Source organism: Saccoglossus kowalevskii, chromosome 4 (assembly GCF_978046115.1).
Source record: "Saccoglossus kowalevskii chromosome 4, keSacKowa6.1, whole genome shotgun sequence".
NCBI lineage: Eukaryota > Metazoa > Hemichordata > Enteropneusta > Harrimaniidae > Saccoglossus > Saccoglossus kowalevskii.
In genome coordinates, this window is record NC_140644.1 from 22,817,669 (window position 1) to 22,939,564 (window position 121,896).

General features: G+C 35.6%; 5 protein-coding genes across 7 annotated transcripts; 3 read left to right on the top strand and 2 right to left on the bottom strand.

The window, feature by feature from the left end:
• The first annotated feature begins 7,477 nt into the window (after positions 1-7,477).
• On the top strand, positions 7,478-26,692 carry LOC100374370 (medium-chain acyl-CoA ligase ACSF2, mitochondrial-like). 2 transcript variants are annotated; one of them, XM_006815529.3, is made up of 13 exons: positions 7,478-7,667; positions 15,165-15,326; positions 16,175-16,357; positions 16,784-16,902; positions 17,711-17,876; positions 18,061-18,156; positions 20,366-20,514; positions 21,898-22,066; positions 22,846-22,953; positions 23,745-23,896; positions 24,085-24,226; positions 24,639-24,749; positions 25,131-26,692. In XM_006815529.3, the coding sequence occupies exons 1-13, from the start codon at positions 7,497-7,499 to the stop codon at positions 25,251-25,253; spliced, it is 1,851 nt and encodes a 616-aa protein (XP_006815592.3). In that variant the 5' UTR covers positions 7,478-7,496; the 3' UTR covers positions 25,254-26,692. The 2 variants fall into 2 exon arrangements, with proteins under 2 accessions (XP_006815592.3, XP_085354676.1); XM_085498550.1 differs by lacking the exon at positions 15,165-15,326.
• A 2,074-nt stretch (positions 26,693-28,766) lies between these two features.
• On the bottom strand, positions 28,767-58,708 carry LOC100374223 (medium-chain acyl-CoA ligase ACSF2, mitochondrial-like). Of its 2 annotated transcripts, none has more exons than XM_085497966.1 (13): positions 58,568-58,708; positions 51,756-51,930; positions 51,271-51,453; positions 50,108-50,226; positions 48,214-48,379; positions 45,399-45,494; positions 42,838-42,986; positions 34,326-34,494; positions 32,726-32,833; positions 31,991-32,142; positions 31,455-31,596; positions 30,456-30,566; positions 28,767-29,094 (listed from the first exon to the last, which is right to left on the bottom strand). In XM_085497966.1, exons 1-13 carry the CDS (start codon positions 58,576-58,578, stop codon positions 28,963-28,965), a joined length of 1,713 nt encoding a protein of 570 aa, XP_085354092.1. In that variant the 5' UTR covers positions 58,579-58,708; the 3' UTR covers positions 28,767-28,962. The 2 variants fall into 2 exon arrangements, with proteins under 2 accessions (XP_085354092.1, XP_085354091.1); XM_085497965.1 differs by lacking the exon at positions 58,568-58,708 and adding an exon at positions 53,957-54,136.
• Positions 58,709-59,756: 1,048 nt separating this feature from the next.
• LOC100375814 (small ubiquitin-related modifier 3-like) lies at positions 59,757-69,289 on the top strand. Its single transcript, XM_002733995.4, has 5 exons — positions 59,757-59,886; positions 65,114-65,161; positions 67,113-67,190; positions 67,712-67,783; positions 68,753-69,289. Exons 1-5 carry the CDS (start codon positions 59,869-59,871, stop codon positions 68,816-68,818), a joined length of 282 nt encoding a protein of 93 aa, XP_002734041.1. The 5' UTR covers positions 59,757-59,868; the 3' UTR covers positions 68,819-69,289.
• Positions 69,290-80,099: 10,810 nt separating this feature from the next.
• Positions 80,100-110,107, bottom strand: LOC100374071 (lethal(3)malignant brain tumor-like protein 2). Its single transcript, XM_006815518.3, has 18 exons — positions 109,973-110,107; positions 108,358-108,370; positions 106,093-106,235; positions 105,158-105,371; positions 102,287-102,453; positions 101,819-101,968; positions 100,059-100,176; positions 97,979-98,113; positions 95,659-95,747; positions 91,604-91,838; positions 91,246-91,325; positions 90,163-90,412; positions 89,701-89,780; positions 88,489-88,723; positions 87,442-87,522; positions 87,048-87,269; positions 84,396-85,477; positions 80,100-83,554 (listed from the first exon to the last, which is right to left on the bottom strand). Exons 1-18 carry the CDS (start codon positions 109,973-109,975, stop codon positions 83,423-83,425), a joined length of 3,429 nt encoding a protein of 1,142 aa, XP_006815581.2. The 5' UTR covers positions 109,976-110,107; the 3' UTR covers positions 80,100-83,422.
• Positions 110,108-110,615: 508 nt separating this feature from the next.
• On the top strand, positions 110,616-121,560 carry LOC100373917 (WW domain-binding protein 4-like; the record flags this gene model as incomplete). The annotated part of the gene is made up of 8 exons (XM_085498551.1): positions 110,616-110,650; positions 110,772-110,844; positions 115,239-115,373; positions 115,648-115,738; positions 116,696-116,833; positions 117,342-117,436; positions 118,309-118,472; positions 120,192-121,560. Coding segments are annotated over 8 exons (936 nt in total), but the record flags the coding sequence as incomplete, so codon positions are not given.
• Between the last annotated feature and the right edge of the window lie 336 nt (positions 121,561-121,896).

The window sequence follows — 121,896 nt, forward strand, 5'->3', positions numbered from 1 at the left end:
ACTTGACGACCCCCTCCCCGCCAATGCAGTAGGCTTTTCCTACAGTCAACTGACGTACAAGAAATAATAAAATAAATGCGATAAATTTACCGATGTATATTTGTTATATGGGCAGCCATCTTAAATATGGCTTGAAACTAAATAAAGAGACAACTTGAGAAACACGTTCTCCAGATTCCTACAAATCGACATTCACAACAATAAGCCAACCGCTAACAAAATTCGGCCGAATTCGTCGTTTTTGTGAAGAAAAATCCCTTGCGTATGAACACCTAATTACACGAATAAAATAGAACTCTTTCCCGGTATTTGTTCGCTGACTGCTTCTTTCGTCAACTGGGACTTCTTGCAACGTTAATCATGTCTATTAGTGACGTTCACGTCACAGATCTCGGAACGCGCCGAGAGTCGGGTCCAAGTCGGCACGTGCCGAAACTTGTGTGAACGGTTGGGATCGAGTTGGCGCCTGCCGAAAAAAAATCGATCTCGGTTCCAATAGAAAGTCGGCTTCGAAACTCGGTTTTTGCCGAGACTCATTTGCTTCATAAATGCTCGGTACGAACCGAAATCGAGCCCTCGGCGATGAATTTAAGAGAACATATACTAATACATATGACATGGCGGCGGTGGGAAGTGCAGCTAGCATGATGAGTACGATGTGGTTGGCTCACAATCCCTCTAGAGGGACTATAGTCGGATGCTGAAGTAATGAGTGAAATTATTGCAGAACGTTGCGGGCGACGCATACTTATGTTCTGCTGCAACCGGTTTCTCCTTGCAATGCTGCCTGGCGTGAAACAATAACAGTTCTTTGAATTCGTCTTTGCCGTCCATGTGGAAGATGACTCATAATAAATACCATAATAAACAGCAAATAACATCAGACACATAATGGATAAAACAATAGATCGATGAATGAGGGGGCGCAGTTTACACACACTTTTCAGCTTGTGTCGACTCGGTCTCGACTGTCGACACGTGTCGGGATCTGTTGCGTGAACGCCACTATTACAGTCTCTGACTTCTTTGATTCAGCTCATTCAAAGGGACCTAACACAACAATTAAATGTCCTTTGAAACAAGTTTTGTAGATTGAATAAATTAACAATTTAGTGTACTCAAACTTTGAATATATTATCTGTCATTTTAAACCAAGGTATATCTGCACGGGAACACCGAGAGTCAGACAAGTCTGATGCAAAGTCTGTAATCGTTACACTGTAATGTTTTTAGCCTTTTAAAGAAAGAAAAAAACGAGAAATGAAAACAAAAATGTCACTGTAGTTATTAAAAGAGAATATTTATGAGGCTGTCTTTACAGGTTGTTATATATTTGATGAAATGTTCAATAATGTCTCACTAGTGAATAGGATCGGGGTTTTCAACCGACAACCACCATCACTCTCGTCTCTGTATATGCAAATGGGACGATATGAGGTCAAATTTAGTCTGAGAGGTTCACCGCTACAATATACATTTGTTGGTGCATGCATTAGCCGTCGTTCAGCATCGAGTTCGATATGCGACACGTGTATGAAATACAATGTTTGTTCAGACGAAATTTCAATGCGCGACGATGGTATCGCTTTAAATCACAAACTTGTCGATATTTACATTATCAATTTACACAATCCAATTTAAAAGAACTTGCATGTCATTAACCATGTATGGACATTGTGTTACGTCACACATTATATGACGATGGTACATTACTCAGTCCGTTGCTATCGGCCATTGGCCAGCAAACAATTTCGACATAAAATTCGAAATACAAATGTATCGTATAAAATGACTTGCCATAGAGATCATGAAGTTTATAATACCGCGAAGAGTGATATAATGCATAGGAAATTAGCATTACATGACAAAACAAGTGACATGATCTAGGAATGATGTGTTGAATATAGATTATGTATGAAACGTGCTGTAATATATAAACCCAACATATGTAGGATATAAACTCATTAATATGCACGACCTTGAAGGGGTGTATTTGATATATACTCACTTATACATGGCTCGTAGAGTGATGAATTGGATAAAATGTATTCGGCATGACACATAGGGTGATAAATTGATACGAACTAACTTGGTATGATATATATTGTGTAAGGACTGGCTTGTCAAGACATATGGTGATATATTGCACACTGTCTCACTTCGCATAACATATGGAGTTATGCTATTATATTGGTGCAAACTCACCTTGTATGGCATATGGAGTTATATATTGATAATAACTCACATGGTATGATACATTGTTATATATTGGTGAAAACTCACTTGGTATGGCATATGGAGTTATATATTGGTGAAAACTCACTTGGTATGGCACATGGAGTTATATATTGGTGCAAACTCACTTGGTATGACATATGGAGATATATATTGGTGAAAACTCACTTGGTATGGCACATGGAGTTATATATTGGTGCAAACTCACTTGGTATGGCATATGGAGTATATATTGGTGCAAACTCACTTGGTATGGCATATGGAGTTATATATTTGTGAAAACTCACTTGGTATGACATATGGAGTAATATATTGGTGCAAACTCACTTGGTATGACATATGGAGTTATATATTTGTGCAAACTCACTTGGTATGGCATATGGAGTATATATTGGTGCAAACTCACTTGGTATAGCATATGGAGTTATATATTTGTGAAAACTCACTTGGTATGACATATGGAGTTATATATTGGTGCAAACTCACTTGGCATGGCATATGGAGTATATATTGGTGCAAACTCACTTGGTATGGCATATGGAGTATATATTGGTGCAAACTCACTTGGTATGGCATATGGAGTTATATATTTGTGAAAACTCACTTGGTATGACATATGGAGGTATATATTGGTGCAAACTCACTTGCTAGTGCATATAGAGTTAGATATTGACAATAACTCACTTGGTATGGCATACGGTGTTTTATATTGGTGAAAACTCACTTGCTATTGCATATACAGTTAGATATTGTCAATAACTCACTTGGTATGGCATACAGAGTTATATATTGATGAAAACTCACTTGTTATGGAATATAGAGTTGGATATTGATAATAACCCACTTAGTATGGCACATGAAGTTAGATATTGATAATAACTCACTTAGTATGGCACATGGAGTTAGATATTGATAATAACTCATTTAGTATGACACATTGAGTTATATATTGATTGGAACTCACTCGGAATCATACATGGAGTTATATATTGATGAAAACTCACTTGGTATGGAATATAGAGTTAGATATTGATAATAACTCACTTGATATGATTTATGAAGTTATATATTGGTGCAAACTCACTTGGCATGACATATGGAGCTATTAATTGGTGAAAATCAATTTGGTACTATGTGACATACATGTATGCATGTAATAAATAGATTAAGAACACATTTTGTATGACGTTTGCAGAGACATGTGAGGTGATATACTGGTAACAACTAACTTGACATGTGACATATGCTGAGACGAGTATGAACTCACATGGTGTGACATATTGATAAAACTAACTTGACATGTGACATATGCTGAGACGAGTATGAACTCATATGGTGTGACATATTGATAAAACTAACTTGACATGTGACATATGCTGAGACGAGTATGAACTCACATGGTGTGACATATTGATAAAACTAACTTGACATGTGACATATGCTGAGACGAGTATGAACTCACATGGTGTGACATATTGATAAAACTAACTTGGTATGTGACATATGCTGAGACGAGTATGAACTCACATGGTGTGACATATTGATAAAACTAACTTGACATGTGACATATGCTGAGACGAGTATGAACTCACATGGTGTGACATATTGATAAAACTAACTTGACATGTGACATATGCTGAGACGAGTATGAACTCACATGGTGTGACATATTGATAAAACTAACTTGACATGACCATAGACGGACGAATTATGCACGTAGGATTATTCGCATGAAGTGTCGAACAAAACATTGTGTAAAATGCGATATTTTAAAGAAATAAAAAAAATCCATGTGCCGTGTAAAGGGAATGATTTATTGAACTACAATGTATTCATCTCGTATGGCATATAGAGTAAGGCAGCAACCAGATAATTGATCATAATATTGTCATTCAAATTTTGGATATAACATCATTGACCATCAATTAATTTTATTGAATGTTTTTTGTAGCACGCATGGTTGCGTCATACCCACCATCGATGGAAGCAGTTCCCCTACCGTATAAACATGTTGTATCGACAGTTTACTAGATAAGAAGACTGAGTATTGATTACCTGGTATTTGTGTGGATCGTTGAGTTGTTATATGAAAATGACATGCATTCTCATGGCTTTTAGTACATGTTACTAGGGACGTCGGCATATTATATTAAACATGTTGCATCTGGGACGAAAGAAAACTAATGTCGTCCAATATTGTTTTAAGCGCGGTGGTCGTCGTGCAGCACGTGTTCGAGTTTCATGTAAATAAACAATGTATTTTACGCGCGTTGTATACGTCGCTATGAGTCCCATATCGAACAGGACGCGGCGCGACGACTGCCGCCCTTTAAACATGCTATCATCATGATCCGAGGACGATCTGTATCGTGTATCTACACTACACTAATATGCTATACTACACTGCACCAATCCTAATCATGTACACGTGACCAAAACTAGGATTGTGGCTAAGAATACTCAAAAAGGTATACAAAGATATAAAAACAAAACATGGGTCAGATTTCAAAAATTTCAAAAAATAGGCTTATTCACACCAAAGAAAAGGAAAGATAAGGCGAAATAATTTGCGGTTTGGAGACCAGCAAAACTACTCGTTTAAATTACTTTAAAGTGTGGTTAACAATAAACCCAATAATTGTACAGTGACACTTATACGGCCCTCATCATAAGACCCCACAAGCCACGCCAATCTCCAGGCAGTGAGTTCGGTATTACATAAAGTACAATGTATATCCTATTGGTTCATTAGTCTACCACTAGAGGGCGCTACACATGATGTGATGCGTATATTAAGCGACTGATAAACAAAAGGCAATATATTTTTTTAGCATTTCAGTTCAGGCTGACTTGTTCACGAACAGAAAGTTAATGGGCGATGGTCGTCACACATCAGCGAGATATAGGCGGTAGTGTATACTTTTCAGAACTCAGAACTCAAAACCAACTTTTCAGAACCTCAGAACCAACTTTTCAGAACCTCAGAACCAACTTCTCAGAACCCAATTTCGAAATAGCTTCCTTATCATCGGAAGTCATCTTTTAGGTTATTGTCACACGCAACGTAATATTACAGTAATTGGTATAGTACAGGTGTGATGGTTCAAATACCAAAATGGCAACAGTAACAGAAAGACTTCCCTGCCGGCGATGATAATATACGAACACGGAGCCAACAGATGAGGTTTCAACTGGTACTGGTATTATTATACTCTGCAAACATCAAGTACAATAACGCGGTAAAACTCCACTACTCCAATGACTAGATACTTAAACTCCAATACAATTCAACGAGATCTCCAATCTGACCTCAGTGCTGAACAACTCCCCTATATATACCCCCACTGTCTATAAATAGACCATTACATCAGCATACATAATGAGTCTGGAACTTACTACAAATTTCTAGAATGTTCCATTACCTTCTATTGCCTCCCACAGTGTTCTATTACCTATTCAACCAGTTTCTAAAAAAAATTTAGAATATTCCACCCAGACACAGTACGGTTCTAGAACATTCTCAGTGACACGGAAGTGGTAAATAAGTCGTATGCGACAGTTATTATTTATATGACCCAACCCAACCCCAAAAATATGCAAATTAGCTAAATCCAGTTATTTCCTTTGATCTCAGCAACCATTGAGCCGATTTCGTTCATATTTGGTAGGATTACACCTTGGCACAAGTAGATGTGCTTCTGACAGTAATGACCACGCCCTCTCAAAAATATGCAAATTAGATCAATGTAGTTATTTGCTCTTATCCCAGCAATCATTGGACCAATTTAGTTCATATGTGGTAGGATCACACCTTGGAACGAGTAGATGTGCTTCTGGCAGTAATGACCACGCACTCTCAAAAATATGCAAATTAAAACAATGCAGTTATTTGCTCTTATCACAGCCACCAATGGGGCGATTTTAATCATATTTGGCATCAAAATAGACAAAATCTTTCCCCGGGGTATTTGAAACCAGAAGTTGTCATTCCAGCTCAACAGCCAATCAGCGACGGCCTTACAGTCAGATGACAATTTCGGTTTTAAGATACCCCAGGAAAGTGTTCTATGTGCTTCGTGTAATTAGGTGTTCGTATGCAAGGGGATTTTCCACACAAAAACGCCGCATTCGGCCGAATTTTGTTATCGGCTGGCTTAATATAACCCCAACGGATCGCATTTTTGTGAAAGATTGGTATTTTTGTCCAGATTTGTAGGAATCTGAAAAACGCGTTTCACAACTTGTCTCTTATTCAGTTTTATGCTGCATTCAAGATGGCGTATAGTAAATACAGATCGTACATATTTTATTATCACGTGTGCGCCAGCTGACTGTGGGTCGATTCAACTGCGAACCTCGTCCAGCAACTTAATGTTGAATGATGATACCAATCTTTCGTGAGGTATTGGATTATGGGAAAATCAATGTTTATCGACATGTCTTCTGTGTAAATTATAATATACAAAAACAACAATTTAAATGGCTATGAACCCCCGGTACATTTAATTATCATCTCTCGCGATAGAAATGAGCGATTCCTTGACCCGACTTCGTTTGTTACTGGAGGTCAAAGATCGTAACACGAGATAGTATTATTATATAAGGTAAGCTGTTATCACTGTTTGAGATAGCGACATATCTTGAGTATTGATGTACACCTTTATTGATGTTATTGTTTACTTGTCGCTAGAGGGTACATTGTCTGAATAATTCCCCATTTTTGCGACACCCGATGTTTACCACACAAAAATAAAACGTCGTAAAATAGCTTTCAAAATTATTGCACATTTTACTTGCAGGTTTGAACTTATGTTCGTGTACTTAAAATAAAGTTTATCACTCCGATGATAAATTTCAATTTCAATTTCTTAAATTTACGTCAAAATATATCACCTTTTGAAATGATTATTGTACACGCCAATACAAATGGGGACAGACAAGTCTTGAAGTAGACGTGATCTTACCCGAGTGCGCCGTGGTCATAATACCGAGCCTTGAAATCCTACATATTCAATGACATACTCGATGAGAGACGATGAGATGATCACCCGGTTTATTCTTTAATAAGGTTCGATAGACCAGAGCACAAGCTTACTTAATGATTCAATCACATTCTTATAACCACAGTCTAATAAAAAAATCATTTTGCAATGGGTGACAGCTCGGCTAAATAACCGTGTCCCAATAAACAGCCTCGATGCAACGGAATTGTTCAATCTAAAGTTACAGCCTATTCCGGGGTCACTTATAAGGCCGACCTTATGACCCAAATGTCCTCGGTCAGATTTGCAAAACAAAATGGCATTAACGCAACTAGTTTTCGGGTCGACAATGTTCGGCAATTTATGCAGACACTGTCTCGGTACTACTGCAGTGGGCACACTACGACACGTACATTCCCCGCTTTGGGCAAGGAAAATACACACGAGCAGGTATGTTGAGCAAAGGGTGACATATTTGATATATACTGAGTATTATGTTAGTAATGGAAGATTAGATGTACCAGTACGAGTCAGCATATGCATTACTGACCCAGACACAGAGTTATTAGAACTATCTGAGGAGTCACTCAGACTGGACGGAGTATTTAAAACTTTTTTTTAATAATCTTTACCAGTAGCTTTGCGATGAGTGGCTTTCGTGGCGAGTGGCTTTAGCAGTGAGTAGCTTTCGCCGTCACTGATCCTTTCGTAGCAATAGAGAATTAATGTTTTACGTGCCATGGACAACTGGTGTTAATTATATAAATACAATTCTCAAGAGCTGTTAATTTGCCCTTATGATTTGTGTAGTTGTTCTGGTAGGAGTTCCTCAATAAGACCCATGCTCTGATAGTGTCCTCTTTCTTACTTCAACCAAGAACCATTTATAGAATGGGATTTGCATCACACACTCTTGTTATACTGCTTAGTGACATACTATAAGTAATGATCTTATTGGTGTTGCAGGAGAGTTGAATATTGTTTGTTGCAATTAATAATCCCCAGTACAATTGTCCAATGTAGATAAGAAATTATAGTATGAAACAAATATATACCTCATTCTCAGCAATGAAATAAAGAAGCACATTCCGGTTTGATTGGAACGTTCACAACTTTAAAACAAGTCTTTTAAATAAGTCTTGTCATGAGCAAAATTCTTGGCCATATGCCAAATAAATCAGTTAAATAGCAATATTCCATGATTATTTGTAAAACTATGTAAAGTTATTGCAAGGAATTTTTAATAGGAAATCCACACAATTCACAGTGGCTAGACTGAGCTGGATAGTTATGAAGGTATCAACATATACATTTATTTTTATGTCAAGTTTGTGATAAAGAAAATTGTTTACTATCCCTGATGAATTAGTGGTCCGACACACATTTTTTTTAATCACGTAAACAATGGTCGAGACAGTGCCCACCATATGGTGTCCACCAGGTGCTAAAACCTCAAAGGGTGTTACAACTCCTCTGGTGAACATGGTGAGATTCAACGAATTCATGTGATACTGGGAGAAATTTTCGGTCGATTTAAAAAATTCAAACATTAATATACCTGTCATAATAATGGCATTCTTTATGGATGCACCGTGCAAGTAAAATTACTCTTATTCTCATAAAACACTGCATAGCAACCGAAAAAAAGACCCACCTTTGGTTACGAGGACAGTGAATGCTAGCGGCGGAAATGATCATGGGTATCAAAGGACGTTTAAACAGACAAGATAAGAGGATTAACTCAACTAGAAACAAAAGAAATTTATAGGCTTAAAGGGGCACTTCCAAGCCTAATATCACCAAAAAAATACTTTCTGGATTAAAATTAAAATAGATAACAAAAGATAGATTAACTTCATAAACAACATAAACAATAGTGTCCCATGATTCTTTGGTTCAATCCATGGGATTGAGTGGTTCCCCTTTAAACCAGTTGTAACTCCTTCTGTATTTTACCTCCATAGAATTACTAAACGAAGTACAGGACGACGATGTTTTAGGTGTTGTTTTCATCTAATGAGAGTGCGATCAGTCATTGATTCAACAGTAGTGATTTAATCACATTGGAGGCAGACATCTTGGATTACAACAACATGCACAGAGAATGACCTCAGTGTTGTGCAGAGGGTGGTCTTGTAGTTGGTGGAGTGGTCAATTTGTTTTGTGTGTCAGCGTCATGTGTTGATTCCATTGTTTTCTTAAGATCATCTCTGTTGCGTCTGTATATAGTGTCGGATGATTCAACTTCATATGATCTTTCGTCAAGACGACGTGTGACGAGTGCTTTGCGTCATATCTCCTTCTTCCAGGGCAGGCAGGTCATGAGCGTGTTTGTTGAAGTATTCAGCCTGTTTGAGTTGTTTTTTCTTCATTTTGTTTCATTCATGTTCTGTGTTAACGGATCTTGGTTGTAATAAACTAGCTGCAGTTGGTAGTAAAGTTCACTGTTGCTTTCTTTTCCGCTGATTCAGCTTTGCCATTAGATTTGCTGTTGTATGGGCTTATTGTGAGATGTTCAAAGTCCCATTCTTTGGCGAATGACTCAAATTCATTTGAGATGTACTGAGGTTCATTATCGGAAATAAATTGCTCAGGGATACCGTGTCGGGTGAAATGGCACTTGGTTGCCTTGATTGCAGTTGTAAATTTGGTGTTGCGTAGTTTGTCTAATTCATAGTAGTCACTGTAGTAGTCAACAGTCACTGTAGTAGTCAACAGTGACGAGGTAGTCTGCATTGTCGTATGTGAAGAGGTCTGATGTGATCTTTTGCCATGGTCTATGTGGAAGTTCATGGCTCATGAGGGTTTCTTTACATTGGCTAGTTTCATATGTTCTACAAGCTTCACAGGACGATATGTAATTCTTTACATCAGCTGATATCCCAGGCCAGTAGATACATTCACATGCTCTTCGCAAGCATCCTTCAATTCCCATGTGTGATGAATGTATTTTCGTCATCATTTCTTTCCTGAGTGTGTGTGGAATTACTATCTTTTCACCTCTGAAGATAAGACCATCTTGAACGGATAATTCATCACGGAAGTTGAAATATGGTGAGACCTGTGTTGGCAGTGCAAGTTTGCTATCTGGCCAACCTTGCAGTATTTCTAAGGAATTGTAGAGATTCATTATTCTCTTCTCATTGCGAATTTGTGTTAATCTTTCCTCACGTATAGGTAGAAAGCTGGCCATATTGATTCTATCAAATATGGTTTCTTCATTGACTCTGTCATTTGGTGGAAGGTACGCTCTGGATAATGTGTCTGCGAGAAACATCTCCTTGCCTTTGCAGTATATAATCTCTGTGTCATAGTTCTGGAGACGGATCAACATTCTTTGCAGTATTTTGGGTGCTTTGTGCAGAGCCTTTTTCTGTATTGCTTGTAGTGGCTTGTGATCACTGTATATTTTGGTATGACGACCATAAGTATATTGATGACATTTTTCCATCGAGTTGATGACTGCAAGCATCTCTTTTTCAATCTGTGCATATCTCACTTCTGTAGGAGTAAGGGCTCTACTTGCATAAGCGATTGGACGACCATTTTGCATGAGTACTGTGCCTAAACCGTACTGGCTACTATCAAACTGTTATCTGTGTTATAATATGCTAGAATTGGAGCTGATCAGTATTTTCAATTTGTCAAGTGCTGAGTCATGCACTTCATATGGTGTCATCATGTGTGAGCTCTCTGATTGGCTTCATTACATCTGAGAGATGTGGTAGGAAGCGACTTAGGTAATTTATCATACCGTTTAGTCGTTGCACAGCCTCTGAATTCTCAAGTTTTGGCATTTCTAGAATTGCCTTTACTTTGTTAGGGTCTACTTTCAATCCCAGCTCAGTCAGTAGATGCCCATGAAAAGGTATCTCTTTACAGCGTAGTTCTAACTTTTCTTTGATTCTTTTTTTGCGACATCTTGTGAATAGCTTGTCTAGACTGACATCGTGTTGCTGTACGCTGGTGCTATGTACTATGATGTCATCTGCAATGCAAAGCACGTCGGGTAGACCTTCTAGAGCTTGATGAAGTCGCTTTTGAAAACTTTCACTGGAAACATTCAAACCAAAGGGAAGGCGGCACCATCAATATCTACCGAATGGGGTGATGAACATTGTTAACAAGCTGGACTCTTCATCCAGTTCTAAGTGCCAAAATGCGGATGAAAGATCAACTTTCGTAAACACTTTGGAGTTAGATAGTTTTGGCAGTAGTTCATCAAGGGTGGGTAATTGATATCGTTCTTGTCTTAGCGCTTCATTAAGTGGTTTAGGGTCAATGCAAATTCTGATCTCACCTGACTTCTTGGTTGTCGTTACAAACTGGCTGGTCCACTCAGTTGGTTTATCAACTTTTGCTAACGCTCAAGCTCAGTTTTCAATTTACTTTTAACTGAGACAGGAACAGTACGACATGGTAACGTTGTAGGAACTGCATCTGGGTTGACATGGAGGTGTACATTGCCTTCTATTTTTCCAAGCACACTACAATTGAAGAGATCTGAATATTTGTTGATTATGTCAACTTTACTGTTCGTCTGAACCATGTTTACTACTTTGAAGTTTTCTTGGTTAATTGAGAGTAAGTTCATCTGCTCAGTGGCTCGCATACCTAGTAGAGGGGTCTTTATTATGATGAACTCAACTGAATATTTCTTTCCAGACTTCGGATTGCGAATGTTGAGGCGACACACCCAGTCAGGTTTCACTCTTGTCCCATTCCACATCACAAGACTGTTGTGACATGGCTTGATCTTGCGATCACCTACATATCTGGCTGGTAGGACATTGACTGTTGCTCCACAGTCTAGCTGGAAACGCACAGGTTTATTGTCAATGAGCATCTCTGCATGGATTTCATTGTCATTCCCACTGACGGCATTTACTTTTACAATATTTATCCATTCAGGATCAGAGTTACTGGAGTGGTCAGTTTCATGTACCGTATTACGCCGTGCACGCGGCCAGGGTCCTGAACATACAAAATCGGGAAAAAATGGGGGTGGGCGCTTACCCGAGGACCACCCCAAAAAAGATTTTAAAAAGTTGTTTTTGTGATCGTATGATAAGGTCAAATAAAGAAATGCTTTCGTACACTTTGTACACGTACTTATTTCTTGATTTATGCGAGGTTTCAATAAACGTGAGCACTCGGTCAAGAACTGTGGGAATACTAAGACACGGGGTCGAATTTCAAGAATAAAACTTGTTTTATGTCAGCGAATGAAGTTGCATTACTCACTGAAATTGGCTACAAAGTATGGTAAGTATTGTAATCAATGCACGGTTACTTTTTAGTAACCGTGATCAGTGCATACAAGTCGAAACGGCTTGGAAAAACTATCACTTGTAATCCAAGATGGCGATGACCTCATTAGCATAATTTTGTTCACGCACGTATTGATACATCGCATCGTAATTACTGAAGAATAGCAGACAGGGTTATGAAACAAATAAACCTTTTATTACTGATGTGAAATGTTTACAAACTATTGTGAATACGTAAACATATCCAAATGGCGATACATAAAAAACGGACTGAAAATAAACTCTGGTCGACCTCATTAACATGATTTATTCACGCACCCACACACGTGACAAAATTATAAAAATAACGATGATGCAACAAGTTCCCATCGTCGGCATGCCTCATTATGGTTATCGTAATGGACTTGAGGTCGGCAAAATGTTTTTCTTCAAGACAGAAAAATAATCCACATGACTGTAATGTCATAGCTGTGATGAAGGATGGAAAGAAAGTAGCAAGTTTATCGTGATGTCTCAAAAGTGCTAGCTCCCGTTATGGATTCACAGTCAGCGAAATACTACGTTTTGAAACCAAGGCTAAGTGCTTCAAACCACTCACCAAGGTATGGATCGTTGCAATATTGGATTCATCGTGAATGAAGAGAAAGCAGAACGTGTGCGCCACATGCTGCGTGGTTCATCTTACGTCGTTAAGTTCCAATGAGTTTTTACGTAAAAACACAAACAAAACGGCCCTTTTCAGGGCCACAACACACTCCAAAAAGAGAACTACTGTAACAAACACACTATTTAAATAAATCGAACGCGTTCGTTTTTGACAAATAAAACTTTATTGTTGATCCCGTTCTTGGCTAAAAATCACCCTGGGCGTTTAACCGAGGATGTCCCCAACATGTAACTTTTGTGAAAACAGGGGGTGGGCGCTTGCCCAGGGAGGGGCGCGTGCCCGGGGTAATACGGTACTGTGCACACATCAGCACGGGATTTCTTGCATTTTTTGCAAAGTGGTTTCTGCCTTTGCATGATGAACATGTTTTTCCCCAGGCAGGACACTTTTGTTTGTCTGCTTCATGTATATATCCACAGTATCTACAGTCAATACTTTTTTGTTTAGCTTCAGGCTTCACCCACTTTTTATCTGTTTTCTTCTTCCAGGAAGAGTTGGGTTTGTTCTCACTTTGTTGACCTCTAGTATACTTCCCATCGCTTTCATTTGTGATGCAGTGGCTTCTGCTCCATGACATGTGTCTATGCAGTGGTTTAGAGTTAATTTGCGTTCTTGTAAGAGACGTTTTCTAACTGCATTATCTCTAACACCAATGACAATTTGATCTCGAATGAGGTATCCATGTAGACATTGACAGAAGTTACATGTCTTCGCTAGTGACCTCAGTTCTGTGATGTATACATCTATGCTTTCACAAGGTTCTTGCATATGTTTGTTGAACAAGTATCATTCATATGTCTCATTAACTACACCAATGAAGTGGTTGTCAAATTTCTTAACCACAGTTGCCAACAGGGTTTTGTCTTCAGTGTCAGCATAAGCAAAGCTAGTATATATTGCTAAGGCATCGGGACTAATTGCATGCAGAAAAAGAGCGAGTTGATATTCTGCCGTTTGCTTGATAAGCTGAGTAATTACACTTTTTGTAGTTACTCCATACCTGTTTCTATGTTTTCCATTTCTCGACTGAACTGGAACTGTCTCTAAAATCGAGAAGAGCTGGTAGTGGGATTTGAGCAGCAGTAGGTGCTGATGATGCACTCGTTTCAGGCGGAGGCATTTTGTCATTCAAGGCAATGCTTCAGGCAGTACCAATATCATACGTGTTTCAGACACACTAATACTGTAACAGTAGAGTACACTCACAGTTATTTAACTGCAAAATTTTCAGTTTCGCAGATCTTGGGTTGCTTTTCTTGACTTACAGAAACATCTGGGAATCAAGCTGCACCGCTGCCACCATTGTTTGGGTGTTGTTTTCATCTAAAGAGTGCGATCAGTCATTGATTCAACAGTAGTGATTTAATCACATTGAAGGCGGACATCTTGGATTACAACAACATGCACAGAGAATCACCTCAGGTCATAGCCTCGTTCTGGCTCTATGCTAATTCAAATATAACATGTTAAAACAAATGAGCATCAATAATGACATATTATAACAGACGAGGCTGAAATATTCACATAACAAAAGTATATCTCAAAAGTAAATATTCGTGGTTTATTTCAAGCCTAACCGGACCGGACATGAGAATTTTTAGTATAAAGTAGTCATCAAGGCTACAAAAACTGGAGTGTGTGATCAAAACTGAATCTTAAGTCCCCTTTATTACAACAGATAGTTTTAAGATTTTATGGACACTTGATTTGAACTTTGTTACGACGTATATTAAAAGCTATCGTTGAGGGCATTATGACACACTGGGCTACATTTTCTCGAGGACTGCGAATGGGCACTCTGAGTACGCGCGGGCAGAGACTGGCAATCTAGTCCACATTTGTAAGTGGGCACAAGGCACAAACATGCATGTGTTATTACGTATTCACATACTTGTCCCGATTTCACCACAACCAGTATATATGGTCATTGAAAGTCTTATTTATTTAGTTCAACTATCGCATAAAGTTATATTATATTGGCGATGTCTCTCCTCCGGTAATCTGTTTCAGACATACACACAGAGTTATGTTCATACGCTCGGCGATGTTCCATTGATCGGGGATACAATTGGTAAAGTCATCGACAGAACAACAGAAAAATATCCAGACAAAACAGCTGTTGTTTTTTGTCAACAAGGGATCAGAAAAACATTTCACGAATTTAAAGAAGATGTAAGTTTTAGATTCGTATTATGAGTATACATTAGGTAAATGAGAAAATGCGAAAATGATGCTTGCTTTCGTACAATTATGTTCACATTTGATATATATGGATTTATGGTAAATATTATTCTAATCGAAAATATTTATTCTATGTGCATTACTACACTGTTTGCATGGTTTTTATCGTTATACGTATTGTGTAACATTCTCAGGGTACACACGTCGCATTCACACATAATTCAGTTGGGTGGAAATTCACCGTGGGTTAGTCATTCCCAAATTCACTATACACCGTAATCGCTAGGAAAAATGGAGCTTAGTAACTTCAAGATCGAAAATCAGCCATTTTTTTGTATTTTATATAAACGTACCTTTTACGCTCTTCACGACCATGTGAAATTCTAAAAAGGCGCAATTCTGAAAAAACGCATCTATTTTTACGAAATTTTGAACGCTCAAGCGTATCCCTTGACCAGCCAAGTGTCACCTGGAATAGTATTGCCATCCATACCCTGCCGGATTTTATATTGGTGACGTACCCGTTATATTACGTAATATTATAATACATCTTCTTGGTTTCCACTAAGCAAATTGTTCAGTGAGCTTCTAACGATTTGCATAAATGTCGAGAGTGCACGAGTAACCCCAGTAAATTAAAATAATACATTATTTAATTTCTAATCTACCATATACGGTATAACCTTTGCTGATTTGGTCTTATAGCGGAAAAATATAAGGGCATACAACATGTGTGACAACAGTAGAGATCTCAACATAGTTTTTTTTTATATTTTACATAAATATTACAATTTACTTTCAACAAATAGTTTGCAATTACAGTGGATCTATTATTACAGATTGATAAACTTGCTGCTGGTTTCCTGGCTATTGGGATTGAAAGAGGAGACAGAGTAGGTATGTGGTCTCCCAACAAATATGAATGGGTACTGACACAGTATGCAACAGCCACGATAGGAGCTATTCAAGTTAATATCAACCCAGCTTATAGACCGCAAGAGTTACTTTATGCACTTAAAAAGGTATATATATATTGGTTAAATGCAATTATTATTTGTTATAATATATTTTTACAACTATATTTACAACGATTATTCTACTTGAATGCGTATTTGCATATTAATTGGTTTTTAATTTTGTTATTGGGATTTGTCTGAACAAATAATGTGTAATAATGAGTTTCAAATTATGCTGAATGATAATGTTGCATATGATTGGTTCAGAGTTTATTCGATACATTGTAATTTTTGTCAACAATCAGATTATTTGAATATACCAGATACGAACTTATCTACAATAATGAGTTTCAAGTTCATGTGATATTTATCAAGTTAATTCTCAAGTTATTCAAATAGGCCAGGCCTATGTTCACGTTAATAAGAATAACTGTGCTTTGCAGTTGTATCTTTTACTGATGTCAAATATATTAATACTATGTCGATTCTTAGGTCGGATGTAAAGCATTGGTGTCAGATCAACAATTCAAAACTCAGGATTATTATTTAATTTTGGATGAAATATGTCCAGAATTGGAACATTCTAATGCCGGTGATATTAAGAGTAAAGTGTAAGTTAACATTCATTCACTGTATGCAGATAATGACTTGCCAACAAGAATTCACATAACAACACACAGCACGAGATTCGTTGCACCTCGCCACTACAGGAAAGTTAACCACTCAACCATGCTGACCCAAAACGTCGACTCAAATGGCCTGTAATGAAGACGCCCACAAGTGGCTACATGGAAGTATGCAATCCGAATCTCAGACAACACATACTATTATAACTATACACATATAAACCCTGATATTCATTATTTAATACGATTCCACTCAGCTTATGTTTATCCACGGAGACAAATACTGTCACCGTGCTGATGATATCAATAGTAAAGCTGGTGCTGGTGCTATGCTGACGATTGTCATCCCAATCTTGATCAACTGTATACAAAGCATAATTTCATCTGACAAGTGAATGTATATTTACCTAAACTAAGGAAAGAAAAGAATAGTATATGGCATAGAAGTAACACATTGAGTATATAAATGCATACACCTCTTTGTAGTCCTTTAAACTTTATATCCATAAACCACAATTGCCCATATGTCAAAGTATGTTATGCCACATGAAAAATGAAAATGCACAAATGAGAATGCAAACGTCTCGCACATAGTGTAAAACAATTGTCCATAAACGCGGTGTTCAGTTACACTATTTTCTTTAATGTGTTGTAATTTTCTTATCCCTTTTTTAACCCAATCACCACAATGCACTGTATACAATTGATTTGCAGACATAGACTATTATGACGATAGTTCGCATTGACAGTGGAGCTATCACCTGTGCATTGTATTATTGCTGTTATCTTTCAGACTGCCTGATCTAAAGTCTTTAATAATGATGGGCAAAGGACATTTCCCTGGGGCTTACATGTTTGATGACATTATGGAGGCTGGTACACATGAACATATTCTTGAAGTGAAAGATATACAAGACGAACTTCAGTTTGATGACCCCATCAATATACAATATACATCAGTAAGTTATGGGGTATCATAGAAAACTTAAGGGGGTTATATGTTGGGAAATATATAGACTGGCACACTATAACATTTACTGAAGCGAGAAACTGACAACGATCTTTTGTTGACCAACTGAGAAACCGATAATGCCCAGTTTATATATATATTAAAAATGGTCCTTGACTAATATTATCTTACAGGGAACGACTGGTAATCCTAAAGGTGTCACATTATCTCATCACAATATCTTGAATAATTGTAATATTGTCGGTAGAACATTAGGTTATCATGAACGGGTGAGTAAATCTATCTTTAGTCTAAGTTGAATGGGTTTTTAGAAAAAAATATTAAGTATGAAACTAACGCTTGGGGCATTATTTTCAAAGTTATATTCCACAATGACATGTGACTACACACGTTATATCACAGGGAGCCCAGGAACTATAGTCAACTGTACGCACTCCCTATGAGCTGGGTGTATCGGCTGGTAAATAGTGTAAGAAATAGACAAGGGATGAAGGCTCCAGCGAGCTCATATTTTTAAACTGGAAAAACAGACGAACAGAATGAAAAAATAAAATCTATAAAAAAAATACCAGGTTGAAGAATATTAGTTGCTCTTTAAAATTTCGCCAAAGCCTTGCAAATATTTTACCTATATCTGCAGAATACATTGTAAATCAAGAAAACTACACACATTGACTCCATTTATGAATAATTAACGGTTGGCCCCGAACACACGGCACAGTTGGAGACGAAGAACCAATCACAAAACTGGTTACGAACCAGTTGAGCAAGGCTAACCGAGTCGTAACCTCGATATGGTTCGTAACCAGTCTTATGATTGGTTGTTGACAAATGCTGAACAGGCCACGCCTCCAACTGTGCCGTTCCTGGGCTACCTGTGGTTATATATTTTTTGTACTGAAAGTGATGACTCCATAATTTATGAATAAATTACCACATTTCTGTTTAGTTTCTCCAAACTTGAGATGTAACGTTATCGTTGTGATTTGAGAAAGATTTGTGAACAAAACCTGTACCTGCAAAACCTTTATTGGAGTTGTGCAGTGTGCCTAAATAGAGAATGAGAAATTTGTATAAGTTATTTTTGTTCTTGCTTGAGAACTACTTGAACATTCAATATTAAAATGAAAATAAACTTGGCTGATAGTACATACTATTGTAAACATGGTTGGCAACTTTCTTATCTTATCATTAGTGTAAAAGAATAATATATTGTTAAGATACAATTGTTGTGTAGCTAATGAGAAAACATTGTAACAGTTAAATACAAACACAAACATGCTTACGTGACATGCTTAAAACGTGACATATTTCACATTCCTAGATGTTTTTCCAGGTTATTTGTGATTTCATTTATGAGTTAATTTCAATCTGCCTACAACAAATAAACACCCAAAATGCGTTGGTTCTCATCCTTAAGTGTTAACTGATAAATGTCTGAGGAATATTTTGAGGCCCAGTGAATATTGGACACCCACACATATGGTCACTTGTTGCTATGATGCAAACAGTATGGTAGTACATTATGAAGGTGCTTCTATTGGATTGAGTTAGTAAACCTTTTTATACAATTATGAATATAAGTAGGCTTCATATATACAAGGGGCGTTCAATAAGTAATGCCCCTGACTCACTTCCAGTTGTCTGATCTAGATGAAATTTTGCATGTGTAATGATTTACATCTCTATGGGTTATGTTGCAAAACAGGTTGCCAGGTTGCTCACACCTTTCCAGAAGCAAGAACGCGTTGATTGCTCGAGAATGAATTTGGAGATGTGCCAAAGTTGAGTCAACGTTTTTCAAAAGACCGATTACACAGGATGAAACTTGGGTCCATCACTATGTTCCAGAGATCAAAGCCCAGTCAGTGCAGTGGAAGCACTTGGACTCACCACCTCCAAAGAAGGCAAGGGTTCAGTTCTCCGCTGGCAAGGTCATGCTCACAGTCTTCTGGGACCAAGACGGAGTAGTGATGACAGATTTCCTGGAAAAGTGTACCACAATTACTGGAGTATATCAAGACTTTCATCTCTTCCCAACCATGAAGTTGTTTTTGAAAGGAAAGCGTTTCCCAGATGATGCAGCCTTGATTTCTGAAGTTACGACGTGGTAGGAGGACCAACCTGGGGTGTTCTACAAAATCGGTGTCTGGAGCTACATCAAACGATTGAAGAGATGCATAACGCTGGGTGGTTTCTATGTAGAGAAAGACTAATAACTGTGCCAAGTTGAATTAATCGCCCGCTATGGGAAATGAACCAGGGGCATTACTTATTGAACGCCCCTCGTATCAGCGGGAAGCCATGTGGCTATATATAGTATGCCAATGATCAGCACTTAGTCAGTCACAAACACCTACAATGGAGCAATAATATAGTATATCATTGGTCATTAATATTTTTATATGGTTTCCTTTCCCACCTATTATGCGCACATTAAAAGCACTGTAATTATGTATTTTCTAATTATTCCTTCAGGATCATGTTATATGTATTCCAGTTCCTTTATATCACTGTTTTGGTATGACTCTTGGTAGTCTATCTGGACAAATCTTTGGATCAACGGCAGTTTACCCATCAGCAGGTTTTGAACCAGAGGAAACACTGAAAGCGATAGAAAATGAAAGGTTAATATCTGCATATTATATATGTGAAATGGTGCATGAACAATGTTTAACATAACAACAACAACAACATAAGCAAACCGAACCCACGCAATTGGTCTCGCCATTGCCGAACCAAACTCACTGACCCAAACAAGTCAGTTCAAAATTGGCCTGGGGCGAACACGCCCAAAAGCGACTAGATGGAAATACTAATACATGTACACAAGCTGACCTAGAAACTCTGTGGTATTGTGTAAACATGGAACACAAGATTCGAATCGACAACTCGGCAAATGTGCCTTGCCATTGTAAGCAGACCTGCGTACAGTGCTGTGTGTACGGGGACGCGTTCAGTTGATAGATGTCCCCACCACAGCCCTGCGAACTTCCATAGACAAAGTCCGGGACTTTGAAAAATATAACTTTTTTAATGAAATAATATGCCCAGGTACCAAAAATGATGATCGATTACCAGATATATCCAGAACTCCCAGTTCGGAGTCCAATTGTGGATGAAATCGGCTACTTTGCCCTAAAAACAAACGCATTCTCTCGCGTGAATGAAATTAAAAATGGCGGCGTTTGGTGGATAATTCCTCCGGTACCTACGCGTTTACCATTTGTCCGTCTTTACTAGTCGTTTTTTAAAGACATTTCAGTTTCAGATAACTTTATAATGGTTGTTACGGATAACTATCGTCATTTCAACCGATTTTAGCTGGGAAACTACTTATTTTTAACTTGCGCACCAATTACGGTGCGCTCCCGGACTTTGTCTATGGAGGTACACAGGGCTGTGGTGGGGACATCTATCCACCGAACGCGTCCCCGTACACACAGCACTGTACGCAGGGCTAGCAGACACGTTGCCCGTTATGTCTTAACTGTTCCCCAAAATACAGCTTCAGCTGCCGTGTAGAAAATGTGCTCTTACAGTGACATCCGCAATCAGAATATCTGACGTCACAAACACAACATGCAGAATATAATTCTAAACACAGACAAATCCTAGTATAATTATTGCCGTAAGGACCTAGCCAGTAACGAACATCCTCGGGGACAAAAATATGCCTTGCAGTGAGTGCAAGTAATCGAAATTACAGGCCCATATACGAACACAAAAACATGACAATCGAACTTAAAACTGTGTGAATGTACCTTGTCACTGTAAGAAGACGCACCAAAACGAAATGCCAAGTAGTGAATGTACTATTTTCTTTCAATGACTAGTTGGACATGGCAATTCAGATCTCTGACTGAAATTATGATGCCATTGCTGTGATAATTCATGTGTATGTTGAACATCACACATTCTCTAAATATGAGTGTTATTATAAGTGTTTACATACATCATTGAAGTGTTTCCATTAAGTAGTGTTTATATGTTTGCCATTGTTTATTCAGGTGCACCTCGCAGTATGGCACTCCTACCATGTTTATTGACTTGTTGCATCACCCACACTTTGATAAATACGACATGTCAAGTTTATTCACTGGTATAATGGGTGGATCACCTTGTCCTATAGAAACTATGAAACAAGTTATAACAAAGATGAATATGAAAGAAGTAACTGTGAGTAACTATGGATACTGAATATGATGGTTAGTTGGTTGAGGTATGGCTGATTGGGTGTGTCCCATCTGCTAGATAGATGGTTGTGGTATGTTTACATGGCAGGTGGATGTGTAGATATTCAGTTTTTGCGTTGGACTTATGGGTGGATATATAATGCAAGATGGATGATGGATGGATTTTTTGGATATTTGGGGATGATACTGTGGTTGGACTGATTTATAGGTGGGTGTGTGTGTATGGGAGGGTACTGAATTAAAACTATATAGATGTTTTAGTTTCGATGGCTATGTTGTTGGACATTTTGTAGATGGGCGATGAATGGATGGATTAACTAACAATTGCACATGGTTACCTCGGTGACTGAGAGGCTAAATGAATGAACGAGTTGTGCATATATTTACAGACTCCCGTATGATTGGATGGATTTGGGGAAAGTTTTGGTTTATCAAGTCTCTTTAGACGAGTGTGTTGAATTCATTTACATGTATCGATGCTTGGATGATTTACTAAATGTTTGACCATTATTGATTATTTTAGATATGACATTGGTTTAGATTAGTAAATGAGCAGGTGGTGTACAGGTTTATGGATGTTTAGATAACTGGATAATTGGATGCTGAAAACTGGATCAGTCTGTGTGTTTTTTTTATTTGACAGTCAACTGATGAATCTGAAAACTCTGAGTAAGCGTCAATAGTTATTGAACAATATTTTAAAAACATGAGATACATCTGTTATTTGTATAATGCTATAGTAAAAATGTATTCTGTTTCCAGATTTGCTATGGTTTGACAGAAACTAGTCCAATAACATTTCAAACTAGCCGGTTTGATCCAATTGAGCTTAGAGTATCCACAATAGGTAAACCAGTTTCACATACAGAGGTAAGATACCAATTTTCAAAACTGCTGTCAGATTTACATGCTGCCGGTACTACACATCCAGTACTAAGGCCAGACTTTTTTTATTTCTTGTTTCCCGGATTTTTATAGAGCGATTTTTTTGAGGAGGGCGGAAAAAAATGAAATTAATTCTTTTTTTCCCATTAGATTTGTGTGATTCTCAGATAATTGTAAGTGAGATCATTGATCGAAGAGAAGAAATAAAATACAATTTTAGTCCATGTATAACCTTGTTTCTCATCTGCGCGAGACTTCTATACTTTGATCTTGATACTCCCACGAAAAGGCAACTTGGATTTGTTATTCGGCGGTCGGTAAAAAAATGAAGATAAAAATAATATTTTTTAGCAATTTTTGGCGCTTACAAGTCGGCGGGTGCGAGAAATTACGCTGCAATAAAATTTTATTTTTATTTCATTTTCAGCTCCTGTTTATTCGGCGGGTTCGCGAAACAAGGGATATTAAAATTCTGGCCTAATGATTAGATAAATAAATAAATGTTATTACTTTTTTTTTCAAGTTGTATACATACTGTACATTACAAAGAAATATTGCTTTGATACGTTTCGTTGATTTATACAAGAGTAATTTATTTCTCATTTTTTCACCAACACCAACGACCAACGTAGTTCGAGTTAATTAAATGATTTGGCACCATAATTTAGTTACAGTGAATGAAGATATGACACAAAATTTGCTTAAATGTTTAGCCATATGTTTCTATAGGGATTAACTTGACTTAAATTATCTAAAATTAATACATTATTTTCCAGGCCAAAATCATAGATCCAGAAAGTGGTCATATTAAAGCAGTGGAAACACCTGGAGAAATGTGTACAAGAGGCTTTTCAACTATGTTAGGATATTGGGGTGATGAAGAAAAAACTAAGTCAATAATAGGCAGTGACAGATGGCTTCATAGTGGGTAAGTAAAGTAATGTCAAGAAATGTATTTGGTGGATTAAATTTAGTTATGTTTGCTCTGGCACAAGGACACTAGTTGATTTCACACATTTCTCATTATTGTTTTTTTATGATGAACCTTTCCATTACGGTCAAATACTTGTATCTGACATTTTGCTGCTAAAGGACGGTGTTTCTTTCAATCTACAGAGATATTGCTGTGATGGATGAAACTGGCTATTGTAGAATTGTCGGTCGTATGAACGATATGATAATCAGAGGTGGTGAAAATATCTATCCTGTCGAAATTGAACAATTCTTATATAAACATCCCAAAATTGAAGATGTACAGGTTAGTATTTGCATAGTAACCGATTATTTGATATCAACATTTCACATGTTGCAAATTAAATAATAATAAATCATGCCAGAATTTTGTGGTATCCCGTAAATATGAGTGTCACAATACAATACAAATCAACACAACCCTGTGTGTTAGATCCATGACATTGGTAACAAAATAAAGAACTGATTTTAATGAGCCACTGACGTCCTATCGATGGTACCACATGTCCAGAATGAATAAATGTATTACATAATAAATATCATTTTCGAATAAGGACTCTTGCTTCTAAATGGTCGCCAGTGTGTAGTTGCATTGATTTCCTTTACGTGTAAGCCAATAGTGCTGTACTTCCTGGGTTATACTGTTTTGTGTGCTTACTTTCCATAATAACCTTATATAAACATATATTGAGTTGCAGGTGATTGGTGTACCAGATGAAAGGCTTGGTGAAGTAGTATGTGCATGGATTAAATTGAAAGCAGCACAGACAGCAAGTGAACATGAAATTAAAGACTTTTGCCAAGGACAGGTACAAATTTACAACAAACAATCAATATAAAGAATGGATCGCCGATTAGTTTGGCTCACGTACCAGCGAGATTTTATGCGATAAAACCAAAAAAAAATGGTAGAAACGTAAATGTGTAATATTTCACACAAAGCTACCGATTCACCACATTCGACCTTGCTATTCGCAACACAAATTAGAACCTAACTGCACACAATAAGTATTGTGCGATGATTACATATCAACTAGATATGTTAAAATATGTGAATCATTATTAATAGTGAGATCATCTTCAGAATTATAAAATCGTTTTTCGTTTTACAGAATATCGGAATTCAACTAGTAAACATATGCTGATATCAACTATTTCTATTTTCTTTTTCTTTGTTCTCATCACTGCAGATTGCTTATTTCAAAATTCCCCAGTATATTTGCTTTGTGGACAGCTTCCCAATGACAATCTCGGGGAAGATTAAGAAGTTACAAATGAGAGAAGAATCGCTTGGCATGCTGGGATTGGATTGACTTTGTTGAACAACATTTCACATTTCTGCCTCCATTAATCATATTGTCATTTACAATCTAATGTGAACGTTTTTACGACTTTTTTTATTAAATTGTTTTGACAATTACAATCCATTGTAAAATAAACCAAATAATGATGTCATTTAGTATCTGTGAGAAGTATGTTTTGAGTCAATAAGAATATACCAACATGTGAAGTAAGAATTGTCTTCGTAATGGTGAGAAATTTGTAAATTAAATATTTAACGTGCAACTAATTGTATTAATACATTGTCGAAGTCGAATCGACCCGATCTTTCTGGCTCCAGATGTTAAGATTGATCGTTACTAGGTCATTGTGACAATGTTTTAGTCAATTCATTATTTTTAGGTTAGTGTAACGTTTCTTTTTTATATTTATAATATTTTTCCACACTTAATTTACAGAAACAAAAGCGTACACACACAGAAACCTAAAAAGAAGACAAGAATGAGATGTGGGCTATTGTGGCGTTTTCTATTTTATACCCTTCAATTCCAGCTGTTATGTTTTGTTTGTGCTATTTCAATAATAAAAATAATAATTTACAATTACAAAATAACATTTTTAACCCGTTCGCTTCCTTGGTATTTATAAAATTGAGCAGCGTTGACTGCTGGTGTTGAATGATTGGCTATCCATTAATCCAAATTCAAATTGGCTAATTGGCTCTCATTTCTGATAATGATATAATATTTTGCCACTACTTAAAGTCAGTTGATGTTTTATATGTTCATGGTCTTTAATGTGTGCATTGAAACCAACAAAAAAAGATTTTTACTTCTCCCCTACATATGTATTTTTAAACAATAAAATCAAATCATTCAACATAATGTTTTCCACCTTATAAATGCCAAGAATAATATTTTGTACATTACAAACTGTATTTGAAAATAAATTATAGTTTTGCTGCATTTTCCCCCCACAATGACTGTACACCATGGCATTCCACGAACAAGTGCTCTATGGTTTCAATTTCTGTATGAAACATAGAGGGGGCTACTAACTTCCATTGGAAACGTTGGAATGTATCTATGAATAATTTGAAACTGATAGGCTCTAAGATCTGTTGAAATTGTAGTAGTTTAAGGTAGACTACAAATGTTCTTGATATTTACTAGAGATACATCATACAGTTCCTCCAACCTAGATTTAATTGTTGGATATTCTATTTTATTATTACACATAACTTATAAACTTGTTAATGAATTGATATGTATATATGATGAATTAAAATAAATTACATTTTCTGGTTCAAACCACTTGTGACGGTTTGAAATTTTCCACTTTTTCGCTATTGCAGAATATAATCCCTGAATATGTAAATAATCTAATGTTGATAAGTCCTTTGTTTGCCAGTAATTTCAGTTGTGAAGGTTGGTTATTATCGAATAAATTCTATTAATATTTTTAATTGCAAGAGATTCGAAATATACTGAATGATTCCCAATTGTTGTTTATTTGTTATCCCAAAGCCATTGATGGTCTATTATATTAGGCGAGTCGGGGACAACTTGTGCAAATGCTGCCCATTCAAGGCAGATATATATCTAGAAAGAATGGCGAGACAATTTCTTTCAGTTCCTGTACATCATAAGTGCAGAGAAAACATATGTTACCACCAAAATTCCTTAACATGTCTTGCATGATCACCTTCCATCCGGCTTGACATCCCATGGTAAACTAGTGTAACGTTTCTTAGTCATTGAATTAATTCATCTTTAAAACTTATTATTGCACGTTATACATGCTTGAAATGTCGCGAAAATCGAAAGGAAATCTTTTGATATGTGCTTCTCCGATTACAGTATTCCATGTAATCAAAATAACGAACGGAATCACTCATGTAAGTGCCATTTTTGAGTGTGTTACACAATTAAAAGACTGAATATACTGAAGATTTAGAAAATAAATAAAACGATTATCGATCTTATTGTACAGTCAAGTAGCATAAATAGCGTTGTTGCACCAAAACTAGTTAACCAAAATGACTAGTTGTATGCACACTAAAATCGCCCTCAAAATTAAATACACAGATTCCTACAATAGCAGATTATTGTAAACAATTATCTTCAAATTTGGTAAATTAAAAGTTGTTCTTTGTGGGGTATTAATTTTATTTTCATGAGTGATGCACGTTTCCCTGTGGCCGTATTTTCACGAGCGAACCAATACCATATCTGATATTAGCTGCGAATAACATTTGTGTCATATATGCAAAAATTACGAAATAACAGTCGAACATTATAAACAATTTGCTTTGCCGAATTAGTTTACTAGCTCAAAATATGTTTAAAATTGTCGACTAAATTTGAATCTGTAAACATAACTAGAATGGAATCGCCCGAGTTGGGACGAACTGCAATTGGTACACGTGTTCACATGCATGATGTATTTGCAAATGTGCAAGTTAACATTCAACATAATCATAATCAACATAATTGATAAGCATTCAAATCACAATTAACATACTTGAAAGCATTTATATCAGAATTACACATTCTTCACGATTTGTCTTCTCAAATAATCACAAATGGTCATGTAAAAGTTTAATCATTTAATTTACATTACATTCATTTAAGTGATAAAAATACATTGTATAAGAATATATTTCCTTCTACCCATGAAAGTAAAGACCAAACTGATACCAGAATGTAGGCACCGAGAATTGGAAGGAATAGTATCCATTGGGGAGTTCTTGCATAGTTCCATCTTCACTTTACAAGTTTAATTATCCATTTTCGTATGTAAGTAAGATGAAGTTTTTCACATTCACATAATAAAGCAGTAGCAAGACATGATAAACAGAAACACTTAGTGTTAGTGTGGTCACTTCAGGAGTATTGGTCATTTTCTTTGTATGGATTCGAGTTTGCCAGGATATACATCCTTCAGATTAGCATTGGTCATCCTACAATAATCTCTATATGCATATATAATACATTTTAATATAATTTTTCAATAAATTCATGATTCCTGATTTTTAGCAAGTACAATTAAAATCATTTACACTATTTGTGTTACGCACCAGTTATCAAACTGTTCATTGAAATGACTGTAGATCCAAAAACAAAAGTGAAAATTTTAACATTACAACAGGCAAGAAGTTTAGTTGCATGCGTGTAAAAATTAAACCATGCTTCATTGAGAAATGTACATACAATACAAGAAAACGGCCATTAAGGACAATAGGCAAATAGAAATGACATCTGTACACTTACACGTCTGGCAATAATAATGTATACAAACTCAGAAGTAATTCATTTCATACGCCCCGTCACATGATAAGTTATGTAGTGTCTTCAAGTGATTAATGAAAACTTGAATTCCCTGCGTATAAATTTCCACGAGTTAATTACTATAAATAACCTATGTTAATTAACAATTATTTTAATACAAAGTTAAGCAGTAACTTTAAAATAATTCTTGTAAGTAGTAATCAGTGTATGATTTAAAAAGTGTAGTTAAAAATGTACTGGTAAGTTAAAACGACCTTTCTTTATTTAGGTTTCAGGAAGACGATGGATTCTTTATTATTTGATGAAAAAAAGATGGAAATATCAGGAATTGCGATCAACAGTGGCATCGTTTCAATTACCAAACTGCTAATGGTGGCAATTTGTACTCTGTATTGTCCATATAAATGTTACTTTGTGGCATTCATGCCATTCAGCTGATCTATAAAGTTCTTCAAAGTTGCTCATCCAATCCCAGCATGCCAATCGATTCTTCTCTCATTTGGAACTTCTTAATTTTGCCTGTGACTGTCATCGGGAAAGTCTCCACAAAACAGATGTACTTGGGAATTTTAAAATGAGAAATCTAGTGATGAGAACGAAAAAAAAATCATAATTATTTCCAGTGCGCACAAAGAATATATATACATATAACTGATCTGATTATAGAATGGAACTAATCTTTTACATGCATTCAATTATAAATAAATGTTTATAACCTCGGGAATAAAGTTATGTAAAATTGCCCCTGTTTAATAAAACTTCGAATATGTTAATATTATGCAAAGTATCTCATGATTTGTGGATATCAATATTATGCAAATTATCTCATGATTTATAGATATCAATAATATGCAAATTATCCCATGATTCATGGATATTAATATTATGCAAATTATCTCATGATTCATGGATATTAACATTATGCAAATTATCCCATGATTCATGGATATTAAAATTATGCAAATTATCTCATGATTCATGGATATTAATATTATGCAAATTATCTCATGATTCATGGATATCAATATTATGCAAATTATCTCACCGTTCAAGGATATTAATATTATGCAAATTGTCTCATAATTCATGGATATTAATATTATGCAAATTATCCCATGATTCATGAATATTAATATTATGCAAATTATCCCATGATTCATGGATATTAACATTATGCAAATTATCCCATGATTCATGGATATTAACATTATGCAAATTATCTCACCGTTCATGGATAATAATATTATGCAAATTATCTCATGATTCATGGATATCAATATTATGCAAATTATCTCACCGTTCATGGATATTAACATTATGCAAATTATCTCATGATTCATGGATATTAACATTATGCAAATTATCCCATGATTCATGAATCTGAATATTATGCAAATTATCTCACTGTTCTTGGATATTAATATTATGCAAATTATCTCATGATTCATGGATATTAACATTATGCAAATTATCTCATGATTCATGGATATAAATATTATGCAAATTATCTCACTGTTCATGGATATTAATAATATGCAATTATCTCACCGTTCATGGATATTAACATTATGCAAATTATCCCATGATTCATGGATATTAATATTATGCAAATTATCTCACCGTTCATGGATATTAATATTATGCAAATTATCTCATGATTCATGGATATTAATATTATGCCAATTATCTCACCATTCATGGATATTAATATTATGCAAATTATCTCATGGTTCATGGATATTAATACTAGCATTATGCAAATTATCTCATGATTCATGGATATTAATATTATGCCAAATACCTCATGGTTCATGGATATTTGTATAATTCATAAATATTGTTTATATGCACTCCAACAATGTTGGAAATCAATCAGCTTACATACCCACTAAAAATCTGCAATGAAACTAAATACTAATCAATATTTATGATGTCAATTTGTACCTGTCCTTGACAAAAGTCTTTAATTTCTTGTTCCTTTGCTGTCTGTGCTGCTTTTAATTTAATCCATGCACATATCTCTTCACCAAGTCTCTCATCTGGTACACCAATCACCTGCAACTCATCACATTTCATATTAATAATATAAGATTATGCACAAATATGCATAGTGATGGCTAATGTATCTATAACCTATCTGAGCACATCATTTGTGATATTCTCATAATAACATTATAATTATTCGTCTTCTTTATCCAGTTACTCAATGTATAAAGCAAGCAATCTGTTATCTTAAAAATATGGTGCACCTCACATGGTAGGATAAAATTACCTTGTGCAATATTGCAAAATGACGATATGTTATGATTTATGGGGATAACGTGACATATGTACAATAATGAAATAAGAATGATTCCATTTGGTGATTCCATTTGTAAACAAGAGTTGGGTGAGCAATCTCCATGCTGGCAAATAAACCTTTTAAATTGTAGAGAACTTTAAGGGTTTCACAGATATTCAATGGCAGTTATAAACACAATTTTCTTTACGTTTTTTCTTTGCTTTTTGTCAGGTATGTAGTTTGCTTGTCCTTTAGAAATTGATTAAAAAAAATACTGAGATTATTGAACCCTCAGATTATTGAACCCTTGGACAAATGAACCCTCGGAATATCGACCTGTAACCACACAACCATCTTGAATTTGACCGTGAAACTAATGCTTGCATCACATATGTAAAGTTGAAACACAATCAGTCCAGCAGGCATGTCCAGGCACCAAAACTGCATTCCCCCCAAAAAAAATTCCGGTGCCGTCACCACTGCATGTATCCTCCTCAAGATGCAAGTGTTCAGCCAAAATTACAAGTGCAAACATACAGACACATGAATGAAGGGATGAAGGTATGCATGCCCAGAAGTGAAATTATAAGTTCCTGATAGCACTTTGTCTAACTAAACTAAATATCACAACTAAATAATCAGTTACAATAAAAAATACTAACCTGTACATCTTCAATTTTGGGATGTTTATATAAAAATTGTTCAATTTCGACAGGATAGATATTTTCACCACCTCTGATTATCATATCTTTTATACGACTGACAATTCTACAATAGCCAGTATCATCTATCACAGCAATATCTCTGCAGAAGAAAATAAATCATGATAAGTAATTCAGTTTTAGGCAGTATATATATATATATATATTCTGTGGCAATGTTTCTTTAATATACATGGATAGAATGTACATATCACCAATCTTTGTCAAATGCAGATTTTGAATCTATGATGTACATGCTCAATAAGCTTGCGCATACCCAAATTCGCAGACAAGAATTTGAAACTATGCTTATTTTAGATAATATTTGGTACCGGATAATCGTAGTTACTTAGGACTACATTTACCAAATATTATGTACTATATATCATATTTATCAGTCCAAGCAGCATTTATAAATTTATGCTTATTTTAGTAGTGGTACAAAACAGATGATGCAAAAAAGATGGCAAATGATCTTGGTAAGTTATTTAGCCTACCCAGTATGAAACCATCTATCACTGCCTACAGCAGCCTTAGTTTTTTCCTCATCCTCCCAATACCCTAACATAGTTGTAAAGCCTCTTGTACACAATTCACCAGGTGTTTCCACTGCATTCACATGACCACTTTCTGGATCTATGATTTTAGCCTGGAAAATAATGTATTAATTTTTAGATAATTTGTTAATTTAATCCTTCATTATATCAACTAAGTGATGTTGCAGCCATGTCTGTATAATGTTCAAGTGATGTTAGACAGACAGAATATATTTAGTCTAGCATTTTATGTATATATTTCTTTTATTATATTGCGTTGATGTTACGGTATGTTAACAATAGCTTTTAAGACAATAACTATCAAAGTGTTTATGACTGAAAAACAACTGGGGAAAAGAATTACCAGATTATTCAGAAAATTTGAAACTGTTGAGTTTGAGAATAAAGTACATTTCATTTTAGAATGTACATTTCTTCTCATTTTCTCACTAAAAGATACAAACTGTGGAATGAAATAAATATAATCATAATCATAATAAAGAATCAAATTATTCAGTTAAATTGTAAACAGCAATATTTCAGTCACCAGTCACCAATTAAATAGTGTAGGCATGATTGAATGTATTGCATTACTGTCACTACAAAAAGCCATAAATTAAATTCAGCTGTTGATTTTAAATTGCACACAATATCCTATGATGTTATAGTAGTGTAGTAAAGTTATTTATTTCTCACCTCTGTATGTGAAATTGGTTTACCAATTGTAGATACTCTAACTTCGATTGGATCAAATCGACTACTCTGGAATGTTACAGGACTGGTTTCCGTCAAACCATAGCAAATCTAGAAAGAGAGCAGAACCAAATGTTATTCTGGAATGACTGTAGTTACGTAATATTATGATTATGATAAGTCATGTGAAGAACACTTTATCACCTAATATCACTAATTTGTATAGCTGGTTGATGATTGTGGTGTCATGGGCTGTATTATCCACTCATTTTCTGTACATAGATAATGCAACCCCACTTACATCAACCAGCTCTACAGGTGATAACTGTATGAGATTATTACGAGGATACCTCAAAGTATGCACGAAGACAATACAGCGGGAGTATCAACCAACGTGCAGTGGAGGTCAATGCAACGACGTACTGTCTGAGTGTATACTTTGTGGTACCCTCATAAATAACATAATTATTATACATCTTTTCCTCTCAACGATACATCATGGGAATGCCGAAATCAAACAAGTTTAGAACAGAATCAGCAAACTTCTTTGTGTGGAGTCCGGTCAAACCCTGGTGGCAGCCATGTTTGTTTTTATTATTAGAGGATGCTTATGCTTGTAATCATTCCATATTTGGAATTCGCTTTTCCTAATATGGTAGGATAAAAATACCCTGTAAAATACCGCAAAATTACGGCACGCTATAACTTATGGTGTTACGGTGACAGGTGTATAATAATATCATTTATTTATAGAGACAATTCATGATGACATAAGTTGTATTACCACATGACCAACATTGACATCACGATTAGTAAATTGTATTGTGAATCATATGCTCTATTTCACAGTGCTGTTCATGCTGATGTCCACAGAGATACATTTGCAAGCGTTGCGGTTTTCCACACAGTACTGTCAAATGACTAATTTTCACTGGGTTTAAATTTCACTGATTTGCCATTTCAGGCATATTCAGTGGGCTTTAAATACCGGTACATGGTTTAATTATTTAGATAATGTGTTCTATGCTCAATTTTACATTTTCACTGGGTTTTAATTTAGCGCATTTTCCAGTCAGCGAAATAAGCAAAATTAAAACCCAGTGAATAATTAACCCTTTTACAGTATTTAATTGCACTATCTAAGCATCGCTAACATTCTGCGGACATTGCTGAATATTTATCATTCATATTAGTAATAAATATATCATCATATCTTCTCTGTATCATGTTATTCTGTAGCAGCAGTCATTTCACTGACTTGACAGTCTTATTTGGAATATTATTTTTTTATTAAACAAAATAAAACATATACATTCATCCATTTAGAGGACCAATCGGAAAGCATAATGTTATAGCAAATATGCGTTTTATCCAAGCATTTATACACGAAAATCATACATCACACATCTACAGACAATTCTCAATTCCTCTCATACCAGTCATAAATGCATGCATGCCCCTCCTATCTATTATTCAAATCAAGTTTACCCAAACCTAACATCCACACCAATTTGATCACAAACTCAACCCATTCAATCATCACAGACAGCTAATCAAATAAAAAGTGTCAGATTCATCCAACTCACAGACATACAGTACTTACAGTTACTTCGTTCATATTCATCTTGGTTATAACTTGTTTCATAATTTCTATAGGACAAGGTGACCCTGCCATTACACCAGTGGATAAACTTGACATGTCAAATTTATCAAAGTTCGGATGATGCAACATATCAATAAACATGGTGGGGGTACCGTACTGTGACGTGCACCTGAAATGTGTCACACATATCGGAAAAGTAGTTAGTATGGAATTCGCAAAAACATGGTTGAAATTGTTAAAAGGATATAATGTATACATGCTATGTGAAACCATGGTCGAACTGCATAATGAATGAGTGAAACATAAAAATTGGTGTAACACCATACTGGAATGAAAACCTGAAATGTGCAACACAAATATTATAGTAACACCGCAGTGGTAAGTACATGTGAAACGTACAAGTATAATGCTGAAATGTACACTTAAAAAATTAAACATGAACATTAAATGACAACCATATGAAGAATACACAACAGAATAAACATTAATTGTACTATAGACTTGTATGTTTTCTACAGCGTATGATTGCACAAAGTACTGGGATAGACACAGCATGAATTGAGGAACATAGCCACTGAATGAGCATTATTCTGAAATGCACAAACTTGGAATGAGCATCAATTTAGCATTTTTTGGCACGATGAGGATATCTACAATGCTTGCAATCCAGTGGCAATTATGCAATAGTTTGTAGTAGTGTTTACATAATGTCTACTAGACAAGGTTCTACCAATGGTGGTGATTCACCTGATATCCACTAGTCAAGGTTCTACCAATGGTGGTGATTCACCTGATATCCACTAGTCAAGGTTCTACCAATGGTGGTGATTCACTCGATGTCCACTAGTAAAGGTTCTACCAATGGTGGTGATTAACTTGAGGTTCACTAGTCAAGGTTCTACCAATTGTAGTGATTCACCTGATATCCAATTGAAAATGTTCTACCAATGGTGGTGATTCACCTGATATCCACTATCCAGGTTCTACCAATGGTGGTGATTCACCTGATATCCAAAAGAAATTGTTCTTCCAATGGTGGTGATTCACCTGATATCCAAAAGAAATTGTTCTTCCAATGGTGGTGATTCACCTGATATCCAAAAGAAATTGTTCTTCCAATGGTGGTGATTCACCTGATATCCAAAAGAAATTGTTCTTCCAATGGTGGTGATTCACCTGATATCCAAAAGAAATTGTTCTTCCAATGGTGGTGATTCACCTGATACCCAAAAGAAATTGTTCTACCAATGGTGGTGATTCACCTGATGTCCACTAGTCAAGGTTCTACCAATGGTAGTAATTCACCTGATATCCAATTGAAAACATTCTACCAATGGTGGTGAGCCACCTGATATCCACGAGTCCAGGTTCTACCAATGGTGGTGATTCATCTGATATCCAAAAGAAATTGTTCTTCCAATAGTGGTGATTCACCTGATGTCCACTAGTCAAGGTTCTACCAATGGTAGTGATTCACCTGATATCCAATTGAAAACATTCTACCAATGGTGGTGATCCACCTGATATCCACTAGTCCAGGTTCTATCAATGGTGGTGATTCACCTGATATCCACTAGTCCAGGTTCTACCAATGGTGGTGATTCACCTGATATCCACTAGTCCAGGTTCTACCAATGGTGGTGATCCACCTGATATCCACTAGTCAAGGTTCTACCAATGGTGGTGGATTCACCTGATATCCACTAGTCCAGGTTCTATCAATGGTGGTGATTCACCTGATATCCACTAGACAAGGTTCTTCCAATGGTGGTGATTCACCTGATATCCACTAGTCCAGGTTCTATCAATGGTAGTGATTCACCTGATATCCACTAGTCCAGATTCTATCAATGGTGGTGATTCACCTGATATCCACGAGTCAAGGTTCTATCAATGGTGGTGATTCACCTGATATCCACTAGTCAAGGCTCTATCAATGGTGGTGATTCACCTGATATCCACTAGTCAAGGCTCTATCAATGGTGGTGATTCACCTGATATCCACTAGTCAAGGTTCTATCAATGGTGGTGATTCACCTGATATCCACTAGTCAAGGTTCTATCAATGGTGGTGATCCACCTGATATCCACTAGTCAAGAATCTACCAATGGTGGTGATTCACCTGATGTCCACTAGTCAAGAATCTACCAATGGTGGTGATCCACCTGATATCCACTTGTCAAGGTTCTACCAATGGTGGTGATTCACCTGATATCAACTAGTCAAAGTTCTATCAATGGTGGTGATTCACCTGATATCCACTAGTCCAGGTTCTATCAATGGTGGTGATTCACCTGATATCCACTAGTCCAGGTTCTATCAATGGTGGTGATCCACCTGATCTCCACTAGTCCAGGTTCTACCAATGGTGGTGATTCACCTGATGTCCACTAGTCCAGGTTCTACCAATGGTGGTGATTCACCTGATATCCACTAGTCCAGGTTCTATCAATGGTGGTGATTCACCTGATATCCACTAGTCCAGGTTCTATCAATGGTGGTGATTCACCTGATATCCACTAGTCAAGGTTCTACCAATGGTGGTGATTCACTCGATGTCCACTAGTAAAGGTTCTACCAATGGTGGTGATTAACTTGAGGTTCACTAGTCAAGGTTCTACCAATTGTAGTGATTCACCTGATATCCAATTGAAAATGTTCTACCAATGGTGGTGATTCACCTGATATCCACTATCCAGGTTCTACCAATGGTGGTGATTCACCTGATATCCAAAAGAAATTGTTCTTCCAATGGTGGTGATTCACCTGATATCCAAAAGAAATTGTTCTTCCAATGGTGGTGATTCACCTGATATCCAAAAGAAATTGTTCTTCCAATGGTGGTGATTCACCTGATATCCAAAAGAAATTGTTCTTCCAATGGTGGTGATTCACCTGATATCCAAAAGAAATTGTTCTTCCAATGGTGGTGATTCACCTGATACCCAAAAGAAATTGTTCTACCAATGGTGGTGATTCACCTGATGTCCACTAGTCAAGGTTCTACCAATGGTAGTGATTCACCTGATATCCAATTGAAAACATTCTACCAATGGTGGTGAGCCACCTGATATCCACGAGTCCAGGTTCTACCAATGGTGGTGATTCATCTGATATCCAAAAGAAATTGTTCTTCCAATAGTGGTGATTCACCTGATGTCCACTAGTCAAGGTTCTACCAATGGTAGTGATTCACCTGATATCCAATTGAAAACATTCTACCAATGGTGGTGATCCACCTGATATCCACTAGTCCAGGTTCTATCAATGGTGGTGATTCACCTGATATCCACTAGTCCAGGTTCTACCAATGGTGGTGATTCACCTGATATCCACTAGTCCAGGTTCTACCAATGGTGGTGATCCACCTGATATCCACTAGTCAAGGTTCTACCAATGGTGGTGGATTCACCTGATATCCACTAGTCCAGGTTCTATCAATGGTGGTGATTCACCTGATATCCACTAGACAAGGTTCTTCCAATGGTGGTGATTCACCTGATATCCACTAGTCCAGGTTCTATCAATGGTAGTGATTCACCTGATATCCACTAGTCCAGATTCTATCAATGGTGGTGATTCACCTGATATCCACGAGTCAAGGTTCTATCAATGGTGGTGATTCACCTGATATCCACTAGTCAAGGCTCTATCAATGGTGGTGATTCACCTGATATCCACTAGTCAAGGCTCTATCAATGGTGGTGATTCACCTGATATCCACTAGTCAAGGTTCTATCAATGGTGGTGATTCACCTGATATCCACTAGTCAAGGTTCTATCAATGGTGGTGATCCACCTGATATCCACTAGTCAAGAATCTACCAATGGTGGTGATTCACCTGATGTCCACTAGTCAAGAATCTACCAATGGTGGTGATCCACCTGATATCCACTTGTCAAGGTTCTACCAATGGTGGTGATTCACCTGATATCAACTAGTCAAAGTTCTATCAATGGTGGTGATTCACCTGATATCCACTAGTCCAGGTTCTATCAATGGTGGTGATTCACCTGATATCCACTAGTCCAGGTTCTATCAATGGTGGTGATCCACCTGATCTCCACTAGTCCAGGTTCTACCAATGGTGGTGATTCACCTGATGTCCACTAGTCCAGGTTCTACCAATGGTGGTGATTCACCTGATATCCACTAGTCCAGGTTCTATCAATGGTGGTGATTCACCTGATATCCACTAGTCCAGGTTCTATCAATGGTGGTGATTCACCTGATATCCACTAGTCAAGGTTCTACTAATGGTGGTGATCCACCTGATATCCACTAGTCAAGGTTCTACCAATGGTGGTGATTCACCTGTTGTCCACTAGTCAAGAATCTACCAATGGTGGTGATCCACCTGATATCCACTAGTCAAGGTTCTACCAATGGCGGTGATTCACTAGATATCAACTAGTCAAGGTTCTATCAATGGTGGTGATTCACCTGATATCCACTAGTCCAGGTTCTATCAATGGTGGTGATTCACCTGATATCCACTAGTCCAGGTTCTATCAATGGTGGTGATCCACCTGATATCCACTAGTCCAGGTTCTACCAATGGTGGTGATTCACCTGATGTCCACTAGTCCAGGTTCTACCAATGGTGGTGATTCACCTGATATCCACTAGTCAAGGTTCTACCAATGGTGGTGATTCACCTGATACCCACTAGACAAGGTTCTACCAATGGTGGTGATCCACCTGATATCCACTAGTCCAGGTTCTATCAATGGTGGTGATTCACCTGATATCCACTAGTCCAGGTTCTATCATTGGTGGTGATTCACCTGATATCCACTAGTCCAGGTTCTACCAATGGTGGTGATTCACCTGATGTTCACTAGTCCAGGTTCCATCAATGGTGGTGATTCACCTGATATCCACGAGTCCAGGTTCTATCAATGGTGGTGATTCACCTGATATCCACTAGTCCAGGTTCTATCAATGGTGGTGATTCACCTGATATCCACGAGTCCAGGTTCTATCAATGGTGGTGATTCACCTGATATCCACTAGTCCAGGTTCTACCAATGGTGGTGATTCACCTGATATCCACTAGTCCAGGTTCTATCAATGGTGGTGATTCACCTGATATCCACTAGTCAAGGTTCCATCAATGGTGGTGATTCACCTGATATCCACTAGTCCACGTTCTATCAATGGTGGTGATTCACCTGATATCCACTAGTCAAGGTTCTATCAATGGTGGTGATTCACCTGATATCCACTAGTCCAGGTTCTATCAATGGTGGTGATTCACCTGATATCCACTAGTCCAGGTTCTATCAATGGTGGTGATCCACCTGATATCCACTAGTCCAGGTTCTACCAATGGTGGTGATTCACCTGATGTCCACTAGTCCAGGTTCTACCAATGGTGGTGATTCACCTGATATCCACTAGTCAAGGTTCTACCAATGGTGGTGATTCACCTGATACCCACTAGACAAGGTTCTACCAATGGTGGTGATCCACCTGATATCCACTAGTCCAGGTTCTATCAATGGTGGTGATTCACCTGATATCCACTAGTCCAGGTTCTATCATTGGTGGTGATTCACCTGATATCCACTAGTCCAGGTTCTACCAATGGTGGTGATTCACCTGATGTCCACTAGTCCAGGTTCCATCAATGGTGGTGATTCACCTGATATCCACGAGTCCAGGTTCTATCAATGGTGGTGATTCACCTGATATCCACTAGTCCAGGTTCTATCAATGGTGGTGATTCACCTGATATCCACGAGTCCAGGTTCTATCAATGGTGGTGATTCACCTGATATCCACTAGTCCAGGTTCTACCAATGGTGGTGATTCACCTGATATCCACTAGTCCAGGTTCTATCAATGGTGGTGATTCACCTGATATCCACTAGTCAAGGTTCCATCAATGGTGGTGATTCACCTGATATCCACTAGTCCACGTTCTATCAATGGTGGTGATTCACCTGATATCCACTAGTCCAGGTTCTATCAATGGTGGTGATTCACCTGATATCCACTAGTCAAGGTTCTACCAATGGTGGTGATTCACCTGATATCCACTAGTCAAGGTTCTACCAATGGTGGTGATTCACCTGATATCCACTAGTCCAGGTTCTATCAATGGTGGTGATTCACCTGATATCCACTAGTCAAGGTTCTACCAATGGTGGTGATTCACCTGATATCCACTAGACAAGGTTCTACCAATGGTGGTGATTCACCTGATATCCACTAGTCAAGGTTCTACCAATGGTGGTGATTCACCTGATATCCACTAGTCAAGGTTCTACCAATGGTGGTGATTCACCTGATATCCACTAGTCAAGGTTCTACCAATGGTGGTGATTCACCTGATATCCACTAGTCAAGGTTCTACCAATGGTGGTGATTCACCTGATATCCACTAGTCAAGGTTTTATCAATGGTGGTGATTCACCTGATATCCACTAGACAAGGTTCTATCAATGGTGGTGATTCACCTGATATCCACTAGTCAAGGTTCTACCAATGGTGGTGATTCACCTGATATCCACTAGTCAAGGTTCTACCAATGGTGGTGATTCACCTGATATCCACTAGACAAGGTTCTATCAATGGTGGTGATTCACCTGATATCCACTAGTCAAGGTTCTACCAATGGTGGTGATTCACCTGATATCCACTAGTCAAGGTTCTACCAATGGTGGTGATTCACCTGATATCCACTAGACAAGGTTCTATCAATGGTGGTGATTCACCTGATATCCACTAGTCAAGGTTCTACCAATGGTGGTGATTCACCTGATATCCACTAGTCAAGGCTCTATCAATGGTGGTGATTCACCTGATATCCACTAGTCCAGGTTCTACCAATGGTGGTGATTCACCTGATATCCACTAGTCCAGGTTCTACCAATGGTGGTGATTCACCTGATATCCACTAGTCAAGGTTCTATCAATGGTGGTGATTCACCTGATATCCACTAGTCAAGGTTCTACCAATGGTGGTGATTCACCTGATATCCACTAGTCAAGGTTCTACCAATGGTGGTGATTCACCTGATATCCACTAGTCAAGGTTCTATCAATGGTGGTGATTCACCTGATATCCACTAGTCAAGGTTCTATCAATGGTGGTGATTCACCTGATATCCACTAGACAAGGTTCTACCAATGGTGGTGATTCACCTGATATCCACTAGTCCAGGTTCTATCAATGGTGGTGATTCACCCGATATCCACTAGTCCAGGTTCTACCAATGGTGGTGATTCACCTGATATCCACTAGACAAGGTTCTACCAATGGTGGTGATTCACCATGTACAATTAAAATGTGCAACATGAAGGTCGAAGTAACACCATACATAAGTAGCAACATATACATTCTGGTCACAGAAACTAAAATGTATACTGGAATATGCAACAGTATAAAATAAAAAGTAAGACTATTCTGGAATGTACAACCGAAATGTGCAACATGAAGTTTGAAGTAACACCATACATAAGTAGCAACATATACATTCTGGTCACAGAAACTAAAATGTATACTGGAATATGCAACAGTATAAAATAAAAAGTAAGACTATTCTGGAATGTACAACCGAAATGTGCAACATGAAGTTCGAAGTAACACCATACATAAGTAGCAACATATACATTCTGGTCACAGAAACTAAAATGTATACTGGAATATGCAACAGTATAAAATAAAAAGTAAGACTATTCTGGAATGTACAACTGAAATGTGCAACATGAAGTTCGAAGTAACACCATACATAAGTAGCAACATATACATTCTGGTCACAGAAACTAAAATGTATACTGGAATATGCAACAGTATAAAATAAAAAGTAAGACTATTCTGGAATGTACAACCGAAATGTGCAACATGAAGTTCGAAGTAACACCATACATAAGTAGCAACATATACATTCTGGTCACAGAAACTAAAATGTATACTGGAATATGCAACAGTATAAAATAAAAAGTAAGGCTATTCTGGAATGTACAACCGAAATGTGCAACATAAACATTGTAGCAGCACCATATCATAAGGTTATTACGAGAATACTGCAAAATTAGCACGAAAGCAGTACAGTGATCAAATCGTCCAAAGTATAGTGCACGCTTTGCAGTATTTTCAGACAACCTTTAAATCAATGACAATAAAAAAAGTTTTGTGTTGAGTGAAATGATTCCAATTCTGTTGACCTATAACGCTTCTGCATCTAATGTAAGCAGCAGACTTTTCGCATGTGATGTCAATAACATGGAACGTGTCAATGTTGATAACCGTAAGAGAAAAATTGAATGAATACTGATATATTTTGAAAGAAGTACAAGCTGATATAACTTTTTACGAAACACCACATATTATTGTTTGCACTGCTAGATGTATAATATAATGTGTACACAAAAAGGGCAACTTGAAGGATTAAAGCACCATAATAAAATATAGCAGCACCATATTAGTTGAAATGTGCAACATAGACATTGTAGCAGCACCATACTTGTTGAAATGTGCAACATAGACAACACATAGATACCTTTCATTTTCTATCGCTTCCAGTGTTTTCTCTGGTTCAAAACTTGGTGACGGATATACTACGGTTGATCCAAATACTTGTCCTGCCAGACTACCAAGAATCATACCAAAACAGTGATATAAAGGAACTGGCATAGATATAACATGATTCTGAATAAAATAATTAAAAAAAACACATGGTTTGGAATAGAAACTCACCTCTAACTGCACACAAAAAGTGAATTAAATGTATTATGGAATATTTAAATATTACTATTATTGACCATAAATCAGTCATTTACACAAGTGTCTGCACTACTAATAGGACAAATATGGTATATATCATCTATAAAGCATGTGAGAAAAATATTAAAAAAATAGTAATGGCAAACCATTCAATTAGATATAAAATAAATATAAAATGTCAGCATAATGACTCAATACAGTTTTATTGTCAGCAAAACTTAGTGGTAAGCCTTTTTCAATTCAAAGTATTAAACTTGGGAAAAAATGAAGTTATACGAGTCGAAAAACAACGTATATGTGAATCTAAAGAATGAAAATAGTTGAATAATATTCACAGAGTGTCAGATACTCAACTAAACACACAAAAGACATGTGTAAAATAAATATTTGTACAACTACAATTATCATACAGAATAAACAAACTGGAGAATTATTAATTAATATGCACAAACTGATATCAGATATTCAACTACACAAACAGCTACAGTTTTTTTCGCAGTTGGCTAAACTGCTGCGAAGAGTGACACCAAACCATTCATTCATGCAACTACTCAACCAATATGTGTGTGTACCAAGTTTTAACCCATACAACAAGCTGATAAAAGTAGTTAATTATTATGCAAATTATGCCTATTTGTCTGAACGATCGCCCACTGCAAAAGTTTGCTTATGGGCGATGCGTCAGCACCTGCAAGATCTTTTGGTGTTGCAAAAACAAATAAATACTGGAAAAAAAATAAAAACATGAATTAATAGAATACAAATTGGCATTGGCAAGTTTAGCAAAGAAAATATCACACACTACGACAATGTACCGTAAAATATGTATTAGAAGCTGCATCCCTAATGTTAGCCGCACCCATTCTTTTTGAACAATTGAGACCTAAAATTTCACCATTTCTCATATGTGTAGATGCTCTAATAGAAGCCGCATCCCCTCTGTTGCATTGTACCATTTTATTAGAAGCCGCAGCTTTTAATACAGATTTTACAGTAGTCTGATGGAGTTAAGTAGAAAGTGAGCAATTCTACCAAAAATAACGCTGTGACATCCACGATGGACATTCAAAAAACAAGGTACTCTTGCAAGTTTGAATAATTTAGATGCAATTAAAAATTCCAAATTACACAACTGAAAGATGTCTCGATCTGGCAAGCTTGAACTGAAACAGAGTCAAGCAGCTATCCAATCAAACAAGTGAAGTCACGCATTGGTTCACTCATGGTATCCATATATGGTAGTGATGAACTTTCAACCTTTCAACAACATGGCGCTGAAATCATTCAAGCTGTCAGGGCTCATACCACTGATTAGATATTCAAAGAGGTTTGGGAGAATTTTTCCAAAAAAAAAACAGGTTATAAAGATCAAAATATTAATTTACGGAAACCAAATGTATGTAATAGAATTCTGGCCAGTAAAAAACATGTCGCCAGCTCAATTACTGCAAAATGAATGTAAACAAAACACAGATTTGTCAGACTTTTTACTTTCAATATTTGTACTTGTCAATTAACAAAATTTCACACAAGCTGACATAATTGAAGCATGCCTTCACACATCGCGTTTCAGATAAAACATGGTGAAACAATGCCCATTGTGTAACAACCATCATGTGATTTGACTGAACTACAAATGCTGGATAATTGTTTGTACGAGTCTTTAGAGCTATGCTTTCTAATTTGTGTTGACTGAGGAAATTTTGGACCTATATGCATTGTTTTAAAGCTCATTTTTTTTTCTTGCTACATGCCTGTAGTTACCTTTATGTTGTGAGTGAAAAAGTTCATGTTTTGTTGAAATTATAGCTGCTGTGATCTCCGGTACATAGGGAATACGGAAGATGTAAGGCGACGTATACATACATCAGAATGTTATGTTTCAAATCACTTGACAATAATAATTTCCATGTTACGTTTTGCAAGAAAAGTTAGGTCGTCAATTTAAAGGATAGAGAACAATGTGTCAAACATTCGTTCTTGTGATTTCCAAAAAATGTCCCCTTATTCAAAACATCACCCAGGGTGATCTTTCAGATAATTACGGTAATAGGCACAAATATAAGTGTTATAATTTAGTAAATTATACAGATTACTTCACATGTCATAGGCTTCAGTAAAAATTTTAACCCACAATACAATTTTAGGAACTGCAGAATAATGTTTACTAGTTTGTACAAAATTTTCTCTAACTTGAGAGAATCTCGAGTATTTGTTCAATTAACACAGTTTAAAGATCACTGCACAGATGAATGAATCAACAAACACTGAGAAATTATCGCCATCACAGATTCAGTTTTCAGAAAATAACATAGACAAAAGTAAAAATTTACTTACCCGTTCATGATAACCTAATGTTCTACCGACAATATTACTATTATTCAAGATATTATGATGAGATAGTGTGACACCTTTAGGATTACCAGTAGTTCCCTGCAAGATATCAATATAAAATAGATAAAAATTTATAAACAAGAACATTACACAAAATCATAATCTACAAAAATCATTTCAAAATACTAAATTGTACATGATATATTGATGGAAAAGCTGAAAACTAATTATGTAAATCAGGTAACTAATATGAACAGAACAGAATTATGAATTATTATGCTAATTAGATAATTAATATGAACAAATTTTAACCCAAAATTAATCAGGCCTGTCTATTGTCCTAGAACATTTATGTACCAAATTTTATTCAATGTGATGATCAGTAATTGAGATATCAGTGTTAATTAATTATGTGGTGATTAATAAGCATAAATATTTACCAAAAACTAATTGGGTTTCTGCATAGTTCTCTTTAAAAGTTTCATTAAAATCCAATTTGTGGTTCTTTATATATCAGTGGAACATTATGCAAATTAGGTAATTAATATCAAATTAAAACTAATCAGCTCTCTGCATAATCCTAGAAGATTTATGTAGCAAGTCTCATTGAAATATGATGATTACTACTTGATATATCAAAAGCTGAAAATTAATTAATTATGCAAATTAGGTAATTAATATGTACTGATATTACCCTAAAAACTATCAGGTCTGTGCAGTGTCCTATGACATCTATGTACCAAGTGTCATTGAAATGTGATGATTAGTACTTGAAATATCAAAAGCTGAAAATTAATTAATTATGCAACATAGGTAATTAATATCAACTGATATTACCCTAAAAACTATCAGGGCTGTGCAGTGTCCTATGATATCTATTTACCAAGTTTTATTGAAATGTGATGATTACTACTTGAGATATCAGTGAAAAAGCCGAAAATTGATTAATCATTATGCAAATTAGGTAATTAATATTGCTCAGATTTTTACCCCAAACTGTGTATTAGTTTGGAGCATCTACCGTATGTGCCAAGTTTCATCAAAATCCAATGAGTGGTTCTTTAGATATCAGTGGAACAGTCATGGAACAGCTAAAAATCAGCTAATTATCATGCAAATTAGATAATTAATATGAATGGGTTTTTACCAAAACCGAATCAAATCTGCGCATTAGCCCAGAGCATCTAAGCACCAAGTTTCATCAAAAATCAATGTATGGTTCTTGAGATATCAGTGGAACAGACACACACACACACACACACACACACACACACACACACACACACACACACACACACACACACACACACACACACACACATACAGACACACTAACTGCAAAGACTCCCTTTTTGTGCTTCGCACACGGGAGTCAAAAAGGGCAGTATAATGTCACAACAAATGAGGTTCATGTGCTAAATATTTCACATTGTGTGAAATGTTTATAAATTTGTGGTCGCATAAATTATTCTCAATTTCGCTTTTAACTTAGTAGTATCTACATATCTCTTATTTTCACCAGATTAGAAATCACCATAAAAGAACACTGTTTTCCAGAACTGCACAGAACTATTGTACCATGCAGTTCATTTAATCACAATTGTAGCGAATGATAAACAAATCTCATGATGGTATCTACGTCTCTATCTTCACAAAATACATGACAAACCCACAAGAAAAATTTAGTTTTTAGTTAGTTGTTTGCTTGGATGCATGTAAATGCACAACAGATTTTTAGGTCTCTTTGTCACTAACTAAAAATTCATGTTATTGGTAGACCTCACCATAAGTTGTCAGGACGAAAGACTTTAATAGTCAAAAACATAACTATTTAAGTCATTCATACCCAAAAAATGCTTTTCTATGAGGCCACTTAACTTACTGATGCATATTGTATATTGATGGGAAGATCAAACAAAAGATCATTGTGTAAGCCTCTCACTTCAGTAAATTTTACTGTGTGTCAGTCTATATAATATCATCCTCAACATATAATCCCCTTAGTTTGACAGCTTTTCTATGACACCCCTTAACTTACTGATGCATATTGTATATTGATGGGAAGATCAAACAAAAGATCATTGTGTAAGCCTCTCACTTCAGTAAATTTTACTGTGTGTCAGTCTATATAATATCATCCTCAACATATAATCCCCTTAGTTTGACAGCTTTTCTATGACACCCCTTAACTTACTGATGCATATTGTATATTGATGGGAAGATCAAACAAAAGATCATTGTGTAAGCCTCTCACTTCAGTAAATTTTACTGTGTGTCAGTCTATATAATATCATCCTCAACATATAATCCCCTTAGTTTGACAGCTTTTCTATGACACCCCTTAACTTACTGATGCATATTGTATATTGATGGGAAGATCAAACAAAAGATCGTTGTGTAAGCCTCTCACTTCAGTAAATTTTACTGTGTGTCAGTCTATATAATATCATCCTCAACATATAATCCCCTTAGTTTGACAGCTTTTCTATGACACCCCTTAACTTACTGATGCATATTGTATATTGATGGGAAGATCAAACAAAAGATCGTTGTGTAAGCCTCTCACTTCAGTAAATTTTACTGTGTGTCAGTCTATATAATATCATCCTCAACATATAATCCCCTTAGTTTGACAGCTTTTCTATGACACCCCTTAACTTACTGATGCATATTGTATATTGATGGGAAGATCAAACAAAAGATCGGTGTGTAAGCCTCTCACTTCAGTAAATTTTACTGTGTGTCAGTCTATATAATATCATCCTCAACATATAATCCCCTTACTTTGACAGCTTTTCTATGACACCCCTTAACTTACTGATGTATATTGTATATTGATAGGGTCATCAAACTGAAGTTCATCTTGTATATCTTTCACTTCAAGAATATGTTCATGTGTACCAGCCTCCATAATGTCATCAAACATGTAAGCCCCAGGGAAATGTCCTTTTCCCATCATTATTAAAGACTTTAGATAAGGCAGTCTGAAACATAACAGCAAATTAATACTGGTACATTGTAATACAGCTCAAATTCAGTTTTAACAATTACCTGGTCTGATATGCTTAATTGTATGATATTAAAACAAATAAACCTGTTACAGCATCAGCAAATGTCGTATGAATCGTCACTTAAACTGTAAAATACATTATATTCACTTGGAATTAATTTTCGCTATTTTCGCTGAAGGAGTAATTCAGTTAAAAAATAAAATCCAGCGAATATACCTTTTTTCTTATATTTTACATTTAACTCACCAAAATCAATGAAAATAAATTCCATACAAAATACCCAAAAAGTCTTTCCAGCGAAAATTAATTCCAGTGAAAATAAATTATTTCACAGTATTCCATTTGTAATGTAGTTTACAATCAGAATTCTTAATTCAAAGCAAGATCATTTTCCATTCCACATCAAATAAATATGAATAGAACCTCCACTTTGGACTATTTAAAAAAAATGTCACACTCTTTACTGTCTGTTTCAATTTAATAAAGATAGTTTATGTTTAGTTATTGAATTTCATGTCATTTAATAATAATACTGACTCCTTAGGGTGGCCTAAAAAATATGACATAATGTTATTCCTGTTTCAATTTAATAAAGATAGTTTATGTTTAGTTGTTGAATATCATGTCATTGAATAGAAATACTGACTCCTTAGGGCAGTCTAAAAAATATGACATAATGTTATTCCTGTCTGTTTCAATGTAATAAAGATAATTTATGTTTAGTTGTTGAATGTCATGTCATTTAATAGAAATACTGACTCCTTAGGGCAGTCTAAAAAATATGACATAATGTTATTCCTGTCTGTTTCAATTTAATAAAGATAGTTTATGTTTAGTTGTTGAATGTCATGTCATTTAATAGAAATACTGACTCCTTAGGGCAGTCTAAAAAAATATGACATAATGTTATTCCTGTCTGTTTCAATGTAATAAAGATAGTTTATGTTTAGTTGTTGAATGTCACGTCATTTAATAGAAATACTGACTCCTTAGGGCAGTCTAAAAAATATGACATAATGTTATTCCCGTCTGTTTCAATGTAATAAAGATAGTTTATGTTTAGTTGTTGAATGTCACGTCATTTAATAGAAATACTGACTCCTTAGGGCAGTCTAAAAAATATGACATAATGTTATTCCTGTCTGTTTCATTTTAATAAAAATAGTTTATGTTTAGTTGTTGAATGTCATGTCATTTAATAGAAATACTGACTCCTTAGGGCAGTCTAAAAAATATGACATAATGTTATTCCTGTCTGTTTCAATTTAATAAAGATAGTTTATGTTCAGTTGTTGAATGTCACGTCATTTAATAGATATACTGACTCCTTAGGGCAGTCTAAAAAATATGACATAATGTTATTCCTGTCTGTTTCAATTTAATAAAGATAGTTTATGTTCAGTTGTTGAATGTCATGTCATTTGATAGAAATACTGACCCCTTAGGGCAGCATAAAAAAGTATGACAAAGCGCAAAGTCCTGGAGAAAGGACAAGAAACCAATTTCATTTTGAACACTAAAATGTACATAGGACACCATTTTGATTTTTCAAAGTACAATTGTAGGCTGCAAGTATGATTTGATGTGACTAATTAAACATCAATTTCTAAATATAATTATATGAAAAAAGAACTAGAAAACAGGGCGTTTACTAAACTTGAAATGGGTTACATGTCAAGAAGTGGATGTATGTGAACTTACACTTTACTTTTAATTTCACCGGCATGGGAATGTTCCAATTCTGGACATATTTCATCAATCATCAAATAATAATCCTGAGTTTTAAATTTTTGATCTGACACCAACGCTTTACATCCGACCTAAGAATAAAAATCATTATTATACATCTGTCACCGTAACGCCATAAGTTACAGCATGCCGTAATTTTGCGGTATTTTACAGGGTATTTTCATAGTACCATATAAGGAAATGCTAATTCCAAATATGGACTGATTACGTGCGTAAGCATCCTCTAATAATAAACACAAACATGGCTGCCACCTGGGTTTGACCGGACACCACACAAAGCAGTTCGCTGATTCTGTTCTAAACTTTTTGGATTTCCCATGATGTATCCTTGGTAGGAAAAGATGTAAAATAATAAGGTTATTATGAGGTTACCTCAAAGTATACACTCAGACAGGACGCCTTCGCATTGATTTCTGCTGCATGTCGGTCGATACTCCCAGTCACAGTCAGCTGGCGCGCACGTGATAATAAAATAAATACGATATTTACTATATGGGGGGTGCCATCTTGAATGACGCATATAACTAAATAAGAGACAAGTTGTGAAACGCGTTTTTCAGATTCCTACAAATCAGGACAAAAATACCAATCTTTTACAAAAATACGGTTCGTTGGGGTTATATTAAGCCAACAGATAACAAAATTCGGCCGAATTCGTCGTTTTTGTGTTGAAAAATCCTTTGCATACAAACACCTAATTACACGAAGAACCTAGAACACTAAGCCGGGGTATTTGAAACCAAAATTGTCATCTAAGTGTAAGGCCGTCGCTGATTGGCTGAGCTGGAATGCCAATTTTTAGTTTCAAATACCCCAGGAAAGTGTTCTAGGTTCTTCACGTGTGCGCCAGCTGACTGTGCTCCCAGTGTACTGTCTTCATGCATACTTTGAGGTATCCTCGTAATAACCTCATATTATTATTGTTTTACTCTAGGTATCGATGGGGACCATAACTTATTAAAATCATAAAAAATATCCTGAAATTTATTGAATAAGGATATATTGAATAAACTTGAAACCTATCATGCATAAATTGAAATATGCGTATAATTTTCCAAGAAGAATATCACCATTCAATTATGCAAATTACATCACAAGTTTAAAAGTATATATACCTTTTTAAGTGCATAAAGTAACTCTTGCGGTCTATAAGCTGGGTTGATATTAACTTGAATAGCTCCTATCCTGGCTGTTGCATATTGTGTCAGCACCCATTCATATTTGTTGGGAGACCACATACCTACTCTGTCTCCTCTTTCAATCCCAATAGCTAGGAAACCAGCAGCAAGTTTATCAATCTGTAATAATAGATCCACAGTAATATTTTGGATTATTAATAGTAATAATTATATATTGCATCCTTAGACAGCAATAAAATATTAGTTAGTAATAAATTATGAAATATTAAATAATAAAGTAAAATTTAATTTAAATAATTTGTTTTTGAAAAGAAATGTGCCATGAAATGTGACTTATGATAAGTGTATATTATAAAAACCATGTACAAAAAACGTCATTTTGGAATGTAGAAACTGTTGTATTTGATCTTTAACCTCGAATGCCCTTTGACATCTACGCTATGATTACGGGTTACACTTACATCTTCTTTAAATTGGTGAAATGTTTTTCTGATCCCTTGTTGACAAAAAACAACAGCTGTTTTGTCTGGATATTTTTCTGTTGTTCTGTCGATGATTTTACCAATCGTATCCCCAATCAATGGAGCATCGCCGATCGTATGAACATAACTCTGTGTGTATGTCTGTAAGTGATTACTTGAGGAGAGATAAATATAAAATAATGATTTCAGTATTGTAAATAACATTAAAATCCATGACTAAAAATGAAAAACATAGTTGAACTCTGGTGACCTTGCCCTTTGTTATATAATATTATTCCATTTATCATAGTTTGTTTTAATATGAATATGCATTGTCATAATTTTGAATGCAAACACGTTTTGGGGTTGAAACAACAGTGGGAAATCAGTCTACCGAATGTCCTTGATAGATATCATACAAAAACATTGATGTCTAATTTGTTTAATTATTTTAAGGGACACAATTTCCAGCTTTATTCAAAGTAATTCAAATATTTTAGTATAAAAACAAATGCCTCATCTCAGAAAAAAAAGTGCTGCATTAAGATGTGAATAGATTCATAAAACATGCAAGATAACAGAAAATCTTAGCTGGCTTTTGTCCAAGTATTTTGTACAGGTGTCTGTCAAAAATTAATGATTCACTGAGACAAATATGAACTGCATTCTTATATTCATTGTGTGACTACTGTATTATATGAAAAAATTCCCTCTATGAATAGCTATCATGTTGCAAGCTCTGCTTTGAATGCAAATCAACTTAAATAGTTATTTGGTGTCCAGTGAAGGGAGAAGTCAACAGTACTGTTGCCTCCTGAGAATCTACATCTTTAAACACTGCAATCTTTGTTTTTGAAGTGCGTTTTTAAACTAGTATTATAAAAACTCTATCATTCTGTTCTAATAGCTGAAACAAATTCCTGTGAATTTCCATTTGTTGAATGAACTGTTTGCCAAATACAGAATACATATTAAATAGTACAATTTTCTTTTCAAAATGTGGATGCAACGTTTTGCTTTTTATGTATTTTTTATGTATTGTTTTTGATTTGATAACTTTGAACTAAACAGATTTTCTATTAGCTTCAGATCTTGATCAAAGTTTGGCACCCAATTCATAAGAGTGCTTATAATGACTTTCTGACATCTTTCTGTAAAGATTTTATTGGTAGGTTTGCAAATGTGTATCAGACTGTGAAAAAACTCTCTCCATGAGTTGGTTTTGAAACCCAGTCTAGTATTCCCATGGGATTTGGGAGATACATTACAAATGATATTAATACAAGATAAATGATTTGCTTCATTGAACACATACAACAATGCATATTTCCACTGAGATCAGTGACCTTTGAATGTGTATCACCAGTGATCAGTCAAGTAGAAACAGTCAAAATATTTTATCAGATTTTCTCAATTTTTGCATGATATTTTCATACAGGACATCTGTTGTTCATACTCAGGGAAGACTTTATACTGATGAATACTGACCAAGTTTGATGAAGTTTGTTTGATGAAGTTTGGAATAGAATTAGTAAAGTTATTGTGCACACAATAACAATTATTAACGACGACGACAACAATGACAACGACGAGGACAGAAATATTTCCCTTAACATACCTCTCCCTTCCATCTTTGAAGGTACGGGCAAGGTAACAATGAAAAAATGTCCTAAAACTCAGACAAATGGTTTAAAATATATTATTATTAAAGGCCAAAAAAGATTATTTGTGTCTGGTCAGTATATGTGTCATTTCAAACAACCATTCATCATGTTTTTGCCATATGTTACCTTGATTGTTTTACCAACCACGATTTTCACCCAAACCACGCTAAGGTTGTATTTTCTGATTAAATTTTCAGTCACCCATGGCTCAACCATCTTTTTTTAGCTCCATGCCTCAACAAACTTGTTCTTAAGTAAACAACGATAATAATCAACGTGGCATTGAATACATTGAATGGTAATTGTTTGGATTCTGTATTCGAGTTGTTTTTGATGACTGTTCCGCGATAAATGATTCACTTAGCCAATCCGTTGATGTTGTTTCAGATTACGAATTAACACGGTCGATCCCAGCGACAGAACAAAGCGCATATACAAGTAATGTGCCGGCCTGCAAAGTTTGTTCCGCCCTTTTTGCCATCGTTCGTCCAATCCACTGCTGCAAAATTGATGACGCGTTTGTGATGTTTTGATTACCTGCTCGTATGTATTTTCCTTGTCCAAAAAGGTGACTGGTCGTGTCGTTGTGTGCCCACAGCAGTCGTTATAAGACACTGTCTGCATAATCGTTGGAAGACCGCCGGCCCGACAACAAGCCGCCGAGCAAGTGCCATTTTGGTTTTGGCGAATGCAATCGAGGTCACCCCCCGCTGGGTCATATCAAGGTCATAGCCTGACACTAGGTCACCAGTGCGTCGTAGTACGTAAAATAAACGGTAAGGGACTGGACGTTAATTAACAGGAAGGGGGCAAGGGGCTCGTCAGTTTTAGGGGAGATGGAACATTTAGTATGACAAAATATACTAAACAATCATTCATGTGATGAATGTTACTATGCACAAAAAAGCTACTAAACCAGCAGTTTGGCAACTGTTCAAACTTTTGGAAGGAAAATCGTGTGAAAAGATCAAACTAAGTAGTAATTCTTGCTGCGTTTTTTTACGTTTCAGGTGGATAAAAAACGTTGAAAGAGTGCTTGCGACGGAAGTGTTATCCTCTAAGATATTTTCATCTTTATTTGAACACAATGTTGATAAATTAATGTATTAAGCGCATCCAATATTAAAATGGTGATAACTTAGTCCTAATGTTATCAGTACACTTGGGGGTGGTTGTCAAAAGTTAAATAAGATGACATTTAATCACAGGGAGCCCAGGAACTATAATCAACTGTTATACGCAGTCTCTATGAGCGGGGGGGGGGGGTATCGGCTGGTATCTAGTGTAAGAAATAGACAAGGGATGAAGGCTCCAGCCAGCTCACAGCAACTAATATTCTTCAACCTGGTATTTTTTTTAGATTTTATTTTTTTATTTTTTTCGTCTGTTTTTTCGAGTTTAAAAAATGTGAGCTGGCTGGAGCCTTCATCCCTTGTCTATTTCTTACACTAGATACCAGCCGATACCCCCCCCCGCTCATAGAGACTGCGTATTACAGTTGATTATAGTTCCTGGGCTCCCTGTGATTTAATTTGGCTCTCATACCAGGCATTATTTTTGTACATTTTCATGAAGATATGCCAGCCCGCTCCCAGTCATAAAACTGAGCCGTTCCTATTACACGTATATTGTTTTGCAGTGTGTATAAACACGTGGTTAAGTATTCTCGTGCAACTCTTTCCACCCAGAAGAATTACCAAGATTTTGTATTAGGGTTTTATAATATTAATCAATTTCTGAGCCATAGTTATGTAGATGATTACGGTGCCGTTGTTTGTTGAACCGTGTGAGAGATGTTCGTCCCTACAATGGATTTTGACAAATAGCGCCGCCTGAAGTCGGAAATTGGAGATGTATGGTTCTGTTCACATCATCTTTATAGTGTTTTTGTATACCAACTATAAACTAATGTAATATTTACTTTTTGATTAGTGTAAATAAAATATACAACATTTTGGGACCTTATGTGTTTAAATTTGAAATAATAAATCCGAACAGTGAAATAACTAAATTATACATGTAATCTTTAAAACTCCTGTGTATTTCGTGACAATTTGTCAGCACAGGTTCACACAAGCCATAGTACTGCCCAAAGTTTCTGTGAGTGTAAGAAATAAACACGATTTTAAATTGCCGACGCATCGATGTTGGAACATTCGAGGGGTCTCGAAATTCTATTACAATCATTGCAAAATATGAAATATCAAATTCCTGAATATTTCAGCATAAAATATATAGTTTGCTATAAATATGTTTTGATTTGAGTTGCTCAGATCATTTTAACTAAACGATGGGATTTCCCCTGCTGCTATCTTAAACTAATGTTGGTAGGTCACACATATATCCATATAGCAAATGTGCCTCACAGTTTTACAGTGCCACAAAGGTAAACATAAAAACTCCAGATTTCATTGCATAAGTTTTGGGTTATTTTCATCCTTTCAGCCAACTTACTTTCTTTTTTCAAATTACGGGATTCCTAACATGGGTAACCGCGCATAAATTATATTGGTTACCATGGAAAATCAATACGTTCCTCGCAGTTCTGTTAACTGTTAATTGAACATCGAGTTACAAGTTGGGCGTCGTTTTGCAAAAAATGGTGTGTTTTCTAAAACATGGGCGTGGTAATTTTTGTAACTCGATGTTCGTAACTCGAAGTTTATAACTCGATATCCGTAACTCAAACAATTTAACATCTCCTAAAATGTAGAGGTTTATCACAAGTGGCGTATTTTTAAGGAACCTGAGACTAAAACCAGTGTTGCTCATACTCATACCTCCATGCTCATACACACACATATCCCATAACACAATACGATAATGATGTCATGCGCCCTAACTAATAATCCTTGGTCTCTGATTACCAGTAAGTAATTAAAAAAATAAAGTAGTAATAGGGTTTTTAAAATCCTACCGGTTTTGTTTTTCATGTTATTGTAAGCAGCATTTGAGAGGTACGTTTTCATTTCGTCCTACATACACGCATACTAGTATTCGGGATGTAATCATTATTATTTACTTTATTAATCTGAAAACCTAAAAAGAAATGTTAACTCTTTCTTTACGGTATTAATAAAGCATTATTCCATTCTAAAAAATACACCAGTGATATACACGAACTAACATCATGACAGTGTTGACCCCCCCCCCCCTCCAACTTGAGATTTCACCTTGTTCATTACTCAAGATACTGGCGTTGTTATGTTGTGTCGACATGACATGTATTTTTGAGTGTCAATATTCGGCACTGTTTCAAATTATTTCGAGTAGTCAGGGCAAATCCTCAAATATTTTAATTCACTCGTATTATTATTAGTAATTGTCACACGCAACGTAATATTACCGTAATTGGTATAGTACAGGTGTGATGGTTCAAATACTAAAATGGTTACAGTAACATAAAGACTTCCCTGGCGGCGATGATAAAATACGAACACGGAGCCAACAGATGAGGTTTCAACTGGTACTGGTATTATTATACTCTGCAAACATCAAGTACAATAACGCGGTAAAACTCCACTACTCCAATAACTAGATACTTAAACTCCAATACAATTCAACGAGATCTCCGATCTGAACTCAGTACTGAATAACTCCCCTATTCATACCTCCACTGTCTATAAATAGACCATTACATCAGCATACATAATGAGTCTGGCACTTACTACAAATTTCTAGAATGTTACCTTCTATTGCCTCCTACAGTGTTCTATTACCTATTCAACCAGTTTCTAAACAAAAATCTAGAATATTCCACCCAGATACAGTACGGTTCTAGAACATTCTCAGTGACACGGAAGTGGTAAATAAGTCGTATGCGACAGTAATATATATGTCACATAATTTTTAAAAACACATTTACATCTAACGTATCATCACAGAGTGTAACATGAGCTTTTCTAGTAGTAATATTTGACCATTAGAAACTCTGGGGGTGCGGTCATGTATTTTTTCCGTCACTAAAGTTTTGCTCTATTTTTTTCTATGATGAACTTCTTGTAATTTTTCCCACTGTGTGAAATACGTTTCCTATAAGACTTAGGCGTTTAGAATTTGTTTCTGTGAATGATTCCTCCAGGTTTTTGATTTTCATAATTTTTAGTCTGTGATTTTGTTTTCCAATTCTGCCTTTCCAGAATTCCTAATGGTTAGAGAACAAGGCAAGATGATTAGTTTGGAGTATCTTTGTTCACCATACTTCCACCACTGCACAGCCGCCAGGTTTCAGAATATGGGCAACCTTTCTGAATCTAGAAGAGGGATGTTTTTTTCTTTCTGAAATTTGATATTCACGCGCGATACATAACTTGTACACGGAGATAGTATCCTGTAAATTACTAGTAAATGGGTGGACGGGGTGTGGTGTAACCAAGAAAACATACTTTTCGTCGTGCTGTTGTGAAAACCTGAATACAGTTCTCAAGTCCCCCTCAAATGTACCGGTTCAACCACAACGGCTATTTGAAATCTTGGGGTGACTGCAATCTAGACAACGAGATAAAAATTGCATACAGGGTGTTGCAGGAATCATATGAAATGACAAATAATAATGTACAGAATAGACACTGCGAAAAAATACACTCTCACACACTCTCCCAGCACCCCGTGATTTCACATGGTCGGTCCCTAACTCGGAGATTCCCTGCCTATAGCCGGGCAGTCGCGATTCATAGCCCTTTTACATGTAGTTGTCGGTCTTCTTCTTTCATTTGTTGTACACTGCCGACCACATAGGGGTATACCAAGAATATTTGGAGAGGGGCGATGGCCCAAAAAAATATGCAATGTTTTGTGCTAATTTTTAACTATGCTGTCATCGGTAATTTCAGAGCTGTTCATATAGGTGATTGTCCGTCATCAATAATTATATATTTGACTTCTTTATGAAAACTACCAGCTCAATTGCTTTGATACCTGGCATGTGGTACCTTGGGTAGCCCTCCGTCAGATTTGTTTATTTCGTGACGATATCTTTTAGTGAATATTTTTATCATTTTAGGTAAAAAATGTTATTTGCTATGTAGTGTCCTTTAGGCATGCAGATTTCTGTAATTGATTTGTTTGTTACAATTCCGCCATCACCCCAAGGTTTCTAATGGTCAGTCCCTTAGAGACTTTGCGCTCAGTAAGTAACGAGTCACATACCGGTAAGTCATAGACTACATTTAAGTAAGAAGTAAGTTTCACTTTTCTGTTGTCTACCACTCACTGTGTAGAATATAGTAGCCGATAGCGTTCCATGTCGAGTCTACATAACATCAGAACTGCCACTTATATATAAACCCCTACAAGTATATAGTTTTCTTAGTGGTGTGAAACGAGTCCCATGCTAGCCCTGAGTACAGTCCTGTAGGTTGGCCTCCTTCCGTTGATCATTCGGCCCTCACAGTCCTGAGAAGTCGCATAGACCGGGGATTCGACACTATTGTGAAAGAGTGTATCGGGCGATTTAAGAGGCATTCAGCTTTGCAGTTAAAAAATAAGCAGGTCGATACGTCTAACTATTCTAAATACCTTAACTGGAAGCGAAATTACATAAGATTTCCCACTAGGGTCGATAGAATCGACATTTTCCAACGTCAACCGAAAATATACGCCGCCATCTTGTTCTTGACGCATTCATAAACAAAACGTTGTTTCGTTGCGTAAAACTTGCTTTCGCCAACGTTCCAGTGCTGTAGGTTCATTTTTCGGCCACAAAAAAGGTATTTGTAATCGCTAGATTAGTCGATAGATGTTTTAGCTGGTTACAATCATGAAAACTGCAGAACGGTTCTCCGCCATAAATTTGTAGGCGGGTGTCGAATCCCCGGTCTATGCGACTTCTCAGGACTGTGGGGGCCGAATGATCAACGGAAGGAGGCCAACCTACAGGACTGTACTCAGGGCTAGTCCCATGCATGCATTGTAATTTCCGGTTCTCAGTACGTACGTCTAGTTAACCGTCGCTTATATACTATCATAGAGGATATATGGGTGAAGAATGTGTGTATGTCACTCCGAACATGCCATGCCGCACACTTCCTCTCGTATATTCTCTTTGTCGATTAACAGAGTGCAAGCATTTGTTCTTTTAGAGAAGCCATTTTGAAATACCAGAGCGAGGTTGATGATGTTGTGCAATGCAACACGAACGTTGATTGGCTCGTAAATATTATGTCTTATGCTCGATATTTGCGACAAGTAATTATTCCTTTTTCCAGTCCTGTCGATTCGTTGTTCAACCCATCACCCCGAAATCGTTTTACTTTACTTTTCAGTTAAAAATTCATCTCTGAAATAGAAAACATTTTCTCCCCCACGTGACCTATGTCGGCAATTTTATCCAATCAGCTACACTCTTACACATCGTGACAGTTTTATTTCTCGTGGTCTACATGAGCGGCGGATCGGAGTAAGTGAGCAGCGATTCCTTTCCTAGAATTTTCTGAATTAACTAACCCAGAATGTCGGAAGAGAAAAAGGTATGCTAACGTTTTAGTGCTCTGAGCTCGCTGGAAATATCCTTCAAGTTTCAAAAGACGAAACCATCGAATATTTTGTTTAAAAAATAGTTCGTCTTTCATGACTTTGTTTTTACCGCCACCACGGCAGACTAAAATACACGCGTGTTTTTTTGTCATGGTCAATACCGTGTTGTGACAGGAAGTAATTTTTAGGGGACTGTTTTTATTTATATATCACACTGGCGCTTATTTCCTGTTTCGTCATTGTCAACTATTTAGACCCTTCTAGCGGGATTATATAATTTGGAGGCTGGCTGTCAAATGTACGTCATTCGTATTTTCACAGACAAGTTCAACGCTGGCCGAACTTATTGATGACGCAGCTATTTTATTCAAATTTCCAATAACCTTTTTGCTGCGCTGTTAATTAAGCTCTAGTTTTAAATTGTACTGCACGTCTTCAAGACGCAACATATTATATAATATACTTCATTGGCACCTCTGGCGCCCCAAAAACAATATCAATTTCTTTGTGACGAATCATTATATTGTCTTTTGCGCTATGTAGGTTGGACTAAAGTGTTGACAATGTTTGCTGTGAAACACCCTCCAACAGGTGCTAATTTTGTGTGCAATTACCACAGCCTACTCCAACAAAATCAGCTGTTCAGTAATAGGGAAAAGAGATTGTGGTTAGAGTCTTAATTTGAATGAAGACTGCTGTGCCGTTCACACAAGATAATCGTTTACTGTAAAATACTTTTATTTTAGCTGGAATTAATTTTTGCTGAAAATTTTATGAATTGTTCCTTCAGTGAAAATAGCAAAAATAAAGTAATTTACAGTATATCACTTGTAATGTTTATAATTTAGATTTGTTTATTTTAAAATTAGCTTTATTTTCATGCATATAAAAATGATAAAATATATGCTCTTTGAATCGTTTTGTCGTGACCTCACTCAACAGGAATCAAAATTAAGGTCTGCACTTCAACTGCCTTAGACAGATAGATTATATCTGGTGGCAAGTGGTTGTTATAAGGTTATTCCAACGTAGCAGTTCAGATTAAACTGCCTTTCTGCACAAAGAAATATACCGTAAAAAAATCCAAAATTTCAACCCACTTTTAAATAATTTAGTTTTGAAAAATGGTCAGGTTTGTAAAATACAAAATTTCTTAGAAATGTTGACTGTTTGAATTTTCAGAGTATTAACCAGCAGGGTTCTCGCCACGGTGGTCGGCCCGACCGACACTCAAAATTATCGACCACCACGGGAATGTTTCCGGCCAGGACTATTGTCCGATTGTTATTATAATTATGTACCGACCGACACGCTTCCTGTCAGTTGTGGATTATAATTTGTAAACAATAGACCTAGTCGCACAATACGTAGCGGCTTGTCAATTTTGTGAAATTATCATCTCTTTTGTAAGTAAATACTTTCTGCAATACAGTCTTTAGATTGAAAGCTAAAATTCTTTCAAAATCAATTTCACCCCGATATAACATGGTCAAAGCGGAGTTCACGATCTGACAGTTTACGCTACTCAAAAAAAAAAATCAAAGTGTTTATTGCGTGATTTGGTAAAATACATTTGAACTGTTATCACAATCCAGGGTTCTCCACGGTTGGAAAATTAAACTGGGCGCGCCAATGTGAAGTGGGCGTGGCACATTTGTAACGTGCATCATTGGCATGGATGTTGAAAAATGGAAACCAAAAAATCTATTAATCTACATATTATTGCATATGCATAATGTATATTTATTATTACAAAATAAATGAGAATTTTGAAGAGCTATTAAGTAAACGTCAGCATCACGCAGCGACATCAGTTGTTTACCAGTTAATGATCGCGTCCAGAAAAAGACGTAACAAGTTTGTTAATTTATTTTAGCAAAAATTTATATTTATGATTTACATTTATTTGGACAAAGCAAAATAAAATGTATGATGTCGCACAAACGTTCGTAATTGGTTCATTAAAAAACTTGCACGAATGGCACCAAAAAGCAAGATGATCAAACGAAATAAAATGTACACAATTGAAGATTTTCGATCTGCAGTTAACAATTACTATCAAAAACAATAGAATTAGGTATAAAAAACAAAATGCATACTTAAAAAAATAATTTCAGTGTTCTCCCCAAAAATTTTCCATAGTCGCGGCTAATTTGCATAATAATTAGCATATAATTAACATATTGCTTGTCATATGGGGGAAATATTTATTTTATGTACAATCTGTATACAATAAAAGTGCATTGCATGTTTAGTATTGCAAATGTCCCGCAGAAATACTGAGTTTTCTGGGGTTTTTTGCTTGGCCCAGCAATCAGCAACTTTACAAAACCCTGTTCGGTCCCGGTAAATTAAACATTGGGTTGATGATTCTCAGTGCTTATCTTCCGTTTTCCGGTTAAGTACAACAACTGTTACGAGTCAGATACTTACGCTACTATGTTCGAGCAATAATAGTTTTTCTGGCTAAAATTATCCATCTTTATGTATTTTTTTTAATTGTCGATGTTGTCTGTTCAATACAATTGTGAACAAGTCGAGACAACAGAGTTCTGAATTACGAATTGTCGCCATTGTTATACCACGTAAAATTGAGGCCTTTCCTCCAAGAAATAACACAAGTGTCACTCCAATTTCCACACTTTTCTTGATTAGAATTCCTGATTTCTTGATAAATACCGTAAAATCTGTATTAGAAGCCGCATCCCTAATAGAAGTCGCACCCATTCTTTTTGAATAATTGAGAACCAAAAATTCGTCATTTCTCATATGTGTAGATGCTCTAATAGAAGCCTCATCCCCTCTATTGCATTGTACCATTTTAATAGAAGCCGCGGTTTCTAATACAGATTTTACAGTATATTATTTTCCATTATGCTTCACTTAATTCATCCGGATCTGAGCACGATATGCGATCCGAGTGGGGAGTTCACGCTCTCTGGATCTTACGTGGATGACGCCATCTTGGATTCACGATTACGAGGTCAAAATTGTTTACATCATAAATATATATTTTTTCACATTTTGATCTCAAAAAAACAAATACAGTATCAAAAATACTGATAAAAATCAAAAAGTAGAATAATAGTACGACTACATTTCTAAAAATAATAATGAAAATACAATTCGTACACACCGGAAACATGTGGTTTTTGACCCCAAGTGTGACTATATCATTTGCATATGAATATACGTTTGGCAAAAAGCATTTGACACCAGGGCTTACGGCTTTGTCTTTATAGAACTGCTTTGTTTTTTTAAACGATATCCAACCAATGAGTAACAGGCGATTATCCTGGGAAATTGGCGTTAATACAATGCATTTGTAGATTTAACTAGTTAGCCAGGAAACTTTACAGTCTGAGAGACTAAAGAAATCAGATCATGGGATAAATAATAGCATCGCGGAGGAAACACATAGCATAGCGCCCCGCGACGCTGTTTTGGCCTGGTGAGAACACTGAATTTTCATTCGAATCGAAAGTTTGTTGATGTCTGCTTCGTTGAAAACAGCTTTGACCCGGAAACAGTTCATTTTACTGTGTGCACCCTGATACTATGTAACGATGCTTTTAATTGGCCAAAGCCATGCATTGACGCGAAAAACAACCAATCAGAATATTTGTTCCAAGATGAACACAAGTATATTTATTTCCTCCACTTATGATGCGAGTTGAAAGCATGGCCATTTTACCAGGGTTTTTAAATCGCGATTTAAAGAAAATTCAACTTTAAATAGTGACATTTTAAATATAAACATTTACAAGTTTAAGCAAGCATTCGTGTGGACTTCTTGGTGACCCGCAATGTCTGTGATGGTACGTCGGCTGTGCTGGACGTTTACCGATCATGCAACTTGCAAGTGCATGGCTGCCTTTGTTCCACTCGGTGGTTACGATGTTGCCGCTACAAGTCACGACGTGAACTTGGTTTTAAACCATAAATCTTGTGTTTTAACGAACGGTTTTACCGATAACGATTTTATATATTTGACTTCACCCTGGCAGTAAAAATATGGGTACGATGATACACTTTTCTCGGTCACATGTTCATTTTTAATCGTGTTGAAAAAACTTGCAACTTTATGTTCGGTGGTGTTATCACCTCACGGTGACCGGGTATGATAACAAGCCGGAATTTTCACACCTTAAAACAATGAACCAGTTACCCTGAGCATGATGAATCATCTTCGAGTGACAATGAGTGATGGCCTGTTTTGTAAACAATTCTTTGTCTGGGACCAGGGCGCACAGGAAATATAACAGGGCGCTGACAATTTAAACAGGGCGCCAATTTCAGATAACAGGGCTCGGTGCTTTCAAAGCGACAGCAACAGATATATCCATGATAAAACGTTAGGGCAAAAAAGAAAAATCTAAGACATGAAATTCCGGGGACCCAAAAAGCACAATTCTGTGATCAGCTGAAATTTGGAAGCCACTAAATTTCAAAAATCAAATTTCAAAAGTAATTTTGTAATTTTTAGAGTAATCAATATATATATATATATGAAAAAAATCAGTTCACAAGTAATATTCATCTTTTTGTTTTGTTTTCAACAATTGTTTTTCAAATTTAAAAACAACCTCCTGAGCATCAAAATACAAACATCTGATGAACAAGTTGTATTGATGTTATTAAAATATTTTCAAATACAATTCAATGTTACTCTTAAATATTTGGTTTGATATGGTATTTCGATTGTCTTTGTGTTAGTGAGGCAATAGTTTATACGTTGAGGTTATTAAACAACAATCCTTTTGATTTACAAATTTACAAGTGGTCTTTGTATTGGACAAAATATCAAAATTATGAGTAAACAATCATTGCGTATGACATCCATTTATTTTAGAAAGTGTTAAATTAGTCTCAAACAAAATGAGTCACTGAGTTAATTGCATTTTTTGGATACACCTGTGCAGTTAATGATGCCTGGGTGAAAGGGGATGCAAAGGTATACCGACATTCCAAATGTGATGCAGTAGTTCGTATTTTTCAATTTTCATCTTTAGCAAACTGCAGTTGTTTCAGTTTGATTACTTGTTCTCAGTCGTTGTAAACAGTTTTGAGAAAACATTGAAACACAGTGGTCAAGTTTGTAACATGCAGTGATTACCAATAAATATTGTCCGTATTTGACGAGTCATGTTTTACCGCAAGATCAAATGACAATGTGTTTCATGTATGATAATTATTAATATAAATATATTTTGTTTATAGGATGTCAAACCTGAAGGTGACCACATTACGTTAAAAGTATCAGGACAGGTAAGGTGGAAAAATCACATTAGTTATAGTTAATACGAGCCACATCCCCTCTGTTGCATCATTCCAATAGAAGCCACAACTTCAGATTTAAAGTTTACAGTACTAGTACTTGGATTGACTGCAAAAGAGCCACTGCATGGCAGGTTGGGGACATTTTTTACTATGCATAATACCATAATTTCCAATCATAAGTTCAGAAAAGATGATTTTTTTTGGTTTAACATTGTAACCATCTTACACCCACGAAAAATTATTCAAATTTACATCTTTCATTCACCATGGGAATATTATGTCTCTTTGAAGAGAAAAAAAGCAAACTAGTCATCATTGATTTCCACAACATTTTTACAATGAAGAAACAAACATGTTCAAAAAAAATACATATACCGTATTACCCCGGGCACGCGCCCAGGGGCCTGAACATACAAAATCGGGAAAAATTGGGGGTGGGCGCTTACCCGAGGATAAGGTCAAATAAAGGAATGCTTTCGTACACTTTGTACACGTACTTATTTCTTGATTTATGCGAGGTTTCAATAAACGTGAGCACTCGGTCAAGATCTGTGGGAACACTAAGACACAGGGTCGAATTTCAAGAATAAAACTTGTTTTATGTCAGCGAATGAAGTTGTATTACTTACTGAAATTGACTACAAACTATGGTAAATATTGTAATCAATGTGATCAGTGCAAGTCGAAACGGCCGGGAAAAACTACCGCTTGTAATCAAAGAAGGCGATGACCTCATTAGCATAATTTTGTTCACGCACGTATTGATACATCGCATCGTAATTACTGAAGAATAGCAGACAGGGTTATGAAACAAAAAAAAACTTTTATTACTGATGTGAAATGTTTACAAACTATTGTGAATACATAAACATATGGCGATACATAAAAAACAGACTGAAAATAAACTCTGGTCGACCTCATTAACATGATTTATTCACGCACCCACACACAAGACAAAATTATGATGCAACAAGTTCCCATCGTCGGCATGCCTCATTATGGTTATCGTAATGGACTTGAGGTCAGCAAAATGTGTTTTTCTTCAACGACAGAAAAATAATCCACATGACCGTAATGCCATAGCTGTGATGAGGGATGGAAAGAAAGTAGCAATGTCTCAAAAGTGCTCGCTCCCGTTCACAGTCAGCTGGCATCGGTGACGCTGGGTGTATATGATAGAGGGAAGTTGTGCAACCAAATTTGCCGAGTTCGCAGTTTTTCGCCGATAAAAAAATAACTAAGGCAAAAACTCGCGGTTTTTCAGCATTTTTGTAATAAAGACATTATCCTCTATCAATAATCCGCCCCAAATAGAAACATTTTCACTAATTCTTGTGTTTTTTCGACGTTTTTCGAAAAACCTGCGATTAGGCTGCGAAAGTAGAACATTCCGGAGGGGGTGAAACAGAAAAGCCAAACTTAACGCGTAAAAATAGAACGCGTATTTTGACCTCTACGTGGCCAACCAATGGCTGGACACGGATACGTTTTTGGTCGTTGCCAAAGAGCCCCGCGTCCATCGCCTGGCGATGCTCTTCCAATGAGTTTTTACGTAAAAACACAAACAAAACGGCCCTTTTCAGGGCCACCACACACTCCAAAAAGAGAACTACCGTAACAAACACACTATTTAAATAAATCAAACGCGTTCGTTTTTGACAAATACAACTTTATTGTTGACCTAATTCTTGGCTAAAAATCACCCTGGGCGTTTAACCGAGGATGTCCCCAACATGTAACTTTTGTGAAAACAGGGGGTGGGCGCTTGCCCAGGGAGGGGCGCGTGCCCGGGGTAATACGGTATTTTATTGCAATACGATAACCAGTACACAATTCCTAGCATCCTTCACAAAATCCTTTTTACTGTAGACCCATTACAGCAGGCTTTAAACTTTGATGAGATGACTTATTTATCTAGTAAATGTTTATTTTTTGGCAGGATGGAACAGTTGTACAGTTTAAGATTAAAAGACATACACCATTGAAGAAATTAATGAATGCATATTGTGACAGGCAGGTAAGATATGCCACACATTCATTATAAGAACATTGGTATCAGCTGGCAATGTGTTAAGTGGTTTATGTGTTTGTAAAAATATTAGTCAGCAATATTGATGTTCAAGTTGCTAAAATATAATAAAGTTGTGGTTGATGTAAAATTAATGCTGTTCCCAGTGCAGGTCTTTTCATTTGAGCAGGATGTTTTTTTTTCTAAGTGAAGCGTACACATCAAATAGATAACAATAAATTTTCATGGAAAATCTAAAAGTGCAGTTTGCCAAGTTGAAGTTTGAATATGCTAATTTGAAATTTTTATGTCCAGATTATTGACACTGTCGTTTTAAATCATCCAATCAGATTTGCTTCTGACTGCAATAGCATACTAGCACCAATGATTCTAGACTTTTTCCCAAATCTCTGATTTCAGGAGGACTTTCAAAATAATTAAGTGATGTTACCTAACCAGTCAGTTTTATTAAGGTATGATATTAAGGTACCTGAATCTGTTAACAATTTACAACTACTTTTTCATCACAGGGGCTTGAAAGGACAGCGTTTCGATTTCGATTTGATGGTCAACCCATAAATGAAGAAGATACTCCTTCAAAGGTGAGAATTTATTAAATGACAAGGTACGCTCTTGCGGTATGGCAGTCATATTGACAAACATGTATTGACCGCAACAACTCTGACTGATCGTAGACCAACTCTGAATTTTTGACTTGTGGGTTTCACACACAATAAACCATTACAAATTAGCCAACCTGCATGCATGTATATTTACTATACTACTAAAATTAATGTTTGGTTCTCTCCGTGACACATCCATTAACAAATAAATCGCAGTAGTTTTACTTGCTTTGTGTTTGGTCACCATGTAATAATCCCATGTAGAGTCTTTCAATAGAAGACCAACCAGTTGGTTTGAAGTAAGCAACTATTTCACAGAGATAAAACCTTAAAAATAAAACTTTACTACTGAAACTGAAACTTGTAAAGTGTGAATCCACTAGTTGTGTCAGTTGATCTACACTAGTAATGTTTCACACAACCAGAATGTTAGTCAATGCATCCATGTCCAACTTTCTGCTGATCTGACAATTCATAAAATATGACATGTACCTCTGCCACTCTAGTCCATCAAGAGACGCATGTGACAGTGATTTGTTGTAGTGAACTGGTAGTAGCTTGGTTCAATGAAATCTATTTAATTTGATATATAAAACACAACTAGAAATGCAATTAGTCATAACCTAAAAATACCTTGGGGCAGCTAGATGTTGATTTGTTGTAGGTTGAGCCATGTTGATTGTAAAATCTTTGTGTTCTGTTTGTCTTCAAAGTGTTAGTGTGTCTTGGAATTACTTTGGTAACTGATATGAAGTTGTAGCATGCACTGCTGAAATAAACTGCTGTCTTCCTATCCATTACCTTTGAAAATATCTTGAACATTCATAATGGTTTGTTTTGACTTTAGTACTTCCAACAGCCAGCCAATTTAATTTAGCATCTGCTGTGATGACTTAACTATATCATATGTTACGTTGCTTACTGTGTATATTTCTCTATTGTTTTTAGCTTGAGATGGAGGATGAAGATGTAATTGATGTCTTTCAACAGCAGATAGGAGGATGTCTATCATAATGTATAAAAACAATTATTTTTAACGTCTACTGGTATCATAACCTGACCTATGTCGGCTTGATTGAGGGAGGGGGGGGGGTCCTTAATATTCAGTTGGATAGCCAGCTCAGTGATAATCGAAGTAGTAATGTTAGTATAAACAACAGACATATAAACTGAATTTGACAATTGTACCAGAAGGGGTTGACTTTAAGAGGTGTTCTGTAATTGTGCCAAATTTATCAACCTGTATGCTGTCTAATGCAATGTCTAATGCCTTGTATGTTGCATTGCTATAGACATTACATTTTATAATTTGGATTTGGTGTACATAGTGACTTCAGATGAAGGGGAAATAAAACAACAAAATGTTGATTATGGTAAACAAAGTATATATATATCAAAATTAGTTGCACCATGGTTAAAAATGTTTCATAAATTCTTTAATAGCAGTTCATCAAAAATACCAAAATGGTGGTCCTCTCTCAAGAATTTAAGGGTAAATCTACCGTATTACAATATATTACAGGTGATGTTACATTGTTATGCGAATTAACCACAACTGAAGCAATTTCCTGGGAAGAACGCCATAATAGTCAGACTTCTGCAACGAATTTTTATGTTTACTGAAACCACTGAACTGATTTTTATTGTTTGATTTGTTGTATCTATTTTATGTCTTAGTTAATTCATATTTAATGTGTTCTTGTTTTCACAGTACTTATTTCTCTTAAAGTTCTATACAGTAAATGTTACACTTGAATGTTTTTTCTTTATTAATGGTTTACTACAAATTCAGGACTGTCATCTGATACCAACAACTTGCTCGCCAATTAACTCTATGCACCTTTGATATTTTGCCAATAGCTTCTATCCTGTGTCTAGTGCTACGAACTTATTCATTCATAATTGTGTTGATTTTTTTTTTACCCGAATACATTGCACAATTTATGATTTTTCCCACACTTCAGGAACTATATTGTCAAATGACAGGTTATTAGAATTAAATAAAAAGTGTAATTTATTGTTGCTATTGATGACGTGTATAGAGTTGCACTTCAGTTTGATAAACTATCATGTATTCATTTTTTTTTTTTTTAAATCTTAGTACTATAGTTTTCTTTAGTCATTGTCTTGCTTTTTGTAGTTTGATTGACAGTGTGTTACACAGAATAAATGTTTATTATAAAATAAAACTAAGAGTTATGGATATTTATGCTGTAATGCCATCATATTGGTGGTAGTCTAAAATTAAAATCAACAGAATGTGCACCCTGTCTAATCCAGACTCTTCCATCTTGAAATCGTAGGCGCTTGTGTATTATGGGAGAAAATTTAGTCCCTGTTCAAACGCAGTCCGGATGGATTGACCTCTGTGTGTGCATCCGGACCTATATCTTAGACAAGCCTGGACCGATTACATTCAAACTTTACACATACCGGTATATTACACATATGCACGTCAATTTGTTTCATGATCTGATTCGAGATGGCTGAATGGTGACCATTTTTGTGCTGAAAAAATTCAAGCATTTATGGATAGATTTTGTTCAAACTTGGTGCATACATTGGACATTATGGGACCTTGATGCACATAAATTTTTTTCAGATCGGATTTAAAATGGCAGACTGGTGGCCATTTTGTTTTAATGAATGTGGTTCATTATTTGACTGATTATGTTAAAATTTTTAATATTCATTCAACATGTTATATACAGATGTATGGTCATTTGGACAATATGGACAGGTACTCGTTTGACGATACAAGATGACTGAATGTCAATCATTTCAGTGTTAACAAATAGCCATAATCGAGCATCAGCTTCTGGATCCATATCTCTGACATGTTTATGTTTGAGCACTAATGGGGACTGTGCTATGCATGGCTTGTTTTTAAATGAAACCTACCGGTATATTACAATACTGTCGCAAATTCAGTTTTAGGTGTGCATTAAACATCTGAAATAACAATTATTAACGACAACGCCGGACGGAAAGTTTTCCCTAAATATACCTTTCTCTTCCATCTTTGATGTTACAGGCAATGTGAAAATCACCATAATCAAACATCAGCTTTTGAACCATAGCTCCATAAACAAAAAGTACCGGTATATCTTAAATTTGATAACTAATTGGGACTGTCGTCATGCATGGCTTGTTTTATATGCCATGCATCTACCCTCCCTGGCCTGGAGATGTGCCCTCCATTACTTCTGCGACAATTCTAGAATTAATGCGAAACTACTTAATAAGAATGTCCCTGATTGGCTTTCCAGCCCGAACACCCAACAGAGGTTCCATCAGAAAACAGCTTGTTGACAAGTTTTTTTGACATATCAAATTCTACTTTGTATATAAGCCTCTGTCAAAATGTAGAAACAAGTTGGACTGATATAATCTGAATGTGGGCATTTGAATCACTGGAAAAAAATTATAGATAAAAATCAGGTGGTCAAACAAATACGATGTAAAATTACAGTCGTGGGGACACCATGAAGAAGCAGGATATGTCTGAAGTACAGAGCCCCCATCACATACAGTTTCATACAAAAACATTTAAATTAATATTAATTTTATTGAATACTTTTGTCCTGATCCACCTTGGACAAGCAAAAATAGTTCTTCCAGTAATGGTTCAAAAAATGACTAGATAAATGGGAAGATTCTAGTACTATACATTGTGTTTGCTTCATAATAAATTTCTTGTTTCAATACTTTTAGAAAATACACTTTGAAAAGAATGGCGTGTATAACTACATACCGGATTCGGCTGATACCCCGCCCATGGGCGATGTTTCAAATAGTGGGCGATGTTTTGGTCCACACATTGCCTGACTGAACCAACAAACATTTTTACAGACCCCAATTTTCCCGTCCGACATCTTGTATCGAGCGCGCTATTTCAAATATGACGCTAAAATAATTCACTGTGAAGCCGAAAAGCATTAAAACTTCAATAAAACCAATGCTGTAAACGAATTGTTGCGTATTATTACACTCGAATAAAGTCTACGCTTGAGAAGAATGTTATTTACGAAGTTTAAAATATCTAAGCCTTCCTGGTTCGAGCCTCTTGGTTGTTATCAGCAATATTTAATCTTTGTCTGTATCGCTAAAATGTCTCCTGCGTTTCACATGCGACATGATTATTAAAAAACACAGAGTTAAGCGATCATGTACGTTCTATAAAGCTAACCTTGTACACATAATCTTGTACTGACGTGTTTTTTCTCCAAAAAAGACGTTCTCTTTCAGTTAACCCCCAGTTAGCTCTTCGCGTTCATGGTATTTGTGAGAGTTGAAAGATTTTTTGAACACATGACAAGTAACTATACTGATTTGCGTCAAGCTGGGTGGCTCGAATTTAAATATCAGTGCGTGAACTCAAACGCGTGGTTATTAGAGTTCAGTCGAAATGTACGTGAATATTGCGATCGAAGTGCGCTGTCCAGAGTTTATTATATATTAGTAAAATTTAACTTGACGCATGGTATGGTTTATATTACATGTTCACTTCATTTCGAATAAAAAAATCACCATTGGAACATTGGTGAATCACAAGTATTTAAAATATTTTCTCGACTTTCCGTAGATACCCGACTATCATGTTTAATGATTTAAATGCGCCAATGTTTATGTTTGCGTAATTATTACGAATGCAACGCATTATCAAGTCGGTAATATTGAAATATTCACAGACCCAATACCCCGGGTCAGTGCCCTAACAATAGTAAAAATTAACTTGAGTTTGCGTAATTATCATGAAAGCAATACATTTAATACAAAGTTGAAATATTCAGAGCTGGTACAATATTGTAAACAAATTTGCGTAATTAGAAAAGCAGTGCACTAAGTAAACGACGTTGATATATTCAAAGCCAGTACAGAGTTGCATACAAGTTGCGTAATTACAGTACCGTCGGATATAATAAAAATTTTACTAGATCGACGCGCGGACCGCAAAAGAAAAAGGTTGCTAAGGTAACGCGCCAGTTCAGCGCGTGACTTGGGGCCAAACTTCGGTCAACACACACTTGATGCCAGCATCACCGCGCAGCAAGTTTCGCAAAGAAGTACTTCAAGTTCAATTGCGTCCCAAAATTATGTCGCTAATCACTCGGTTGTCGCAGCGTGTGTTGTGTCATGTCCATGATGCACCCCGTTTCGACTTTGACTTGCTTTTCTTTCTTAGTGCATGTTCTTGTTCACGTAAAATTCGACCTCTCACCAATGTATTAAAACACTTTGAATTTATACTTTGCATGATTATATTTGGTCAACGCGAAACATTATTTTTTTCTAGACCATTTCTATCAACGCAGGATTATTTTTTTAGACAAGATGGGCCTCGTTTTTATTTATTTATTTACTTATTGACTCTTACACAATCCCCGGAGGGAAAGAAAATGGTCACAAAGTACAAGGAGAAAAATATATATAAAAAACAAAACAAAAAAACACAATATACTAAATAACAAATACAATCACTAAATTACTAAATAATACAAGATCTCTATAATACTAACTAATATAAAATTACTAAATTGACAGCAGGCATTAAGATGTCAAGTAAAACCCGGCCTGCTTCCTGATTTCGAAGCTTTTACTTATGAACTGTGCTACTGGTATAATAACGTTTTCATTCTGTAACAATTCCATGAATTTTTTCTCTGCAGGTTTATTTTCAAATGCTGGGATCATATCCTTAGCTTTATTGAACAGTTTGGTACGCAACTCATTGTATTTGATGCATTCCAGCAGAAAATGCATTTCATCCTCAATTAGACCTTTGTTACACATGTCACAAACCCTGTTATTTAATGGGATTTTTTTATGACGACCCATTCAATTTTGAGACTATGGTCACTAAGACGAAATTTGGTAAGCACACTACGCAGTTCAAAGTTTTTTAGCTTGACTAAATATGGCTCAAGGTTTAAATCTGATTTGATTAGCCGATATGTTCTTAGTTTGTTTTTCTCATTTGCTTTGGTGCGGTTATCATTATGAACCTCACCTTTCCATCTTGTTACAAATAAATCCTTTATGCCCAAATCAATTTGTTTCATTTGTGCCGAGGTTAATTTATCACAGTTAACTGAATGATATTGTTAGATATTGTTTAATAATGATGTTACTTCTAGATACCATTTACTTTTAATGTTTTTGTTAACCACAAAAGCTTCCTTGAGTAACGCATTATTAGAATTCATGGCCCGACTGTAATATTTAATTATTTGTTTTTTTATAAATACGTCTAGGGGTATCTGTCTAACTCGCTATACATGGCCATAATTGATGTGTGTTGTGACACCCCTAGTAGATACCGACAATAACTTAATTGAACGTCTTCAATAGGTGATTTAGTAGAGAACTCATCACCCCAAACATCACAACCATAAATGGGGATAGGTTTGATGAGTTTGTCAAAAAGGGAAATTGAAACTTTTATACTTATGTTATGAATTGAGCCAAGCTTTGCTTTCATTGAAAACAGAGCTTTTTTAGCCTTACGTTTAAGGTTTTTTAGGCCATCCTTAAACCTACCATTGGCACTAATGACTAGTCCCAGATAGTTATAAGATTTAACTGTATCAAGTTCGATAACTCCAAGAAAAAATGTATCATTATTCAAACGTCTGTTTGATTTATTGAAAATTAAAATTTTGGTTTTTCTCGTATTCCCGTTCGTAACATTTGTCAGTGTTGACAGAGAGCTTCCACGTTTTAGCATACAATGCCAAACTATCAAGGCATGTCTGTAATCCCTGTTTAGTTTTAGAATGTATCACAATATCATCGGCATAGAGTAGACAGCTGACATGTGAGTTTTCTAAATAAGGAGGATCACAGGTATTAGGATTGAAAATAGTGGGCTGGTCATTTAAAAAAAGATTGAAGAGAGTTGGACTAAGGTTACATCCCTGTTTAACACAAATATTGGACTGAAATTGTTTTGTTAAGCCTTCTTTACATTTAACTTTATATTTTACTTTACTGTACATGTTTTTGATAGTTTTATACATTTTCCCTGTTATACCATATTTGATTAATTTTTTGAATAGACCATCATGCCAGACACTGTCAAAGGCCTTTCTAAGGTCAATAAAGCAGGCATATAATTTTTTTGACTTTTTAATATTTGTGTTATTTTGTTTTTTGACGCTCTCTGACTTACCACTGTAGAGATATTTATTTACCAGGGTTTTTAGTATGAAAAGATTGTCTGTAGTTCGACAATCATGCCTGAATCCGAACTGTTGACCGGAAAGAATGTTATTAGAGTCTAAAAATGATGTCAGCCTAATATTTAGAATACTATTGAATAACTTGCCAAGACAGCTAGAGATGGCAATACCCCTGTAGTTGGCCAGGTTATTTTTCGACCCAGATTTGTGGATTGGTACCAACAGGCCAGCGCTCCAAGAATGTGGATAGTTATTTGAACTATAAACAATATTAAAGAGTTTATGTATTGCATCTAATAAGTGATGTTCACCGTATTTTAACTATTCATTGCAAATTCTATCTTCTGTCGAAGCCTTGTTACTTTTAAGAAGTCTAATGGCTTTAGTTATTACATTTTTTAAGATTGGTCTGTCTAAATAGGGGTTGCTACTTGCACTCTTTTCACTATTCTCCAGTTTATTCGCAATCTCAGAGTTTGATGTGCTGCTATCAGTATTAAGTAGGTTCTTAAAGTAAGCCAACCAATCACCAGGTTGAACATTCCCATTATTATTACTGGGGTTTTCGCCATTCATATCACGAAGAATCTTCCAAAATTTAGATGTGTCCGATTTAGAATTTTCCAATTCTTTGAGTTGTGCAATCAATTTCTGATTACATTTATGTTTGATTAGTTTTTTTATACTGCTTACGGGTTTGAAAGAATTTCCCTCGGATATATGGATCTTGAGGATACTTTTGTAATAAACGTGATAGGCTCCTTAACTCCTTACGAAGAGACCAACAATCCTGGTCAAACCAATTTTTTTGTTTACTTTTGTGTTTATTTTTTTTAAGTTTAGGAGTAATTTTCTTTAGACATTTGTCTGCAATATTTGTAATTAAATTTTCAAAATCTGTGACTGCAGTTTCTGACTCATAAATGCTATAAGGTTTGCTCATAGAATTCTTAATTTCATTATTATTTAACTTTTCAAGGTTTGTTTGACAATTGTCCTTAGCCTGGTCATTCTACATATATTTTGATGGTAAAGGATCTAATTTATCATTGCTTTCCTTATTTTCATTTAGACACATGTTAATATTAATCTTCATAGATAAAGTTAAAGCACAGTGGTATGATAAATGAGACAAATCGGCTACTTATCGCCCGGGCGATCTTTTGGTCCACATTTTTCTAAAAAAAAATCGAATCCTCCATAAGATTGCCCAGGGCGGGGTATCAGCCGAATCCGGTAATTGTGGCTGTACAATGATATGAACTGTCCCTGTAATGGGAAGTGTGAAAATAATTGTAAGCCTTGTACATTCTGAGTAGATGTGCAACTCCCGGGAACGGAAATAAATACATTTCTACTATTGGGATAATCTCGTGCGTATTTTGGGTCTAGCAAGAATTCAATTTTGCAAGAATGCACTTCCTGCATATGTGGTCAGAGATCACCCCCCCCCCAAATACATCAAATGTCGCAGAGAACATGCACAAATTTGATGATCTATGCAAGAAGACCCAAACAGACAAATGTGCATAACAGACTCATGTGCAATGGCAGTGTCAGTGAAACATGTTCCAGTAAGATGCAGGTATCATTTAATATTTAACATTCTTTACAAACAAATTCACCATAGACTAGTGCTTTAATTTCATAACTTTGATGTTTGAAGTCACTTTCTTTAGAAGATTACCAATTGGCAACAGTTAAAAACTATTTATTAAATATGAAAACGGCAAAATGTTCTTCTTTGGCATGTGAATTTCAACGAATTCAATGAGGTAATCCTACCACAACTTGTTAATGACTAGCAGAATATGCAATGAGGGAAATACACCTTACATAAAGTCTGTGATAATATGACAATATATTTTAAAACAAACCGGAGGGTCACCAATTCGAATTTAATAACCAAGGCCCCCCCCCCCAAAGAGCCAGGTGAATTTTCCTGTGTTTGGTCAAATTAAGCCGCGGGGTTCAGAAGTATATGTAAAATCATTAAGCTGTTAATCCACGATGACATGAAACACCATTTTGTTGTAAAATACAGTATTTTCGCTGAAATGACTTTTTTAGTGTTTTGTTTCAACAAGTTGAATGTAAAATAGAAAAAGTAAATTCATGAGATTTCGTTTTCACTAAATCACCCCTTCAGTATTTTACAGAACAAGGAGTACCCTATCAGTCATGATATATAATCTATTTACCCGGTGTCACCACCCTACAATTTGAAATGTGGCATATTAATATGCACGCAATACTGATATCTTTGTATTTCTCTTGTTCTTCACTTGAAATTATAAATAGTTCAAGGGAACCGAGAACACAACCATTTTCCTATTAGAGCATACATTTCAAATTAAAATACAAGTTCCTGTACTGTAGAAACTTTGTGATGTTTAGGAACAAATTATTGCTCACATGCAGTGTCTATCATTCAATGGCAACACCATTGGCCAGCATACTAATCCCATATGCCATCCCCTGACAAAGTGCCCAAGGGAATGGGCACTCAGCGAGTCTCATACACACATCTTCCCAAGAAATGAAGATTGGTACTACCGGTATCCTCATGACAACAGACTGGATGACAAGTATTACCTTCCAGTAAACATCACTATGCGGTGTCACACAGAATTTTTTTCTGATATTCGATCTTTGTGCCAAATACATCCATGCCACGTCTTGATGTTTCATTATGGGTTAATTATTTAGAGAGTACCGGTAACTGTCCACATGGATATTGTCACAAACAAGCACAACACGAGACTGCACGTACAAGTGGTGTTTTGGGTCCCCCCAGTACCGTACCTTACAGTTTATCTTGCTTGTGTGACTGAAGCAGAAACATATTGTATATTTTGGAAACAATATTTAATTATCAATTTGTCCAAATATATACAAAACACTGCAAAAAGTGTTAATAAAAATATAATTTCAAATGAAATTTACCAGTCTGCTCGCAGTACTTCCAACAAAACCTGCCACAACTCGTAGGTCTTGTTTCATTTGAGTTGATTCCAAACAATGTCCAGCAAATTGAATGGCCACATGCTGAATACATATTTATATATATTTACTGAATTAGCATACAGATATTGTTGCAATCAGTGTTCCAGTTTATGTTTACGAGTAAACAAATGCCATACATTCTATATGGTACTTCGCCCATTGTACATAAGCCTTTGATTTGATTCGATTGCATGTAGTTCACTCACCGCTGTTTCAAACTTATCAAAACTAATGGTATCATCTCAAATAAAGGAATTCCATGTATAATACAAAGACAAATCAAAGAAAGCTTAGAAAGAACTCCCGTGTACTCTCAGTATTGGAGACACATTAAAAATTAATTCAAAATTACTTGAACTTGAGATGTTGTTGGAAACACAGAAAACTAATTATGCAAATAAGGTAACTAATATGAACAGATTTAAGTGTAAAACTAATAAGGTCTGCACAATGTACCAAGTTTCATTGAAATGTGATTAGAACCAAAAAAATATTATTTATTATGCTAATTAGAGAATTAATATGAACAGATTTTAACCCAAAATTAATCAGGCTGTCTATTGTCCTAGAGCATTTATTTACCAAGGTTTATTCAAATGTGATGATCAATAGTATACTTAAGATATCAGTATTAATTAATTATGTTAATTAGGTGATTAAAAAGCATAAATATTTACCAAAAACTAATATGGTGCATAGTCCTAGGTTCATTGAAATGTGATGGGTACTCTTTAAAAGTTTCAATGAAATGCAATGAGTGGTTTTTAGACATCAGTGCAACAGCCATAGAACAGCAAAAAATTAACTAATTATGCAAATTAGGTAATTAATAGGCACAATTATTTATCCCAAAATTAATCAGGTCTCTGCATAGTCCTAGAATATCTATGTCGCAAGTCTCATTGAAATGTAATGATTAGTACTTGAGATATCAGATAAAAAGCTGAAAATTAACTAATTAGCTAATAAGGTGATTAATATGCACAAATATTTACCCAAAAACTAATTAGGTCTCTGCACAGTCCTCAAGTAACTATGTACCAAGTTTCATTGAAACATGGTCATTACTACTCAAAATATCAAAAGCTGAAAATTAATTAATTATGCAAATTAGGTAATTAATATGTACTGATATTACCCTAAAACTATCAGGTCTGTGCAGTGTCATATGACTTCTATGTACCAAGTTTTATTGAAATGTTTTGATTAGTACTTGAGATATCAGTGGAAAAGCCGAAAATTGATTAATCATTATGTAAATTAGGTAATTAATAATATTAGCAGATTTTTACCCGAAACTAATCAAATCTGCGCATTAGTTCAGAACATCCATGTGCCAAGTTTCATTGAAATCCAATGAGTGGTTCTTCAAAAATCAGTGGAACAGCTTAAAATCAGTTAATTGTTAAGCAAATTAGGTAATTAATATTCATAGATTTTTACCCAAAACTAATGAAATCTGCGTATTGGTTCAGAGCATCCATGTGCCAAGTTTCATCAAAATCTAATGAGTGGTTCTTCAAATATCAGTGGAACAGTCATGGAACAGCTTGAAATCAGTTATCATTCAAATTAAGTAATTAATATTCATAGAATTTTACCCAAAACCTAATCAACTCTGTGCATTATCCCAGAGCATATATGTACCAAGTTTCACCAAAATTTGATTAGTAGTTCTTGAGATAACGGTGGAACAAAAAAAGTGACATACATACATACATACATACAGACAGACAGACAGACAGACAGACAGACAGACAGACAGACAGGGTAACTGCAAAGACTCCCTTTTGTGCTTCGCACACGGGAGTCAAAAAAAATCCCTTGACATTTTCACTCTTCGCCAGTGGCAACTCATGAAGATATAATTTGATTTGCCGAAATAACCTCTAAATGCCTCCATCATAAGAGCATAGGTACTTGCAAGAGCATTCTTCTACCGACAAAATGGCTGCCATTCATTAAAATACAACCATCATTTTCTCAAAAAATAGGCTGGTGACCACAACAGGCTAAACTTTAATGAAGAAGTAGGGAATACTGGAACATGGAATTTTACTATGGAATTGAAGTGTGAGTGTAAAATTATAATTTTGGGTAATCAGGCATTATGAAAAGTTATTCTGTTTTATTTAACAATTGCCTTCAGTGGGCTTGGAGTACATACCAAACTATCAACGTTTGGAGTCAATTCACTCTCACAAGGTAATATTTGGGTGGATGCATTAAATACAATCTATAAAAGTATTCAACACCCTTTAAAATATGTGCAAAAAAAAATATTTCCTCCAGATCCAAAATGTCAGTTTGACCTATATTATGCACTATGTTAAAGGCCTGATCAGGCTTTGCAAAGTTAAAGAAGAGATAAACCCAGAGGGACAAATGATACTGTACTTCACTATACTGTACAAGGCCTTAATAATTAGTTAGCTTTTATTTTCCCTTATTCGTTGATAGCTAAATTAAAATAAATAATGCAGTTTAATAACTAGAATGTGTTGTTTCCATCACAAAGCAGTGAATTTAAAAGGCTAGTTCATATTCATGCAACATCAAATCCACATAAAATTATTCCCTGTGAATATGTACCCTTTGCATGATGCACGCCTTAAAATAGGTACATTTAGTTATAGCGAGCAGGTATATCTGAAGATGAGAGAAGAATACATTCAACGTCAATTAACCCTTATCACAGACTCTGGAAAACTGAACTCTACTAAGCTGGAAGATACAAAAAGGAAAACGAAGAAATAATTGACATATAATCTAGAAAAAACACTAGCACAATAAACAAATTCATAGTATTATGTACATATTAAGATGAAGAAAATAACTGTACAAAAGAACACAATATTTCAATTTACATTAAGCTAAGTTCTAATTTAGCTAGCCTGTGGACAGAACAAATTTTCGAGTGAAATCTTCTTTAAATAATTCCACAATATTTTCTTTTATATAAATATTTAATGGCCCTAAAATGGGATTATTTCAGTTAAAAGGGCTAGTAAAGTATACAGCATAATAGTAATATCTGTACGCCATAAGCATGGATCCTGAAGCAATTTGAACCAGTTGAATATTATTTGTATTCAACTGAATTAACTTAAGGTAAAATATGTAATCTACTGCAAATAATTAGAATGGCTACGCACTAACGTTGCATTCTGAGATCATTCATAGAGCTTTATTGGGATTTCAGACCCGACTATTTGACGATATAAATGTCATATACTGCAGGAATTAATGCCAGGATTCTAGCTTGTTTTTGATTACTGCAGCTTGCGGTATTTCTGAACAGAAACAAATCTTTGTGAATCCATACGTCTTGAAATAAAAATGTTTGCAAATGAAATTTCAACAAACAATTACCAGCACTCAGACATGCTGAAGCACATAGAAATTTGAAAGATTTCATATAATAGTCGCAATACCCCAATAAAGTTATACAAGTGGAACTTTATTTGATGGTAAAATCAATAATTTTGCCATTTAATTTTACTAACAGGTGAGTAGAACTTTTCTACTCACAATGAGGGTTCTGAGTAGAAAGATTCTGCACTCATAGATCCAAAGCTCTGTTTTGGATCTTGATACAACTACAGGACTGTGACCGTCATGCAATAAACATTGTACTGCACATGCATTTTATACTTTGTTTGGGTCCCATATCCAACACATCACAATGATTTGAGATCTGAATTTGCATGAAATGCATAGAAAGTTTAAATTTCAATGAATTTCATTTATTGACATATTTGAATTGATTCACCTGTTCCGAATCACTGTGGTTCAGGGTAATTCCGCTGCAATCCATACATATTACAAATACATTCGTCCAAAGATTCCCCATAAAATATAGGAATGATCTCAGAGAGCAAGAATTTACATATACATTATCCTGAAATGAGCAATTTATTTTTGTTTGTTTTCTCCCAAATGATGAAGGCAATTATACTGAATACTGTATATGCTCTATAAGTAGAACACAAGCTGTAAATTACAGAGATCCTGCTATGGTCAAAATAAGTAAAATTTCAATGATTTAGTATATTGCCAAGAGGACTTTTGGTTTACATCAGAGATGTGCTTTTAACAGGGGAAATACAGTTGGTGTCACAGGGGAATGGGTCAAACGCAGCCAGATGGACTACAATCGAACAAAAGGTATCCTTTCATGGTTTCCATAAATTTCAAATTGAAATGAGTTGATCACTCATATTATTCACATTGCAATAGCTGGGAATGAGAACCAGAAGTACACACATAACATCCAAAACGTTAAATGGATCATAAAAACAGTATAACATGAGAAAAGAGTTTGTTATTTCTATTGTTCATGGCTGAAAACTGAATACAAAACACATGTGGGAACCACTGATGCAAGAGAATATCTTAACATGCATTTAAAATTTTGTTTTTAATCATTTTCTTTTATTACAAAACCCGTTTCAAATGCAAAATATTAAGTGCAGTATACTGTTGGAAAGGGAAGGACTCTTTTGTTCACTGTTACTTGTTACCAAAATATATAAAAAAAAAAATATAACAAAACAGAGGGAAAATCTGGTTTGCACATCGCCAAATGGTCTCAACTTATCTACAGGTTGAATTAAATATGGTATTCCCTAAAGAAATGTTTATGCACAATATCAGACTGGAATAAATTGCTACATGGGAAAATATATTGGAGCAAAAAGTTTTGTTTTTCATTTAACTTCACATTATGTAGACATGATAGGAAAACTTTAAAATTCAAACTTATAAACTAAATTTGGCAATTTTCATATATATCTCATAGATAATTTATATTACAACATTTTTTTTTTTTAATGTCAAAAGTTTATTTTGTTTGAATATTGGGTAATGTAGATAACTATGGTAAATTTCTTCAACCTCTGACATTACAATAATGTATTGCAAAGAAAACGTATCAAATGTTCACCTAGTCCATTGGACAAAATTCAATAAATCAACCACTACATGAATTGTAAAGTTTAGAAAATAAAGGATCAAGGTCAATACTTTGTCAACTGCCAGTGTCAAACTTTTGGGTAACTGATACATGCTCATTATGGAATTGAGGAATTTATTTTTACAGTCTTATATTCATGCCTGACATAGAAGGCTGCAACACAATATATATATATCCTTGTAAAGCTATCAGACTTAATGTTCAGAGTTTCATGCTCGGAAGACCCCCCATCCCCCATAAAAGGTAATATACGAGTCACTGGAGTAGTGCTTTACTTGCCAGCACAAAGTCAACAAGTTCAGTGCAACACATCAGTAGACACAGTAGTATAATGTTCAGAAAAAATTACTAATATGTTTGTCTAAAAATAAAACCAGCTCGATAGCATCATGTAGATATTTGTAAAAACCTAATTGATAGGGCAATTATTTCCACATTTCTTCTTGGACATTACTGTTACTGCTTAGCAAGTCTGGCTTTCAGCTGTTGAATGTGTTCATAGATCTTTAGTGATGGACCCACTTTCATTCCGGTCAAGTTACAGATTTGTTCCTTTGTCAAAGACAGCAGCTTTTTACCATCAATTTGCTGTTGAAAACAAGCACGTTGAAGTTAATGTAATATGATGTGCAGGGGTTTATCTAGAAAAAAACTGCAAGAGAGAGCACTGCAATTCTGTGGCACCACCAAGTGAGGGAGATAGGGTTTTCCCTACCAGGGTGTGGAGTTTTTGATAATTCTAAATTAAAATGGAGCATTCTATGGCTTTCTTGGGGGCCAAAATTACTATTAGACAGGTCACAGTTGTGATCCCTGGTCAATCAGAATTTTATGGTTGCCAGAGAATCTGCTAAGGGGGCACATGGCCATGGCATGAGGGCGCTGCACCCCTGTTCCCTTGTTTAAAAAAATCCCTGGTGTGAATCGCAAAATCCTGAACAATAACACGAAAAACAAATTTGGTAAAAATTTCATAATTGATGACTATTGGATAACAATTACTCAGGCAATTGAACACATCACCTGCTAAAGCAGTGTCAATTCTTTCTTAATTATTATAAATTGATTTAAAAACTGGAACATGATCAAGGTTTTATACTGAATGATATGCCAGTTTGACAATGACTGGAGATAGTAGCCTCGAGAACATTAACAATTTTATCACCTACTATGGTGCAAACCTCACTATTATTATTATTTGCAGAAAGGTAAAGTGGAATACAAAACAAATGCATTGCTTGACATACTCTTGGCAGTACATACATGATATGTGCCCTTAAAGTAAACTTAAGTACGAGTACTGTTTGTATTGCCAGGGGGAAATAACAAACAATATGTAATTTATATTTTTATTATTTGTTGATTTCCTCAATCAGTGAAAAGACACGATGTTGAATGAAGATGGGAGCCCCAAAACCAAATAACTCACCTGTTTTCGAAAACTTTCTGTGTAAGCACCACATTCATTTTCTTTTAAGAACTGCATTACTTCCACTGTACCCCACCTTGATGGTTCAGAGCAGTCGTAATCCACAGACGGGGTGAGCACAGGAGAAGCTAACGTTGCAATAGATTGCATTCCTTTTAACTGGGAGACACCTTGCTGGTTAACACTTAAACCAGCAGCCGCTACACCCAGATTGTTCATATGTCCTAACATAGATGCTGTGACAGGCATGTTTGTGATTGTACTTGTCACAGTAGTCGTCATAATAGGCGGCCTGATATGACTTGGAAAAGATTGTGGCCTCTGCAAGTTATTTGACATTGTAGTAGTGGGAATATTGTTACCCATATTTGGAAGGCTACTTAATGGTGCTGATAGCGGGGGCATTCGATTATAGATCGTAGTACTCGGTATTGACAATGGTGGCATATTGGCAGTGGCCATAGAGGGCGCCATTGTGTTCAACACCGGGGGAGTAGGTATAGCAGACAATGCCGGCATGGTACGTGATGCAATTGGGCTCTCCACAGGCGATGAATGTGGCGAGGAAATAATATTTGCTTGTTGTCCCGGAGAGGAGCTCCCATAACCTGAATTGTTATTCACTGTATTTGGAATGTTTAAGTTGGCGGAAAACTGATGCATAGTACTTGCAGGGTTCCCGCCATTCGACCCTGATAAAACTGTTGATAAATTTTGACCCATCTGCAGCACATTACTTGTATTCGCAGACAGCCTTTCAAGATTATTCCCCAGTGCTTGTTCCGTGATTCCTAACACACCATCGGCACTGATGGTAGCCTGCATCGGCCTATTGGTTGCTGTGGCAAAAGTACCAAAATTCGGCAGGGATAATCCCGTGGGATTGAAGATTTCCGTTGACATTGCTGGTTGCTGTGCCCTATTGAAAGACATTATCTGTGATAACAATTCATTGGTTGTTGCTGTATTCTGTATTACGGCAGGAGATGATGTATCAGCGCTAACTGGAGTCACATTTCCAATTGTCCTTGATGCTAAATCATCCATACTTTCTATTCTTTCCTGCTTCACATGGATATGCCCTAAAATAAAAAAAAGTTACAAATTCAATCATAATTTCTAAAACTGCTGCATTTTTCACCTTAAAAATAGATATAAATAAAAGTTATACTGTAGATTACTTTATTTTCGCTTGGAATTTATTTTCGCTATTTTCGCTGAAGGGATGATTCCGTGAAAATAAAATTCAGCGAATATACCTTTTTTCCTATATTTCACATTAAGCTCATCAAAAATCAGTGAAAATAAATTCCATACAAAACGCCTAAAAAGTCTTTTCAGCGAAAATTAATTCCAGCGAAAATAAAGTATTCCACAGTAATCAAAGAAAGCTTAGAAAGAACTCCCGTGTGCTGAGAGTATTGAAGACACATGAAAAACTAATTATGTAAATCAGGTAACTAATATGAACAGAACAGAACAAAAAAATTATGAATTATTATGCTAATTAGAGAATTAATATGAACAAATGTTAACCCAAAATTAATCAGGCCTGTCTATTGTCCTAGAGAATTTATGTATCAAATTTTATTCAAATGTGATGATCAGTAATTGAGATATCAGTGTTAATTAATTATGTTAATTAGGTGATTAATAAGCATAAATAATTACCAAAAACTAATCTGCATAGTTATAGATTCATTGAAATGTGATGATGAGTACTCTTTAAAAGTTTCATTAAAATCCAATTCGTTGTTCTTTATATATCAGTGGAACATTCATAGAAACAATTAACTAATTATGCAAATTAGGTAATTAATATCCACAATTATTTACCATAAATCTAATCAGGTCTCTGCATAGTCCTAGAAGATCTATGTAGCAAGTCTCATTGAAATATGATGATTAGTACTTGAGATATCAGGCAAAAAGCTGAAAATTAACTAATTTGGCTAATAAGGTAATAAATATGCACAAATATTTACCCAAAAACTAATCAGGGGTCTGCACAGTCCTTAAGTAACTATGTACCAAGTTTCATTGAAATGTCAAAAGCTGATAATTAATTAATTATGCAAATTAGGTAATTAATATGTACTGATATTACCCTAAAAACTATCAGGTTTGTGCAGTGTCCTATGACATCTATGTACCAAGTTTTATTGAAATGTGATGATTAGTACTTGAGATATCAGTGGAAAAGCCGAAAATTGATTAATCATTATGCAAATTAGGTAATTAATATTGCAGATTTTTACCCAAAATGAATCAAATCTGTGCATTAGTTTGGAGCATCTATGTGCCAAGAATCCAATGAGTGGTTCTTTAGATATCAGTGGAACAGTCATGGACAGCTAAAAATCAGCTAATTATCATGCAAATTAGGTAATTAATATGCATGGATTTTTACCAAAACCTAATCAAATCTGCACATTGGCCCAGAGCATCTATGCACAAAGTTTCATCAAAAAACAATGTATGGTTCTTGAGATATCGATGGAACAGACATACACACACATACACAGACAGACAGACACACTAACTGCAAAAACTCCCCTTTTGTGCTTCGCACACGAGAGTCAAAAATGTTTAAAAGTTTAAATGTCAAGGCATAACACGAAAAGCTCTCCATGATGACTATACCAGTCTTACCTATATTGACAGAAGTGGGAGGTGTTGGTGTAATACTCGAAGGAGACTGAATAAGACTTGTCAAATCAGGCTTAATATCATGTGAGGAATTTTCCACAGGTGGTAAGGTTTCAGCAACAGAACTAGCAGGTAATATGGTGTATGGTGGATTCACTGTGCCATCATCCATGAAGTACTTGGTGGATCCCTTTGGAGATTTCTTTGGGGGTGGTGGCTTCTTCTCTGTAATCATAAAATGCAAGGTGAGTTAGAAAGTGAAAGCTTACACATTGGCTAACATTATATTACTCTTAGCGGGAAACATAGTGTCAGTGGTTGAAATTTGGATTCTGGTAAGTATAACATTTTCTACGACCCACCCAAGCGTCAAAACAAAAATCTCATCAAAACTTACTTTTCCTTGAACCTTTGTAACTTTGATTCTTGGGTTTCTTTTTCCGTGGTTTGACAGGAACAGGTGGTGGTGCTTTAATCTCTGTGAATAGATGCAATGACCTTAGTAATGGTACACAATTCTCATATCGACATAAAATTAACTATGCCTTGATTGATTCCAGTGAAATTTGCTGTATTGAAATATAGGGAAATTGGTACTCTTTATGTCCTCCACTGGAAGTACACATCATCCATGACACAGAAAACATTTTGATAGTAACTGGATGACATACATTTTGTGGTCAGTATTATCATAGGATCTTGTTCATATGGCTTGAAAATACACATAATTATAGTGATTATAAGGAAATTATGAGAATGAGAAGTAAAATAATTTGTGTGTTTGCCGCGTAATTGAAACTTGAAGACACCAACTGTTCACTCATCTAAAATTACGTCAATTTTCAATCAACACATACCATACTGTAAACCCATTATTTGCTGGTTTTTAATTTCGCTATTATCACAATTAAAGGGGAACAAATACTATAAATAGGGGCAAGATGGCCACTGCAATTAGTATGCTAATCCGAACCAAGCCGCTCACATCGTGACAAGAGCTCCGGGAAATGTGCCATTTATGATGTTTAGATATCAAGCTATGATTCCAAATACATTTCTACAGGGGCATGAATATGTACACTAGCGATTACACTCATCTGGTTGAGCTTTTGATGTATAAATGTGGTTGTTTTCAGTCGAAGCATGCCACGACAAGTAAAAATTCTGAGTTTACTTATTTGCTTAGTGGACAGGGGCGGAGTTAATTACCCATAAGCACGTGGTGCAATCTATGGGATTGAGCGGTTCCCCTTTAAGTGAAATTCGCTATTTAAATTAAATCCATGTGAAAATGTAAAATAACAATAGAACACACTGTTTCTCCGCCAAATTTGTGAACTTTAAAACCCAGTGAAATTGCTAAAGGCACCAAAATAGTGAAAATAAATGGTTTTACAGTAAATTTGTTTTTCACCATTCATCGTGACTGTAGTGTAATGCCTACCTTGAGTCTTTGGTGGTTCCAGTGCATAATTAAACACTTCACACCAGCCTACAGGGTACAAATCTGGACTCTGACAGTCTATCCACTGATCATATATCTTGTCCCAGCCATCAAAGTGAACTCTTAACAATCTACCGACTACTTTAGTGACCGTACCCACGCATACCAAGTGAGGCTCCATCAAGTCAACTGCTTCTAGTTTGGCACCAACTGTGAAACCATGTTTGGGAATTTTCTGTCACAGTTTTAAAAAAAATTATCAGTTACTTAGTATAAAAACTCATAGACTATTCCATGTAATTCATGTTAGCAAAAATAGAAATGGCATAAATGGTGAACACACACTTAGAATAGATCAAAAGCTCGCAATGTGCACAAAAATAAATGTGCTATTTTGTTTACCAGAAACACAAAACATCACTACTAAATCAATCATTTTACAGTTTTATTTTGCTTCATTTTGTCTAAATCATGATTAATTGACAACATAAATGTAAACTATAATGTATATGATTATTATAAATATTTCAAAAGATTTTCAAAATCTTATCTTCAAACAGTTGTGAACACAGAAACACTACTGTAAAATCTGTATTAGAAGCCGCGGCTTCTATTAAAATGGTACAATGCAACAGAGGGGATGCGGCTTCTATTAGAGCATGTACACATATGAGAAATGATGAATTTTTTATTCTAAATTATTCAAAAAGAATGGGTGCGACTTCTATTAGGGATGCGGCTTCTAATACAGATTTTACGGTACTAATCAACATGAAAATGACTGGTTGCCAATTTAAGACTTTTTATGCAACGTCATGCAAATTTCAACTTCTGTGTATTTTATTGACTAGGTTTAACGCATGGTAAAATGTTTCTATGTTGTCATAATTAGGAGTGTGTCCGTAGAGGTTATCCAGGGACAACCGCCCAGCTGGTAATAAGCTGTCACACTTGTTTATGTTCTGCACGATCACATTGACCGGTTGGCAAGAACTGCTGATCACACTCAAAGATAAAGTAACAGTGTTGTTTACTGATGTTGTTATTAAATATACATACATGTTTCTGTTAATAAAACAACTTATGGGCAATGTTATTGCAGCAGATCTCTAGTTTGTGTTGATATTTGTTATCACACACACATGCCGGTTTTCAAAAATGTAAACGTATGACGTCCCGGTATGATGGCCTATAAATGATACAACTACATACCCTATTAAATAGTTTAACTGGAGCAGCTTGTGATTTGGTTGCCATTAGATAATCTAACCACTTAAACTTCCCTTTATAATCTGAAAGAATAAGTGAGAAATACGAATTATTTTCAGTAATAATAAAACTGAAGATAACTGACAGATTGTATAATGGGGATCTGAAATGCGAAACTCTGAAAGATTTGAACTGCCAATAGCCAAATATTCCTTCACACTCATATAGTTTAGTATTTTTTAGACAATGTGGTCTTCAAATTGAGACTCATGAGAACAGTGAAGTTCAAGACCTAAATTACACCCTGTAATCGCTGTAGTGTACAGAAAATATGATTTGACAAATATGTATTTCTGTGTATTGAAATCTAGTCAAGTATATGTATAGGATAACCCAGCAGACAAGTGATTGGAGTGGAGTAAACACTGGAGCATAGGGAACAGGATATGAAGGTAGACAACTTACTTCTTGGTGGTGTAAGATCAATACTATTGAGTTCACAGAAACCAGCTGGGAACACACAGGGTGATGTAGCGTGGTAACAAAACCAATCAGAACCATCAACTGCCATTGAACCATCGATACCTATCATAAGGTAACTATTTTTCAATACTTTCATCACCGTGGCAACACAAATATTGGCTAGGTTGAGAGGATCTATTGCTTCTAGTTTCATCCCAACTTCAAAGTTTTGTCCCTTAGATGGTTCTGTTCCCTGTGAAGATCAAATGCAATGAAATAATAATATAAATGATGTGTCTAAGACGTTTAAAACTAAACGGGTAAATGATTATTATCTCTATATTTTATAAAATATTTTGACAATACTGTAATCTGATCAAGGAATAGTATGTCATATAAATAGGTGCTAATTGTCAGTGTACTGTAAAATGACTAATTTTCACTGGGTTTAAATTTTCCGGATTTACCGTTTCAGGCATATTCAGTAGGTTTTAAATTCACGGTTTTATCATTTAGATAATGTGTTCTATGCTAAATTTTACATACTCACTGGGTTTTAATTTCGCGCATTTTCCAGCCAGCGAAATAAACGAACTTCAAACCCAGTGAATAATTAATCCTTTTACAGTATATTCAAATTTCAAAACTTGAGGCATGGTTGTCAACATTTCACCATATTTGATTTTTCTGATTGTAGATTTCATAGTAGCCTTGAACTGCTCAGTTTCACAATATGTCTAAAGCAAGCATATTAACTATTAAATACTGATATCATATTTGCAATATCTACAATTAAAGCGCACAAACCAAAGATTGCATTTATTGTATCCTTGATTATTAAAAATATGACTTATCATGATCATAGACACACATCTGTCATTTACATTAGTGTGTGCGCTTCTAATAGAGCAAATATGGTACATCTATTGTAATAACGTCGTAGAGGAACCTACATTGTGAGCAAATGACACCAGTTTTTAATGTTTCAATACCTGGTCACAGCACTTGAATTTTTAACACAATTACATGTTGACAAGAGATGGTATTTGTGATAAATCAAAGCATAAGCCAACCAAAAAAACTTACATTAAAGAAAAGTTCCCAAGGTGCTTCATCATCTTCTAACTTTCTTGTAATAGCTTTATTCAGTGATTTCAGTTTGTATTCTGAGGGAGAAAAGATTTCTGATGAAACAAATACTGTGAAGCAAACAATTGTATGTAACACTACCGTGTAAGTAAGAGTAAGGTGAATAAATACTACATTTTCAAGTTTCAAGTTGTAAAAAGCTACACAAGTTGGGAGTACACAAGTACAAGCATAAATTAATATGTGTGTATGTCGTTTTTTACACAAGACTCAACTGTGGCACTGATTTTAATTTCTGGGTTATTATTATTGAATTAATATTAATGCCATAATGGCAAAATAACATTATACTAACCTTGTGTAGAATTAATGTCATGGCCAACATATGAAGACCAGCCACACGGATGTAGAAGTGGTGACTTAATGTGACACCAGAAGTCATCGTCGTCATGACTATCTGCATATTGCAACTGGAGACGTCCACCGACCACATCGTCTATGATGGCCACTCGCATTCGAGATATCCTCATTTTGTCTACCACTTCTAACTTCATTCCGCTCTTGAATTTAAACTTCATGCTTTCCACCACCTGTGATCAGAAAGTTGAATGTTAAACTTATTTTGAATCACAATTCACACAAAAAAAAACAAGCCATGCATGGCACAGTCCCAGTTAGTTATTGAATTTAAGATATACCGTTAAAGTCCTATTATAAACCGCGGTTTATATTACAATGTATATATTTAAAAATTGGGATCAAAAGCTCAAGTTCGGGGTGCGGTTTCTATTACGTACATATTGCAATCACTAAATGGGCGTGGTCATTTTTTGTCCACAACACATGCACAAAACAAACAATACACCGTACAATCTCTTGAATAGGCGTCGGGGAAGAGTGAAAGGCCTTATTTTGGTTCTAAAATAGGCGTTACGAAATGTTGAAAAATTACAGTCAATCAAAAAAAAAATCTACATGATACAAAAAATACTCAGTATTTTTAACGTAATATGCATTTATTTTTTTTAATTTTCTTGGTAACGAAAAGTATATTCTAACAGAAGTTTCAAATAAAAACACGAATGCACTGCTTAGTAGCAAATGATCACATAACGGTAGCTCGATCCGGCCATGCTGCTGGTCACAAGTGAATAACTTACTTGTTTTCGAAGTGTTGATATTGGTGATTATTATTTAGTAGTGATTACAATAACGCACGAAAAATAAGTTCGTTGAATTGTTATAAAATGCAAGTAAAATTCAACTTAGTTTCCCCGTAAGCGAATGATTTCAGTCACATGTAAACAGCCGATACGATATCCGCCATGCTTTTGAATGCTCACGTGACGTATTATTGACCGGATAGGTCAAGTCGCTAATTAACCAATCAAAATGCTGGATGGTGCCCACGTGTCTAAATTACATAGCTCATTTAAATATGTTAATGACAGTTCAGCGACCTCACGGTGAACGCAACACGGAAGAGATTTACCGATAATGTAGTGCGATCTTTTGCCTTTGATTTCCATGGGAAAACGGCATGATTTTTTTTTTAAATCAAGAAATTATTTGTTTTCGAAAGATAAATTATTCTTCAATGCTCAGTTTAACATTTTTTTGGTGATAAAAGCTCATTGTCTAAAACTTACGAAACACAGACGTATTCAGAAAGAGTATTGACAGAGGTCGCCGCCAGAACAAAAGCAGTTTCATTGCCTGTCTGACATCTTATCACCGCTGAACAATAAATAGGTGTGAATATTTTTAGGCATGTTGTCGAAACAAAGAATAGGATTAGGAACAATGCCGTTTTGGAACAGCTGGTTGAAACAATGAAGTCAGTCACGGTCTTGTTGAATTGGGGGTGCGGTTAGTAATAGGTACTTTTCAAGTTTTCAATTTTTGTTAAGAACTCTTTAACCCCGAAGCCGGAATTGGGGGTGCGGTTACTATTACGTATGCGGTTTATATTAGGACTTTAACGGTATAGTTTCGTTTATAGTAATAAGCTGGAACATAAACATGTCAGGAATATGATTATGATGATTGTTTAACATTTAAATGATTGACATTTGTATCTGATCGTCAAACGAGTATTGAGAGACAAGCCAGTAGGCTGGTTGGCGATCCGCTCCGCTCAAAAACAAGCAACATGTTTTTGGTTGTTTCCATAGTGTGACATAAAGGTGAAGCTAACGTCGGTTTATAACTAAATGGACCCATATACGAAGTTTGCAAAAAACATTCAGTCTTTAGAAGTCACTTAGTTTATTACTAGGACGTATTATTCTGTTACATCATTTATTATTTCCAACCGTTTTGCGACAGTATTTTCTAGATTGAATGCAGCATTTACAGTTCATTCAAAGTTCAAAGTTGCATTGGGATTACGTTAATACAGTGTAACATTGTCGGCGCCGGCGATCTCCTACCAGTGCGCAACGTAGCCAAAATTTGAACACTACTATTACAAAACCACAGTCAGCTGGCATCGGTGTCGCTGGGTGTATATGATAGAGGGAAGTTGTGCAACCAAATTTGCTGAGTTAGCAGGTTTTCGTTGATAAAAAAATAACTAAGGCAAAAACTCACGGTTTTTCAGCATTTTTGTAATAAAGACATTATTCTCTATCAATAATCCGCCCAAAATAAGAACATTTCTACTAATTCTTGTGTTTTTTCGATGTTTTTCGAAAAACCTGCGATTAGGCTGCAAAAAGTTTTTATTGGCGAAAAACTGCGAACTCGGCAAATTTGGTTGCACAACTTCCCGTTATCATATGCACCCAGCGACACCAATGCCAGCTGACTGTGTACAAAACTGGTAGGAGGTAATACATTTGGGGCGAAAGTATTCAAAAATCAGTTTTTGGATGTTGCAATTGCAATGGTGGGCCAGGATTTTTTTCCAATTAGTAACGGCACGACCTACCTGTGAAGTATGAACAAAATCAGCCGAGCCGGAAAAATCACAGAGGAGTTAAAAGCCATTGCTGGTGAAAAGTTACCCCAACTTTGGGGTAAAATTTCTCGGTAATGAAAAAAGATATTAAAAATTCAAATAGTAACTTTGTGCCTACACTCAAGCTGAGTAGAATGAGCTATGTCTGAAGTGTTTTATCCCAAATTTATGGGAGGAGATACATTTGCCGCGAAGCTATCCAAAAATCAGTTTTTTGGGCCAAAAAAAATTTTCTGATTTTTTTCTAATAACTAGGGTGAAGGTGTGACCAATCTGCCAAGTTTGAAAGAAATCGGCCAAGCCAAAAAAATCACAGAAGAAATTATAAGTGAAAACACTGGAAATCACACACAGACACACATACAAAACGACAAAAGTGATTATAAGGGCAATCCTAGCGGAGGGGATCGCCAATATTGCTTTGGAACAGCATTAATTAAAACAAAATCAGCCATTTTGAATACATGTATAATGAATATATAAAATTTGAACATAATCAGTCACAGCAAGTCAGACATATGGCACTAGAACCACATTTATTAAAACAATATCCCATTTTGAATCTTATCTGAAACAAAATGATGTGCATTAAGGTCCTATAATGTCCAACATATATACCAAGTTTGAACAAAATTTATCTGTAAACAGCCAAAAAATGCCTGATGATTTTGATGACTTTTAACACAAAAATGGCCGCAATTCGGCCATCTTGAATCAGATCGAGAAACAAATTGACGTGCATATGTATAATATCATGTATGTGTGAAGTTTGATTGTGATTGGTCCAGGCATTTCTAAGATACAGGTCCGGACGCACACACGCACGGACACACGGAGGTCAAAACATAAGTCCCCGTTTTCGGACTGGGATCAACACCAAAACAGATGTAATGCACACTCAGGGCAAGTGCACTACAAACTCCATTGAAAAGGTGAAAGCAACTGGCTGAGATGCATGCACTAATAAATAAGACACAATTTTGGATGGAATGCCGGAATAAAACATTTAATTGCCATTCGACGAAAGATTAGATCATACAGATTTGTAATGCAGTTCCAAACATTAAACACTATTGTAGGGCTGTGACAGACAAAGTCCCTGTATCAAGGAGAATAAAAATAGCCACAGTGAAAATATATTACAACGACAATTTTCTGTTGGGCTTCTGCACAAGCAATTTTAGCTAACATTTTAGACACTACTGGTATATTACAAATTGCTCAAATTACGGTCATCTTCCAGTCATTTATGTCTTATACTGTTAAACTCTTTAAAAAGTCAATAGAAACGACATTTGATGCAAAGAGATTACTATCATTCAATCATAATACAAAAGTTTTTTACAATTTTGCTTCATTTGTGAGAGCAAATAACTACAATACAAAGGTATACAGCATTACACATCAAAGAATAAAAGTCACTGACCAAGGATGATTGAAACACTCACCTTATCCTGAAAATCTGAGGGTAATGTTTTGGCCCCTGTTAAACTGTTCACAAGGAAAGTTCTCCAATTGCTCCGCCTACTGGCAATAGCTATAACAAAACAGAACAGTTATTAAAAGGTTGCTCTTACAATGACAACATATCACAATCCATACCAATATACCCATATGCATTCTGGCATTATTAGGCAGCAACAGACAGTGACAGTGCTATACCAACATAACATTTCAATATCCTAATAGTGTAATATATATTATATTATACCAGTATATTGATGGTGTTAATCCATTGATTTGATTGGTCCAAACACAAAATTTGCATATGCAATTCATGGTATATTGGCTGATAATGCACGGCTAAAACCAAGTGGCCCTGGAACATGAATTGACTACAGGTTTAATACGAAAATACATAAAACCGGTATTATTTGATTTTTAGGGAAATATAGTGGTTGAATTTTGGAAGAATATTGAAAAAAATACTGAATTAAAAACATCTGAAAAGTTATATAACTATAATATTGCTTTTTGTTAATGGTGGGATCCAAGTTGTGAGCGTCGGTCGTTGGGTGATTGTCGTTCGCCACACAAACCTAAACCACCGTCCCTTAACACCGTGAGGTGCTTACACGAACGCCATGTTCTCAGTGTTGTTACTTTGAGATGGGTTGCGAACTTCCAACAAAGAAAACATGATCTTTAAGTACAAGATATAATTGAGGGTTTTAATGACATAAAAATGCAAAAAACTATGAGTCACAGGCAAAAATGTATGCCACCAGAAACAACCGGTGTCCGGTAGCGGCAGCTGACAAAATTGCAGTGCACCCGGGTAATTGCCATCTGTTTCAAAAAACACAGGACTACGCAGGATTCGACGACGATATATGGTATTGTAATTCTCCACTATGGGTAAATAAATTACAGGAGATGATGAAGGTAATTTCGAAAGCTACAGATTTGTGCCGAGTGTACACTAACCACTGTATTAGAGCAACGGCATGCAAAGTCTTTCGGCCGGAGTTGAGACAAGATATATCATGTACGTGTCACAAAAACGATGCGAAAATCCGATCTTACACCATCAAACTTACCCCAGAACAATGACAAAACTTGTTAGTCATACTGTCACAAAACTTTGGTTATACCAAAGGTATCCAGGTCAGATGCTGGAACTGAGGTCGCTGTGCCGGTCGCCGTACATGATACACCGCGTCCCGCCGCGTCTCAAATTTCGGTCGAACCAAGTACCGCTGAACGTCAAATATCCACAGTTACAAGTAGTATACTGTACTGTACTTTCAATGGGCAAATTACAGTCCAAATTGTACAAAAACCGGAATGAAAACATGGAAAATCCGTTGTTTAAATGATCCAAACTGTACACGACCCTGTATTTCAAATCGCGTTGTGCGTCAGTAAAAGGTCATCCTTTGTTATGCTAAACGTGGATACGTTTCTTTTTCATGTGGAATAAAAATTAGTTTGTATTCAATTTGAACTGTGTTGCGCAGGTAATTTTTGTATGCATTCAGCGTACAACTACATACTATTCTTATAAATATTCATGTTCAAGGGCCATAATCATGATCTTTTAGTAGATGAAAGTAAACTCTTTTTTTACTAGTTTTATCGAATTGTCAATATACTGGTATAATATAATAGCAATAACCCCCGCCGAAGTTGGGTATACCACTTGATATTGCACAATTCACTCCATATATGCACGAGTCTGCGGCTCGTGCATACATGTCTTGAATTGTGCAATATCTCGTGGTATACCCGCCTTCGACGGGGGTTATTGCTTAAGTAACCCCCCCCCCCCTATACCTTATAATTTGCAAAATTATATGTAATACCGATACTACATATTTCAATGATTTACAGATATGTATACTGTATCACAACAGCTGTTTTGACTGTTTTCAGAGTGGCCTCATATATGGAGCAAATCAACTTATGCATTAAATATTGAGACAAAGATACAAATCCCTGAATTGTAGTGAAGATAAACATGCTTATATTTAAGAGTTCCCACCTCGGCCTCACTTGCTTATAACTCATAGACCTCACCAAGTTGCAGTTAAAAATGTATATCATCAACTTTTCCTGTATTTAAGTAGCTTTTTTTAAGTGAAAATAACAAAGATGCTCAGTACTAAATTTTCTTAAAGGGTACATTGCAAATGAGCATGATTTCTCATTATCTCAAGACATGTGACAAAAGTGATTGACATGTCGTCAAAGCTCAGACTCATGAGCAGGATTTCATTTGTTGATTGTTTACAGCACACTAACACAGTATATGTGATGCACACTTACATTTTGGCGGTAAGAGTGGTTTTCCTATGGTAGCACACCATCCAACAGGATGTACATCCATTCTCATTAAATTGCACCAGAAATCATGTGATTTATCACTCCCAAATCCTTCGTACCTAAGAAGTGCTTTGTAACCTATAACAAACAAAGTTATAAATCATAATATTTTGTAGAGTACTGGTACACATAGTGGAAAGGGTAAACAAGCAGCCTCTCAGCTGACATAGCTCCGCTGTTAGCAATGCACATTTCAATTAAAGAACTGAAGATATCATTAGAAAATGAACAAATCTGAGCAATCGGACTTGTTGTTTTCAAATATCACTTTTTACCAAAAATGACGAAAATATTCATCTAAATTAGAGAATTGAATATATCATCACGATATGAACAAATCTAAGAGAGGTCTGTCCAAGGTACATATACACCAAGTATCAAAGCAATAAGAATTGTAGTTTTCAAGAAGTCGAAAAAGTAAAAAATTTACAGTGATGACGGACAATCACTCATATGACAGCAGAGCTAAAAAGCCGTCAGATGGCAGACCCCCATCATCTTTATTCGATTGGTTGAAGCAGTTTATATTGATGGGAGATGGGGGATGTCCATGCTATTGAAAGTGGGTATAGTAATGTAATTCAGAATTGGGAATATGTACTATTTCAGTCTAGAGTACTTGTTGCTAGAAGGAAAGAGTAGATAAGAAATCATCTAACACAAAACAATTTCCAAGTTTCTTTAGTTTAGACTATGGACACTTGTAGCCACTATATCAAAGAAAGCTAAGCACTGGTTAGATGGATATATATCTGCAATACTGCTCTAGGTATCATAGTTATGCATTTTTAATGAGGTCACAAGACCATATATGGATATATATATATATATATGTTGATCAGATCGTGTACCCAATGTCTTTAATACCGGTATAACACTGTGTGAATGCCTCTATCTGCAATAGTGCCCCTAATATACCGGTAACTACGTACGAACATGTGCAACCTCTACATCCCCGGCCAATTACTAGGATATCAAAATTCATGATTTACGGTCAAACCATGGATGTTCTTCTTGCCCATGCAACAAAATTAAAATGTATTTGAAATAAATATTGTGTTTGCTCTATTATTAGTGCACATAAAAGACAGAGGTGTGTCATAAAATCAATGATCCAGCATTCTATTATTTTTTACTGCTTTGAACTCATTTCAAAGCTAAACAAGCAGCCTGTCGGCTGAGATAGCTCCGCTGTTAGCAATGCACATGGCAATTGAAGAACAGAAGATATCATTCGAAAATGAACAATTCTGAGAGAGGTCCACATGTAGTACCTATATGTATAATATATCAAAGCAATTGGACTTGCGGTTTTCAACAAGAAGTCGAAAATATCACTTTTTACCAAAAATTACAAAAATATTCACTAAAATTAGAGAATTGAAGATATCATCATGAAATGAACAAATCTGAGAGAGGTCCACATGTAGTACCTATATGTATAATATATCAAAGCAATTGGACTTGCGGTTTTCAACAAGAAGTCGAAAATATCACTTTTTACCAAAAATTACAAAAATATTCACCAAAATTAGAGAATTGAAGATATCATCATGAAATGAACAAATCTGAGAGAGGTCCACATGTAGTACCTATATATGTAATATCAAAGCAATTGGACTTGCGGTTTTCAACAAGAAGTCGAAAATATCACTTTTTACCAAAAATAACAAAAATATTCACCAGAATTAAAGATATCATTACAAAATGAACAAATCTGAGAGAGGTCTACCCAAGGTACATATACAACAAGTATCAAAGCATTCAGGCTTGTAGTTTTCAAGAAGAAGTCGAAAAAGTAAAACATTGATACGGACGACGACGACGGACAATCACTCATATGATAAGCTCCGCTCGACAAAGTCAACAGCGAAGCTAAAAAAAAGAGCAAATAAATTCTTTGTATAGAGATGGTGAATAGAATGCTATTTACGGCGCAGCAGGAAAGAGTATCAGAGTTACATGATTATCAGAAATCAGCATTAGACATGCCACAATACATCAAGAAATATGGCACACTCACCAGCAATTTTAACAACTTGAGCAATCCAGAAGACATGATTAGGAAGATCACAATCTGTATTTAAAACTTCTACTTTCATACCCACAGCAATATCCTCCCAGTAATTGGACATTGGAGCCTACAAACAACACAAAATAATGAACTATATTTAAATGTAACATTTTATATTCCTCGCAAACAAGCTTACATAAATAATTATATTATACCATGACATCACAAGTGCAGTTCTAGTTCAAATGTGCGCACTGCACTGCATATATTTGTGATAATACACTTACAAAAGTACCGCACATTAGTTACATAAAACCAGGATCAAGTAATGTCAGATGTTGTTGAGTAATCTGTATTTAAATTAACCAAAATTGCTAGAGAAATTTTTTCAGTACAACAGCAATAAACCATCATTGGCCTCAGTACACCAGGTCACATGTAGTTTATGGCTTAAATAACATATTCATGGATTGCATAAAGTCCTATATAGAATAAAGACATGTCTGGATTACTAAACAGACAATTACTATCATATATGTACTCTAACTGGTTTCCATGGAAACAATAACTTTCCCTGCAGTGTTAATGCCTACTCTGGTGGCCATTTTAATTGAATATAGTGTAACTATTACAACCTTGCCTGTTGAGAATCTAGATATTTTTGACTATCAAATAAGAATTCAGGATAGCTACAAACTAGACTACGTATTTTCTTCAAAAAGACACGATATTCCCCCCAAGCCTGGCATGGTGAATGAAAGATTTAATTTAAATAATTTTCCTTGGGTGGTAAGACAGTTACAATGTTAAACCAAAAAAAAAAATCATCTTTTCTGAGGTGGTCCTCAGGTAAAAGCCGACCCCTTACTTTCCCCGATTTTACATGTTGAGGCTCCTGGGCTTATGATCGGGGAAGTATGGTAAATTAAATGGGTTTTACTATTACTTGTATTATAAAAGCAGGAAGGTTGTCACCTGCGCATATTGATTCCCAAGCGACGATAACACATGCTAAGAACGCAAAGGCTAATGAGTAGACGCTTGTTTGTAAACAATGAAACGATATGACCACCTGACGCATGCATAGGTGACAAGTCCCCTGCATCAAATTTGCACTTTTAAAAATACATGTACTACCCAGTATATTAATCTTCAGGTTCCTTATAGCATAATACAACATGAACAGTACTACAAAACTTGTCATGTATCTAAGCATGATCAGCAGTGTAAATATCTCCATTCTCATTCATTTGTTTATTTCAGCCAAATTTGCATGCATATAGCAGCTACAGTGGTGTATGACGATTTTTTTTTTAATTCTGGCTCTCACTACGTAAAAACTACAGCAGTAGGATGAGATATTTCTTACTCTTGATGCTCACTATCTGAAAGCTAAAGCGGTGTGTGATGAGACAATCTTACTCTAGGCACTCACTATGTAAAACTAAAATAGTATGGATACCTCTGTCTGCCTACTGTAATACAGATTACTCTGGAGTGGGTGTGCCAGCAAAAAAGTCAATTCATGAGTCAGTTTGTTAATTTGCTGCCACATTACTTTTTGAGATTTGCTGTAAAGACCATGGTGAATAGCAGACTGGTACAAAATTGGCCATCAAAACTACAACTATGCTCAATGAAACTGGGAATTGCATTTATAACATAATAAATAAGATGTCAAATAATCATTAATAAAAAGTAGACAATATTTGTTTACATATTAGTATTTTTCTCCACATTTTAAATATAATGATAAACTGAGTACTTACATGACCAAAACAACTAACTAAAGCAGCATCACCATTGGTGTCAGTAAGATAATTGCTCCAATTGAATGGTTCTCCGTTGGCTTTTTTCTTACTTGCTGTAGGACTGCTATTAGACTTCTTAGGAGCACATTTTGGCTTACTGGTTGTAGCCTATAAAAAAAAAGGGAATTAATCTCCATTCATATGTACTTGTATACATTATTCAAATGTCATGTCTTAGTAAGCCCACAAAGACCAGTACAAGTCTGTTTTTTTTTCATAAATTGCTTTAGAGCTCTTACAGATCACAAGATATCAGAGAGGAAAGTTTTCCCGAGCTAGGAAGAAACCCTCAGAGCTGGGTTCATCTCAGGGCGTATAAAACGTATGTAACATACATTGAGCTATTTGGAATACAATATTAGTCATTGTTGTTTCAGTAAGATCATGAATATTCATAACTTGATAATTGTAGATGAAACAACTTACTTCAATTTTTGGTTTCTTTGACGATTGTGATAAACCCGATTTGGGTCTCTTACTAAGTGCAGCTTTCTGTGCGGCTGAACTTCGCGAACACGATAAGCTGCAAAATCTTTTAGTTTTCGAGTAAAAAGCATGCTGTACACCAATTTTACCGCACCATTCACAAGTAGCTGCAGAAAGAAAAATAAGAGAAAATAGCAGTTATAATGTATATGCTCTGATCACAGCTATAACTGATTATTTCTTGCAGAATCTTAAATTTTCTTTCTAGGACCCCTAATTAGAAAGAGTCCCTTTATGTTGGGGCCTCATTTGTGATACAGATAAACAAAACCAATTTATGAATCCTTTATAATAAAGTGTTATTCAAAGTACATGCCAGGAGACATTTTAGCAGCAATTCTTAAGCGTGCATTGTGTCTAATTTTGTCCAATCCATTGTTTTAATTGAAATATAAAAGGCCATTTAAATGCAGTTAAAATTAAAAATATTGGCACAAAAATATGTTTCAAAGGTATGCTTTAATAAAAGAATTCAACTGTTTATAAATGCAGGTATAATTTGATTGAAGTTCAAATTGAACTTTCAATCAAAATATATTGAAGAGGAAAAGTTGGGGAATACTGTAAAATCTGTATTAGAAGCCGCATCTCTAATAGAAGTCGCACCCATTCTTTTTAAACAATTGAGAACCCAAATTTCATTGTTTCTCATATGTGTAGATGCTCTAATAGAAGCCGCATCCTATCTGTTGCATTGTACCATTTTAATAGAAGTCGCAGCTTCAAAATTTGGGTTAAAACACTTTTTTTTAATCATTTTGTTTTTCCTAAGTGGTGCATAACATGGAAACTTGTAATCAATATCACTTTTACATAAAAGAAGAAAATTATCGAATATCTTCATAGATTAAAGAACTAGGGGTTTTAATCTGATTTTAATTTTAATCGAAGTTAAACTCTGCAAAGCTCCATTTCAATACAGAATATAAGCAATCAGAGCATTTTTTAATAACATATCTGAAAAGCCAAAAATCATATCAGTTTTTGAGATTTTGTTCACACAGGCAGGAATGTGAAAATTATCACGCAAATTAGCTACTTAATATGCATTGACATGGCTCCAAAAATAATCGTGTTTGCACATTACCCCAAGATACCTATATACCAATCTGATCAAAATCTACTCACAAGTTATAGAGATTTTGCTTACATGGATACACACACCTGACAGACAGGACAAACATAGCAAACTCATAACTTTCCTTATGTGCTTCACACATGGGAGCTAAAAATCATATTGAGAATATTTGTCAGATTGTATTGTTTGCATGAAATCACTATATATATTTTTTTGGAAAGAATATGTGGTTATTGTTCATCTTTATCGAATACAAATTATTAATACGTCACTGATTGCCTAGAGCATGTCAAAAAAAGTTTTATTAGATATCTGTTATAAAGCGCACATATCTTATGATCATCTGTGGTCAGTAAGATGGCACCTATTGATAGTACATGGTGATACACCTCATAAAAGAAGTGCTGTAATTATGATTTGATGTGACTGGTGTTGGGGAGTTATGACAGCTCCTATCTTCTCTTGCGAATTTTGTTTTACGCACCTTACAAATGTTTACATAATCCCTCATTAATTTATATGGCTGTTAATATTAGGAAACATTTCATTCACCATTAACAAATTAATGGATTTCCTTGACATTTACACTATGGTTTTATTTTATGCCGCTGTGCAATACCCAGATAAAAATATATGGTCACCAAACTACTCTTCTAACAAAAAACAGTTCAAACATCCATGAGAATTTTTGAGCCATTTACCATTATGGTTTCTATAGTAAAAAGTTTTCACCATGCCTTAAAATTACGTTTTAGTTTATGTATGGTGAAAAAATCATATGTAGTTGTAAGATGGGTGGTTGTCAGGAATTCTTTGAACATTTAGAAGATTACTATTTAGTTGAATACATTTGTACCAGCAATCTATTCTAAGGCTATACAACACATGTGCTTCCAACACTGCTGGGATAGATGTATTTGATAGTGAATCAAGGTTTAGAAGGAGGATTTCTGGTTATTATTACAACAAAAAAGTCACTTTTTTTAGTTTCATTTGATATCTATTTGTATAATTTTCATGATTCAATATTTTTGATGTTTTCTGTGTGAGCATGTGTACGTGTGTAAATTATCTTGTGTTCTAATATATTGCAATATTTTTTGAATGAAGCCATGGACCTGTTGGCTTCTGAAATAAACTAAACTATTTGCGATAAAATATATATGAATAAGGTTACAGGTATTTTCTCTGAATTTGTCTGAGATGAGGTAAAATCATCAGTTTTACAGACACAGTCTACTGAACATTGACAAAATATTCATCCTCAACCATGCCAGGTCTGAGTTGAAAATCACCAGTTTTACCAACACAGGTCTACTGAACACTGACAACATATTCATCTTCATCCCTGCCAGGTCAGAGTTGAAAATCACCAGTTTTACAAACTCAGTGTACTGAACACATACACAAGATATTTATCTTCACCCATGCCAGGTCTGAGTTGAGAATCACCAGTTTTACAAACATAGTCTACTGAAAACTGACAAATTATTCATCCTCATCCATGCCAGGTCAGAGTTGGAAATCACATTTTCTACAAACACAGTCTACTGAACACTGACAAATTATTCATCCTCATCCATGCAAAGTCCGAGTTGAAAATCACAATTTTAACAAACACAGTCTACTGAACATTGACAAAATATTCATATTCAGCCATGCAAAGTCCGAATAAAAAATCACCAGTTTTACAAACACTGTCTACTGAACACAGACAAATTATTTATCCTCACCCATGCCAGGTCCCAGTTGAAAATCACCATTTTTAAGACCATTATAATAAGCATCATTGTTATCTTCATCTTCCTCATCATCATCATCCTCATCACTGTCATCATCTGAGGTGATTCCACTGCTATTGCTATTACTTTGTTCACCATAGCTATCATATGCATCATACAAGGGATAGATATCATCATCAGCTCTCCTATCATGACCAGATTCACCCTGCATTATAAGGATATTATTATGACCATATCATTCACTGTTATGACATTTAGCATCAAATATTATTTGGTATTTGAACATCATTACATTGATGTTAAACATCAACATTTTATGCACTTTTAACAGTGAGCACAGAAAAAAAAATTGTGTGATAGTACTACATTTCGTAATAATTTCATACAGAACTGGATCAAAACATCCAAAGAAGTCGCCTAAATAAGTTTGTTATCAATATGGACAAATTATTTTTATTTTTTAATATTTGATGATGAGAAAATTGACATTCTAATTTGATAGGATTGAATTTGTCAGCCAGAAACTGACAAGAAATTAATATACGGGAACACTAATAACAACTATGCTGCATTATGTACCAGGTAATGGCACACTTTAGTTTCATGCCTGGCATTTAGAATTGTTACACTTTACCAACTGTTCCATTAATGTTTTGTCTATAAATAAATAAGTATGGTTGCCATTGTTTATACATTATTAACAGACATTATTTTCTTTCTTTAATGTCAGATAATGCAAAAAATGAATCAATATTGTGTAATATACTGGCCCAACATTTTTGTTCAACAAAAACATGACTGGCTTTCTAACCAGCAAAATGTTCACCCCTCATAATACTGTATTACCTAAAGTGTGTCAGGCTGTGGGTAGAGGTACACTAACTATTGTGTCCATTCAGATTAAAATCGATTGGAAAAGTACATACCATATCTCCAGCTCCTCCAATATCATCAAACGTTGTTGACCCCTGATTCATCAGCTGACTAGGATCACCTTCATAGTTTGAATGCACATCGCCGGAGTCATGGCTTATGTCAGTCTCTAAAGAATACTGAAAATCTCCCCAACCTAAAATACACAGAATGAAAAAGAAGAAATTGGTAGATAATCGTCTTTGACTTCACTAATAAAAGTGTAGGTACATGTACAATAGAATTTGTATAAAAAATAACATAGTACCTCTATTTGCATGGCATTAGGCCAGACTTATTATCCCTTGTTTCGCGAACCCGCCGAATGAACAGGAGCCAAAATAGAAATAAAAATAAAATTTTATTTCAGCATAATTTCTTGCACACGCCGACTTGTAAGCGCAAAAAATTGCTAAAAAATATTATTTTTATCTTCATTTTTTTACCACCCGCCGCATACCAAATCCAAGTTGCATTTTCGTGGGAGTACCGCGCAGATGAGAAACAAGGTTATACATGGAATAAAATTTTATTTCATTTCTTCTCTCCGATCAATGATCTTACTTACAATTCTTTGAGAATCACACAAATCTAATGGAAAAAAAGAATTAATTTTATTTTTTTCCCGCCCTCTTCCAAAAAAATGCCTTATAAAAACTGAGAAACAAGGAATAAACAAGCAGCCTCTCGGCTGAGATAGCTCTGCTGTTAGCAATGCACATTGCAATTAAAGAACAGAAGATATCATTAGAAAATGAACAATACGTATAGTATCAATGCAATCGGACTTGCTGTTTTCAACAAGAATTCAAAAATATCATTTTTCACCATAAATGATTGTGGTTTTTAACACGAAGAAAATATCACTTTTTACCAACAATGACAAAAATATTCACCAAAATTAGATAATTAAAGATATCATTACAAAATGAACAAATCTGAGAGAGATCCACATGTAGTACCTATATATGTAATAATATCAAAGCAATTGGATTTGCAATTTTTAACAAGAAGTCGAAAATATCACTTTTTACCAAAAATGACAAAAATATTCACCAAAATTAGAGAATTAAAGATATCATTACAAAATGAACAAATCTGAGAGAGGTCTACCCAAGGTACATATTCACCAAGTATCAAAGCATTCAGGCTTGTAGTTTTCAAGAAGAAGTCGAAAAAGTAAAACATTGACACGGACGTGGGACGACGGACAATCATTCATATGATAAGCTCCGCTCGACAAAGTCGACAGTGGAGCTAAAAAAGTCTGGCCTTAGTTTAGGTAAATTACAGTCATGCGTCATATGGTAATGAGACCAATTTTTAAATTATGTGTGCTTCTATTGACGATACACTTTTCACAGAGCAAATGTGGTGTTTCTAGAAAAATTGACCAAGACAAAGCCGGTGGGTGAAAGGTCATCCAGTCTTGAGAACTCTCGCTTCATTGTAACGACATCAAATCTCGTGAGAGTAGCTAGCACAGAAACAACATGGCGTATCGACCTGGAAACGCCATATCGGAAGGTTTCTGCGTCGTTTTAACAGTATTTATCGCCATGGAAACATTTTTGGAGTAATTTTAGTGTATTTGGTGTTCAGACACAATGTCAGCAGGTGTTGCTGGGAAGTTTTCATGGAGAAAAATATATTTGAGAAAGAGTTCATGTTGTACAGAGGTGCGCGGCTCAAGAAATATATTTATGACTTGAAAGTTCAATCGGCAATTCAGTAAGAGGGCGCCATCCGAGAGTATCAGGGTGCTGCGCCCCTGTTCCTCGGTTTAGAAAAAACCCTGAATCTCTACCCTCTTAAAAAGATACACCAGTAAATTTATCATCCCTTACAGTACATTAATTGTCTATCTGTTATAAATGTGCATGTACATAAATATCCCCCTAGCAATTCTAGGTAAAGTAATAATCTCCAGGAAGTACTGAAATTTAGTTAATATGCAAGTCACTGGAATCAACATCTATCATAATACACATTTTGTTTGTGGGGGAGTCACTGGGCTTACTAATAGCAGTATTGTTTCATTTGGTTGTCCATCAATAATTTTAGTCTGATTTATCATAAGATCTTAGTTTTATCAGATCTACACAAGAAAAACTTCAAAACCTGTCATTTAACAATAGTTTTCAATTATATTCAGCTCCTTGTCATGCACTTTATAACATGAAGTATATGCGACACATGAATTCGGCTGGATATTTTATTTAAACGCAAGGCTCCTGTATATGATATATATGTAGATACATGAATTTATAATTACATACCTGGATCGGAATCCTGTTTGAAAAAAGAAAACAGAAAAAGATTTACTTGAAAGAAATATGATGCGCTGTATGTAACTTTAATCACACGAGCCAGTTTCTTTCATACTTGTTGTATACAAGGTTGACACACACACACACACATTCAGATTGTTTCAGACGAAACAGTTCATAATGAAGAAAAATTGTAAAATAGTCACATATTGCTGGAGTTTAGTAATCAACACAAGGCACATGTGCATATATGTAAAGTACAAAGAACATGTCATATTGCACAACTGTTTTAGAGGATAGTCTTGGTTTTCAAAACCAATTGGAAAAGTTGTAGGAATTATTCAGTGCAATTAAATATACCAATATCACTAGAGAACTTATTTCCATCTACAGGTAGATTTGTTACTATCTATGCAATTTTAGATACAAATTAACTAGTGTGTCTCTTGTCAAATGTAACCTGCTCTGCAAAATCAAAGGGTCTAAAAGTTCTGGTCATTGACCGGTTGCCAATGATGAATTTCTTTTGGATTTTTGCCACCAATGGCTTGAGTAGAATTTCAAACCAGGTATTAATCTAAGAAAATAGTTATTATTTAAAACATGCCATCATCCACAGAAAAGTAAAATTTAACAATATCAAGAAAAGATATTGTCGATTATTAAATAAGTGTGTGACACAGTGAAATATTTCAAATTGCTACATGAATTTGAATTTTCATAATGTCATCTTCTTATGTTGTCAAGTGGCTAAACAGGTTGGTATTTGGCTGAGAAAAAACAATTTAGTTTTATCTCCTGTGGCTAAGACTTTACCCCTCAATGGAATACAGTAGTGCAAGAATATTCGTCAATGGTTTGTGGGTTGTTTACCATTAACTTCCATGGATGGTTTTACTGATGGCAGTTCATATTTTAGTTTAAAACAGTAGTACATATCAACAGAATAGCAATTGGCAGCATACATACACATGGAGTGTAGGAATTGTAAAATATTACACAAGATATGTATCATAACAAAATCAAAAGAGTAATGAGTTCTATTTTCACGATATGTTACACATATTCTATATGGTTGTGTACGTGTCCTTGTTTTTTTTTCCAATTTGCCATACCCATGTGCCAAACAACGAGTACGTACGTGTGTGTTGTTATGGGAGACAAAAAACAGAGCGGAGTTGAAAGATTGGTAACATTTTTCGGAAAACATGGCAAATGTATAATTTGCAAGACACTTCTGCCGAACTTAGGAATAATATATGCGATTTTCTCAGCTCATTCCCGGAACAAACTTGCATATTTCGCGCTAAAATACGAACTTTAAAAATACAGACCTTTAATTGACAGTCGCGAATCGAGCCGAAAGTGGGGAGCGATTGAAGCTTTCAACAGTATTAAAAGTGACATTGTTGACTTTTTTCCATTAGCGAAATATACAAATTCTCCACTGTCACAAAATTTTTGAGATTAATAACTTAGCAAATAGGGGAAAAAATCATCAATTTTAATTCGTTGGTTATTCAGCAGTGACTATCGCTCCTCGCATCCCCAGCGCGACGCGCCAAGATCACCGGTGATGAACGCCACATTTCTACTGGGAAAACTTAATAATTTTCATACATACCATGTTGAGGGCTCAGTCGGATCGTCGTCTACTGTTTTACGATGGAACCACTGTACAAAAAAATCTCAAAACATGAGTAAAACGTGAAAAGTACACGAACTTTTCGAGACCCAGTTCAAGTCCTCTATTTATCAACAAATTTAGCATGCTATCTTGCGCATGCTCACAAACATAAAACTGATACTGTTTCGTGAGATTTCATTGGTACGCTCCATTTCCAGATTTAGTTGACTTGTATTGGCACTTAACCGATGCTTTGATTGCACATGCCGAATAAATCCGACCGATGATAATATTTTTGAAAATACTTTATGTACTGCAATATCGTGTTAATATTAATTTACCAAATTAAATGCTGCGTGTTTTTATTCTGGAAAGCCCCCACCAACTATCAACCAATCAGAAAATCTGTTGCATAAGACCGTCAGGGCACTATCCTTTACATAGAAAAGTTTAAAGGCAAGTACTGATAATGATTTGAAATGCTTTTAGATGTATCAAAGTCTAATATAGTATGTTGAATAGAGATTTAATAAATTCAAATTTATACTTAATGTTAAAGAAAAATAAATTATAACAACAGCCTACCAAATCTTATGTGGAATATCATATTTGTTGAAAGAGGCTCTGATGTCACTTCCGGTTTGGAAGGAAACCACCGATCGAGGATGCCGCTGTGTTAGTAAACTAAGCTTTTGCAACTCAGAAATGTACGTCGATTAGTAAATTTCGTTGCTATTATGCAGATTGATTACGATGCATATAATCTATTTCTGTAATTTCGTTCTGTTTTTCATAGGTCTGAGTACTGGAAATCCCAACCGAAGAAGTTCTGCGAATTCTGCAAATGTTGGATCACTGACAACAAACCCGTAAGCATATCAAACAAATATATCAACAACACAATCGCGTGTGTATTGGGTGGGAGTAGGGATCGGGGTATCTACACGTAAAGTAGGTAGTAGTAAACAAATACATTTTGCAACTGACGAAGCGTAATGTGTATATAAAACTTATATATACATTATGAATGTCGTCAGCGTCTGGTTTCAGTGGCTCGACCATCTTCAACAATTTGACACATAAATGTCCAGTTGAGTTCAAGTACCTACAGTTTAATGTTAATTGTTCGCCGACACTCACATCGGTGGTCTCGTCCAGCATAATTGAATAAAACTGCTGACTGCTTCAACTCGTTGATTGTTTTGTCTTCTAGCACTGATGATAAAATAATTATCATTTCGTGCATGGATCTCTTGCTGCAATATGTGACACTCTTACTGACGTGTAAATCTGCTTTCACTGACATTCCAAATTGAGATAATAAATTCAACACTGGTTCAAAGTTTGTTGTATGCGGTATACGACGCTTGGGGAGGAAATACATAACTTTAAACGCAGAGGTGATGGCATCTTCTTTCACTTCAGGTTAAATAACTTCGCTGATGTTTTGGCTGGTAGCAGAAGTCATCTCGCGTTTCACGGCGTCTCGATGGGCTGATGTCTGCTCGTGGTCCTTTATACTACTCAGACGAATTCGTTTACATGCAGTTACATTCCATGTATCACGATCAAATGAGCTCATGTTGAATTTTTGACACAATCGGCAAAACATCCCTTCATCATAACGACAGTAAAGCCACGGAAACCTGAAGACTGTTTCCGTTGTTGTGGTGATTTTGTATGATCTTCGTCGATGTCTACTCTGGTTTTCTTCTTAGTCAGATCGTGGTTTTCTTCTTTCTTTTTCTCTTTGCTGGGTTTCTTGCGTTTGCTGGACGTAATGAAGCATATTGGATAGATAAGTACGGTGTTCTCTCTGGCTAGACAATCATAAAATGATGCAGTTCAGCACGATTGCTGTGTTTTTATCCACCCATTTTCAATAGATTTGACTTGATTGACAGGAAAATTCAATTGTTTGTATTTTGTGAGTATGTAATTTTATGGACTTCACGAATAAAATAAAAGATTGTTTATCACGTCATTGAAAGCAGTGACACTTGTTTTCTTTCATGTAAACGTGACGTCGGGCCTCCACTCAGACCGGGCAACTTCAATGCATTATCGCCGTGCTAAGTATGGTTTCACACTTACTAGTGTCGATTGCCACTGGGCCTCTTATGTCCCCAACTCGTTGAGTTGAGTTTCACGCCTATTTTTTTTTTTAATGAGTTACATAACCCAAGCTTTAATTATCCGCCCGTCTCAAACATTCTTTTGTCTTCCAGCGCTCTCGCTGCGTCATGGACAAAAACAATAGTGCCGGACGGCAGCCTTGTGTGCCGGTCACTAATTCTGAGTGCCGGCCGGCTCCGTCCACCGCCGTCCAGCGTGGGGAGAACCCAGAAACTAACAAATTGTACTTTGAGTGTGCTTTACGTAAGTCGTTTGATTTATTTGGGGGGGGGGGTATTTTCCAATTTGAGGGATGTCAAGTATTACAGAACAAACAAAAAATGCGAATACAAATATTGCAGAGCACCTCGGCCATTATATTGGGATCTGACAATTGTCTTGGGTGTATATAAATGGTAATATTTTTCAAAATTTTAACTTAAAAACATTAACCAAAAATGTAATCTTTACCGGGTTCCACTGGAGGTATGAACTTGTTGCCTTGGTCTTGAACGAAAGTTCAGGGCAAGGCATAGTTTGCAAAATGTTGCCATTGTCCATCACTGGTTCCTTGTCAGTTCAACTACCCAAAAAAAGTTTGCATGTGATCTATTCCAATAAGATACATCTCGTGTATTAGTATGTGTCTAATCTGGATCTGCTGAGAAATTAGACTGCCACACACGATAATTTTTAAGATAATATAAAAATATGATTGAACTTATGAGCATGATTATGCAACAAAATTCCATACGTTTTATTTCAAACTGATACATCTTATGATATCTAGATCTGCTGAGAAATTGGACTGCCACACATTAAGAAATACGACTGCCACACATGCATAATCTTTAAAATATGTTTGACCTTGTAAACTTACTTACTTTACTTCTATCATATTGAATCTCAAAAGACAGGATGTCCTCATATACATGCTGACTGGTGGACTTATTAATTGAAATCACATAGGTCACTGTAATAGATAAGTACAGTTCTCTGTCCGGCTTTAATACTTAGTATATATGTACCTTGGTTGGACCTCTCTTAGATTTGTTTATTTTGTGATAATATCTTCCAAGACTATTATTATTTGTTGTTGTCATTTTTGATAAAAAGTGATATTTTCAACAAAGTTGTATTGCTTTAACAGTTGGTATATCTTAGGTAAACTTCTCTTACATTTGTTCATTTTTGGATGCTATCTTACAATATCAATATTGTTCAAATTTGATTATGATTTATCGAGAACTAAATATCTTGTATTTGCAGGGCACACAACAGTATTCATTAGATAAACCACTTATACATATTTGCAGTGTACGTACCAAAACAGATTTGTGATACAAGAACAGCATTTTCAGTTTATAATGAATCATAGTTCAATATATCTATATCAATACATTATCAAACAACAAAAATAAAAATTACATGATCTTGTCCATATTACATCTTTTAATCGGATTTAATATGTTTTTTTCATTTTTGGTAAAAAATGGTATTTTCAATATTTTCTTTAAACCATACTGTATCTTCTGATGTTATCGTAGTACAAAAAAGATATCATAAAGCTGTTGTATGTATATATTTATATATATATATTTTTAAACCACCTGTTTGCTTTGACCTTGGACCCTCAGGTCAAAGGGCAAAACTATAATAATCAGTCCCCGTTCGGACGTAGTCCGAAAACGGGGACTTATGTTTTGCCCTGTGTGCGTCCGTGCGTCTGTGATCACCTGTATCTCGAACATGCATGGACCGATTAAGTTCAAACTTCACTCATACATCACACATTATATGGGACATATGCACATGCATTTTTTTCATGATCCGATTAACGATAGCCGAATAGCGGCCATTTTAAGGTCGAAAATGCATCAAAATCGCATTTTTTCACCATTCCGGACCCGGATCTCAGTTATGCATGGACGGATTTTGTTCAAATTTGGTACATACATTAAACATAATGGGACCTTGATGCACGTCATTTTTTTGTTGGGGATCAAGTTCGAAATGGCCGATTGGCGGCCATTTTGTTTTAAAGAATTTAGTTCTGGATCCGTATCTGAGACATGCCTGGATTGATCGAGTTCAAACTTCACACACATAAGGTACATCATGTCACAAATATGTATGTACATTTGTTTCATGATCTCATTAACGATAGCCAAATGGCGGCCGCTTTAAGGCCGAAAATGCATTGAAATCGCACATTTTCACCATTCCGGACCTGTATCTCAGTTATGCATGGACAGATTTTGTTCAAATTTGGTACATACATTAAACATAATAGGACCTTGATGCACGTCATTTTTTTTTTAGGATCAAGTTTGAAATGACCGACTGGCGGCCATTTTGTTTTAAAGAATTTAGTTCTGGATCCATATCTGAGACATGCCTGGATTGATCGAGTTCAAACTTCACACACACAAGGTACATCATGTCACAAATATGTATGTACATTTGTTTCATGATCTCATTAACGATAGCCAAATGGCGGCCGCTTTAAGGCCGAAAATGCATTGAAATCGCACATTTTCACCATTCCGGACCTGGATCTCAGTTATGCATGGACAGATTTTGTTGAAATTTGGTACATACATTAAACATAATAGGACCTTGATGCACGTCATTTTTTTTTTCGGATCAAGTTCGAAATGGCCGACTGGCCGCCATTTTGTTTTAAAGAATTCAGATCTGGATCTGTATCTGAGACATGCCTGGATTGATCGAGTTCAAACTTCACACACACAAGGTACATCATGTCACAAATAGATATGTGCATTTGTTTCATGATCCGCTTAACAATAGCTGAATGATGGCCATTTTAAGGCTGAAAATGCATCAAAATCACGTATTTTCACAATTCCGGAACCGGATCTCAGTCATGCATGGATGGATTTTGTTCAGATTTAGTACAATGTGTTGTACATATACAGGTGCATTTCGGTCATGATCTGCTTTGAATGTATATCTCACTCAAATATGAACAGAACGGGGACGTGTCATTGACAATGACTTGTTTTCCTGTGTTTTTATATTAAATATTTATGAATGTTTATAAATATCAAATGGTAATAATCCTGTTAGTAATTTAAAATTAATCTTTAAAACTGGTTTGCTATATATTGTATCCGTTCCTTCACAGAGTGTCGACTTTCATGAAAGGGGAAAGCGCCACAAAGAAAATGTACAGAAAAAGATAGTAGATGTTCAGAAGAAAGGAGCCAAAAAAGTGAAGCAAGATGCCAAGTTCAAGAGTGATCTTCAAGCAATGGAGGAGGTATAGACTGGACAATTCTCCTTCCCAAGTCCCAATGTCCACCTTTTGATACATTCACAGTGATAGAAAAAATCTTCCAGTTTGATTTCCAGGAACCACACATTCCAATACCTGCTAAGATGAAATTAAGATGAAATTTGTACTTTATTACCAATATAATATTGAAAATAAAACATGAGTGGTTACATGTATGTGTGAATACAGAAACACTGAAACCAGCATGAATGTCATATAATATTTACCTGACAGTGCTTATTTTCTATATTATTTTCAGGCTGCACTGAAGGCATTTGAAAAAGATGTTGCAAATGACCCGACTTTAGCCCCTCAGTATAAAACAGCTTTAATACAAAAGAAAATCAAAGGTAGAATTTGTTTCTTTTGTTTTGTCACAGGGTTAAGTTCAGTCAGACCTTTGTTAATAACCACCTCTATAGAAAGACCACTTTTTTGGCAGTCCCAAGGAATGACGCATGAGAAACATATGTATAAAAACCACCTGTGTTATGTGACCACACTTTCAGCAATATGTTTGCAAATTCTTATAATAATAATTAGCATTTCATTTATAAAACAACTTTTTTTCTTTATTCACATGTTATAGAGATCTTTACATTCACTTCATAACATGGTATAGGAATGCTATTGTATTACATAAATGTAGATTCACTTCATCACATGATATTTCATATGAAGACCACCTGTTTATAAAGACCTTTTCAATGAAGTCCCTCAGGTGGTTGCTATACACGTGTTTGACTGTATTTGGATTTTGACACTGTATTGGCGATGAAAATATTAATTACACAATGGCTGCCAATATCCTAGCAACAGTTCACTCCACGTATGTCCATTTGGTATCTCATAAGATCATTACACTTATTAAAAAAAGTTGAAGCTGAACATATTTTGGTTTGGTGTCCCTCACAAGTTCCTGGGCCAGTTTCTCCCAATCTTGGTACATGGTTGATACATGATATATGCCCCAGATTTCTTCTTCTTCAGATAAAAAATAGCCGACTGGCAACCATATTTGTCTCGAAAATAGTCTAAAAGCAGAGCATTATTGCCAAGTTGTACTTGCAAATTCTGTTGAAACCGAGAATATGGGATTCTACCTGTTGGCATACTGAGGCACATCCATTATTTTTCAGATTTTTTTTTCAAAATTGATCAACTAGCGACTATCAAAAATACTTATTAGTGATCGTATCACCATCTGAAAACATTGGTGATACAATTTAGTAGGTAATTTTAGCGGAAATTACAAAGTAATTGATAACTGTCTCTATTACTGCTATGTTTATTTGTTTGTTGTGTAGAAGCCAAAGATGCTGAAGAAATCCCCCAAGAACAACAACCTCAGTTACCTGTCGTAGTCCAAGCAGATTCATCAGCAGCATGGCTAGAAGGTGTGAGTCCAGAAGGGGACACATATTACTGGAACAGTGTGACAGGAGGTAAGTAGTGTTATGCAGAATACTACTTGAATTGTCACTTCACTTAGGACTCTTAGCGCCCTGACTGGCACATAGGACTGCTGCTTGGGTCCTCCAGGAGTTCAGGTCTGCTGCCCTGAATTGTAGAAGCTATTTAAATATACTTTTTTTTACCTATGTCCTGTATAACTTGTTCACCCAATATGTTTTCACATTTTGATCCACTTGCAAACTTCTAATTCTCATAGTCACCGAGGGGCGTGATCTAACCGGCTGGCCAATCAGCCCAAGAAAAGATTTGCATGAGCCAATCAAATGATGACGTTTTGACAGCAATCAAACTTGTGAATTAACAGCTGTGATATAAATGAATTTGTGGTGAAATAGAACCATACTTTATCACGACTCTGATTGGTCGAGGGCTGTTGGCCATGTGCTAATCCTACATATTTTGTGTTAGATGTTCTAATCAGACTCATACAGTTATATCATTTCAAAGCAACTTTTTAATATCATGTTTATTTGCTAGTTTCACAGTGGGATAAACCTGATGGCTTTGTGTCTTCAGCTGAGAACAAAGTAGAAACTGAAGTAACAAAAAAAATAGCAACTGATATGCCAAAGGTAACTATATATAATATCATGCTCTTTTGCTACGACAGACATTTTAATGTGGAAATTCATCAAGATCAAGCACTTCTGCATTTCAGAATTGGATCTTGGTTGTGTACAGATGGATTTTGTTTTTCAGATCAGATCAAAATGGCCAACTGGCAGCCATTTTGTTTTAATGTATGCTGTTCCAGAGCTATATCTTGGACATTTCTTGACCAATCATGTAAAAATTTTCTATATCATACCTTGTGTTGCAGATATGCATATTTATTCATTTAGTGATTTTATTCAAGATGGTCGAATTATGGCCATTTTAATAGTAAAAATTCTTTAATTTCAACCCTTATCCTGCCAGCCCCATGTGCTTTTATATTGCCTTGTCAAGATATGGTTAAGCATTTCTGCAATTTTGAATCTTGATTTTCTATGTGTGCAGTAATAGAGAATGGCATTGGAAAGCAGAATTCCTGGTTGACTTGATCTCTTGGCAAGTTATAATTCATTACATACGTTGTATACCAGAGCCATTTTGGAACATGCTTTGATTGAAAAGTCACAGTTTATAGAGGGACTACTTTAAAATGTTGCTTATCCCCTTAGCTGCAGTGGCTGAAGTTTGGCAACCATCTTTAACTTCTTTTTTGTTTTCATCATGGCATTCATTAACATAGAGATGTAACGATGGACTGTGGGATGTTCACACATCTCTTTAATAAATTAATTAAATGAATAAATTTATTTGATAATTTAAGTCACATATAATGCCATGGCATCAGTAGTAAACATTCATCCCAGACATCTTGACTGCATAGTGAAGCAGTAGGAACGCATGTGTTACAATATCTGTGTATTTTGTTGTTTTGATTATGCATGTTTTTCAGGGTGAAGAAAACAATAAGCAGGTTGATATTAGTACAGCGAAAGTGAAAACACCGGAAAATAAAGTAGATGCAGAAGATGATAAAGCGAAAGTAAACGCTGAAACCTCTGGGAAGAAAAGAAGTAACCCTTATGGATCATGGCAAGAAGTTGCCCCTGCAACTGAGTAAGTTACCATATAATCTTGAATAGGTGTCACATGCACTCTTATTTAGGAGCCAGGGAAGAATGAAAGACCTTAATTTGGTTCTAAAATAGGCGTCACAAAATGTTTTAAAACAGTCAATCAGAAAAACTGTTCACATAAAAAATACTTAAAGTATATTCAATGTAATATGCATTAATTTTTTTTATTTTGTTGGTAAAGAAAAGTATATTCTAAAAGTTTCCAATAAAAACAAACACAAATGTATTGTTTAGTAGCAAATGATCACAGTACCGTAGCGTAATCCAGCCATGCTGCATTTCACAAGTGAATAACTTACTTGTTTTCAAAGTGTTGCAATTGTTGATTATTACTCAGCAGTGATTATAATAACGTACAAAAAATACTTTTGTTGAATTGTTATGAAATGCAAATAAAATTCAACTTACCGGTAGTTTTATTGTACAAATGATTTTGGTCACATGTAAATGCTTGATGCAATAGGATATCCGCCACCTGAAATTGTGTTCTTTCAAGTTGCTAATTAACCAATCAAAATTCAGGATGGTGCCAACGTGTTCAAATTACTGTAGCTCATTTAAATATGTTAATGACAATTCTGCGACTTCGTGGTGAATGCAACATGGAAGAGATTTACCGATGTTGTAGTGCAATATTTGGCTTTGGTTTTTGAAAGATAAACGCAATGAAGAAGAATAATTTAACACTTTTGATAGTGATAAAACATCATTGAAAAAACAAAGTTTATCATTCACACTTAGCCGCTATAAACATCATACTCTTAAACCTAAATTAGGATCTATTTTATGTATTAAAAAAGATTTAAATGTTCAAAAAATGCCTAAATTAGAGATTATACGATACACAGCTTCTACACTTGATATGGTTAGATCATAGCAGGAAGTTGGCCCCTGCAGCTGAGTAAGTTACACAGCTTTTACACTTGGTGTAGTTAGATCATAACAAGAAGTGGCCCCTGCAGCTGAGTAAGTGACACAGCCATTTCATTTGGTGTAGTTAGATCATAACAAGAAATGGCCCCTGCAGCTGAGTAAGTTACACAGCTTTTACACTTGGTGTAGTTAGATCGTAACAAGAAGTGGCCCCTGCAGCTGAGTAAGTTACGTAGCTTTTACACTTGGTGTAGTTAGATCGTAACAAGAAGTGGCCCCTGCAGCTGAGTAAGTTACACAGCTTTTACACTTGGTGTAGTTAGATTTGAACAAGTAGTGGCACTTGAAGCTGAATAAAAAACACAGCTTCTACACTTGGTATGGTTAGATCTTAACAAGAAGTGGCCCCTGCAGCTGTAAGTTACACAGTTTTTACACTTGGTGTGGTCAGATTATAGCAAGAAGTGGCCCCTGCAGCTGAGTAAGTTGCACAGCTTTTACACTTGGTGTAGTTAGTTTCCCATCTGCACTGCATCACAACATTGGTTGTACACATCTAAACTGCATGAGATGTCAATTTCTTCTATTTACACTGCATTACAACAGAGTTTTCACCCATCTGCACGGCATCACAGATTGGTGTCACCCATGTGAACTGCATCACAACGTCAATTTCAATTTTTTTTGAGTTAATGTATTGTGTTCAATTTTCAATGATTTGCGTACTGGGTAGTATTACAATTCAAGTTCTGCTGTTACGAATTTTATCGTTTCTTGGGTACTTACAGAATATTGTAACCTAAACTTGTGTTTTATTTTTCCACAGTGATACAACTGATCTACAGCTGCCAGAAGCAAGAGTGAATTACATAGCACCACCAATAACACTACCAGTAGACGAACCAAGGAAATTTAAATTTAAAGAGAAGACTGTGAGCTCCCTATCAATGCCAAGTGATGGGGCAAACACAGGTTTCAAAAAACGGAAACTTGGTGGAAATCGAAACATAAAAAAGAGGGAAGAGTCATGACACCTGTTTTAATTTGTCCTCACTTGGACGAAGTCTAAATGCAAGAACTTATAATTTGACCTTTGTGTGTCTGTTTGCATCTGTATCTCAGACATGCCTGGACCAAACTTTACACATACACCTTGGGATACATATGTACATGCATTCACTTCAATGATCTGAATTGAGATGGCCATTTTAGTGCTAACAATTCATCAAAATCAAGAATTCCTGTGATTCCAGAACCAGATTTTGATTGTGTGTGATCAGATTTTGTTCAGACATAGTACATTCATTGGATCTTATTAGACTTTAGTACATGCCATTTTATTTTTCGAATTGGGTTCAAAGGGGCGAACTGGCGGCTAGTTTGTTTTAAAGATTGTACACCATTCAGGAACCGGATCTCAGTTGTGCATGCATAGATTTTATTTAACCTAGGACATACATTGAACATAATGCACCATTGATGCACTTTTTGGATTAGGTTCAAAATGGCTGACTGGCTGCCATTCTGTTTTAAAGAATGTAGTTCTGGATCCACATCACTGAAATGCCTGGCCTAATCAAGTTCAAACTTCACACATACTGGTACATCAGACATATCATATCGGCCAAACGCACATGCATCTGATGTCACCACCAGATCTAAAATGGCCAACTTGCAGTCATCTTGTTTAATAAACAAGTTAAATCCCTTAAAGCAATATCTCAAACATGCCTTGACCTACATAGTTTAAATACATCAAGCATCAGGTTATATATTTTGGAAATGGATTTAAGTTAATCTGTGACTGATTGAATTCAAACTTTGTCTATTAAACATCATTGAATGGGGGCATGCAATTATGTTTGTGCTTATTGGATTCATAATGCTCTGCCTGCCGCCATATTGTTTTAATACTGTTCAATTTTTTTCCTGTGTAAATTATATCAGGTCACACTAATTGTTGTATGACACTAATGTAAAACAATTTTCTGTTGGCCGTTTCATAAAAATGAGCATTTTTGTTAAAGTGGCAATAGTTGTATCAATCAATATTTCACTTGCACATCATACACCAAAATAATAGTGTACACCTGTCATATTCGTGAATCCAGCAATCATTATATAGGATGTTTCATCTTGATAGACATATTAATGTCTGATTTACCGTGAAATAAAAATAATGTTTTAGCTGCAAACACTGCAGTGTTCATTACACAATATACGCAAGTTTTGTACATATAGGCTTTTTTTTTTATCACTGTCATTTGCATAATATGAGGTTATTATGAGGATACCGAAAAGTATGCACGTAGATAGTATCAACTGACATGCAGCGTACTGTCCGAGTACATAATTTTCGGTATCCTCATAATAACCTTATTATTATACATGTTTTCCTCCCAGGAATACAGCATGGGAGTACCAAAATACAAAAAGTTTAGAACAGATTGAGCAAAACTTCTTTGTATGGGGGACCAGTCATACCCCGGGGGCTGCCATGTTTGTTTTTATTATTATTATTAATCCTAATA

What these genes read in the sequence shown, in the direction of transcription:
- LOC100374223 (XM_085497965.1), bottom strand. Translation starts at nt 54,093, where the DNA reads ATGGCACTTGCTCGGCGGCTTGTTGTCGGGCCGGCGGTCTTCCAACGA. An exon ending in AGGAAAATACATACGAGCAG is followed by an intron (nt 51,931 to 53,956) that starts GTAATCAAAACA and finishes TCTCTCCTCAAG; the next exon opens with TAATCACTTACAGACATACA. An exon ending in AAGACTTTTGTCAAGGACAG is followed by an intron (nt 29,095 to 30,455) that starts GTACAAATTGAC and finishes TCTCATCACTAG; the next exon opens with ATTTCTCATTTTAAAATTCC.
- LOC100374370 (XM_006815529.3), top strand. Translation starts at nt 7,497, where the DNA reads ATGACCCAAATGTCCTCGGTCAGATTTGCAAAACAAAATGGCATTAAC. An exon ending in GGTGATATTAAGAGTAAAGT is followed by an intron (nt 16,903 to 17,710) that starts GTAAGTTAACAT and finishes GTTATCTTTCAG; the next exon opens with ACTGCCTGATCTAAAGTCTT. An exon ending in TGAATATGAAAGAAGTAACT is followed by an intron (nt 22,067 to 22,845) that starts GTGAGTAACTAT and finishes TTCTGTTTCCAG; the next exon opens with ATTTGCTATGGTTTGACAGA.
- LOC100374071 (XM_006815518.3), bottom strand. An exon ending in TCAACTGGGACCTGGCATGG is followed by an intron (nt 102,454 to 105,157) that starts GTGAGGATAAAT and finishes TTCTTTCTGCAG; the next exon opens with CTACTTGTGAATGGTGCGGT. An exon ending in GGAACCACCAAAGACTCAAG is followed by an intron (nt 87,523 to 88,488) that starts GTAGGCATTACA and finishes ATCTATTCACAG; the next exon opens with AGATTAAAGCACCACCACCT.
- LOC100375814 (XM_002733995.4), top strand. An exon ending in ATGCATATTGTGACAGGCAG is followed by an intron (nt 67,191 to 67,711) that starts GTAAGATATGCC and finishes TTTTCATCACAG; the next exon opens with GGGCTTGAAAGGACAGCGTT. An exon ending in AAGAAGATACTCCTTCAAAG is followed by an intron (nt 67,784 to 68,752) that starts GTGAGAATTTAT and finishes TATTGTTTTTAG; the next exon opens with CTTGAGATGGAGGATGAAGA.